This window comes from Phoenix dactylifera, chromosome 2 (assembly GCF_051530095.1).
Source record: "Phoenix dactylifera cultivar Ajwa chromosome 2, Ajwa_hap1_PhDact_Kaust_v1.1, whole genome shotgun sequence".
NCBI lineage: Eukaryota > Viridiplantae > Streptophyta > Magnoliopsida > Arecales > Arecaceae > Phoenix > Phoenix dactylifera.
Window position 1 is genome coordinate 232,550 of NC_143191.1, and position 101,694 is coordinate 334,243.

General features: G+C 40.5%; 9 protein-coding genes across 22 annotated transcripts; 1 reads left to right on the forward strand and 8 right to left on the reverse strand.

Moving 5' to 3' along the window:
* Positions 1-5,403: 5,403 nt before the first annotated feature.
* Positions 5,404-9,164, reverse strand: LOC103714701 (cation/H(+) antiporter 19-like). Of its 3 annotated transcripts, none has more exons than XM_088714787.2 (4): positions 8,543-8,674; positions 7,960-8,416; positions 6,851-7,849; positions 5,404-6,733 (listed from the first exon to the last, which is right to left on the reverse strand). In XM_088714787.2, the coding sequence occupies exons 3-4, from the start codon at positions 7,628-7,630 to the stop codon at positions 5,480-5,482; spliced, it is 2,034 nt and encodes a 677-aa protein (XP_088570913.1). In that variant the 5' UTR covers positions 7,631-7,849; positions 7,960-8,416; positions 8,543-8,674; the 3' UTR covers positions 5,404-5,479. The 3 variants fall into 3 exon arrangements, with proteins under 3 accessions (XP_088570913.1, XP_089784730.1, XP_008800286.1); XM_089928604.1 differs by having other exon boundaries at positions 7,960-8,438; positions 8,543-8,656; XM_008802064.6 differs by lacking the exon at positions 7,960-8,416 and having other exon boundaries at positions 8,543-9,164.
* A 5,217-nt stretch (positions 9,165-14,381) lies between these two features.
* LOC103714733 (putative mannan endo-1,4-beta-mannosidase 9) lies at positions 14,382-16,444 on the reverse strand. The gene is made up of 5 exons (XM_008802111.4): positions 16,145-16,444; positions 15,552-15,746; positions 15,299-15,421; positions 14,970-15,172; positions 14,382-14,826 (listed from the first exon to the last, which is right to left on the reverse strand). The coding sequence occupies exons 1-5, from the start codon at positions 16,304-16,306 to the stop codon at positions 14,475-14,477; spliced, it is 1,035 nt and encodes a 344-aa protein (XP_008800333.2). The 5' UTR covers positions 16,307-16,444; the 3' UTR covers positions 14,382-14,474.
* A 7,197-nt stretch (positions 16,445-23,641) lies between these two features.
* LOC103714702 (mediator of RNA polymerase II transcription subunit 7a-like) lies at positions 23,642-31,501 on the reverse strand. Of its 5 annotated transcripts, XR_015974836.1 has the most exons (8): positions 31,221-31,446; positions 29,427-30,134; positions 29,229-29,298; positions 24,885-25,051; positions 24,716-24,789; positions 24,312-24,439; positions 24,053-24,147; positions 23,642-23,942 (listed from the first exon to the last, which is right to left on the reverse strand). XR_015974836.1 is itself a non-coding variant. In XM_026807514.3 (7 exons), exons 2-6 carry the CDS (start codon positions 29,565-29,567, stop codon positions 24,081-24,083), a joined length of 519 nt encoding a protein of 172 aa, XP_026663315.1. In that variant the 5' UTR covers positions 29,568-29,642; positions 31,221-31,501; the 3' UTR covers positions 23,642-23,942; positions 24,053-24,080. The 5 variants fall into 5 exon arrangements, 4 of the variants coding, with proteins under 4 accessions (XP_026663315.1, XP_088570915.1, XP_088570914.1 ...); XM_026807514.3 differs by lacking the exon at positions 24,312-24,439 and having other exon boundaries at positions 29,427-29,642; positions 31,221-31,501; XM_088714789.1 differs by lacking the exon at positions 24,312-24,439 and having other exon boundaries at positions 31,221-31,493.
* Positions 31,502-35,184: 3,683 nt separating this feature from the next.
* LOC103714704 (integrator complex subunit-like protein) lies at positions 35,185-48,741 on the forward strand. Of its 4 annotated transcripts, none has more exons than XM_089928605.1 (7): positions 35,185-35,425; positions 35,543-35,734; positions 35,865-35,979; positions 36,085-36,158; positions 37,807-37,964; positions 40,073-40,247; positions 47,526-48,741. In XM_089928605.1, exons 1-6 carry the CDS (start codon positions 35,355-35,357, stop codon positions 40,237-40,239), a joined length of 777 nt encoding a protein of 258 aa, XP_089784731.1. In that variant the 5' UTR covers positions 35,185-35,354; the 3' UTR covers positions 40,240-40,247; positions 47,526-48,741. The 4 variants fall into 4 exon arrangements, with proteins under 4 accessions (XP_089784731.1, XP_026663318.3, XP_026663319.3 ...); XM_026807517.4 differs by having other exon boundaries at positions 48,523-48,741; XM_026807518.4 differs by having other exon boundaries at positions 48,567-48,741.
* A 713-nt stretch (positions 48,742-49,454) lies between these two features.
* On the reverse strand, positions 49,455-51,320 carry LOC103714735 (expansin-A8-like). Its single transcript, XM_017844646.5, has 3 exons — positions 51,156-51,320; positions 50,520-50,838; positions 49,455-50,390 (listed from the first exon to the last, which is right to left on the reverse strand). Exons 1-3 carry the CDS (start codon positions 51,292-51,294, stop codon positions 50,084-50,086), a joined length of 765 nt encoding a protein of 254 aa, XP_017700135.4. The 5' UTR covers positions 51,295-51,320; the 3' UTR covers positions 49,455-50,083.
* A 5,014-nt stretch (positions 51,321-56,334) lies between these two features.
* On the reverse strand, positions 56,335-67,423 carry LOC103714705 (mediator of RNA polymerase II transcription subunit 19a-like). Of its 5 annotated transcripts, none has more exons than XM_039114751.3 (8): positions 67,228-67,382; positions 62,917-62,978; positions 60,666-60,716; positions 59,760-60,049; positions 59,455-59,676; positions 59,288-59,347; positions 59,041-59,178; positions 56,335-56,672 (listed from the first exon to the last, which is right to left on the reverse strand). In XM_039114751.3, exons 3-7 carry the CDS (start codon positions 60,694-60,696, stop codon positions 59,143-59,145), a joined length of 639 nt encoding a protein of 212 aa, XP_038970679.3. In that variant the 5' UTR covers positions 60,697-60,716; positions 62,917-62,978; positions 67,228-67,382; the 3' UTR covers positions 56,335-56,672; positions 59,041-59,142. The 5 variants fall into 5 exon arrangements, with proteins under 5 accessions (XP_038970679.3, XP_088570917.2, XP_038970668.3 ...); XM_088714791.2 differs by lacking the exon at positions 62,917-62,978 and adding an exon at positions 64,124-65,485; XM_039114740.3 differs by lacking the exon at positions 62,917-62,978 and having other exon boundaries at positions 67,228-67,423.
* A 3,236-nt stretch (positions 67,424-70,659) lies between these two features.
* RBL14 (RHOMBOID-like protein 14) lies at positions 70,660-77,043 on the reverse strand. The gene is made up of 2 exons (XM_039114704.3): positions 76,612-77,043; positions 70,660-71,743 (listed from the first exon to the last, which is right to left on the reverse strand). The coding sequence occupies exons 1-2, from the start codon at positions 76,831-76,833 to the stop codon at positions 70,961-70,963; spliced, it is 1,005 nt and encodes a 334-aa protein (XP_038970632.3). The 5' UTR covers positions 76,834-77,043; the 3' UTR covers positions 70,660-70,960.
* Positions 77,044-87,488: 10,445 nt separating this feature from the next.
* Positions 87,489-88,597, reverse strand: LOC103714706 (germin-like protein 5-1). Its single transcript, XM_008802073.6, has 2 exons — positions 88,289-88,597; positions 87,489-88,190 (listed from the first exon to the last, which is right to left on the reverse strand). Exons 1-2 carry the CDS (start codon positions 88,407-88,409, stop codon positions 87,649-87,651), a joined length of 663 nt encoding a protein of 220 aa, XP_008800295.1. The 5' UTR covers positions 88,410-88,597; the 3' UTR covers positions 87,489-87,648.
* Positions 88,598-93,734: 5,137 nt separating this feature from the next.
* On the reverse strand, positions 93,735-94,862 carry LOC103714707 (germin-like protein 5-1). Its single transcript, XM_008802075.5, has 2 exons — positions 94,680-94,862; positions 93,735-94,502 (listed from the first exon to the last, which is right to left on the reverse strand). The coding sequence occupies exons 1-2, from the start codon at positions 94,792-94,794 to the stop codon at positions 93,964-93,966; spliced, it is 654 nt and encodes a 217-aa protein (XP_008800297.1). The 5' UTR covers positions 94,795-94,862; the 3' UTR covers positions 93,735-93,963.
* Positions 94,863-101,694: the final 6,832 nt, after the last annotated feature.

Sequence of the window (101,694 nt, forward strand, 5' to 3'; positions counted from 1 at the left end):
GATCCCCAAGTATCTCATCACACCACCATGCTCCCCCACCCCCAAAATCTCACAGATGGAATGTCTCACCACCTGCCTAGTAGACGGGCTAAAGCAAACTGCAGATTTCGAGAAATTAACCCGTTGACCAGACATGGCACAGTAATCCAGTAGAATCCTACCCAACGCCATAGCATCTCGACGTGTCGCACGAGCTAACAGCAAACAATCATCCGCAAAGAGCAAGTGAGAGATCGATGGACCCTCCACCACAGGCCTATAAGCCCCCAACTCCTGAGTAATCACAGACTGACGCAACACTCTGGATAGTGCATCCGCGCAGATAATAAACAATAAGGGAGATAAGGGACAACCCTGTCGTAGCCCTCCCACAGACACAAAGTAGCGAGAAGGCGTACCGTTCACCAGTATGGCAAAGGATGGAGACCTGACGCAACCCATGATCCACCGAATCCACTCCTCAGGAAAGCCAAACCCCTGCAGTGACTGATGAACAAACTCCCATCGCATCCTGTCATAGGCCCGCTCCATATCAAGCTTGACTCCCATCACGCAACTCCTCATCGGGGCCCTCTCCAAGTCGAACATGAACTCCTGAGCAATCATGATATTGTCGGATATGCTCCAACCTCCTATAAAAGCTCCCTGCTCCGGACTAATCAGCCTCGGTAGAATGCCCCGCATCCTAGTGGCGAGGATCTTCGCCGTAGCCTTGTACACAGTGGTGCACAGGCTAATCGGTCGAAAGTGCCCCGGCTCTGAAGCATCCCGCCGCTTCGGTATAAGGATAATGAAAGTACGCTGCCAGTCCGCTGACATCACCGCTGTGGTAAAAAACTGCTGTATGGCCGCCGTCACATCCTGTCCCACTATCAACCAGTACCTCCGAAAGAATAATGGTGGAAATCCATCCGGCGCTGGCGCCTTGTCCCCCTCAAGGGACCAGATCGCCTCCCGAATCTCCTCCACCGAAACCGGCCTGATCAAAGCTGCAGTCTCCTCCTCCGACACCCTCGTCGCCGGCATCACCATCTCCCCCCGGCCCCCCTCGCCAGCCTGCTCTGTCCACCTCGCTCTAAAATAGCACTCCACAATCCTCCGGATCATAGCCGGGTCATCTGACATCTGGCCATCCTCACTCCTGATTGATCTAATCTTGTTCTGGTTTCTCCTGATCAACGTAGCCTGATGAAAGAATTTTGTGTTACGATCCCCCTCTAAAATCCACTGTACTCTGGACTTCTGTCTCCATAGTGTCTCCTGCTGTCTAAGAAGAGAATCATGTAAAGCCAAATGAGATCTCAGATCCCCCATCTCCACCTCAGATAGCCCCCCCCTGTGCCTCCCGAGCCTGTAAAGTGGAAATGGCCTCCTCCTCCTCCTCAGTCCTCCTGAAGATGTTCCCCACTTCTTTCCGATTCCACCTCTTCAACCTCCTCCTGGTCAACTCTAGCTTGCGAGACACCCGATACATGGCATCACCCCTAACCGGAGATCTCCAAGCCTCCCTCACCATCTCAGAAGACCTAGGATAACTGAGCCAAATCTTTTCAAACCTGAAAGGGGAGCAGACTGGAATGTGTACCTCGGTACTCACCAACAGTGGACAATGGTCCGAAGCAATCCTCGGCAAATGTCTGACATGATAATCTGGAAAGCACTGAACCCACCCAGCTGTGGCACAAGCTCTGTCCAATCTCTCCCAGACTCGGGCCCGCCCCTGCTGATTGTTGCACCATGTAAACCTGGGTCCCGAGAAGCCCAAATCAATCAAACCATTGATTGAGATAAAGTCCTGAAATTCTTTGATCTTCCTATTGAGGGAAAAAGGATTCCCCCCATCTTCTCCTGAGAGTCCACAATGCAGTTGAAATCACCTGCCATCAGCATGGGATGGCCATGACTTATCATCTGAGAGGCCTCCTCCCATAGGGCCCTCCTAACTCTGTAGTCAGTGCTAGCATAAACAGCTGAAAGGACCCAGGGTCTCCTATCAGCCTCCGAAATCACCATGATCACCTCTTGATTACTGACATGGAAACAATCCAAAGTGCAACACCCCAAACTCCACATTACTATAATACCACCCGACAAACCTTGAGAGTCCACAGCATAGAACCCCCACGATCTCGGAATCACCCTTCTTGCCTTCTGTACACTGCCACCACACAACCGGGTCTCAAGAAGAATGCAAACATCCGGGTTGTGTTGTTGCACTAACCTGCGAAAAGCCGGGGCAAACGATGGTTTCCCCGCGCCACGACAATTCCACAGTAAGATCTTCATAAATCACCCTTTAATCCCACACAGCCCACACCTCTGGAGCTGTTACTCTCCCCTACATCCACCTCCATACAACCTACACCTCCAAGAGAATTAGGATTAACTCCCTTCGCCGAAGCCATTAATTGAAGTAAAACTTGAAGGTGCTGCCCACCACCATTCACTTGTGCCAATTGGCACGCACTCGCTGATGTACCCATGCCATGCTCAACCTGATCCCCACCACAACTTGAAGAATCCTCCCCCTGCCCATTAACACCGGCCCTTCTTATCACTAAGTCGTATGCACTGCTCCCCTGTGCCGGTTGGCACACCTGTAGCACTTGCAGATCACTGTCAATCGGCTTCACAGCCGACCCCTTCCCCAGTTCTGAAACACCACCGCAGCCATCCGCTCCACTCGCCTGCCCCGCCAGCGACTCCCCCGGATGCAGCTCAGTCGCCGGCACACCGCCGAGCTCCGACATGCCCACCTCCACCGATGACGACCGGAGCAGCTGGCTTCCCGTGCACGCGGCTTGCTCACGCCGTTGATCCCCTTCGACCCCCGCGGGATGCTCGTTCACCATGGGAGGCCGACCACACACCGGTGCTAAAGGCGGAGGTGAACTCCTGCTCCTCCCGCGAAAGCCAGCCGCCGGCCGCCGCGCCTTCGCTCGGCCCGGCTCCTTCCCCCCAGCTAGAGTCGAAGAAACCCCCTCAGAACAGGCCACAACCGGATCGAACCTGGGCGGGCTTCTGAACCGCTTCAGCGGGCTCGATCCCGGTCCGCTCGGTCGCAGGCCCCCGCTTGACTTGGGCCGCATTTCTAACCGGCCCAGATTCGGCATCGCCCGGTCCACGCACTGAGTCACCTCGGCTGACCCAGTGCCCGTTCCGGGTCTACTCGGTTCACCCACCAGCAGACTCGCTCCCGCCTCCGATACGTCCTTCTCCGGCGTCCTCCGGCGAGCCACCTTGGTCGGTTTCTGCCACCCTTCCAGATCAACCGGAGAGAGTGACGATGTCGACCCAACCTCCATCCTGCTCGGACCAGGGCCGGGCGACGCCGGCGTCACCCCCTTCTTGACACCCGGACCGGACTTCTCCTTCTTCCTGGGAGCCGAGGAGGTCGTCCCTATCCGATTAGTCACCAGCCATGGTCCGAATGCACCCCCCTCCCGGGGCCGGTCTCCCCCTCCCGCGGCTTGCCCGGAGTCCTCCATCACAGCTTTCCCCTTACTCGCCTTCTCATGCCCTGCTTCAGACCCTGCCGGCTGCGCACCCTCCACCGTCGGAGACCCAAAATCGCAGACCGCCGGCCAGTGACCAACCCGCCCACACAGAGAACACGGGGCTGACAGGTTTTCGTATACGAAGCCCTGCCAGAACTTCGAGGCTCCATCGGCCGATCTCCCCAACACCCAAGTCCCCGGCACGAGTGGCGCAGACGCATCCAATTCAACCTTCACCCTTGCATACCCATACCTCCGACGATCCTCCGTGAAGCCATCCAACCCCAGGGGGTTACCCGCTCTCGCCGCCACCTTGAAGATTGTGTTCTTCTTCCAGAAATCCAACGGTAGGCCAGGGAGACGTAGCCACACGACCACCCGCCCTACACCTCCGGCCCCCGTGGAGAAGTTCGGCCGCCACCTCTCCATCGCGAGGAGCTGACCCGCTACCATCCACGGGCCGGACCGCATTGCCGCCTCCCGGTCCTCTGCGTTGGCGAATCGGATTGCGACAACACCATCCGCCAGGGAGAAGGCTTCAACGTCGTAACTCAACTTCCCAACTCGCCGGATCTCCTTCGCCACCCACTCCGCCGGAACGGGCCTCCCCACACTCCTCACGAGAACTGTGGAGCTTCTCCATTCCGACCGCACTTCTTCCAGTTCCTCCTCCGCCATGTCGACCACCTCCGTGAAACGCTTCTGCAACTCTTCCAGGTCACGGCCGGACGCCCGATGACTTATCCACGTCGGCTGCCTCGGCGCGCCTCTCGCCACCTCCGCCCACGAAGGCCTCCTAGCTGCCTTCCTTGGGAGAGTACTGTTTTGCTCCCCCGCCTCTGTCGACTCCACCGGCGCCGACGATCCACCCCCAGCCTCGACCATTTCTCCCCTCCCACCCTGTTCGACTAAATGCCCCAAAGATCCCCACCGTAGCACAGATCTCAAAGCATCAGCCCGCTCCCGCTCACCCGCTCACCCTGCGCAGCCCCAAATCTTCGTTTCTTCTTTCCTTTTCCTGTTTCTTTGTTACTACTGCTATATATGAGACTGGAGAATGTATGTAATGTTTGCGGTGGCGCCAATAGTATAGCAACAGCTAGCATGGACACTGGGAGCAAGGATGGAAGAACACGACCACCTCATGACGGTATATACAAACAAAGAGATAAGGTAAATAAATAAAAGACCAAAGGGATACGTACCGAAGGCATGTTTGGAGTAATCGAAGTGGAGTCGCTTCCTTATGATTGGAGACAAACCTTCATGGTTTGTATTGTACAGTAGTCTCTGTATCTGCACTCATTTTATCTCTAGATTTTTCCTTCATGCGGTCATCAAAGGAAAATAAGTATTGTTCCGTCGACACTGACCGGACCCTCGAATATTGATAAGGTGGAGCACAACAAACCCGCGAATCGTGTACAAAACTCGTGGAAAAAAGAATCCAGGCCTTCCCTGTTCTGCTCATGCGCATCACATCTAAATGAGTGTTTTCCACGGATATATTCATGCATGATGGTAGAGCTAGCCCACGTTGCATTGGACCATCAAATGGTCTGATGAGCACTAGACTGGACCAGATAGGTCTTGCAGCCGATACGGCGCGGTAGTTTTAGTTGTTGTTAATATTTTTCAGAGAGATTCAGATGATTCTAGCTAGGTTACTCCCCATATTCCGTCGCTCAAGAAGGTAAATAGATTAATTAAATTAACGAGCAATCCCAATGCATGCAATTCAACTATATTTGTTGGCCCGGAGCACTAATTCCACTCCTCTGTGAAGTGCATACAGAGACGGATCCACTCGACGCAGCAATACGTACGCGCGAGTAGTTCTTATACATTAATTATCCGCAAGATGCATGGGGAAGTGGGTTTAATCAGGGGGAGGGAGGGCACATAATTTAATTACCAACTAAAAACCACTGCATTTTATTGTTATTGATATATATATCCACCTAGCAAACAAGCAAGCAAAGTCAAAAACACTGCCCCTCCATGCCTCTGGAATGGCGGGAACGGTCCATCTGGGCCACCGGCGTGTCGGGCTCCGGCAGGTCGTGGATTTGCGGCACCTCCTCCGCCAGTCTGAACGCGTCGGCTGTAGGATCGTACTGGCTGATCACCATGACCGACGCCGAGAACTCGGGCTGCGCCAGGTAGCTCCCCACCGGCCCCAGCTCCGGGCAGTCGGTCCTGTCGGTCAGCGGCATTACGCGCGGCGCGTGCCCGACCAGGAAGAGGTTGAACTTCCCCATCGCCTTGATGGCCGCCACGATCTCCATCTTCCCTCCTCCGACCACCTTCTCCTCGTACTTGACCGACTTGTTGGCGCCCATCACCTTGGCCTGGAACTCGGTGATGCACGTCTCGTCGGCCAGCCGCTCGCTCGCATCCGTCGCCCGGCCCATGCTCCCTTCGCTGCTGGGCTTCACGAAGTGCTGGCCCGGCTGGGGGACGAACTGCATGACGGTGAGCTCGATGCCCGGGTGCTCCGCCATGCGGGCGCCATAGGCGAGGGCCTCGCGGTCGTCACCACCGCCGAAGTAGAGGACCGCGACTGTGTAGGAGACCTCGCTGGCGCACACCTGCGTGGAGCCGCCCAGGCCGCGGTCGACGAGGACTCCGACGGAGCAGGGGGCGTGGCGGAGGACGCGCTGGTTGACGAGCTGGTATCCGTGGCCCACCGAGTCCATGGAGCCGTCGAACTGCTGGATCTTGTGGAAGGGGAGGACGACGAGGGCTGCGCGCTTCTGCTCCGCGCTGCTGATGATGTCCTCGTGCATGCTGTAGAGGTCGGAGATGGCGGTCATGGGGCGGATGGTGACGTTGCTGAGCTGCTGGTAGGCCTGGAAGGCGACCTCGAGATGGTCCCCGTTGTGCTTCCTGTTCCAGAAGGGGAGGCCGTTGAGGCGGGCCTTGTGGACCATGGAGATCGCCGAGGAGCGCTCCGAGAGCTCCATGAGGTGCATGGCGTAGACGGTGAGGCGGTGCTTCCGGGTGCCGCGGGACGACTCCACCAGGTTGATCATGGTGGGGACGTTGCGGCTGCCGTGGAAGCAGGCCAGCACGCGGAACTCGCTGTCGGGGTCGTTGCGCTGAATGGTGCGGTGCTTGTACGGTGTCGCCGCCCGCCGCGCCGGCTTGAAGATGGCCATCACCACCGGCGTGGTGATGAAGGTCGTGACCAGGGCCATCAGCACCAGGATGGCGAACGTCTCATCGTTGAGCACCTACATAATTCCCATCCCATATTTGAATTATTTATTAATTAATTAATTAATTAATTAAGGCTACAAATACATCCGAGCGAGGGAGCTAATTAAATCAAATAGATCGCAAATTAATACCTTGCGGTCCTTGCCGATGTTGAGGACGATAAGCTCGACGAGGCCCTTGGTGTTCATTAGGAAGCCGAGGGTGAGGGCCTCGCGGACGGGGACCTTGACGAGGAGGGAGGTGATGACGGTGCCGCCGATCTTGCCGAGGCAGGCGGTGGTGATAACGAGGACGAGGAGGCCCCAGGACTGGCCCCCCTTGATGGTGGCCACGTTGGTCTTGAGGCCGCTGGACACGAAGTAGAGCGGGAGGAAGAGCCCCGAGATGAGGTCCTCCAACTTCTCGATGAGCACCCCAGCGAAGGGCCCCTCCTTGGGGACGACGATCCCCACGACGAAGGCCCCAAAGAGGGCGTGGATGCCGATGGTGTCGGTGATGAAACCGCAGGCCAGCACGGAGACGAGGGTGGCGCAGATGTACAGCTCCTTGACGGGCTCGCCCTCGGGGGAGCGGCGGGCCATCCATTCTAGCGCGGGGCGTAGGAGGAGGGCGGCGGCCACCACGAAAACGGCGCCGGAGAGGAGGACCCAGAGGGAAACGAGCATGGATCCGGCACCGGAGAGGGCGATAGCGAGCGCCAGGAGGATCCAGGCGGCGACGTCGTTGACGGCGGCGGCGGACATGGCCATGCGGCCGAGGTCGGTGGTGAGGAGCTTGAGCTCCGCGAGGATGCGGGCGAGGACAGGGAAGGCGGTGATGGAGAGGGCCACGCCCATGAAGACGAGGAAGGGGGCCTCAGCAACGCCTTTGGCGATGGTGGTGCGGAGGGCGAAGGAGGTGCCGATGCCCATTATGAAGGGGAGGGAGATGCCGGCGATGGCGATGATGAGAGCGCGCTTGCCGGTGCGGCGGATGGCGCGGAGATCGAGCTCGAGGCCTACGAGGAAGAGGAAGTAGAGGAGGCCGATGTTGGCGAGGGTGTCCAGCACGGTGAGGCTCTGCTTGGGGAAGAAAGTCTCCAGGAACTTTTCGCTACGGCCCAGCGCCGATGGGCCCAACAGGATCCCTCCCTGCATGCAATAATTGTTTGTTGGATTCTTTTGCCTCCATATCTTAATAATAATAATAATTCATTATTATATTAAATTATTAAATTATTATGAAGAACTACAAAGTGCACCCATTCTCTCCTCCTCTCCCCGCATCACCAAGAATCTGGCATAGAGATTCCACTCTGCTTCGCGGCCGCTGGGGGCGTTCCAAGAGGTGATCGACCAGTTAGGGTGTACGATCTAGTATCGGCTGGGTGGGTGCATTGCTCATGGACAAAAAAAGAAGAAGAAGAAGAATTAAATGATGGAAGCTTTGACTCCATAGTCCTGTCTCAGTTCGGAGCAAACTTCGACGACGGGGAAAGGAAAGCGGGAAAATGGGTGGTAGAAGGTGAGCTTAGGTAATCAAACAGCCTTTTCAATCGGCCATGAGAGCTTCATTCCCAACCCTCCATCCCCCCGTTAACGACGGAGAAGCTAGTCTTATTCTTAACGGTAAGTTTAGTTGGCTGGGGGAGATGATCCGTTTTCAAACTGGGAAGGTTCATCGATCCCTACGTACGTGCGATGACACGAAGATGATCCCTTGTCAAAAAGGAAAAGATAACTAATAATAATAATAATAATAATAATAATAATAATAATAATAATAATAATAATAATAAAAACAAGAAGAAGAAGAGGAGAAAGAGGAATAGGATGGAGGCTTACAATGATCTCAGCGATGACACGTGGCTGGCGGAGGGGGCGAAGGAGGAATGCGAGGGATCGGGTGACGACGATGACGAGGCAGATCTGCACGATGGCCAGCGGCAGAGACGCTTCCAACGGGTTCTCCCCCTGCCACGACCCGTTCGAGGTCGCCTTCATCGGCGCCGGGCACGCATGGCTCGCGTTCGTCGTCGCCATCCCTCCCAGCTCACGGAGATGGCACAATTAAAAAGTGCAGAGACTAGAGAGATGATGATGAGATCGCTATACCTACATCAACCGATCTCCTCGTCTCTCCCTCTCTCTCTCTCTCTCTCTCTCTCTCTCGGAAGGTAGGAGGAACGAGACGAGAGTCTCTCGAAACAAGGCAGCCAGGGATGGGTGGCATATATGGGTCATTTGTTTGTATTTATAAACGGCCAAGCTTTTCCTTTCTGGAGTGTTTTTTGGCGGCGGTTGATGGGACGGATGGTTGGAAGAGGTCGCCAGCCAGGACCTCGGCCCAGATTCAATTAAAACCAGAACCAGACCAAAAACCTGGCCGTGGGTCCAGCTTCGGCTTCCCCCTCCTCCACCGTTCTCCTCCCTGTTTATAGCATCCCCACTCGGCTCCCCCGTCCTCCACCGGTTCTCCTCCCTGTTTATAGCATCCCTAATCGATCCCCGTCCCCCTCTCTTTCTCTCTCTATTCTACGTGGACCAGTAATCCAGTTTAAATCATTCATTCGTGCACCAGCTTCCGATTCACCCAATCGGGCACTAAAGAAGAGGCCCCACGAGTGCATTCATTCTTGCGGTCCTGGAGGGACGGTGGCGCAATGCATTGTATTTAGTTGGTCAGCGAGCGAGCTTAACGGTTACTATTTTCTTGTGACAGTTACAGAATTCAGATTCCCCCTTTCTAATCCCACTCCCAACCTAGGTAACTACCTCTCACCATAAGCCAAAGCACAGGCTCCCAGGCAAACTGAATCTCGCCCTCCCGAAATCAAGACCCGATCGAAATAACCGGGGTCGAGTCAAGAATCATCACCCTCCGGAATCCAACTCCCGCCCCTTGCCTTGAGAAGCAAAAGATCATACGCCGACTTTCCAAACTAAAGCCCTTAGAAAGGGATTAAATTGGGGCCACTAGTCTACTTATTTAGAGTGGGAGACAGAATGAATATTGTTGCTGCCGATCTTCAAACTGCTGATGTTTGCTTTTGTTGATCTACAGAACAACAGATAACAGAACTTGCCGGATTGAGTTGTGGCTATGGCCAGACCTTCAGTCAGCAAGAGAGTTTTAATTATGGTACGAGAGACGAATGAAAATCTCAATGTAGCAATATTATTAGCATTGTACCTTTTATGGAGGGATTCCAAGCCTATATATAGCCACGGGATGTGGAACTTTGTAAGGATTCTGTTGTGAAAGTCTTGAATTGCATGATAATCGAGATTGGCCTCCTTCTTAGAGGCCATTCTTCAAATGGAGTGGAGAAGATTTGACAAGGTTAGAGCCTATCTCAGAAGAAAAGCTAAGATGATCTTTCATTTGGTATCGCCTTGAGAGAAAGGTGGCCGATGCCCTATGTCGGGCAGTCTTGATGGTTTGGTTGGCTAGCTGGAGGGTTATTAGTTTGCTACTGCAGATTCTGCATTATCATTGTAAGAGCCTACTCCTATTGGATGAGTACATTAATCTGCTCAACGTTGATCGATAGCTTCTCGAGCCAATTGCGGAGGTTAAGATCTCTGAGGATTGCATAGGAAGACATTAGACTATGGCTAGGGTATGATCTGTAGATGCTTGGTGGTTCTCTTTTCTAAGCTTCATGACTTTTTTTTGTCTCATTTCTACAGAAGACGCCAATCTATTGTTGCCGATATGTGGAGCGTTGATATAGATCGTCTCCATCAATCTACGAAACAACAATAGGCCAGAGAATTCGCCAGAGTTGGCTTCGATTGGGCCCTCCTATGCATAAGTCAGAGAGAGGATTTTAATTATGGTGAGAGAAATGAATGAAAATCTCAATGTAGTGGTGTTGTTAGCATCGTACCTTTCATGGAGGAATCCAGATGTACATATGGCCACAAGATTTGGAATCTTTTGAGGTCTGTGATGTAACTATGCAATATTGCATCATAACCATCTTAAGATATGTTGTAACTGTCTAGGATCATGCTATAGTTTTCTGGCATGTCCTGCAATTGTCCAAGATAATTATTATGATCTTTAACTCCCAATGCAATGGGGGCATTGAAGTCGCTATCTACGATAAAATAATCTAGCTCAGCTTGGAATGGTTGTTTGGCCAAAATACAAGACTTTACTCGGTATATTGGGCGATGCATAATCTCAAAGGTTGATCACCTCTAGTCTACTCATCTCGGTTCTTAAATCAGCCGAGGTAGATCTGGTTTGGTTAGATTATGCAGAATGCCATACAACTATGACTTGAACAAATCTATTTGTGCCATGTCATAGGGCTCATTTTTCACCATATCAATTACATAAGATGCAAGTGAGTTTTACAAACATGCAGATTTAAGATCATTGAAATCCTATTTGGCATAGTTTCTATTTTTGTGTTTTTGTTTTTATACAAATTTATGAAATTTCACATGTACATTGATGTGGAGCATAGCATTTGCACACACCTTCTATTGTTTGCTGCTTTCATTTTTGCTTTATGTCTAAAATCAATAAACCTTCACATTTAAAGTTAGGGCTGGGAACGGGTCGAGCTGGGCTGGGCCACTCTCCTGCCCAAGCCAGGCCCATTCTTTTTGGGCTTCGAACTAGGCTTAGGCTGTAAATTTTTTAAAAAATCCCAGCCCGAGCCCAACTTGAGACCCAACCCTAACTCCAACCCGAATCCGATTGGGCCAATCCTGAATTATCCATTTGGGCTAAAAATTGGGCTGGCCCAAAATCGATTGGAGCTTAACCTTTCAATCTTTTATACTATAGCTTGATGCTAGTAACCATGTGATGATCAGAAATATATTTACCAAAAAATAAATTGATAACAAAATTGAAAATAAAATTTCTATTTTCTAAGTGGTTCATAAACAAGTACCTAAGTTTAGGTTTTGTTTCAGGTCTAAGTTCGAGCTGGGTTTGGGCCTAAGTTCGGACTCTATTTTGGGCCTCATTTGGCTTGAGCCATTAATATACTCGAGCTCAATTCGAAAAAACATACGGCCTCTATATTTAAGCTAAAACCAAATCTAAATTTTTTCGGGCCTAGCCTATAGCTCGACCTGAAGTTGGCTCAATCCGATAGGCCTTAGGCTAGCTTGGGCCCAATTCCAGACCTATTTAAAGTATGTGAAGAGTTTAAAAAAGTTGTCCCGTCAAGTGTATTTCTTTCTTGTAGGTTTCTGGAACCAAAAATATAAAATGACAGCGATACCAAACAAGCTTCAGGTTTTTCTCCAAGTTTTTCTTTCCCTTTCCTCTTTTTTTAATTTAATAAGAAATACAAACCAAACCAAATTGAGTCTACGTTTAACAATTTTGCATAGGTAGTGAAAAATAGTCTAAATTTAGAAAATAACAAATGATAGACATTACTTTATTAGGTTGTAATGATTAATCAATTTATCATTTTGTTTACATAATCTTTAATAAGCGTCCATCTAGAACAAGGTTTGCTTTCACTCTCTATAACTCCAAGTGTCTTCCACAAAAGGTCTCATGAAATCATCACGTTTAAATGCACCAATATGTGCCGCTCACTTTTAAATTGGGAATCTCCCAAAGTCCGCTGCGCATTATTGCTAGCAGTGCTTCCATCGATTGGAAATAAAAATTTCCACCGCACATAGTCTCGCCGGTCAATCAATTTTCTACAAAATTGGTATGTGCGGGTCTATCATGCTAGGATTGGTTAGTAGAAGTCCATTTTTTCCTATTTGTGCATCATGATGCTTGCACTCATATTTTTTTGAGCATATTGTTTCTCTCTCTCTCTCTCTCTCTCTCTCTCTCTCTCTAACATGTACACAGAGAGTCAAATTCACACATAGTGCGGTCGGTAGAAGCAAAGGATATATGTTATATTTAAAAGCCCATATCAGAAGGTAGCTGCGTCCCCTGTCATCTGCCGTCCAAGTCTCAGTCAATCATTTTACCACCAAATTGCAGCTTCGTTTAACTCGTTTTGGAGAGGGCTTATCGAACGCGTCTCCGATTGTCCTCGCTCATTCCACTGCAAAAGATAGTGGGTAAGGATTCGAATATTGTTCCTTTCTTTACTCGTGGCCGTTCCTTTCTTTACTCGTGGCCGTCTGCAGCAATTACAGATGGAGCACTCGTAGCCGAACACAACAGCAATGATGGGACAGCTGATGTGGCGTGCTGAAATATTTATCATCTCGATAATTTGATGGAATATTAATCAACAAATAGAAAAGGGTATTTTATTAGGAATATATACTAAACTTTCTCTTCTTCCGTGCCATTTTAACTTGTATTATTACGAGAAAATGGAAGACGTGGTTGAGAAGGGGCCGTTTTCTTCACATTGAGAGACGCGAAAATCATATTAGCTTTTCGATATGAATAAATCTATGGGCGAGCAGTAACAAATTAATCTTTTGGACCTAAACACATCGATCCAATGGCGGTCTCTTGCTGCGTAACAGCATGATACGATAGTAGGTCCCGAGCAGGAAGCGTGAGGACGTCGATGAAGAAAAGAGTGACCTTTCTTTCTTCCACCCACTCTTTGGAGTGGACCATCTAGAGGCTCTGAAGGGCTTTGAATTGATGAGATTACATATATAGCGCAAGCATACATGGAGGGGCGGCTGCAAATCCCGTAAAGCATTTTCTTTTCTCTTTTAAATATACTTCTAACATCCATGAATTTCCCGTATTCAATCTGAATCAATTGCTCGGTGGAAAGTAGCAGGTGCTATGTAGAGGGATGTATTGGAAAAAAGAAAAAAGAAAAAGGGGGTGTTATTTATAACCCAACCCATTAGTTCAACGCAAAATTGACTCACTTTAAATATATTTGAATTTGGCATAAATAAGTCCAGATCATAAAAGGATATTCAACTTGACCTGGTTGCCATCACTAGTGTTATTTGCAGGGTCCGATTAGGTTCATAAGGGCTGTAGAATTTTTGAGAAATATAGTATTCACTATCCAAGCATAATATTTATTTATAATAGAAAAAGGACATATTTAATTATGTTAACAAATATAACCTTGGGACATTCCATTATTAGTATTTGGTTGGTAGAACCATTGCAATAACATGTTTGTGTGTCCTTAGACATTTGTTACTTATTGTGTTTTGGGCGAACTAATTTCTTTCTTTTTCCCTGATCCTTTGCGTGCTGCACCTGAAGCTCCCATCCGAGTTGCCACCTTCGCTCTATCAACCTTTGACATTTGTTAATATTTTTCAGAGTTTAAATAGGCCGGACTAACAAATGAGTATATATCAGGCCTGAGGGCCGGCCCACAATCCGCTTTACTCACCTTCCTTCTATCTAGGCTTTCCTCTCCCGTGATATCTCCTCTCCCCGAGACCCAGCCTACATGAGGTCCTTCCTGCTGCCCCCGCTCCTTTGGACCCCATTCCCTTATTTATGGATAACATTCCCTCTTCCTTCCTATACGACACGTCAAGTCATCGTTTGTTAGTTAGGAGAACGTCACAGCCGTGATCCATGGAAACAGCATGACCCCGGGCAAGCTAGTTTCATGAGAAAATTCAGTACATATTATTCTTGATTCAAATTAAGCGATCAAAATAACATATATATTTTTCCACTCCATACATTCGAAAGAACAAAAAAAAAAAAAAAAAAAAAAAAACATAAGAAAGACATAAAAAAATAAAAAAGAGATTATTCTCTTAGAGCTTATTCAGTGCCACTAGTATTAAGTATGCACCGCATGCAGCAAATTAAGGTGGTGGTCTACTGCAGGCTGGATATCCTGCGGGACTGCTGGGAAATGATAGCTGTTATGGAGGAGCTCTTCGATAATATGATCTCGTAGCCATCTTTGAAGTCATCCATCCCCTTGGCCAGCACCTGCCAGAACAGCCCTCCTGCGCATGAGCCCCCTTCCCTAGCCGAGTCGAAAATCATGTTGTACACGGCCCAGTAGAAGGCATTCCTCTCTCCTTCTGTGTACCCCGAGGTCTTCGAGGACCTACCAAATTCTGTGATCATGAAAGGCTTTCTAATGACGGCACTAGAATCATCGATATGGGATTGAATCCAGCTCTTCAGGAATGCCATCTGGGCATCTTCTGAGCCTGAAATCCTAAAACAAGCAAACAAACAAACAAACAAATAAATAAATAAAAGAGACTGGCATTAATTAGTTAGAAATGACTCAACATCTGAAATGCGAGGAAGCATATATATCGGTGAAGCAAACATAATATTCAGAAAGAGTCGGCTTACCATTGATCAGGGTAGGCATGAATGGTGGTGAAATCAATTTCTGAGATCATATTATTAGAGATGAAATCCGTACCGACCTCATAGCCGGGGTTGAATTGCTTCTTCTCAGCCTCTGATTCCCCATAAAACCCTTCCAACCCGATTTCGAGCATGTGGTTGCTATCTATGGATTTCACATAAGCAGCCATTTCTGCGATCCAATTCTGTCGCATGAACAAACGCTTGCAGGCATTAGATGTTTGAATAGTAGCAGTTGCATGGACGAAAACCTTGCGATGATATCGGAGACAATTTGGTGGAAAAAGGATGAGCTAGTGTTATGTACGAACCTGTAGGGTCTTGCCCGAGAGGTCGCTTTGGCAGCGGGGTTCGTTTATGAGTTCCCATGCAAAGATGGTAGGATCATCCTTGTATGCTACTCCCGTGATCGTGTTGACCCTCGTTAGAATAGTCTGGGTCGACCGAGCAAGATGGAAGTAATAAATATTAGATTTAATAATTCGTGCTAGCTAAGCTTCAAGCCACCATATGCACACTTGATGGCAGAAAAACAGGAAATCCATGAAATAGGTCATTTGTCACCTTGACATGGTTCTTGTAGAGTTTTTTGACGGCATCGTTCGAATAAAAGTCATCATCAGAGCTCAAGGACTGCCCCATGTCCGTGGCCCACCGAACATACTGCTTCCTCCCACCAAAATCCGCATAGTTATTCACAAAACTGAGTATCAGATACACTCCATGATTCTTGGCCTCGGAGATCACAAAGTCCAAACCCTGAAATAATAAAGCGAAAAGAGCCAACACGTTAGTTGTGTCCATATAGCAGTAATTAATTTCGTACAGCTAAATCTTTCTACGCGAAAGATATGAATCGCTCCAAAAAGAAAAAAAAAGAAAAAAAGAGAGAAAAAGATATGAGCCTATATATCCATATATACCCATATGCTCGATTATATATACAGAGAGAGCATAATCAGTTGGAAAAGGTAGCTGCATGCATGGAAATTAAGATTGAGTTGATCGTATAACCGGCCGTCATAAAACTTATATGGCTAGTTGGTGGGTCAAAAAAAGAAAAAAAGTCCAAAACTCACGCATTAACCAAGTATTTCGAGTTGCTTGGCTAAAATAAGAGATGAGCTTGCTATATGATATATGGGTATTATATGTACCTTGAACATTTCCTCGTTGTAAGAACCAGGTGAGTACTGCAGAGCGCTGTCGCCACCATCGCTGAAGGCCCAGGTCCTGATCACGCTCATTCCATAGCCGGAAGCTTGTTGGAAAGTAGAAGACACCGTGTCCCTTTGCGTGGGGTCCGAGGCCTTGAGCATCAGCCAGTACGCATTGAATCCATTTGAGAAGAACGGGCCCCCATTCACGACAAAATGCGTCCCGCTGGTCCTCGCGAAGCTCGACGAAGCGTCGGCGCCGCCATGATGGAAGACCAGCAGAGCTAAGAGAGCAAGACTGCAAAGGACTCGTTTCCCTACCATCGCTAGATACATATATAGTGAGACGGATCAGTGGTGAAGTATTCGTTATATATGTATATATATATATCAACAAAGGCTTGATCGATGATCTGAGGCGTGTGATGAGGAGAGCTCATGGGGGAGGGTGGTTTATATAGAGTTCGACGGCCCGCAGGAGGAGAAAGGATGAGGAGGCTCCCCGTTTTGCTGCTAAAATCCGATACGCTCCGACTAGGTCGTTATCCGGGCAAGCACGATGTCGATAACGTGCACGGCCGCCAAAAAACGCCCCCGGGTCTTCACGTTCTTATCTTTCGAATAAATCGACTCTAGTCTCTAGATAGCATGAGAGGAAAAAAAGAGAGGGTAATTTAAGGCGGGGAACGTCTCGCTGGTGTCCGTTAGGCGGTTAGATGGCGGCGAGGACGGCTGCATCATAGTCATCTTTATCAGATCGACCGAGTAACTTCACGCTTTCCACCTCGTATTTTCGGTAGTCTCAGAGGGTTTTTGCTCGCTTGCTGCCAACTTTTAGTTTGAGTAGCTGCTTAAGTTTCAGTGTCGTGCGGGGCAGCTCTCTATCCTTCAACAGTCCTGATCGGATTGTGATAGCTATCCTGCATCGATCAAATCCGTCAAAAAGTTTTTCTTTCATGTAAAGGTGCATTACTCTTGTCTTTATTTGCAGAGAATTAGATTGATAAAAGGTAAAAAAAAAAAAAATCATTTTTTTAAAAAAAAATTGTAGTTCAGCTTTAGCATCTTTATCTTTACTATGCACTGCAAACTGCAGGAGTACTGCATCTGCATCCCCTGGGCAATCGGATTCGGCTCCAGTCCACGATCCCAGTAGTTGCATGATTTTATCTTCAGTAGATTTTTGCCTTTTCCTTTTCCAACCCACGTTAAGTCTTTCTTCCTTGCTCTTCCGAGAGCAAGTTTCTCCCTTGATATATATCTCTTTTTAAGTTATCGAACAGCTTCATTTATTTTTTTTAACTATTTTACTTTATTTTAAGCTTGGAGACCAACTCTCTTGCTGATCTGATTCAACTCGCATGCAGAAAATGCAACAAGCAATCGTCTGGTTCAAGGCTCTCACAAGTCATGCATGCAATAGTAATCACCAGCGCATAGCTTTCAGCAACAGACCATCAAAGCGGTTACCAAAACTATATGCACCAAATTACTTCACTGCGGCAATTATTATGAAGAAAAACACACGACACATGAAAAATTTAAGAGAAAGCAGCTTGTAAGTTGGGTGGAAGATGAGCAAAGCCGTTCGTGAATTACTACTTAAGTATTTGGCTCGATAACTGGCTTGATTGATCTTGTTCAAATAATATTTAAGCTAATTAAGTTTGAACACTGTAGCTAGCTAGGTTTGCAAAAACTAAGGGACGTTCTTCTCCCAACCCGAAAACAAGCTCATCCAAGATCGATCTATTTAACAAATGAGCCAGGATAATTCAATATGTTCTATAAATTAAGCTCAGATTGCTTCTTTCATCATATATTGAGGGGAGCCTAAGCAACCTCGTGTTGCTTAGCTCGACCAATCTGCACCACTATCAGCAGGTGAACCTGCGACACATGAAAAGTACCATGAATGTAGTTAGCAAGTTAACTAATACTCTGCTTGCACAATCAGAAAAATACGTACTTTGCATGGAATGAATGACTGTTAGGAGGTAACAATTACGACTAGTATATAGGGCTGTCCCTCTCCAATAACTCCCCTCACTCTTACCAAAATGACTGTTTTGGGTTGTTTTCAATTAAAACTGTGGTTATTTTTGCGTGAGATAAATCTCTTTATCGAAGAGGATCTAGAAAGAATGTAAAATAAGGCCAAACTTATAGGACCACTTTGGACGAGCAGACACGATTACACCAAGTAAGGCATCGCTCGTAGTCGGTGAATTGATCGATCAACCAATTTTTTTCTGAAAACTGAAGCAAGCTGGAGCAAACTAACTTCCAAGAAATTAAAGGGAAGCCGTTGGAGAGAACGCGCGCAATTAAAACGAAGAGCACCGAAAACCCGAAAAACTGGGATCGGCGACGAGTCAAGCCACATGCATACCATGGAACTACCTCGGACTCCGCTTACTTCATCCGCCTTACCAGCGAATCGGGCTTTTTATTATTAGTATTAGTTTTTCATCTTTCTCTCTTCGTGGTGCGCAGGGAAACTGCGGTAGAACGTCAGAGCTGGTGGGTCGGATGCACAGTACCTAGAATCAATTGGTTGGAAGTGGATCAGGTTTAATTTTATATCTACACTAGAATCTGAATTATGCTTTTGGACTCGACTCTATTGTACAAGCTTGCTTTTTCGTGCTGGAAAAAAAACACCAAATAAAAAGTTGGGTACCAATTATTATCTAGTGAACAATTTTAGACGATTTGAGACATTTGATGTAATTTACCATCTTTAAACTGCTAACGCAACAAAAATTATATAATTTGGAGATTCCCTGCTTATATATTAAGTAGTCAAAGAAAGAAAAATGTATTGCTTCCTGCTATTTAGACTGTCTAATTTTTTGACCATTTGATGCATAAGCTAAGAATCTCCAAATCATATAAATTTTAGTATGTAAGAAATTCAGAGATAGTAGATCATATGTAACTGCTTGAATCATCAACATAGGACGTCTATCATCTGACCTAAAACTAACTGGATCCGAATGGAGATCCAATCGAGTGTAGCCAAATCTAGCTTGCTCGCTCTCTCTGCTGCATTCGAGTGGATCTCTAATTAGATTTAGTTAAATCTAGATTGGATGATGGGATCTCATATCAATGATCCGAGTCGTTGAACGTGATTTACTATTTCTAATTTTCTTACATACCAAAAATCATGTGATTGGAGATCTCTAGCCTATGCATCATGTGGTCAAAAAATTGGACAGTTTAAATATTATATACATATATATAATTATTTGATATATAGGCTATGGATCTTCAAATCACATAATTTTTTATGCATAAGCAACTTAGATATAGTGAATCACATCCAATGATTTGGATAATCAATATAGAACCCTCAGTGTTTAATAATAGACCTATTAACTGGATCCGAGTGGAAATCCGCTTGAGTGTAGCTAAGTTCGACTCTCTCTTTATAAATATATATACATATACATATATATTATTTTAGTTATTATATAATATGTTATATCTATTTTTAGAATTTGCTATAATACTTCAGTAGTTTTGTACTAGAAAAATGAGCAAAATTTTACATTTAACCTCCACTTGGAAATGGATAGCCAAGATCAGCTAAGGATTTACGGCTCATAGCTTGTTCAGAAACTAAGTATGTGCGGCAACTACATGTAATTTTATAGAAATAGTGATCATCATGTTATGATCATTCTCTCCCCCAAATATTGGCTCTTTTGCACAACAGAAGACTTTCGGTTAGACAACAAATGCCTTCTAGTTCAGCACCTGCGAAGCTATTTGACATGGAAAACTGTAGGCTTTTGATTAATTAGGGCGATGAGGACCGTGTCATGGCTTCTGGTCGCAAATGTCAGTTAGTGAGAGGTGCAATGGCTTGGGTTTGGGCTGAGTCCTTGGACACCGACAAGTGATGGTGGAGAGAGGAAAGGTCAATCTAGGGATTGGTGAAGCCACATAGAGAGAGAGAGAGAGAGAGAGAGAGAGAGAGAGAGAGAGAGGCACCAGAGAAAAGGAGGAACCTAGACGAGAGAGGCGATCCAGGAGGGAGCGAGCAGTGGGGGAGACCTCGAGGCAAAAGAAGCAGCGTTATCCCATATAGGAAGATGTTTGTTTATGTCAGTCCCATAGCATCCAAGTCATAATAAGAATTAAAAAAAGATTAAAGTTTTCAGAGTACAATAATGAAGGTAAAAGAGAAGACTAGAAGTGAATGAAGGAAAAAGAAGTAAGCAGACCTTTTGTTTTTCCTTCTTTCTATTTAAAAGTAAGTATTTTTTTTATATTTTTATTCTCTATTAGAGACTCGTTATAGCTTTTCTTCAAGCTTTCAAATTGAATTTTCATCCAAGTGCCTTATTATTATATAAGTAAATTTATATTCTTTTCAAAATTTTCTAAATCGCTATATACCTTGTCTGGCCATTAGATCTTTAATTTTGAATCAATCAAATAAAAAAAAGGAGATAAAAGGTAGATTGATCCATTCACTTGATCTTTCTATTGATATTCTGGAATTTTTAACATATATTATGCAGAAAAAATAGACTAAAGAGGAGTCTATCTAACAAAAAGAAATGTAATTCATAATCTATAAATCATGAACCCTTATTTGTTTATATTAATAAGCAAGTCTATTTTTTAGTCGATCATTTGAGGGATTGATTGCTTGGACAATGTACAAGGATGTAAGCTTGGCAATTACTTATAATTTTTTGTGGAAAAAATATGTAAAATTTTAATCAAAATAAGTGCTTTAAGTATAATTTCATCAAAATAAATACACTATTTCAGTAGATAGATTTTGTCTTTGGAAGTATTACCGGCCACCCGAAAGGAAGATTTCTGGCTCCGCTGTGACGGGCCTGTAACCGTATGTCATTCATTTATCAACACAGCCAGCTACATATGTCGATTCTTCTTCATTCCTTTGTTGTATTAGATCGAAAAGCAATGTGTAGAGAATCCACTAGCAATTGCGAGTGCATACAACTCATGTTAAAGACCCTATCCAAAATGCTAGCAGTTGTCAAACTTTAAAACCTGGAGATATGGATGTTCTCATCTGAATTAAATTAACTGTTGGTTGGATTTATGCTACCATTGCTCATGAAAATTCTAATCTCCCTTTGTGTGCTCTTTGATGACTACATTATATGCTCACTATGTAATCCACCTCGGCGAATTGCATTTGCAGTCTTTTGGTTGTACATAATGGCTGATGTGCTGGTTCAGTTTCTCAATGTGATGATTGGATCCAAAATGAAGTTTAGAAGCAATGAAGGATTTGTTATATAATCACAGATAAAATTTTAAAGCAGCAAATGCTACTGGCCTCCCACCGTGGATCATGAATCAACACTGCCAGTTTCATATGCCAATGATGTGCATCATGTTTGGTGGAATTATGATTAACATTTGTTGCATTTATACCCTTTTATTTCCTATTATTTAGATTTAAGCTCTCACCGGTCCCCATGTTGTTGCTTCAATTTGTTTCTTGGTGTTTGAGGAATAGTGACGCAGCGGGGGAATGGGAAGGAGAAGGATGAAGATGGGGATGGTGGGTGTGGCAATATTTTTTCTCTTGATTATGACTATGGCTTGGAAGGAAAAGGGATGCTGAAACATGATGAAGATGGGAAGGAAGCCGGCCTCGAGGAAGATGGTGGCTCCTTCTTTTTCTTCTTCTTCTTTTTTTCTTTTTCTCTTTGGTGGCTGGTTAGGCTAGGATTTCTTCCTTGCGGATGACCAGGTTAGAGATGAGGGACATGGTCAATTGGGCTTGGGAAAGACTCAATTAGGTGTGTCGTGCTTGAGGAAATTGAGGGTGTGATGGGATTGGGTTGGACCCAATTTGGGGATTGGATTTGTGGCGTGATTCAATGAATGTGGTGTGGCTAATTGGAAAAGTCCTAATGAGACTCAAACTCTTTAATTTGAGGCGTGAGAAAAAGAATGTGGTGTGAGAAAGAAATGTGGCATGAGAATGAAGAAACAACTAAGATTGTTTAGAAATCGGAAGAGTTATGGCCTGAGAGATGGAAGGAGTCCTTTCACTATGACTCTCAAATAAGATGACGTGGGAAGGAAGAGAAAGGGATTGTTGGCATGAGGGATGGAAGGATTGTTGGTGTGAGAAATGGAAGGAGTTCTTTTTTCACTAAAACTCTCCAATAAGATGGCATGGGAAGGAAGAGGAAGGGATTGTTGGTGTGAGGGATGGAAGGGTTGTTGGCGTGAGAGATGGAAGGAGTCCTTTCACTAGGACTCTCAAATAAGATGGCATGGGAAGGCTAGGATAACTTTGTATTATTTGTGGCTCATGAAATTTGTGCATCCTCTGCTAGTTTTAGAATACTCGTTTATTATGTTCTCCTGCACTAAATTCCTGATTTGCTCTGAAAGTACTTCCTTTCTGTGAATATTTGCCCTTAAAAATCTAAAATACATAGTTCTACTCGCATGGAAGACAGCTTTTCGCTTTGACCTTTGTTTTTAAGGGGGGGAAAACACTCTGGTGGCAGAAATTTAATTCATGAATCGAGTTCTGTCGGTTTATGCGCGTTAATAAAACGGTCATGAGGGCAGGGTTACCCAACATGGTAGTTCAGCGGCTTTTAGACAGTTCGCAGCAATGGTGGATCTTGTTTTCCTCAATGACGTGCCCATCATGGGAAATTTTGGGGGATAGCTCCATATAGCACGTTGTACCGCATATAAAGACTATGCATCTTTGAAGTGTTGACAGCAGATGCCAAGAGAATTAGGCAAGGCCAGGGATTGCTGCCTGTTAATCTTTCGCCGGGTCTCAAGTGTTTTGCCTTCAGAAAATCCTTCAGTAGGTAAATGTGTATATGGATGCAAATATTAATTGGCTGCTAGTATCTATTTATATATATTGGATCAATTATAGACAGTACGGATACAAGAATGGCTATAAGTTAAATGGTTGAATTGTTTAGGATATCTTTTATCCTTAAGTTTTACCGTAAATAAATCTACAAATCTCCCTATTCATATCATTTTTAAAATAAATAAACTGATCGTATAAAAAATCATAGAGGTAACAGCATCTGCTTTGTCGCCTAACTCTTTTACCTGATCTTGATAATTTGGAGGATTTTACATGCTTTGATTAAAAAAATTGACCGACTCTATGTGCAAAAATTTGATGACGGACTTTTTAAAATAAAAAAGAGAAGCGGCGGTACCTTCTTTTTTTTTTCTTTTTTTTTTTTTTTTTTTGCCTAAAGAACAAGGGGAAGAAAATGGGACCAAAGCCAGCCTTAGTTTCTTAAAAGAAAAATATATTAAAAAAAATAACTACTGAAACATTTTATTTATTTAATTTATTATACTACAATAACGTATGTTCAGAATAAATGGAAATAGAGGAAAAAAAACGTGCGCAGCACGTATCGAAGGAGTTACATGCTAGATTATGTTACTAAAATGGTTTCGTAATTCTCCTAGATCTCTCATTCGTGTTTTCAACAATTAGACTCTCAAAAAATCTGTATATTAAAATAAATAAAAAAAACTAATAACAGCCACCCAAGTGCATTGCGGACTTCAAGATCTAGTTTTGAGTTCATTAACAGACGAGTTTGATGCTCGTCGAACCAAAATACTGAGAAACAGGGATATCCCTGAAAGGAAAGGTCAATGTTCGATGCCCTCAAGGGATGGTACCAGCCGAATTAAGGTCCGGGGTTCGAGCACCCACCAGCCGCGCCCCCGGCCAACAAGCCCACCACCAAGAAAACTCATTCGCTGCTTCCTTACCTACAGGATATGTCTGCATCCGTTGAATTATGGTTTAGTGATAAGGTGGAGTCAGTAAGTGTGGCTCAATTTTTACGGTGCGGTAACAACAGTATGGAGATTTATATTGGTATAACACACAACCATTTTAACATCAGACGAGCAATAGATCTCAGGGTTGATGGCCGTCCAAAGTTTGAAGCGATTCCTTGAGCAGCCTCTGAGCCTCCTCTCTCCGCCTGAATAAAATACAGAGTCAGGTTGTGAAAGCAGTTAGCATCTGGCGAGAAACAGTATGGAGCAGTTCCAGATGCAGTTAGTATTTTCAGAGTTTAAACAAAACAGAAAAGATAGCTGAAAAGGATTTATAAAGTCAATTCTCGAATAACTATTAGAGCATTACCCTGTAATTTTTGCTTGCATGAGAAATCAGATAAAGCACCAAAAAATCGGTAAATCGACAGGCCTTGTGTCCGTCTCACAAAGTCTAACAGGTATACCAACACCTATCATCGTGGCCGTGGTTACATCCTTTTCAACGAACGAGGGTATTAGTTTTATACTTCCATACAACTAAGAAAAGCTGTTTTATTTCTACCAGTTGCTGCAATCAACTTGCTGACTGGAAGTTGTTGGAAATGGGGGGGAAATGCTGTTATTAGAGTGTAATCTGAAAGATGAAGGAGAACCCAAGATTTTTGCATGAAACATGGAAATTCTATAATGACTGTATCAAATCATCCCCACGACTATGGTTTTGAGCAAGAAGATATCGATATTTTAACAGTAAAAAGATTGAGCAGTTACCTTTTTATATCCTCTATTGCTTGTTTACGGCGTTGTATCTGACATTCTAGAATATGAATAAGTGTTGCTCTGGCCTAAAAGCATAAAAATAAAATTACAGTTCCAGGAACAAGAAAACCCATTTCGGTGGATAATTTTTAGAATAAAAGTGAACAATTAAATTGTGTACCTGATGAGGACGCAAAGAATTGAGGACATGGTGCAAGTTCTTGAAAATAAGAGATATGTCTTCCACTCTACGTGCATATTGAGAAGGTCTCTCTACCAGAACATCTGCTAGCTCCAAGATATGTAGTTGAAGATCTCTATTGAGAGATTGTAATACCTTTTTAAAGTCTGAATGAAAAACGAAAACCTTAGAAATAAATCCAAATCCATAAACCACAACAATGTAAAGGCAATAGATGAGATGGTAGTCTGGATCTGGCAATAAAATTACAAATTAGATAATGAGATGTGCCATAGCTTACACAAAGAGGACTTACGAACAAGAGAAAGCACCTTGGGGTTATAGTGACATCACTCTTTAGAGAACGATATAGAAGACAAAGAAATGGGAAAAGGGAAACAAAACAGACATTGCATGAGAAAGCAGCTTGGGTACTTGATATTAACCATAACCATCAAATCATGTTCCAACTGTTCCGGCTTTGTTCGTCTTTGCTTGGTTGTTCTCCATTTACTCCTTTAAGGAGATCTCAAGAGTCCCAAAGATTACAAAAAAGGGTGCAGGGAAAATGGAACCAAGCTACAATCACATTCACATTATATGTTCAATAATCAGACTTTGTTGCCACTCTTTATTCTTCCCATCAAGTAATACAGGAAATAAAGTTCCACATTTTTCTTCTCTTTATCATTAATATAGTGCTACAAAGAAAGCAACCAATCTTCTACATTCCCAACGTCATATGTTCTGCACAAATCATGTTAAGAAAGAAAGAATAATGGCTACCAATTTCAAATAATACAGGTAATTGGCATGGTTGCCAGTTTTCAGATTTCCATGTTTTAAAAACTGATACTAGTTCCTCTTTTTCAGAAACCTAAAATTTGAAACTTGTTTGGCAGCGAATATGATGATGCTGGTGGAAACAGTGGTGATGGTGGTTGGCAGTGGCAGTGGCCGGCAAGCAGCGAACGGAGGCTAGCGATGACTGTTGGTGACGAGTGGTGGCTGGCAATAGCTGGTGGCGATTGGCAGTGACAGCTAGCAGCAAGTGGTGGCTAGTGGTGGTAGTGGTGGTCGGTGGTTACTAGTTTTCAAAAAAGTCAAAACCACATTTTCTAGTTTACACAATTTTCAGAAACTAGTTGCTAGTTTCACAAAACTGGAAATAGAAACTGGGTTACCAAGTACTTGTTCTACCTTGATTTCTGTATTCCATGCCAAACAAAGCCAGAGCTTCTCCACTAGTCATCACTGAGCCCCCCATCTCCACCCAAAATGAACTTATTACGAATTAAAATATGGGCAAAAATGGCTGTCTAAATTACATTCTGAAGTTTTGGAAGATTTAAGGTTCACATTGTGTTCTTCCAAATATAGTGCAACTCACCCATTGAAAGGACCTATACAGTGCGACTCTCCCATTGAAAGGACCTAACAGAGTTCAGCCCATTTGTCTTCCACCTACTTACAGGTGACTTAAAAACTTCACCAAGAAAAAGTGCCAGCTCTTTAATTTCTTCTTTATTTGACTTCATTGTAAGGAAAAACTACCTCACCGATGTAACCCCAATTGATGCTAGGGATTACTTGTAAATTTAAATCCAGGTCTGAATTTAAATCCAGCAAGAAAACTGCTTTTTAACAGCAGTTTGAGCACAGAAATGAGATAATTTAGGTTTGAAGAGATCAGAAGAGGGAGTGAATCATAGTAGAAAAGATGAATAAGAAAAAAGGATAACTGAATCATAGTAGAAAAGATGAATAAGAAAAAAGGATAACTGAAAAGGGGTCCTGCAAACTTTTGATTACTAGCTCTCACAGAAAATTTTCAATCACCAGTCCGGCTTACAACTGTAAGAAGAGGGAGTGAATCATAGCAGAAAAGATGAATAAGAAAAAAGGATAACTGAAAAAGGGTCCTGCAAACTTTTGATTACTAGCTCTCACAGAAAATTTTCAATCACCAGTCCGTCTTACAACTGTAAACACATACCTTCATAAAGCATCAGCCTATCACCTTTCCTAACCCTCCAATGACTCTTTTAGAAGGACATACATAAATTCTAAACAACCAACTCAATCACTGGACTGCATTCAACTCCTACTAGGACTCCTCATTTAAGAAACAAAGCAGATATTAAATACTAGATTGAGAAGACTGGCTGATATTTTCCCAAGAACTAATAGGACTCTTAACAGGGAAACTAAATTCTAAACCTAATTGCTGACTGAAATATTCCACAATGAGATTAATCAGACACCTTTTCTTGACTTAAACACATGCTAAAGAAATATATGAAAATTGTAAGAACATAGACATATAAGTCTCAAAGGCTGAAGAAATTTAGCAATCTGATTCTTCAAATTCCCATTCACATCAATACCACATCCTCCTTTTATAACCAATTTTTTTAACTTTTGCATTGGCTTCAAAGGCCGTGTCATTGCCATACAATATAAAGAGTCTATGAGAAAGAAAACACTAAGCACTTTACTTGTTCCCCAAAAACTTGATTTGATATACTCACGTCTATTGTTCACAAAGACTATTTTGAGACTCCACCTCAAGCCTTGATGTGAGTCTCAAGGAAATTGCCTTAAGGTCATCGGTGGAGGACTGAGGCCACAAAAAAGTGAATCTATTCATCACATAGTGAGCTATACTTGATATGCAAGACTATTCTACACATTGTTTTGTTGGCACAAATGTAAACTATCATGCTAACTAATTGAAAGGAAATGATAGATCACTTTTGCTATTATGTGTGCAGGGCTTGCGTCTCATTTGGATGTTTTGTCTGCAAAAATGAATGTGATCGCAAATATCAAGCATTCTGTTATCCCCCGTACATCTTTTTTTTTCAAAAAAAAGAAGCTGGGAGGAATTTTAAGGGTTGCTCCCTGGTTGCATATTCTAAGTTCCCATAACCAAGAATATAGGTTCTTCTCTGTGTTAGTTGACCTTCTAGGTTTCTGTGGAATCCTCTCTTATAAGTCTCCTTGGCTAGAAAGTCACACCGATTAAAAAATGATCAGCATCAATTTGAGAGCAGGTTAGGAAAAGTTTTGAAACTTCAGCAGACACTACTTTAATCAATCAAGTCAATCCTATAAGCATGTGACAAAGCTTTCAAGACAGCATTCTGTAAGCTTATAACTTTTTGCATAGAATGATCTCCCAATACTCCTAAGGTACGCCTTGATATCATATATTGCAAGCCTAACAAAAAAAAATCTTGCAATATTAGATCAAAGTAGATCTATTGGTGATACATTTGTTTCACAATCTGTGCCTAGGTAAAGTGTCAAATGTAGATCCTTGCCTTAGTTTTTTGCAGCAACTAAGTCAAATATCTGAACTTAATATCATGTTTTAATTTTTATAGAAGTTTATTTTATAGTTTCAGAAAATCATGAACCTTAAACGTACCTTTTGAAGCTTTCATCTGACCTTCCTCCAAGCTGTAATATTTCACTTCACACTGTGGTCTTTCCTAATATTGCTAATCTTCTGACCAGTTTTTTTACACCAGGAAAGTATTAGAATCAGTTCTCATGTCCAACACGTCCGCACCTTTCTAGTGATTTCTTCTTGTCACCTTTCTCCCAGATCCTTCTTTCAACTACAAGGCATGTGCCACCAGTTTCTCAGTCAGGCTTAGTTCAATTTTCCCAAAGCCCTAGAGAAGTGCTTTCCTTTCTGACTGGCAAGATGGATGACAATATGAACTAATCCTTCCCTCTTTCCTCATCACCTCCCTTCCCCTAGAAATTGCATTCAATGCTCTGTAAACCAGAACAAATCTTCCCACTCTGGGTTTCTCAATATCGGAAATTGATTTTAAAATCATGATTTTGTTATGAAACCGTTTATCAATTTTTATAAGAAGGGGAGGCTTTATGAGTTCATCTTTGCAACTAAAAAGGGAGTTTTGGATATTATTCCGATAAATTAACTGAAAGAACTTTTTCGGTCTCATCTTCAACAAGAAGTATTTCAAAGCAAGTTGCACCACCTGAGCTTTCGGGTAGCAGATGACCAATCGAAAAGACAGTGTAGTGAAGGCAGGCATTAAGAAAATCGATCAAGATTTATGGTGCTGGAAGGGGTCGATAAACAATTGGATAGCAGATCCTCCTTGTTTGAGGAGGCAACCAATTGGGTAAAGCAGAACTTTCTCATCTCCTCCATAACATCAGTTTGATGGGCAGAGGTGTTTCCCCCTTCAACCCTAAACTATATTCGTAATATGAGGTTGCTTTCTTGCACCATATTATTATGAAAAGAACAAAAGAAAAGAAGTTATGGATGTAAAAGTTAATAGCATATATGTATGGTACCGATGTTAGGGCCATTGGGGTAGAGCTGGCGGACACCCTGATCCTCCAAGCTGGGCAGCACCACGTCCGTCTGCAATAACAAATCCAAATCCAAATCCAGATCCAGATCCAGATCCAGATAGATAAATAGATATATTAGAAGGAGAGAAGAAGAAAGCGAGAAGAAAGTGGCATATAAATATATATATCATCATATACGGTGTAGGTGGCACCGAAGAGGGGGTAGGTGGCGTCGTGGATGGGCGGCGGGGGCTCGGGGGCGGACTTGGGGTCCTCCAGGTAGTCCTTGTATAGCCGGTAGTACGGCGGTGGCGGCGGGTACGACGATGATGTCGCCATTGCTATCTGCTCTTTCTTGACCTCGGCCTCTTTCTCAAATAATACCAGTGCCCTGGAACTGGAACGCAACAGACCCTGCAGAAGGATAGCAGAAAAGCTGGCTCGTGGGTTAGTAGCAGAACCTAGGGCTGTAAACAGATCGGGCCGGCAAGAGCCACGCCTCTACTCGAGCCCGGCCTGAAATTTATCTCGAAGATCTCCGAGCCAAGCTTAAGCCCAAATAATTTAACAAACCAAGCCGAGCTGGACCCAAAACCCGACTAGGTCAACCTAAATTAGACAGGCAACCATCACCAAAATTCCTCCAAGCCCCATCCAATCACCCCCTTCCACCCTCAATTCCTCACCAGACAAGCCCAAGCACTCCTCCTCCTCTGCCCAGGCTGAACCTTCGGCATCCGCCACCGTGACCCCACCTTCGAGAATCGGCTAGCCTGGGTCTAGCTCAAGTACGGGAACGACACTGGGATGAAGGCAGAGCAGCGACAAACCATGAAGTTTGGCGACGACAAGAATAAGGTGATGTTGCCATCGGTGCCACTCGAGGAAGCGGTTGCAGCGGCAGGGCTGACGATAGAGGTGCAAATGGGTCAGGTCGGACCGGATCATGAATGACCCCGACCCAGCCCAGTTTCTTGGTCAGATCCTAATTTTGGACCTATACCCAATCTAATAGAAGATCGGATCAGGTCCATGGCTACATTTTTTGACCTAATGAGTTATTTGGATCAGGTCGGGTCCATGTATAACCCGGTCCCAATCCAAAAAATTCGGATCCGATTCGGGTCCGGGTCGGGTCTGTTTGTAATTTTCTTGTGAAAATATTTCTGGACATTTCTAATAATACGAGAACATGAAAAGTTTCAGAGTTTGCCGAATTTGAAGAATAAATTTGCTCTTTATTTCTGAAATAAGAGAACAGGTGGACCATGAGAACATAAGATGGATAGAGTTCAAACTCAGATCATCACAGACAAACAGCAAAAACACCAAAAAGGAACAACATCAAAGCACTGAAGAAATGACAAACTGTTTCAGCACCATGCACCGAGGAAAAAAAAAAGAAGAGAAAGAGAACTATGATCGGTAAAGACACAAAGAAGAAAAGAGTTGAAACACGAAATAACAAACTCAAAACCATCAAAAGCTTCAGCAGAAATACAAGATTGTATCAATTCTCATGTTACCACAGAAAAACGCTTATAAGTATCATGCCTTCAGCAATGCAGAAACTAATCAAAAAGCATAATAAAATTCTAAAACTGTTAAAAAAAATACTTTTGATTCAAGGAACAGCACCGAAGAACAAATCAAACCTACTTTCTTAAAATTTAAAAAAAAATATGGGAAACTATAAGCAGCCAAACAAAGACAGAGACCTGCCAGAAATGTGGGTTAAAAATAAAAATAAAAATCCCAACTTTCTCCTCAAAACCCACTCCCAACCCGATTCTTCCCCCGATCAAAACCCCAAAAATCAAATCAATAATAGAAATCGAAAAACAAAGAAGAAAGCGAGAAGGATCAGAGATTTACCGAAGCCACCTCGAGATATGATAGGGAAATAGATCCGATCGCTTCTCTCTCTCTCTCTCCCCCAACTCTCCCTAAACAGTAAATATGCAGTCTTAGGGTTTCAGAGGAGGGGGATACCTTGAACGTCGGAACGAAGTATGCCAAAGTCGCCGGACGCCGAAGAGATGCAGGATCTAGGGTTTTGACGAAGAGATCGAGAGCGATTCGCGATGGGCAAGAAGATCTCGGGATCTGCCGTCTGGGAGAGAGAGCGGTGGCCGATGTCCGACGGGATTTGCCGATCTGGGACGGCCGGACGGGTCGGGACTCGGGATGGCCGGAAGGAAGAGGGGAAGAGACGATCAGACGAAGGGCCAAGGCTCGAAGCTGTGGAAAATCGAAATGGTCGACGGTCGGTGAGTCACAGACTGGGCCAGGCCTTGAAGTAAAGCGTTAACCATTAAGTTACGAGTCAGCGAGTCACAGACTGGGCCGGGCCTCGAAGTTAAGAACTAACTATTAAGTTAAGAGCCAGTGAGTCACACTGGGCCGGGCTTTAAAACTTCGCATCCTGCAGCCCGCGAGCCTAAATAATTTTGGAGGTTCAAATTGGGGCAGATCATAGGATTAAAAATCTAAACTTATTCAAATTTCAAATAGATTGTGTTCCGTCGGATCGGGTTTGAATTCAGTAAACCCAACCAGAAAATAGAACAGATCCAATTATAGGACCCGACCCGGCCCCATATGTCCTCCAGAACGGGTCCGGTTAGGTCTAAGTGGGTCAGGTTGGATTGGGGTCATAGTTCGGGTCAGGTCACAGGTCAACCTGATCCATTTGCACCCCTAGCTGATGGTGGAGGTAGGGCTCAGCCCCATCAATGAGCAATTTAATGGGAGGGTAGCCAGGCTGCGCCAATCATCACGGCACCATTAGACATCACAGTGATGGAGCAATAGAAAAACATTAATAGGCCCGAATGAGAATAAAAGATGAAACGGAAGGAAGGAGATATCATGATACCTCAACGAAACTGCAGTCGGCCGATGATAAGAGGCCTGCCTTCACCTTGTTTGAACTGAAGACTAGTGACCGACGATGATGGACGAGCTTCAGGAATATTGGAGCTGCGGTGGAGGCGGAGAGATGAGACCCTAGCTGATGACCGAATTTTGATTGGAGATTGCGATCCAAAATTACTCGGGCCCGTCCGTAAACCGGCCCAAGTTGGCCTGGTCCCACTTCTACAGGCCTAGCTGTCAGAGGGCCCAATAGATGGTTGGGGATCTGCTCCTAGCTATTTTCCGGCCCTAAAGGTTCTTTCAATACCGGAAAAGCTAAGCTCCAAAGCTGAAATGCATTCAAGTTGATGCTATCTGTCTCAAGATCACCTTGTTTTTAAACAAAGCAGTGCCAAATAAAAAAAAGAAAAAGAATAAAAAAAGAAAACAATCTTGCGTTTAACCTAGACTAAAATCCACGGATGATAGTACTGGAATAAGATGCTCACATTTCCTAGTCTCCGAAGATTGGCTATATAATGACTAGAATGCCATTCCTGGTCCTACCCGATGCCCGTCAAAAGGGCACAGTCTGTTCTCATGTGCTTGTCTCTTTCTGGGAAATTTTATGGTGGCTGCACTACAAGTTAGGATCATCATAACTCCTCAAATATTATTGTTGCAGCTATTATAGAACAACAACATGGCTATGACCATCAGGATTCATCAAAGGTATTTGGGATAGGCATTATAAAATCTTCTTACTTATAGAACAAACAAACGAGCTTACCTTTTATTTGTTTTGGGCAGGGATCATGTCCATGAGTCCAAATCTGAACTCAAAGTCGATGGCGGTACCTTGTCTATCAGTTTGAGACGTTAAAAATGCGAAAAACATCTCCTTCAGGCTTCATCCATCTTACCCCATGCATGCATGCATGAAGGTTAAATTACAGAGGAGGTTCAATTCAGAGAGGTGCTGACAAAAGAAATGGCGTCAGCAGATTCTAGAAGCCTTTTGCAAGACCGCTGTGAAGGCAAGGACAAATATCACGGGAATTGATGAATTAATGGTGCGGCCTTTCTCCATAATTGGAGTAGGGGCTGCATGTGTGATGTTGGGCTTACCTTTTAATTTCTCGACTTTAGTTGATTGCCACGGTTGTACTAGCTTTATTATGCTTCATATTGGCGCCTCGATGTGGAATTTACCTCTAATTGCTAATCAAAATGAAATAAATTTTATGTATTGGTCATTGCGAACCGATTTTCAAGGCCATTTTGGCATAAATTCCTGCACTAGTTGCAGGACAAAACAGAAATCCATACTGTTGCGGGATTTTCACCCCGGCAACAGCCCGCACACCAGTCAAGCAGGGAAAGCGATTGCGTCCTCACCGAGGTATTGTTCGCTTTGGGGATCGGGGATCGTCGACCGCTCCCGGGGGTCCGCTCTCTGGCGGCGCCCCAGGTGGAACCACCCTTTCCACCCCTCACGGTTTTGTCCCAAAAGGCGCCTCGGTGAGAAGAGGTTATTGAGCCCCCCATTTAAGGCACAGACCTTTCCGCTGATTAGCCGATGTGGGACTAAAGTTCGGAACCCCATCCCACAACACAGCCCCCCCAAGCGGGGAGGTCTGTGCGTGGCCGGGGCCCTCCTTCTAGCGCCATCTGTTGCGGGATTTTCACCCCGACAACAGCCCGCACACCAGCCGAGCAGGGAAAGCGATCGCGTCCTCACCGAGGTATTGTCCGCTTTGGGGATCGAGGATCGTCGACCGCTCCCGGGGGTCCGCTCTCTGGCGGCGCCCCGGGTGGAACCACCCTTTCCACCCCTCACGGTTTTGTCCCAAAAGGCGCCTCGGTGAGAAGAGGTTATTGAGCCCCCCATTTAAGGCACAGACCTTTCCGCTGATTAGACGATGTGGGACTAAAGTTCGGAACCCCATCCCACAACACATACATACAAGGCATGGCTTACAAATATTCACTTAGGTATATCTATCGACATAGTAAGTGACCCTTTTATCGGCGATTTGAGCATGAAATCTTCAAGACTTCCTTATGCTTTGCCACAAAGATGCGTCCACTAACTTAGAAAAGAATCCTGAAATGTGTATATTTGGGTTGACCCAGAACCGGCCTGAAAAATAGAATGAGTCTAAATTTAGAATCCGTTCTGGCCCCGCGGATCCTAAAATTTGGTTCGGATTGGGTCTAAGCAAGTCGGATAGGATCGCAAGACAATCCGACCCATTTGCAGCCTTACTCCTTAGTGAGGATTGGCAAAGCCAAAACCCTCCCCGCCAATGCTACCACGAACTTGCCGCGAATGAGGACTTGCCCTTTGGAACACAGTAGAAAATGTCATTTTTTATAGGATATATGCTGTTATTGTATTTGTACATAGGGGCAAACCTTAAAGAGGAATAATTTGTACATAGGGACACCTGGGGTACTCGTCACGCTTTTTTAGCGCCCCGATTTGCCCTTATTTCTTGGGTACCCCCACCCCTTAGCTATATCAAAGTTAACTTCGACGGCAGTAGGTCAGTGGATGGTGTGACTGGAGGGGTTGGTTTTGTGATCAGGGACCATTTTGGTAGGATGATAGCTGCAGGAGGTCGCCGCACGCCGGGACTTACGGTAGTGGGAGCTGAGCTGAGGGCAGCCTGGGAGCGTATATCCTATGCGAGGTTGGTTCTTGGTGCCGAGCGGGTGTACCTCGAGGGAGATTCCTCCATGGTGATTGATTGGGTTCGAGGGGCGGATAGGTTTGGTGATGGTCATCCCCTTATCCGGGAGATTCGCAGGATGGCTCAGATGCTGGGCGGCTTTCGGGCAACACACGTGTTTAGGGAAGCGAACAGTGCAGCAGACTGGGTCGCCTCCTATGTCGCCTGACATTCTGGGGATGTTATTTGGACGTCTGTTTCAGATATTCCCTGTCCTTTGTATTCTTTACTTTTCCGTGATTTGGCAGGATGTACTCACGTTCGAGTTATATGATATGAGTAGCCGTTTTCACCCAAAAAAAAAAAAAAAAAGAAAAAAAAGAAAAAAAAAGAAAAAAGAGGAGGAATAATTAGGTTATTTGACTCGAACCAAGGGCAGCACAACAGTAACCGGTGGGCATCCATTGCGTTGCTTCGTGCTTGTGTCCGATTCTGGCAGCATCGGCGAAATCCGTCCTCCAGATGTAAGAAGCTCCTTGGGGTTTTTCTTGGTCCAGATTCAAAAGAAGCGAAGGACGGAAGGAGGAGGAGGAGGATGCCCACCAAAAATTTCCGGAAGCGGAGCCTCGAGCAAGACCCTGACTCCGAAGACGAGGAGGAGCGCAGGTGTGCATATGCATGCCCTCTAGGGTTTGTATCGATCGAAATCAAAAAAGATTTGGCTGAAATGCTCGTATTGTTTTCTTTGGTTTGGTTTTGTTTTGTTTTGTTTTGTTTTGCCAGGTTGGTGTTGGAGGAGGTGAAGTTCCTTCAAAAGCAGCGGGAACGGAAGCCGGGGATCCCCGCCCTCCCCACCGCCGAATCCGCTCCTCGCCGCCCCGGCGAGAAGGCTGATGCCGATGGCGAGAAGGAGGACCTTGTCCTCCAGGACACTTTTGCCCAGGAGACCGCCGTGACCGTCGAGGACCCCAACATGTATCTATATCAAAACTAATTCCTTTCCTTCTTTCTTTATGTCTCTCCCTCTCTTTCTGCGGGCGCGCGCCCGAAATTAGAATCCTTTGATCCTTCCTATCATTAATTCGGTCTGTTGTCTGTTTTCAAGGTTGAAGTATGTGGAGCAGGAGTTGGCCAAGAGGAGAGGCAAGAAGATCGATGCTGGTGACAAAGAAGAGAAGGATCCCATGGATGAACTCTATGTTGTGCCGGAGCATCTCAAGGTCAATGACCAAAAAGAGAAAATTTCGCCCCTTTTGAACGTCACCTTCTTGCTAGATAGATTACGCATTAAAGTGGCGGTTTTTCTGTGATCGGTTTTCTTGCAGGTGAAAAAGAGGAACTCAGAAGAGAGTTCTACTCAGTGGACCACCGGCATTGCTGAGGTTCAGCTTCCCATCGAGTATGTTTTGTTATCTTCTCCTCCATGCTACTTTTTACCTGCCTTTAATTTTGATTCTCTTTCTAAGTACCTGTGGATGTCTCTGTCAGTTGAGAAATGTATGTGTATGTATGACTTGTACCCTTGTAAGATTTCTATTTGCAAACATGACTTAAAATTGAATCATGCTTATTGCTTAAAGAATAGAATTTGGACTTTTTATATTCAGCTTTAAGAATATATGCGGCTTCAATGACTAAACTCATTGAAGATATTTTGGCCAACTATTTGCTGCAATATCATTATCTGCAGTAACCATTATAGTTTGTCTGCAATATTTCAGCGCCTTGATTGGACCAAGCCACCAAGATTTCATAATCACCTCGTAGAATGGACTAGTCTCCATGGTGGGAATAGGTGGTTTCTTTTCCTAGGACCGTACTTGAGAAATGGGACTGCCATATGTTACATTCCCCCTGTCTTTTGTACTTGCTTCTCAGGGAATCTGTTGGTTTCCTCAACTTGCACATTCAGGGGAGATGACTGGAATATTAGTTGGAAGAGGAAACTACAATAGTTCACATGGCTAGGGTCCATAGGGAAGACGAAAGGGAAAATGATAATTAACAGTACAAGGTAGAGTGGTGGGAATTAGAGATATGTGAGAATTGAGATTTCCCTTTTTATTAAATTACATCTGTCAGTGCTTGCTGTGTAATGTTTTTCTCCTTCTCTTAGTCACAAGAACTTCCTGTTTGGATGCCTTCAAGCTACTTAGTGCTTGAACAGCATTGGCATTTTTTACCTTAAATTTGTGGCAATTTCAATAACTTTGTAAGAAACATCACTTAATCAAACTTAATATAATATCTCTGTTATAACAGATTTTATTATAATTTTTTTCACACACTGGCTTCTGTTTCCTGGATCAACCTCACTTTGTATGTCCAAATCCTGTCCACTTCAGTTCTAGTGTCTGCCCATGCTATTGCAGTTCATTTACCTCTTGACATCATGAAATTTCCTTCTACCTGCTCCTCTTCAAAGTGTGTTTCTAAAAAAGTAATAGCTATGCTCTTACTTGTGGAAAATTTAAAACTTGGAACATAAATTTGGTTACTTGTCTTCATGTCAAATGTAATACCACCAATCTAAACAAGGCCTAGGTCACTCAATGAATATCATCAGATTCTTACTCAAAACCAATTTTGCAAACGTGTACATATTAAGGCCTACTTTGTCTTTAAGAGTCAAAATCTCCTTTTTTTTACAACCGCATTCCTCTTGTAGTTAAAATCATGAAGCTATCTCTTGTTATGAGATTCAACAAATAATTTATTATTGGATGACATGGTTGTATAGCTGAATGTTAGTGACACATATATTATCAGTGTTGATCAATTGTGCTAGAGTAGTTGAAGTGACACCAATGGCATTTTGTATGTAATGTTTGCCTAAATGGACTAAATGTGCTAGAGATGATTTCAATAAAGATATCAATGTGCATGCTTTGAGGCATATCACTCTTGTAGCTAAATGTTTTAGCGAAAAGAGTGTAATGGCATATTGTTTCATAGGCAGCAGAAATTGAATTGCCCTCTTTTTCCTATTAGTTTTATACTGTGATTATTAGCCCCCCCTGCAAACATGCACTTCTTTAATTCTGCAGATATAAGTTACGAAATATTGAAGAAACAGAGGCTGCTAAAAAGCTCTTGCAAGAGAAGCGACTTGTGGGTAAAACTAAATCCGAGTTGAATATTCCCTCAAGTTACAGTGCTGACTATTTTCAACGCGGTCGAGATTATGCTGAAAAACTTCGAAGAGGTTTGTTATGCATGTTGGGCGTTGTCTCTTTTTGCTTATTTGTTTATCCGAGAGACTTGTATCTTGGTTTCATTTAGCCATTTAGGGTTTCAATTTCGACAATTCGGAAGTTTTTCTCCAACTTTCATAGTTTTGACCAAAAATTAAAAAAAAAAATCAAAATTGTTTGAAAAGTTGCAGGAAAAAAATAAATGAATGAAATTTTTTATGTTATATAAGTTTTTTATTTATTTAGTTGAAGCTAATATTGATATAAGTGAAAGTTATCAAGTATACTAATTGTCAAAATTGTGAACATACATACACACACATACAAGGTTTGCCATATTGGTGCATACCATCCCATACTGGGCATACCAGACTGTGCCAATACTGAACCAAGACTCGATATGGGAGGCACAATGAGTGTCGGTATGCCAAACCAATCTCTGCACCGAGCATATACCAACATTGTATTAGCATGATAAAGGTATAGAGTCCGGTATCCAGTTTGTTAACCTTGCATGTATACATACTAAATACATATGTGGATAGTTACATACATATGTCGAACATATATACATACACAATTATTTATTTCTTGAACTTAAGTTATTCAAAAATTCATTACACTTAGAAAGTTTGATGCTTTTTTAGTGCTTGCTCCATTAAATCTTTTTATGCTTTTAAAATTCACAAATTTATTGAATTTGAGCATTTAAATGGTTATTTAATCATCTACATGCAATTATTGAATTTTATATTTATTTTATATGCACAAGTTATTATTCCTTTGGAAAGTCCTATATTTAGTTGTAAGTCATTATAAAGTATTTCTGTGAGGGACTTTTCTGATGCCTCCACCCATCAAGGATTATTTTTATTGTCTATCTGCTCTTTTAATTCGGAAAAAGAAAGAAATTGCTTGAAAGTTTATACTGTATAGCCTATGTACTTGATAATAAAATGATGCAATATAAAACTTAGGCTTAGTTTGGACTGAAAGTAGCAAAAATCACTAAAACTGGACCAAAATTGGTTAGTTTTGGTTGAACTTGAATAAATTACCACAACTAAAATCAGGGTTCAGTGTCATTATGATTTCAATGTCACTGGTTCACGGAATTGAAATATGAAAATAGCTTTTCCACATGCGGGGATAAGACTGCGTACATCTAACCCTCCTCAAGTCTCGCAGTGGTAGAAACCTCATGCACTGGGCTGCCCCTTTCATTTTGATTTTGGTGGAAATTAAAAACCTCTGCTTTTTACTCTTGAGATAAGAGTTTGTGGGTGAAAAGATAGTTATTATACCCATATACTTTCAAAGTTTGTTGTTTAACTGAAGTGTGAATTGATTATCATAATTTATGAAAGTATCAACTTGATCTATTATTGGTGTTGGGGCCCCTCTAGATGTGGTTTATGCTAATTAAAGAGAAGCATGATAAACAAATCAGCCAACTTAAATAGTAGCAGCAATAGATTTCATCCTAGTGAATTTGAATATCAATGCGAAAGGAAATTGGCGATCCATAAAGTTAATAAAAAATAGGCTTTTGCAATTTATAGAATATGAGAATAGGTATCTAAGTGAATTAATAAGCTCAAAGAATTTTTATAATATTCTTTAAGAAATTTTTTCATCTTTTTGACTTAATGTTTTGGCTGGGATTGTAGTCTCCTACAGTACATTCACTATGAGATGCTATTTAGACTAGTACATATAACACTATGGAAAAGCCAGTTGATAGACTGAATCATCTCTGCAAAGTGCAGCTTTCATTTTTTACTAAATCTTTTGTATTCTCTACATTTTTAAGTTAATGTTTCTGAACTTGTAGTATTGCTTCATTGTCTGGTTTCCACTATGCCATCTCTTTGTAAATATAAATCCTTTATTGCTAATTATATCTGGCCTGGCTGCTATGTGCTCCTCTCATAATCCTTAAGAATTGAATTAGTGGCCTTTCTTAGGTGTTATTATAGCCATCCCTAAACTTTTCAATTTGGCCTTTACATCAATTATCTATCCTTTTTTGAATTGTTATTGTGTTTTACTCGTGCTTGATGCTACAAATGTGTTTCGCATTTGGAATATTCATAGGTATTAGTCTTTCTACATGCAGAACATCCAGAATTGTACAAAGACCGAGGTACGCAAGCTAATGACGTGGGAACCAAATCAACTGAAACTAACAATCCAGATGCTCCAGGGAGGAGGCAAGCTGCCACAGATGAGTTCATGCTTGAGCGTTTTCGCAAGAGAGAAAGAAATCGTGTCATGCGCAGATAGTAGTTGATGTAAGTCTGCAACATTATCTCAGTCAACAAGAAAGGCTAGGCATGGCTTTTATTAATTATTGTTTCTGTTTCTTTGTTTTGGTCCTAAGAATTTGATTTCGACTAATTCAAAAATGCAAATTTCTTGTGAAATTAATGAACATTTTTAATTGATATTTGCATTTTATGGGATTAGTTTGTTATAATTGTTGTTTTTCTTCTTCTAAGTATAGTAAACTCTTGGCCATATGTATAGTCATTTCAAAGACACTTACTTCTCATTTGCTATTTGCTATGTACTGATGCATAATCAGTTATGTGATAGTGGTTTTGTTGCTTTAAGTCGCGGTGTTGTAGAGATTTTCTAGATAAAATAACTGCAATCTTATGATATCTGCCTTTCTTTTTTTAATTTCATTTTCAGTAATATTCTTTTTCTTTCTTTCAATATGTCTAGCCATAGAAGACTCAGCTAGACTTTTTTGACATTAATAAAATCAGATTATTGACAAAACCTAGCCATATAAGAGTTGGATTATTCTCATGTTATGGGACATCTCCTGTCATATTTTAAATCATTGGGTCAAATATGATCAGTTTAGATAAATGAGAATCATCTCTCTTGAATTTGAATAAGCCCCAACTATCAACCTCCTGTTGCGTTTTGCCATGTCTTGTATTGTCCTTTCCCTTTTCACCTTCATCCATCACTTCTCCCATTACCGTCATTATCACATCACTATCATCCCTAATTGTTATCCACCCTTCCACCATACCCATCCTCCAGCTTCACTTCCTACCCCATCCCCTCCATCCCTTCTTAACCCCTTTCTATGGCCACTAACCTTAACCCAATTCCTCTATTGTGATTGCCACCAATGTTCATGGCCCGTGGAGGGTTGATGAATGCAAACATGTTGGGGCGATGGGCTTGTGGCAGAGGAGTGGGATGGGTGAATGGAGCAAATGAAGGACAAGGGTGGTGGAGGTGGGTTATGATAGAGGAAGAGCAAGATTGTCGATGTAGTTGGTGGAGGAAGGGGCTAGTGGTGTTGGTCTAATGGTGGAGGATGGTGGAGATGGGTTGTTATGAGCATGATGTGGGGTGATTAGAGGATTGGGAAGCAAACGGGAGGTAGCCATGGTGGAGCTGAGGCAAAGAAGGGGTGGAACATGTGGTGGGATGAAAGAGGAGTGGATGTTGGTGGGTAGTGAATGGATGAGGGGGCCTGGTGTGGGAGGTACAGAGGGAGAGAAGAAGGATGGGGAGAGAGGGTGATGCAGGCTGAGAAGACTTGACATTAGCTTCAAAATAGAGCGGAAACTATAATTATCTTAGAAATTAGTCGTCTTAAGCAAGATATGATCAAAACCTAGAAGTCTGAAAGAAAGAAATTAATTTGAAAATTAGAAAGGCTAGGGAAACTAGATCTACAAGCTAGGCATACCTAGTAGCTTCTTCGCCTTACTACCAAAGGGTTTCTACATGGTAAGGAATTCGCCAACTAATCCATTGAAGCACGTTGCGACCAAGGAATTCATCAATTGGCCTCACCATTATTCCCAGAATCCATCAGGACTTGCATAGATTTTACTACACTGGAAAAAGGAGAAAGATAGCACCCAAAAGAATAATTCTCATTAACTTGTGAAAATAAGAGGTGCATATTATAGGATCAAGGATGCCTGTAAGGGATAAGAATGACTGGATGTTATTAGATTCCTTGGAAAGCTTTTAAAAAAAGCTCATAAAACACATGAACTAAGACTTCTCACTAAAAGGGCACTTGTAGAAGAAAAAGTGTTCCCACGACGACCTAGCTGCTGCCTGAATGCTTCAGGCAATACTTATGGTCTTGTAGGATTTTTTTTGACATGAAAGTCATCAGTTTTCTCAATCTTGGCCTTTGACTCAGATTTGGTCTCTAGTCCTTCGGACAGTTGATCCTGTGCTATTCAATTTGAAGGAGTCGGGCTTAGAGTCAGTTGCTTCATCCGCAGGTCTTCTAGAAGGTGGCTTTTGATGTTGAACATGGATATGTCAAATGTCTTCCAGTGGCAATTATATTGCCATTGGAATAAAGGTGGGACGTGGACCCATCTTGTTCTAATGGTGATTGTGATGCTCTTGGAAGACTTTTGGTAGTGAATGAGGTGTTGTTGAGCACTTTTTCACTATCAATTGCCTCCTGATGGAGTTAGCTTGCCATTGAAACATTTCTGGTGGTGGGATGTTTGCTACTAGATGCTCAATCCACATGGCTTCTTGAGAGTTATCGAGCCTCCATATGAACCTTCTGATGAGTCTAACTCATGGGGCCGCAGGTATAGGTAATCATGACTATAGTAGTTAAAACTTGGCCACCTGTTGGATTGGGATCTCGTTGAAATGAACCCTAGAATAAGCTCGGATGCCAAACGTGGTAGCGGAGGAGAGAGGAAGGAGAGCGAGGAGAGAACGCATTTCAGATGTGGAGAAAAGAGATTTCTATTACTCCAAGGGTCTGAAAGGTTCTGCCTCAACATGGGTGAGGTCGTCCCCTTTTACAGACCAAAAACATAAACTGGATTCCAAGCATTCTTAGAGTCCGAAAGTTAGCTCTGCTGCTTGTGGCCAATAGGTAAAAGAATGACACGACTAAAGAAAGAAAAAGGAAAGATCGAAAAGACTCAAAGCAATTTGCTTTTCAGAAAGTAAAACATCTTGCTTTTACAAAAGTTGCTTTTCGAAAAGCCGATTCCTTTTTTTTTTTGATTAGAGTGATTTCTTCCGCCCGAAGAAAAGCTGATATCGGCATAAAGCTAAAGTAGCTTTATGAAAAGTAGATTCCTTGTGCCAGAGATTTTTTCCTCTGAGGATGTGCTCGCATAAAGCTGACTTGACTTAAAGTGGCTTTATGGAGGAAAGAAAATTCCTTGGCTCCGAAGCAATGCTCTGTAAGGCTAATGTAGACATAAAGCTGCTTTATTACAGCTGAGGCGACGTTGTCGGGCGCCGAAAGTAGATTCCTTCTGATAATTGTCCGCCGAAAGCTTATTCCTTCTGGATGAAGCTTGCCGAAGGTGGATTCCTTCTGTTTGGTGTTAGGTGACTCAACTATTGATTTGGCTGATCACATGTCTCGGTCTGCTGAGGCTGATGACGATCAGTCTGAGTGATGGGCAGGCTCTTTGCCTTTGCCTTTGTCCTGTGAATTGAGCTTAATTGCTTGAAACTTGATTGCTTCTTTTCTTGGTTTAGTGGCAAGAACTCTCTGCCACATAGCTTCTGTCTTGTTCTCTGGTTTGAAAGACTGTGCTTCGTCTTCGTAGGGGTCCTAAGATTCTCCTGCTAGGCATCTATATTTGTTATTATCCTCTGGTAAAGATGCAGAGGATGAATTGGTTTTTATGGAGGCAGTTGATATTGGATGTGCCTCGAATGTGCAGTAAATTGCTGCTTCATATGATCAAGATATTTGACCATGATCTCCTCAGTGCAGTGAGGATGCTTTCTTGCAAACTTATTTTAAGTTAACAAAATAGCTATCATGAAGGTCAGCTGATTGCTGAGATATGACATGTTGATTCATGCTCCTATAGAAAATTAAATTAGTTTTTTATGGTGGTGATTATGTCATCATATTTTTCTCTGGGCATGCCCAGCCACCACTTATATAAAAACTTTTTTTTAAGCGCAGGAAGATTTTTTTTGGCTTCCATTTTTGCGGATAGGGCCCATTTTCATATCCATGCCATATAAGTGGTGGCTGGGCATGCCCAGAGAAAAATATGACGACATAATCATTACCATAAAAACTAATTTAATTTTTTATAAGAGCATAAATCAACATGCCATATCTCAGCAATCAACTGACCTTCATGATAGCTATTTTGTTAACTTAAAAAATAAGTTCGCAAGAAAGCATCCTCACTGCATTGAGGAGATCATGGTCAAATATTTTGATCATATGAAGCAGCAATTTTACTGCACATTCGAGGCACATCTAATGTCAACTGCCTCCATGAAGACCAATTCATCCTCTGCATCTTCCCCAGAGAATAACAACAAATACAGATGCCTAGCAGGGGAATCTCAAGACCTCTACGAAGATGAAGCACAATCTCTCGGACCAGATGACAAGACAGAAGCCATGTGGCAGAGAGTTCTTGCCACCAGACCAAGAAAAGGAGCAATCAAATTCCAGCCAATCAAGCTCAATTCACAGGACAAAGGCAAAGGCAAAGAGGCTGCCCATCACTCAGACTGATCGTCATCAGCCTCAGCAGACCGAGACATGTGATCAGCCAAATCAGTAGTTGAGCCACCAAACAGAAGGAATCCACCTTTGGCAAGCTTCATCCAGAAGGAATCAGCTTTCGGCGGACCATCATCAGAAGGAATCTACTTTTGGCGCCCGATAAAGTCGTTTCAGCTGTAATAAAGCAGCTTTATGTCTACATTAGCCTTACAGAGCATTGCTTCGGAGCCAAGGAATCTCCTTTCCTCCAGACAAAGGGAATCTCCTTTCCATAAAGCCACTTTAAGTCAAGTCAGCTTTATGCCAGCACATCCTCAAAGGGAGAAGTCTCTGGCACAAGGAATTTACTTTTCATAAAGCTACTTTAACTTTATGTCAACTTCAACTTTTCTTCAGGTGGAAGAAATCACTCCAGCCAAAGAAAAAGGAATCGACTTTTCAAAAAGCAACTTTTTTAAAAGCAAGATGCTTTACTTTCTGAAAAGCAAATTGCTTTGAGTCTTTTCGGTTTTTCCTTCTTTCTTTAGTCTTGTCATTCTTTTATCTGTCGGCTACGAGCGGCAGAGCTAACTTTCGGACTCCAAGAATGCTTGAAATCCAGTTTATGTTTTTGGTCTATAAAAGAGGATGACCTCACTCTTATTGAGGCAGAACCTTTCAAACGCTTGGAGCAATTGAAATCTTTTTTCTCCACATTTGAGTTGAATTCTCTCCTCGCTCTCCTTCCTCTCTCCTCCGCTTCCACGTTTGCACCTTGCTTCAGCTGGAGCATCCAAGTGTAAAGGGTTCATGAGTAGTCATAGAAAATGTAGCAATCTTACAGTTTATCCTTTGAGCCCATGTTGTGATAGGTGTCGTGCCATAGTAGACCACCAGCTGTGGGCTGGGCCTTTCGACTTAGCTTTGACAAATTGGACTTGCTTCTCATCGGATAAGTGATGCCAATTGAAATAGTCATTAATTGAGGCTAGCTAATTTTGGAATGCTGCTTGCTCCGACTTTCTAAAGAAGTCGTCTATGGTCAAGTGCACTATTTTATTTTGTCCTTGCGAGGCTGCTGGTTCTAGTTGTTATTATGGCAATTCTGGTGTGGCAAGTTACCAGCGTAAGGGAAACTAGGAAAAAACTTGCTTTAATACTAAAATTTGTTGATGAGGGTGGAGAAGGCCTAGCATTAGATTTAGAGTGAAGTAGTGGAAGATTGTAAATATCTAAGCAAGAAATTAATTTTCTTAAGCAAGATATGACTTAAATCTAGAAGTTACAAAGTAAGAAATTCATTTAAAAAACTAGAGTCCTAGGCAAACTAGATCTAAGAGCTAAGATACCTAGTAGTTTCTTCACTTTGCGACCAAAGAGCTTCTAAATGCCAAGGAATCTACCAACTGATGCCTCAAAGCATGCCACAGCCAAGGAATCCCCTAGTTGGCCTTGCTGTCATTTCTAGAATCTATTGAGACTTGTACAGAATTCATCAAGCAAGGAAAAAGGAGCAAAATAGCATCCAAAAAAGATAATTCTCATTAACTTGTGAAAACAAGGGGTACGTAGGGGAATATTTATAGACTTTTGAGCAAGGTCCGCTATACCGGTACCGGTCGGCGTATCGGTGGCGGCCCGGTACGACCGCCATACCGGTACCGGTCGGCGTATCGGTGGCGGCCCGGTACGGCAGTTGTACCGGCCGGTTTTCTAATGAAAAGCTCTCGGTACCGGATTCCACGCTGATCCGGTACCGGTCTCAGCCCAGACAGGTACGGGTTGGTACGGGCCGGTACGGCATGCCATGCTTTTGAGGCATATACAAGGAATAAGAACAACTGGATGTTATCTGAATCCTTGAAAAACTTGAATGAAATAATGCTCCTAAATCATCTAAACTAAGTCTTTTCACTGAAAGGGTGTTCCTAGAAAGGAAAAGTGTTCCGCTAGCAACCTAGCTACCATTGCAATGCTTCGAATGGTAGTTATGCTACTGTCAGATCTAATTTGATGATGAAAGGTTCACCATCAATTTTCTTAGTCTTGATCCTCGACTTGGACTTGGCCCCCAGTCCTTCAGATATTTGGTAATGTGCAGTTGGATCTTCTAGAAGGTGGTTTCGATGGTGAACATGGAATTGTCAAAAGTCTTTTGACGGTGATACATGGCCAGCGGAATAGAGGTGGGACATGGACCTTTCTGGTTTTGACGGTGATTGAAAAGCATCATTGGAAATCTTCTAATGGTGAATGTGGCGCTGTCGGGCACCACTTCTAATGGTGAGTTGTTCACCATCAACTGCCTTTTGACTGCAGTTGACTTGCCATTGGAATGTTTGCACAGTAAATGTTTGCGATTGGATCAGAGCTTGATCCACATGGTTCCTTGAGAGTTCTCGGGCCTCCATATGACCACTTTCAATGGATCTAACTCATGGTGCCCTAGGCAATTATGATTAGGGTAGTTGAACCGTAGGGTTGCACATATCTGGCTTGCAACAGCGGGGAAGGGTTTTTCTTTTTTTTAAAAATTAACTTTCTAGATCATTGTATTTGGCATAATCTTGATTCAACGACTCGAAATTTGATGCAAATGGATGCTCTTGCTCTTAAAAAGAGGTTAGCCCATCTTATCATATAATATGGTGTTCAGCATTCAGTATTAGATATCTATGGACCTGTGGAAAACAACCAAGCTGCAATATAAGGTTCACTTATGTTATCTGGCAATGAAATAACATATATTCCTAACATGTATGAAAGCCTGAAAATTGGTTGTCCTCAAACTATATGGATACTTATGATGAAGCAAATATTTTGGACATTGTATTTCCATTATTATTTGAAAAATGATTCCTAATTTCTAGAGGAGAGAGCTGGTTGGCTTTTGCTTAAGTTTGAGGAGCAGTGATTAATTGCTTTCTTTCTCATTTTTTTCTATGTCAAAGAATTATTTCAATTAGTAAAGAAGGAATTACCTAGAATAATTGTTTTGCTTGCCAAGATGAACCAATTTAAACTCAAAGATCCGTGAAGGGGCAAAATAGTGAACTCTCTGTATATTTGTGCTGTGCAGAAAAGAAGTTTGGTGATGCATATGATGTTCCAGTTACGGAAAGCCTCTCATACCTGCCTATGCTTGATCTATTGAAAACGACTGCATGAATTTCTTGAATATTTTTCTTAAATTTAATTCCTATTACGTTTTTCTTGTACCATCTTCTGTACTGAAAAAAATTACTTGAGATCACCTTTGTTTCGCCGCAAAGAAGTATATGGGCATCTAGTCCAGGAACCAGTACTATTCTTGATTAGACTAAGCATCAGATTCAATAATACTATAACTAATATTGAAGTATGTTGATAGCATCAGTTTCTGTTGTGGAAGAAAGAAATTCTAGAAAGGAATCTGGAGATAAGTGGCTATTGAGAGCACGTAAGAAGAGGGAGATACGTTTGGTTATGGATGGTTGGTATGCTTGTCCATCAGTGTCGAAAAGCATAACCCATCATGCAGCTCTTGTTTGCAGTTCAGGGTCCATGTTGATGGCAAAAACATGGCTCTATTCTCGTGCAGTTCTTCTTCTAAAGCACACCTTTTATTTTTTACAATTTTAAAGATTATGTTCTGCTTTCCAACTTGGCTTCCACTAGACAAGCATAGAGCTCCACCCAGTAATAACGACCCACCATGAAGTCTGGAGAATATATTCTCTTCTATAAATCCAAGCGTGCAGGCTACATGGATAATTTTAACCTCTTAAGTAGCCATGTCTGCTTGTTCTGTTGGAAAACCTTTACGCTAATTTGGAGAATGCCCTGCATAATCTTCTGGCTCTTGCCTTCTCACTCTCCTGTGCCTTTCTTCTCTCCATGTTCTGCCCTATGTTTTCGAAAATTCTGCACTTTCTTTTTCCTCTTTTACTTTCCACTGCAGTATGTGCTATGCAGTGGCAAGAAAGATCTTACTTGTCAATAGGGCAATGGCTGAATTCAGAGTATATCAAGTTTATGGTGAAGTGAACTTTAGCATACATGACAATCACATTGAACTGTGCTGCTTTTTATCGAAGTCAGCGTGAACGGGATGAAGATGGTGAGAAAATAATATTTGCAGGGAGGCTAGAGGCAGGAGAATGTAATGGATGATGATGTGGCATCTCTTGAGGTAGACAGGCTAGGTGAAGGATTGTGGGATTGCTACTTTGGGAGATGCTTAAAATAGTACTGCACGGGCAATGTGCTGAAGGAAGGAAGTAATCTGAAGGAAATGTAAGCTATGCTTCGCAGTTGACTGCTTCCAAGTGACATGTTTTTTTTCCATGTAGTTGATTTAGAAAATCAATCTATGAACTTGTATCGATTGGCTTTTATACTCTCATTTGGAATCCCTTCTTGCCTATCCTGTCAAAATTTTGGTCTTTAACAATTGAAAAGCACGGTTGCACAATGAGTTTCTTAACTTCATGGTGGGGGATGCTCTGTTGCATGAGCCAAATCAGCACAAACTGATATTCCAGACCTATGAATGTGATTTCATGATCTCATGATCATTATGGGTATTCATAATGTCCTTGCGGACTCTTATTTTAATAATGCACCTTTAGATGCTTTGTTAATTGCATAATAGTTGTCATTTTTCAACTAAAAATATGGTGCTTAGTGGGTATAATAAATGTATGGAACTCTCCTATAGATGTTTGTGGAGTAGTCTGCAATAGGGCTGCAATATTTCTCATTTTAATGTTTATGAATCTATAATTTCATATAGTAATTTGTTAATGACATTGTTAAGTTGTTATCAATCAATACCTTATCACCGAGTGTTGGCATGTTGTCGATGAAGGATTAGATGATGTATTAGAATAAATCTAGGTATACCACGTCAATTTGTTTTGATCTTCATTTTTTGCCTCGAAAATTCACAAGTAGCTCGACGGACTTGGTTCTGCTGTTGTTCTGATGCCTGGATGATCACAACCATGCGACTGCACGAGCTATGGTAAAGAGAGAAATAAATGAAGGCCACAGTCTCAATCGTCATCTATCATGTTCGCTAATTGTTGATCAAGCTCTATATGATGTGGATTGTGGGCTATTGATGACATAAAATTAGATCATCGAGACTGCCGATCAGTGTGTAATATTTTCTACTAACACATCATATTATCAGTGAGGAACTAAAATTTCAAGTCCTCTTCAAGTTTACAAACACAACGAAATGTAGTATCGAGCAGACCTGGTTTATCACCCTTAGTGCACTAATATTAAGCTCATCAGATCAGATAATTCAACGAGCTCCACCGGCATCTTTTTTATTTTCTTGATTTAACGAAAAAGATGGTCGGCCCTGGATTCAGCTTCAGGATTGCCTTAGCTTTATACTGAAAGTATAAAAGGAACTTGCGAACGGAAGCCTGGATGCAAGGGGAGCTTTTATCGTTTATTCCACAGAATCATGCTGCTAGGTGGGCTACTTTAATCTAAAGCCGCTGCCTAGGCAACTCAAAATCTGATAAGAGTAAAGAGGGAAAAGGGAAGAAATGACACAAGAAGATCAGAGCGGCATGGTGTTGCTGCAGTGTGCTGAAACTGCCTGAGAGTCAAAAGAAGAGGACAATTCCAGATCAATTGTTAAAATTGGATTGATGTGGCGTAGGTGTCGCCAAATTTCCAGGTGGAAGGTGCCACATTATATGCGGTCTTGACCCGGCCATCATCGGTCTGCACCCGGAAGGACAGGCTCTGTCCATTCAAGTAGGTAAGGGTGTGCCAGTTCATGCCCCAGTTCCTACTCATAACAATCCAATCAGTTCCGGATCCTTTGATCCACATGCCGAAGACCACGCCACTGCCCCCTACATTGGACACTAGAACCAGTTCAAAGTAGTCCCTGCCGTTGATGGCGAACCTGATGCCTCCAGTCCTCTGGCATGAAACCCTGCGAATGCTCTAGTCAGAGATGAATATATATATATATATATATATATATATGTATGCCCAAACAACCATCTAAAGCTTAGCTTATATATGCTCTGGTCTGCGCTGCTGCGCTCGAGAATGGCATTACCTCCTGTAGTAAACGGGCACTATCCCCCCTCGGTAGATGGCGATGGTCTCCCAGGCAGGCTGAGACATGTCGAAGTGCTCCCTCGGTGGGTTGCACCACCCGCCATTGTCATTGGGCAGGTCGTAGTTGGGCGGGCAGTAGTTGGTAGCTGTGACTGTAATGGACGTGCCCTTCTTGCACCACGGTGACTTGCTTGCATCGCAAACTATATGGAAGCACATACCGCACGAGCCGCCGCTGTTGAACAGCGCCGTGCTCAGCGCCGCGTTCTCGATACCATATCCATCGTTGTATAGATTTCCGTAGCCACAAGCTCCCCCTGCGTTCATGCCGACGCTCGCTCAAAAGCTCTATATATCATCCGGCCCAAAAGGATTAATTTGGACAGGAAGCATGCAGTATTTTTGGAATCTCAGAACGTGGAAATGAGAAGTCTCACAGATCGAGTTCTTTGCCTAATCTCTTTTGTGCATTAGGTTTATTATCATCAAAGTCAGGCTTCTCGAGTTTACATTTGGTGTCTGATGAGCAAAGACTAGGATCATGCATGCAAAGACCTAATTTAAAGCAGCGCAAAACAGACGTCGGGTATAAACATAGATAAAGGCTAAGGGAATATGGTGCAGGTCCACCTACCCATGGTGCCAGAAGCATCACCTCCTCCATAGAATGTGGCAGAGGCAGGTATCCATTGGGCCATCGATCCTCTAGATTCAGAGGCGAGCGAGGCCACCAATATCAGCAGGGTAGCTCCGAAGCTAGCAGCCTTCTCCATGTCTCTTCGCAAAACCGGATAGCGGAGCTGATAGGCTGCTACTGCATGCTTTTCCGAATTCAATCCATTACCTCTCTCTTTATAATGTACCACATCTTAGCTCTTCAACTGCTTCAACCACTCTAAATTTCCTCTTCTATTAAAGAAGAAGCACGATCATATGTCTGCGGCTTGTTTTAGTTGACCGCATGCAAGCCCATTACTTCCCAATGTAGCCCAGTTGACCTCCAATGCAGCATTCTCATGCCAGTTGCCCGGCAATGCAAGTCCTACAATAGTTCGACTTCGAGTTTCCTGCAACTTGATTGGATTCCATATCCCCAATAGCACCATTTTCCGTAAATTTATTATGACGTGTACCTGCGACGTCAGAGGAAACACGTTTTCCTTCCATACTGTCATATAAAAAATTGCTTGTGCCCGACTATTAGCCTAGAGGTAGCCACCACCCAAGGAGCGTAGAAATGGAGGTCGCAATCCAACTCGGTCTTTTTTAATCCAAGACAAACCAAACGATCATTCTTTCCCTATTATTATTATTATTAGTAAACTTCATTACATTGGAGAAGTTAGTTAGAACATGCACTCCCGTAGTACAAGGAGGCCGGAAGTGTACACCGGAAGTTTGCGATCCATCACATGGTTAATTCTTAGACCAATTCAAGGGTCCAACTCCGTAAGCTAGAGATGATGCCGGTGGATATATATAATAGGTGTATGGTTGCACCAGCATCACGAACTGCATGTCAAAGCTAAGATTCCGAATAGGAACTGTTGTAATTAAGAATTACACGTGAAAGGCTTGAGGATGCGCTCCCGTATCATGGACTTTCCCAGACTTGAAGCAAGAACACATGCAGCACATGGGCCTCCCTCTACCTCTCTTTAACCCATGGTCGTGGTGCTATTCCCATGGGGACGGAAAAAGGAAGGGAGAGAGAGCCTGTGACTCCATTTATATGCTCAAAAGCAATTAACTCCGGTGTGGTTGATGACCGCATGCATGTGCATCCTGGAGTGCAGCAGGTCAACTCTAGCTTTGCCGAGCGAGCAACAACTTGGTTGCAGCCCCTACTCCAATTGTGGAGAAATTAAGACCGCGCCATTAATTCGTCAATTCCCGTGATATTTGTCCTTGCCTTCACAGTAGTCTTGCAAAAGGCTTCAAGAATCTGCTGACGCCATTTCTTTTGTCAGCACCCCTCTGAATTGAACCTCCTCTGTAATTTAACCTTCATGCATGCCTGCAAGCTAGGGATAAGATGGATGAAGCCTGAAGGAGATGTTTTTCGCATTTTTAGCATCTCAAACTGATAGACAAGGTATAATTGCCATCGACTTTGAGTTCAGATTTGGACTCATGGACACGATCCCTGCCCCAAAAAAATAATAGGTAAGCTCGATAGTTTGTTCTATAAGCTCGTTAGTTTGTGCTATCTGTCATAGTCATGCTGTTGTTCTATAATAACTACAATAATGTTCGAGGAGCTATGATGATCCTAACTTGTAGTCCAGCCACCATAAAATTTCCCAGAAAGAGCCAAGCACATGAGAACAGCCTGTGCCCTCTTGACGGGCATCGGGTAGGAACCAGGAATAGCATTCCAGCCGTTATACATATACAGTAGGCAATCTTCGGAGACTAGGAAATGTGAGCATCCTATTCCAGTAGCATCATCCGTGGATTTTAGTCTAGGTTAAATGCAAGATTGTTTTCTTTTTTTATTCTTTTTCTTTTTTTTTTATTTAACACTGTTTTGTTTAAAAACAAGGTGATCTTGAAACAGGTGGCACCAACTTGAACGCATTTTAGCCCGGCTCACACCCTACGGGTGTGAATACAGCCAACAAAATTCAAAAATAACAAAGCAGAAAAAGACTCTGGTACTATGTTGCACTTCCTTCAAATAAAACCTCCAGAATGGTGGGCCGCATAGAAAGCGACCCAATCAGCTGCACAATTCGCTTCCCTGTGGATATGTGTAGCTAGCCTGATGGGTCCCACACCTGCAAGAGTCTGCGAATGCATTTCAGCCTTAGAGCTTATCTTTTTCGGTATTGAAAGAACCTCTAGGGACCGGATAATCGCTGGGAGCATATCCCCAAGCATCCAAGCCACACACATTGGACCCTCTGACAGCTAGTCCTGTAGAAGTGGGCCCGAGTAATTTTGGATCGCAATCCCTAATCAAAATCATCGGTCATCAGTTAGGGTTCTCGTCTCTCTGCCTCTACTGCCACTCCAATATCCATGAAGCTCATACATCATCGCCGGTACCAGTCGTCGGCAAGGTGAAGGCGAGCCTCTTATCGTCGACCAACTGCGGTTCCATTGAGGTATCATGATATCTCTCCCCCTCTATTTCATCTTCTATTTTCGTTCGGGCCTACTGCTCTTTCTATTGCTCCACCACCGTGATGTCTAATGGCGACTGAGGTTCCATCACCGTGATGATTGGCCCAACCCGGCTAGCCTCCTGTTAAACTGCTCGTTGATGCAATTGCCGCTTCTCCGCCTTCATCCCAGTGCCGCTCTCACGCTTGAGCCAGACCCAGGCCAGTCGATTCTCGAAGATGGGGTCATGATGGCAGATGCCGAAGGTTCGGCCGGGCCAGAGGAGGAGGAGGAGTGCTTGGGCTTGTCTAGTGAGGAATTAAGGGTGGAAGGGAGTGATGGGATGGGGATTGAGGAATTTGGTGATGGTTGCATGTCTAATTTGGGTCGACCTAACCGATTTTCGGGTCCAGCTCGGCCTGGTTTGTTAAATGATTTGGGCTTAAACCTGTCTCGAAGCTCTTCGAAATAAATTCTAGGTCGGGCTCGGCTAGAGGCGTGGCTCGTGCCGACCCGATCCGTTTACAGCCCTAGGTTCTACTGCTAACTGACGGATGGGCTTTTCTGCTATCCTTCTATAGGGTCCATTGCATTCCAGCTTTAGGGCACTAGTAGTATCTGAGAAAGAGGCCAAGGTCGAGAAAGAGCGGACGGCAATAGTGATATCATCGTCGTACCCACCACCGCTGCCGTACTACTGGCTATACAAGGACTACCTGGAGGACCCCAAGTCCGCCTCGAGCCCCCGCCACCCATCCACGATGCCGCCTACCCTCTCTTTGGTGCCACCTATACTGTATATAATATACGTAGATATAGATATACATATTTGCCACTTTCTTCTCGCTTTCTTGTTCTCTCCTTATAGTATATCTATCTATCTATTTGGATTTGGATTTGTTATTGTAGACGGACGTACGTGGTGCTGCCCAGCTTGGAGGATCAGGGCGTCCACGAACTCCATCCCAATGGCCCAAACATCGGTACCATACATGTATGCTACTAACTTTTACATCCATAACTTCCTTTCTTTCGTTCTTTTCATAATAATATGGTGCAACAAGAAAGCAACCTCATATTACGAATATAGTTTAGGGTTGAAGGGGGAAGCACCTCTGACCATCAAATGGATGTTATGGAGGAGGAGATGATAAAGTTCTGCTTTACCTAATTTGTTGCCTCCTCAAACAAGGAGGAGGATCTGGTTTCGCTTCTAGTTATAAATCCTCTTATTGTTCGATCCTGTCAGTGTTAATTCCATAATTCGAATAATTTGCAACTATCTTCAGCAAAAATAATTTGCAACTACTTCTGTTTAATTTCGTTTTCTTTCCTTCTCACTAAATTCTCTCTGGACCTCTTCACCTGTCATTATCGACCCCTTCCACCACCATAAATCTTGATCGATTTTCTTAATGCCGTCCTTAACTCCACTGTCTTTTCAATTGGTCATCTGCTGCTCGAAAGCTCAGGTGGTGCAACTTGCTTTGAAATACTTCTTGTTGAAGATGAGATCGAAAAGGTTCTTTCAGTTAATTTATCGGAATAATATCCAAAACTCCCTTTTTAGTTGCAAAGATGAACTCATAAAGCCTCCCCTTCGTATAAAAGTTGACAAACGTTTTCATAGACAAAATCGTGATTTTAAAATCAATTTCCGATATTGAGAAACCCGGAGTGGGAGGATTTGTTCTGGTTTGCACGGCTTTGAATGCAATTTCGTCGCTCTGAAGCTCCGGTCACCTATTTCCGCTGGTTGGTCCGAGTGCTCGAGGAAAAGCTCCATTGACGATGGATGCAATCGCAGTCTGGTCGCACTAGGCGTCTATTTTTTCTGGAATATCATTGTCTCAAGTTTTTCATATCAGAATGAGCCTTCCCTTCTCCCCCTCCTTCCCCTGTTAAGACTATTTTCAGTGCAACCATATACATGAAAAAATTCCATGGATACTTCATACCGACATCCAAAAAAGCCCTTAACTTTTGACCGTCGTCAGAGCACCATTCATCACACTCTTCCATCTCCCTCTTTCTCTTACAGCGGCTATAAGAAAGGGGCGAAAAAAATAAAAAAAGGGGAAAACAACGAAACAACCAGCCATTCCGTTCTCGTAAGGGTAACACCCATCATCAAATTTATGCGAATAGAGTCAGTCGATTTTTTAATCAAAGCAAGTAAATCATCCAAATTATCAAGATCAGGTAAACGAGTAGGGCGACAAAGCAGATGCTGTTACCTCTATGATTTTTTATACGGTCAGTTTGTTTATTTTAAAAATGATATGAATAGGGAGATTTATAGATTTATTTACAGTAAAACATAAAGATAAAATATATCCCAGACAATTCAACCATCCAACTTATAGCCATTCTTGTATCCATACCGTCAATAACCGATCCAATATATATAAATAGATATTAGCATCCAATTAATATTCGTATCCATATACAGATTTACCTAACGAAGGATTTTCTGAAGGCAAAACACTTGAGACCCGTCGATAGATTAACAGGCAGCAATCTTTGGCCTTACCTAATTCTCTTGGCATCTGCTGTCAACACTTCAAAGATGCATAGGATATGACGTCCTGTACAGCGTGCCATATGGACCTATCCCCGCAAATTTCCCATCATGGGCACGTCATTGAAGAAAACAAGATCCACCATTACTGCGAGCTGTTTAAAGGCCGCTGAACTACTAAATGTTGGGTAACCCTGCCCTCATGACCATTTTATTGACGTGCATAAACCGACGGAACTCGATTCATGAATTAAATTTCAAAGTGCTAGCTAATGGATCACCAATAACAGACGAGTTAACGTTCCTTACAAGTAGGCTCTACGTGCCCCAAGCACCATATGTTAAAAGTGATTGGGGGACACAAAGAGCTGCGCAGCACTGCAGTTAGTAGTTAACAGTCTGTTTTGTAACATAGTGGTTAGAGACCAGTGTTAGGCAGGTTCGATATCATCAGTGCAAGTGCTCGGCTACGAGCGTTTCCACTCCCAGCTTGATTAGAATGGTGTCCCAATCCTGCAAAGCCTGCATTATTCAAACATGGATCAGCGCCGGATGAGAATGCCTTGTTGCAAGTGCAACCACTGTGTATTCCCCACCTTAAAAACAAAGGTCAAAGCGAAAAGCTGTCTTCCATGCGAATAGAACTATGTATTTTGGATTTTTAGGGGCAAATATTCACAGAAAGGAAGTACTTTCAGAGCAAATCAGGAATTTAGTGCAGAAGAACATAATAAATGAGTATTCTAAAACTAGCAGAGGATGCACAAATTTCATGAGCCATAAATAATACAAAGCCATTCTTAACCATCCAACCAACAATTGGATTCCATAAATTACTTCGAATATGGACACTAATTGCTAAAGCTTGATAAATTGTGTATACTAAAAGATTGCTAGCTAATCATTGAAATGGATATTTGTTTAAAATCTATTCCGCAGACACCAAGAAACAAATTGAAGCAACAACATGGGGACTCAGTAAGAGCTTAAATCTAAATAATAGGAAATAAAAGGGTATGCATGCAGTACATGTTAATCATAATTCCACCAAACATGATGCCCATCATTGGCATATGAGACTGGCAGTGTTGATTCATGATCCACAGTGGGAGGCCAGTAGCATTTGCTGCTTTAAAATTGTATCTGTGATTATAAAACAGATCCTTCATTGCTTCTAAACTTCATTTTGGATCCAATCATCACATTGAGAAACTGAACCAGTTTATCAGCCATTATGTAAATGTAATTCGCCGAGGTGGATTACATAGTGAGCATATAATGGAGTCATCATACAAAGGGAGATTAGAATTTCCATGAGCAATGGTAGCATAAATCCAACCAACAGTTAATTTAATTCAGATGAGAACATCCATATCTCCAGGTTTTAAAGTTTGACAACTTGTAGCATTTTGGATAGGGTCTTTAACATGAGTTGTATACACTCGCAATTGCTAGTGGATTCTATACACACTACTTTTATCTAATACAACGAAGGAATGAAGAAGAATCTACATATGTAGCAGGCTGTGTTGATAAATGACATACGGTTACAGGCCCATCACAGCGGAACCAGAAATCTTCCCTTCGGGTGGCCAATAATAGATACTTCCAAAGACAAAATCTATCTACTTAAATATTGTATTTATTTTGATGAAATTATACTTAAAATACTTATTTTGATTAAAATTTTCCATATTTTTTTCCACAAAAAATCATAAGTAATTGCCAGGCTTACATCCTTGTACATTGTCCAATCAATCAATCCCTCAAATAATCGACTAACAAATAGACTTGCTTATTAATATAAACAAATAAGGGTTCATGATTGATAGATTATGAATTACATTTCTTTTTGTTAGATAGACTCCTCTTTAGTCTATTTTTTCTGCATAATATATTTTAAAAATTCCAGAATATCAATATAGCACAACTAATAGAAGAACAAGTGAATGGACCAATTTACCTTTTATCTCCTTTTTTATTTGACTGATTCAAAATTAAAGATCTAATGGTCAGATATAGCAATTTACAAAATCTTGAAAAGAATATAAATTTACTTATATAATAATAAGGCGCTTGGATGAATATTCAATTTGAAAGCTTAAAGAAAAGCTATAACGAGTCTCTAATAGAGAATAAAAATATAAAAAAATACTTACTTTGAATATGAAAGAAGGAAAAAAAGGTCTGTTTACTCCTTTTCCTCTTCATTTACTTCTAATCCTTTTTTTACCGTCATTATTGTACTCTGAAAACTTTAATCTTTTTTTGATTCAATAAAATGACATTACATATAGGTACACTAATTTACTATGCAATGGTAATCAGATAAATTATATGGAAAGAGATTTATGATAATATTCATTTAATGTTATAGTGTGGTCAAAGTTCACATAAATTTACAAGAAGTTATTTGGTACAAATATCTACATTTGTTAGTTGGTCACGTGGTTCCTTAAAATGGTCAAGATACTAAGTGGCTAAACAAGAATATGCGGAGAGAGAGAGAGAGAGAGAGATGTGGAAGGAGTGGAGCCCAAGACAAAATTTATATGATAAGGGAGGGATTTCTTTTACAAAATATTAGTCCGAGGGTATGGTGCCCCCTCCCTCATCCAACCAACCAGGCCCTCCTGTTCCCGCCCATGAGGCCCATATAACTGCTAAGGTTGGTTACTTGGTTGCTTATAATTTTGATCATGGTTGATGGAAAAGTATACCACCATTTCAAAAATTGTGTGTTGCATCTTATTAGAACGACGAGAAAAGTAAATAGTATATCCAACATTAGATATGATTGTAAGACTGCAAATATGCAATTCTCTCAATGTTAAAAAAAACATAAAAAGTACGATGCCCATGATGGCAAGGAAAAAGAGGGCACAAATACCTCACAAAATTTTGGTGCTTGTGCAAGAAAATCCTTCAAAAAAATCATCAATAATCGCATGTCTTAAATAAGCGGACAAGCAGATTTTATGGCCTGCGACCTTTATCCTCCCACTTCATCAACCTTTGAACTCTTATTCTGAAAGATATAACAATCAGAATTGCTTTATCGTCGGCGAAAAAACATATATTACCAATTGCAATTCATCAGAACTGAAAAATGCCAAATAAACTTTAATTGCAGCTACCTTACTTTTCTTGTGCTTGTGAGCATCTGAAAGATCTTCATTACCATCGTGCTTCCTCTTCTGCAATCCAGAAAGAAAAAAAAGCACAAAGAAAGAAAGAAATTAGAAAACATGAGGAATGAGAGTCAACCATGTTGGAATAAAGAAATTCCAGGTAAAAGGATGACCTTCTCATGATGTTTCTTTGAGTGATCGCCACCAGAATCATGATGGCCACTTTTATCCTTCTTTTTCTCTTTATCTTTAGTCCGATCTTTGTGACGGTGTTTGTGCTTCTTATGCTCCTTGTCTTTTTCCTTATCTTTGTCCTTGTGCTTTTTATGCTTCCTCTCCTTGTCCTTGGACTCACTTTTTGATTTTGAATAAATTGTAGGTACTCCTTTTTCAGCCTGTATAATATCACAGAAGACCTTTCATAAAATTTAGTAATAGGAAAAACTACAAAAAGCCATTGCAATGAAATGCTTCTTACGGAGGGTAAATCAATTGGAGCTGTTTCTCGCAGCTGAAATGCTTGCCCAAGGATGTCCAAGTCAAATGGCCGTATGTGAGCAGTTGTCTCTCTCAAGTCTGGAGCATTCTGAAACAGCTGGTCAAGCTCCATCCCGTCTCCCTTTCGAATTTCTGTGTCTCCCACCACATTGTGAAGATAGTGTGTGTCTGAAATCGACAAGGGCAGACTTCTTTTGCAAAAAAAATCATGGTGTGCCCACAACTTGTAATGATTGATCAGATCAACAGCACCAGTAAGTTCCCGAGGTCCTGAAATAAAACTCCTTTAGAGCTTGCATGGGACAAAGGCATTTTGGAGGCAGATAATCCAACCGGAACATTGATGACATAACTCGTCGAATATTGAGGATCCCAATGTTCTGCAGTTTCTATCAAGAATAAACAACTTATATATGAAATACCGGACAAGTTCCCCCTTTTTGTCACCTCAAATTTTATGCAAGTTTGACATCATCTTTTCTTCTCTGGCTGCCTAATTACTAGCATCTTAAAGTCAAAGCATGAGTCAGGCATCACAAAATCTTCACCTAACCCTGAAGTTTGATAGTAAACAGCAAATGAGGATCCGAGGGTCGTCGAAACATATAACATGGTGAAATAGCACTAATATATCCAAGTACATATGGCTGATTAACTAATAACTGTAGCAACCTTTACCGGGTAGGTTTCAATTCTATGCCTCAAAGTTAAACTATTCTGGGTTATCTTCAGAAAATATTTCTAGAAGGCTGATAGTAAAGTTAGGTTTTAGTCTTGAGCATCAAGCTGATTCATATAAATACAAAAAGAAGAGGTTAACAAAAATAGCCATGTTACATCTATGTATTATAAAACAACCTAAATGTTTTTTTTTTCAAATGGTTACCTCTTCCAAACTTCTTGCTTTCAGAATCCATCACATCAAATTAATCTTCAGCTGTTAAAAAAAAGGTAAATATCAAATTTTTAATATACATCCATGGAATGAACAGGTATAAAAACTAGAACATAATTTTCCAAGCTTATAAGTTTCAAAAGATCACATATAAAACATATGAATCAAAATTGTAGGACTACGTTGTAAAGCATCTTTTAAATGAAATGTATCACCATTTTCACGTGACATGCTTATACCATCTCAGTCAGTTCCCCACCAGTTAGTCATTGATTCGTGCAACTCCTACACCACCTATACAGCCTGTTTTGTTGCCACTTCTTCTCTCTTTCACTTTTTTCTCCACCTTTTCCAACATTTTCAGTTAACCCTAACAATTCTCAACTGAAAAGCAACTTTTCCTTAATCCAGGGATAAAGGAATCTTGAAGGGATGACAAAGGTTAGCAATAGTTATCCTTGGAGTTCTATCCTGCTACCAAATGCAGCCTTAGGCTGCGATTGGTTCACGAATAAGGCAAATCTGAATAAGTTGTTTTATTTCTTTGTATTCCTCCATATTCCACTTCATCTGAATTTATACAAGTGAATTTGTAATTCTATTTGGACTCTGAGCAAACTGCCACAAATGTTGTTTGGTTGGATAACATGAAATAAATTAATAACTGCTAACTTTTCAAAACTCAAGATGAATTAAAGCTATTTCAAAAGTTGAATAAAGTTATTCAACACCACCGATCAAATATATTTCTGAAGGTTAACATGGTTATATAGAGTTGACTAAAATAAAGTTATGCTGGTTTGAGGTGAATAAATATTCAGTGTTTGGATGAATAAACCCCTAATTCAGCCCTTATTCAGGATTCATTTCGTGAAACCCAAGATAGCCTTGATGCACTCATTTTCTGCATATACTTTTTCATTTAACTGCATACTCATGTCAATATTCCCATCTTTGTCATGCTTATCATGTGTGCTTGAACTCTCCTTATCAACCAACATTTTAACAATACAACAATGCGAACCTCATTGTAGTATTAAACTATTTCCTTAAGCCTAAGAGGCATGCCTGATGCAGGAACTCTCCACTTATCATCCAGCATGAATTCTGATATAACTGTCTTCATTGATCCTTCTATTTCTCTTTAAAGCAGATCCGATCCAGGATAGAAACTGTTTTAAAAAATAATATCTCCCGACCATCTATTTTGATTATGGCTATGCTTTCCATTTGTATTTTCATTGAAAATTGTCCATATACTCTATATAATTATATTAGTTTTCAAACTTTTGCCCACCAAAGCTTCAATTTTAATTCTAGTTTAGCATTTCAATCACATCCTTGTCTCACTAATCAATATCATCCAAGGTTTTCATGTTCAGCTGAAGCTGATTGGTTTGGCCAAGAGTCAAAGACTGAACAAAAACTGACTCCAGGACTCAAGTTTTGGTCAATTACAGCCAAACTAAATAATTTCTATTTAGTTTTGGTGATTTCAGCCAGTTTGGGCCACAAATTACCGAAACCAAATATAGATGCTTTTTTTAAGTTTTATTCCAGTGTTCATGTCATATTGAGGTTGTTGCTTTATTTTCAGTACATAGGCTATATAATATCAATTTTCAATGATTTTTTTTTTCTTTTCTTGAACTAAAAGAGGGTATGGATAATAAAAATAAATTTTGACAGGTAGAAGTCCTCGAAGAAGCCCTCATTATAGTACACTATAAAGACTAACGTGAAAAACTAAACACAACCCCCATTTCACAAAATGACATCCTGTTTTATGTAAATAAATATAAAATTCTATAACTACATGCACTTGATTATATAGCCACTTAACTTCAAAATAATGATATTATGACAAAGAAGTGCCTAAATTCAATATATTTGTGAAGTATATTCGAAAATCAAGAAAATATTCTGATTGGTAGTAGAAAGCTTCACAATTGTCAATATGGTGAATTTTCAAACAACTAAAGTTGAAGAAGTAAATTATATGTCAATAAATACAAAATACTAACATGTCCAACAAATTTCACTCACATGAAATATTAATTTCAATATCAAATTGACAAAATTACACATATAAAGAAACTATACAAAACAAAATTATTCTGAAATGTTGTATGTAACTTTTCCTGGTTTCCTTTGTTTTTCTTCTACTTTTTATTTTTAGGATGTTCCTGATTTCTTTGACCAAAACAACAAAACCATGAAACTGAAACTGATACTATCTCACCTACAGATAACATACACGATACTAATCCTTGTGAATATCAGCCGTAGTTCATATTAAGGGAACTGCAGATAATATTGGTAGGATTAACTCTCTTTTTTTAAAGGTGCAATGCATACGTGCAAGAGATGTATGAACGGTAACTGAAGTGATTAAATATGAAAGCATCAGATAGTGCAATAAAGATGATAACGTGCAAAGGGTTTATCGCAATATACCCAATACTTGTACTGGAGGAGATTAAAACATCATAATCATGAATGTTCAATTTTATACAATATTTGATGCCATAAATCATGCTACTACATTTGCATGTGTATATTTGAGTTTATATTTGTTTTCCGAACACATCTAACTCTCCATACAAGCTTGACGACAAACTTTTGCAGTGTTAAAACAAATTGGCAGCATGAACACTGAATCTTGTGTTCCTTGGTGGGGAATCATTCATCTGTATTTACAGTAAAATTTTGACCACACCAGTTAAGCTAAATAGGTCTTCTTACATTCAGTGGAACATTTACATCAGAAAAGTTTGAGGTTTTGATTAAAAATAAGTAGAGCCAAGAGGGAAGAATCGATAAAACAAAGAAGGCTCTAGAAAAAACTTTAGGCCAGAATACGATACAAAAACATCCATCCATCCATCTATACATGCATGGAGCAATTACATAATGCATGTACAAATGCAAATGGAGCCCATACATTCTAATTACGATAAACCAACCAAAATCTTATGGATAAAAATTAAGTAAACCATCAAAATTTTACAAAATCTTGTGAACATTCAAGCATCAGTAATTACAGTACTCCTTTAATAAGCTGTGTAGAATTATAGAGCCTACTATCAGGAGTCAAAAGAGTGAAAATAGAATCAATGAATACATTTCTCTAATTGCACTTAAGTTGAAAACAGTAGTGCTAGGAAAAGTGCAAGAAGTGGTGGGATCAGTAGTTGAATTTCCCAAATAGAATGAAAACTGAACATGATCGAAAGAAAACTAAATAAATTATATATAAGACATCGAATTATGCATGCTCTAGGCAAAACGCAACAGAACATCAAACTTGCTAGCATGACATATGCATGCAGTTATGATTAAAGTATGATCACATAACAGACAGTAAAGTAGCAGATTTTCCCACAACAGCTAACGATGCGAATACATAAAAACATGAATTATTTTATTTGAAAAAGAAATCTGGCTACCATCAACTTATCATCATTGTCGCTAGAATCATCCACGCTTCTCCCCCAGTGAAATGGGTTCAGCTATAGAAAACAGTCTAAACTGAAGGGGCCATGTGCTGATAAGTCAATCTTCCCATTCCTTCTTGAACCATTAAAACATCACATGCATTCATGAATTGTTTTTCAGTCAAATATCATGTATCTTCAATATAGTCTTACCAACTTCCTTGGAAACCTTCAATTTGGCCCCCTTTCCACAGATTAGTTAAAGTCTCTACTAGTCCAACCCTCCTCGTCCATCATCCAAAGCATTAATGAAATGTTATCAACATGAAGGACCAATTTGATTTCTAACTATTTGTGGACACTAGGAGTAGAATTTTATGTTCTCCAATGCAATCATTTCCCAGAATCTACAAGAATTAAAAAGGAATTTGAACTCATTCAAATTGCTGACTGAAAAATATTGTAAATTCTGTTTAGCTGCATGAGTTTTATTTGAGGGCACACAAAAAATAATATTGTTATTCCACATTTTTAAACGAGTAGTAATTTCATTAATAGAAAACTCTGAGCAGAATAGCCATTGGGTGGCTACTCTAGCACTCAAAATAAGGGGCACACAAATGAAAAAGGATTGTTGAATTTGAACTAGGAATTAGTTATAAAATCTAGTTGTTTGCTCTTCGCATCTGATGACACAAAGGGCATGCTTGGCATTGCTTTTAAAAAAAGTGCATTTCTGACTTTTAAAGCAAAAGAAATTCCCAAATAGACGGGATTGTAACATTATATGAAAAGTGCTTCTAGAAGAAGAAAAGTCAAAAAAGCACTTTTTGGGGAAGCTAGAAAACCTAGCTTCTGGCTTCTCTTCTTATAGAGAAAACACAACATCAAACACACCGTAAGTGATATAGTCTAGTTGTTTGAACTCTTTTGATTTTCTTTTGTCAATTTCATCATGACCTTGCCACCAAAATTAGTGCCCCTTGTAAGCCGCACTGGTTTACTACTTTCTGTTCGCTGTGGCACCAAAACAAGTCACAACCAAGTTTTAATTGTCCTAGAAGGCCTTAGAAAGATTGTGGCTATAGATATCAAATCACCAAAGAGATTTTCTAAGTCTTTAAGTACAACTTTGTCTTTTTTCTTACATTGGTGTCCGTGACTTTTAAGGATTATGTCAGAAAAATAAAGCTCGATCTATAAGAGTTTATCAAGAGAACACGTCAATGCAGTAAATATTTTGAACAAACAATTGAATTTCATGGTTCTTTCTTAGTCATGAAACAAATACTTACAAAAAGTGGAGCAATAAGGTACAGATATGAATAAATAAAATTAGAAAGATCTGCAACTTGTTCGTGCAGCTTTGTTTCTCTGAAAATGATGAATAAATAAAATTAAGGCATGGTATAAGGTACAGTTTCAAATTCAATATGATGTATGCAAATCCATGATAAGACTGCTTTGAAGGCTGAAGAGAGGGATGCAAACTAAGTTCAAAGGATATCTATCAATTGCACCCAAATGATGTTACTTACGATGAAAGAGCTTCTAGTTTAAAAGATTGTCCATAGCTTCCCAAGCATACTTAGGTCCACTTTGATTACGTTTAAGACTAGATCAAGTGGGTTCATTTTCTTTGACCTATCATCTCACTACAAACTCGAAAATACACTTCGGATTGCCCAGAATTTTATCCCAACCAAAAAGTCCTAGTTTTGAGGATAAAACTTATGGGAGCCAGAACTGATCACAAAGGCACATGTGAAAATTAATTTCTATTCCACACACCTCCACTTATCCCCATCCATCATCTCATACATACACATAATATAACAGAGATGTATTGAAAAATGAGAACTACTACATCATCACAAAACAGATCAGGCTCACCATAAGGCAGAAAGTCAAGAATGAATATTTGTACATTATAATATTGCATCAGAGAAAAAGTGCGGAAAGTTTTTCTTTGCCAGCTGTAAAAAATATTTTTAAAGTTTTAAAATGGCTAGGTTAATAAAAAAAATAACCATGTCAAAAAGTGAATGGGTTCAGAATCTAGGTTCTCCATTGTTCTGTATTACTGCGAATCTCTCAATCTTCTTGAACTAGAATATATAAATCATGTGCTCCTTTGCTAACCTTATGTATATGCCACACCTGAGCGGAAAATGAAGCACCCTTCTATGAGCAAATGATTTCCGCTCACAGAACTCAACAAGATGTTTGATTAAATAAGGCTATCATCGGCTAATGATGTTCTTTCCAACAAGCAGTTAGCATGGCATTCTATTCTAGCACACTACATCTCAAATTCTGCATTTAAATGCCCTAGGATCAAACTAGAACTCCACTTCCCATCTCTGAGGAAGAGCTTTAGCCCAATTTCTAATTCCCTTCACCTTATCATTTCTTTTTCTCAATATTTTGCAAGAATAAGCAAAAGCCAACAGGAAAAAAAAAAAATCTAAACTTCAAAAGGTTAAAAATGCTCGTGACACTAACAATTTGGACACAGATATCCACTCAAAAAGTTTAGACAAACCCATGAAGATAAATCTCTTAAGTGTCCACGATGTAAGAACGACTTTCTGTTTTAAAAAAAGATTTTTTTATTCCCATAATCCAGAAAAAGACAATTACATCCTACAATCACACAGACCAAAAACGTTAATACATTAAATCCTCAGCCCATGTATCTGAGCATGAATAATATGACAGTCAGCAGGCAAAAAAAAAAGAGTATACGAACCTAAGCATATATCCAAGAAATTAACAAATGGAGGCATAAAAAAAATCCAACAAATAAAATAAAACGCATTGATCCAAATGTTGAGAACAGACTATTATCGGATCTATTGCAGTTAAGGATATCCATGTCTAGGGTTGCGGTGTTTGGGGCCACGGTCCTGGAGGTTCGGTATAGGATTCGGCTTAGGGTTTAAGGGTGTGGAAGAAGGCTTGTGGAAGGGAGGTTGGGGGGTCTCGATCGTCAGGGTCAGGGTCAGGGTCAGGGTTGGGGTTGGGGTTAGGGTTTGGGGGAGGAAGTCCAAAGAGAGAGCTTAAAGGAAGTAAAAGGGAGATAGAGAGAGGAGAGTGTGTGTTGAAGAACAAACCGAAGAAGCTAGGAGGAGACGATCGGAGCGCCGGATTGGTCGCCGATCGGAGAGCCGGATGGAGTGGAAGACTTCAAAGCGAGGAGGCGTATTGGTTGAGGAGATGGGGTTGGGGAGAAGGGGGTGGGGTTGCGGCGGGCGTGAAAAAGGTCGTCGGGCGCACTCAGACCGTCCTGACCCCGCGCGACTCGAGCCGCAGGCGGCAATTTTGCTTGTTCCGTTTTCATTATTAGTTGCTATTCCAGCCTAGAGTCTGGAGTCCTGGCGGAGGCAATCACAGCGTATAATAATTGTCTATCCTATTCGGACTAGGAAGATACTGCAAAACCTAGTAAACCCCAAGTGAACTTTCATCCCTGTGGAACTCCGGAATATCATTTCCGGATCATGCATGTGGTTATATTTATATTAGAAGTATATTTGGTTCGCAACTGAAATCAGAAGCGAAATAAATTGAAATGAATATTAGAATGGTGTTTGATTTACGATCAGAATCGAAATTAAAATTGAAATCAAAATCAGATTCAAATATTAGAAGGAGAGTTGGGATTAGATTTTGTAGGATTAAAGTATGTCTATTTTTCTAGAATAGAAATGAGAATGAGATTTTTTCCAACCAAAGAATTGGAACGAGAGCCGTTTATTTTCATTTCTATTTTAGAAGCCAATGCTCCCAATATAATTCCCTCGTCAAAAAACATAGCAACAGTCATAGGATCATAAATCCATTCACCCTCCTAAATTACAACTAACCAATAAAGAAGCAGTCAAAACTAAAACTTACAACCACTATTGCGCGATCAGGGTAGATGCCGCCTATATCCATCGTAGTCAAATTTGGTTTTGAAATTAGATCATTTATCAAAATTCTGAGCCTGCCTTAGATGCAAGTACACTTAGATTCTAGACCCCAACACGGCATTTCCGTTCCCCCCTGGTCAGCCTTTCCCACACTGTCCACATCCATCCCCTCATTGTAAATAGCCACCCTCGTACGATTCATAACCGAACTTCAATAATAACAACGTGGGAGGCCCATCTCCTTCATTACCTCTCAAAAAAAAAGAAGAGTGCGTTGACTGAGGACATTCCAGTGGCAGACTGGCAGGCAGGGGTGCAAATGGGCTGGGCGAGGACGAGAGGTTTGCAACGTTTTCCACAGGTTAGGTCCAAAGACCTGGGCCAACCCATTTATGTTGTTGGTTTCCGCAACAACGTTAGAGTTTTAGACAAGTTCGACCACTTGGGAGAACTTTAACTAGCTAATGGATGGGCTTGATGTCATGGTGTTCAAGTTGAAGAACAAGGAAGCAGCCTGTTCTGCCATCATTTTGGGCGATTTTACTTCGAAGCGAAACACCTGCTGTTTCCGTTCCTTCCTAGTGACTAAAACTAGTACACCAGTTGCTGTAGCTAAGCCTTTTGATGGGAGAGAAGACACCCATTCGGTCCACAGGTGCCATGGTATGTGCCTGGAGTGGGGAGAGTCCAGATCGTTTTGCGAGGTTATCGGCAGTCCAGATTCTGTTGTTGTAGCACAGCCATCCAAAGAAGGCCTTTGTTTTTCTCAGGAACAGGGAGCCTCCAAAGGCTTTACCGAGTGGAGACAGGAAACGCATGGGCGAGAGGGGGTGGCCTTGCTTAAGGCCCCTCCTGCTATCGAGCCACTTGCACGGACAGCCATTAAGCAGTTGATGTACTTAGTAACTTGTACATCCGAACGGCTACTAAAAAACTTAACATGTTCATAATTTTGTAAGGAAATAGTGACATGCATGATTAGGTACCGCTAGCTTTTCTAATATTAAGATCTAACTACAGTCATACCGATATGTGTTTACCTATATATCTTTTTATTATTCATTTTTTTTAAGCTATTAGTTAGACTGCATCTCTCTCTCTCTCTCTCTCTCTCTCAAACTTCAAAATGAATAATTCAAATTTAGCGCTTGAAATAGAGTAAGAAGATAATTATATGTTTCGAAAAAGATAATTCAAATTTCTTTTTTTCTCTTTTGTAGCACTCTAGGTTCATATCTTTTACCATAACGAACTTAGCTAGAAGTTGGTATGCCTGTTATAAACATGGGTGCATGTTTCAGGAACAATAAACTGAAACTTTGTAAATGCTCTTTGAGAATAGGATGAAAGTTTTCACGAAGAAGAAAATTGTAAGTCGCATTTTCAATATAATAAATTGAATCAACAGGCATCAGGTCTATTAGGAGCCTAATTAGTGCATACTCTGGAGTTTGGACAATATATTGAAACATTGAAATTTAGTTTAGGAATACAGTGAACAAGGAAGAAATATAGGGGATACATTTTAGATATAATAAACTATAATTTTATAAATATATTTAGGAATAAGTAAAACTTTATCAGTGTATGTAGAGAATAGATTTAGAATTTTGACAGGAAAAAACGCTGGCATGCTTACATAGTTGTAAGAATGATTGTTGCTGCTATCTAGATGACTACCTAAAGAAACATATAATTTCACTTAATTATGTGGTTAATATAAATATTTCATCATGGCCATAACCAATATTTTTGATATCTTGTAACATCTTGATACTTTTGTTTGAAAAGCAGTAGAATGTTGGATTAGTTATTTGTCGACTTGTCATCTCTTTGTAATACATTCATTGTACTTACCTTTTTCTTTACAATTCCTTCTATTTTATGCTTATCAATATAATGCCCATACAATTGTCTCCTGACAATTTTTTTTTCTTTTTCTTTTTTAGCAAGAATATGCAATGTCTGTTAGTACAATTAATATTACAGTCATTGTATGCCTTCAGCACTAGATGGATAACAAACCTTTTTGAGAAAATAGAAAGATGACAGCCGTTAGTTATTTATTTGCAGTACCCTTCATCTAATTAAGATAAATATTTTTTTAGCTGGCAGAGACTTCAGAATTTGTAATATCGTTTCCATGTAAATATAATGACTGTTACAATGGGATATCAGTCCCCCGTTTTCGGTTGTTGTTCCCCTTCCAAGGACAGGTTCTTGCGCGTTACTCACCCGTCTGCCACTGGAAACAAATCGCCATGATTTTTAGAGCTCATCATCATTATGTACACATTCCAAATGCTCATACAGTGAAAGATCTCACTACCAGAACCAACATATTTTGCACAGCCATGCATTATAACTAAATTACTTAACAGAAAAATACAGAGATCTCTCATAAAAATCTTGTAAAGTTATTTTAAGTCAGACAATTAGCACGACGACGGCTGCTTATGACTTTTCGGGTATAGAAGTGATTATAACCGCAAGTCATTCCTCCCTGGAGGCGAGAAATTCTCCAGGCATCTTATTTTAGTGGTAGGCAGTAAAATTTCTTGTTGTACGAAAAGCTGCTGTATTTCAGGTGCGGCCATAGAATACAAGCAGTGAATGCAACAGTCAGCAAAATGAAGCAATATGAAAAGAAGTTAAGCGCAGTCTAATAAATCTATTCTACCTATAAAATCACAACTAAGATCCAACAAAATGCTTTCCTTGTTTTCATTTATTCATTGAATTGGAAGGAAGTCCAAATGTGATTCTTGGATCTATGAATACAGCGAGAACGACTTCTGTATTTCCAGCATCTAATTCCATTTCTGGAGGCCTCCAACAGCCGCTAGCTGTGAACTCCTTGTTAGATAACAAATTCTGAAAGAAGCCAGCATTAATGTCTTGAATACAAGGCCATCAGCACCTACCTGGGGAATCATCTATCAAATCTTTCGAGTCTACGGCGACGAAGCTCTTCCACTGAGAGGTCGCCGGTTCGATCAGGTGTATGCATCGGGCTAAACCCATTACCCCTGCGCATTGTGCTGCACATCTCACAGACATCCACCCATGCCGAATTGTCATAAGTACAAACCGGGCATCTCCAAACACCAGATAAACCTCTCCTCGATGGACTGCGTCCAATCCTCCCCCTTCCAGATATGCGGCGGCGCCGGAATTCAAACAAACTACGGACAAACCTTAAAGGCCAGCTTACAATTCCAGCAACACTCCTCATCATAATGGTGAGTGGATCAGGGCCTGAATAAGAACCTCTCAGCCGGAGATACAGAAGTCCTGCAAGTATCCCACCAAGGTGACCTATGAAAGACACACCTGGCACAAATAGCTGGATGAGAATCAACTCAGCCCACGCAGCATGGCGTGCAGGGATTACCATCCCATGCACATAAGCATAGTCATCAGACTGCGCATTCAGTACCACCTTCATGGCAAATAGAACACCAGAAAATCCAACCGCATACTGGTGATAGTATGCACTCCCATAGTCAAAGAAAACGAGTAGGCTTTTAGCCAGAAGAAGGGTGATGCCTTGGGACAAGCCAAGCAATGCTGCAACCATGGATGCAAACTCAATACTGCCCATTGAGGTCTCTAGCTGGATCCCCTTCCACAGAAGTGACAGCATGTTGTAGACCAAATGTGATTCACCCATATGATAGAAAGCTGACAGGAAAAAGCGCTTCAGGTCCCCATACTGCTTAGGACAGTATTAAAGACCCCAAGTTAGTAAAAGTAAATTCGCTCTTAGTGCGATACAGAAAAAAAAAAAAAACTCTAGAGTCAACAGAATCAGTTCAATCAGAAATCTTTTTGGACACAGATTTTCTTAATTTTAATACCATGAATATCTTCATGTCAATATGATATCCTGTTATATAAATTCAAATAATATATTTTGACAAATCAGTAATTTAGGAATTTTCATTACTACTTGCAAATGAATATTTGAACTCTCTCACACAATCTGACTGCTACATATGGAGCCTGCATATGTGAATCACTCACTGAATCTAAACATGATTCAGCTGCATATCATACATACTAATCACTCTGCAAAATGTTTCAGACGGCGTGGGAAATAGATTATTATTCAGCATAATTTTAAGCACCCAGCATAACATAGAACATGTTGACATCCCACGTTAAACATTTGTCCTTAAAATTCATTCAATCGGCAAGGGTTATGCCCTCTGCTACCAATTCTAACTTTATTTGTTCACAACCATATGAGATGGAGATCTTCTTGGGGCAGAGGAAGGAAATCTTAAAATTGAAGATAAGAGACACAAAAGGCATATACAAGAATCTTCTAGACTATTTTATATCTTGACAATATAAATTGATGATCTCTTTACTAAATAAGAAGGCCAGCTAAAATTCAAACACTAAACAACTACAAAAGAAGGATGAGTCATAGAATCAGCCAGATAATAATGAAAACTGCCTCAACCACGACAAATCCACAAGCAAGAAGCACAAAACATAAAGCAAAGTGACCCAACCATTTTCTCCCACCAACCACGCCAATAATTGGGAAAGAAAAATATCATCCGACAAATCTCTAATTTTTTACAGAGAACCAGTACCAAATAATATGCATTTCCCCAATGAAACAAAAGGACAAGGAAATATGATGGTCTCCCAAAGTCTATGTTAACAAATAGAGGCGGAACAAGTGTTAGATAAAAGGGGTCCAATGCCACCATCTAAGTGGCAACTTGCCAAGACCTTTACTATGATAACCAAAACCCTTGCTTCTATCTACAGATCTCCTCCCTCACTGCTTATTCAATATGCCAACCACTCTTTTTCCATCTTACTGAGGGCATAAGAAAGAGCTATGAGTACCCCCAAAACCTGAATTGAAACCTGCCAGACTGGGTTTCTTTCTAACACAACTTCAATTGGCTGAAATTCTAATCCCACTTGTCCAGCTTGCTTACAATTAGCCAAGCTCCATTCAAATTGGGAATTAGCAAAATGACCGCCTAGTTCCTAGCCTAAAGGCTTCCAGTTCTAACTGGGCAATTGCTTAGGCAAGCAACAGGATCAACTTTTAGACTAAAGGTGATTGACCAATACATGAAAAGGGAGAAGGAACCATAAGTTGACTAATCATGCTAACAAGCTTGTAGTGCATAAATTCTTTCATAAAAACACAATGTAGATGAAATGCTATGATTTCCAACTTAGGCAACATAAACTTTGACTTAAGGGAGAAGTCCCCACTACCTACGATACTTAGGCTCGGCATGACAGCCTGGTGTAATCATGTCAACACAACAAAGCATGAGTACAGATGTGGGATCTGAGGCCCATACCTTAGAAGACGGTTAAACCACTCTGACACTTTTCCCTAATCACTCATGTACTCACCACTAAACCCAATCAAAGTAGGTTACTCAATTAAATTGCCAGTACTGGCCACTACAGAAAACCAAACTTGCTCCTCCTCTAATTGAGGAAACCCAAAAATAACTTTACTAGAATTCATCTGAAAAAAAACAAACTTAATAGAACTTAGCTCCTTGTAACATAGTGAATAAAAAGGAAAATAATCTTTGATGCTCGCAATCAATTGGATTACACAGGATCGCAAGGATTAAACAGGATCATTTTTATTCGGCGACTTAGGCCATTTAGAAATCCGATTTTATTAGGACTTAGAAATGGAAATGCGAGGAATAGCCATAGGAAAAAACATACTCTTATGCTTCATCCTTTCCGCGGCTTCCTTCCTATCAGTCACGTCACTGCCAAAGTCTTTAAAATAAAAAAAAATGGAGTCCAAATATGACAAGGTTTAAATTGAATGTCCCAGCCTTTGCAGAAAAACCAGTGATGCATACCAATGCAACGTCTGTTTAATAGGGCTACAGCCCAGTGGTTGCACCTTTCTTATCTGACATGGAAATGCTTTATTCTGCTTTATTCTTCAACGTTGGTCGGTTTGTCTTCAAGTATTTGACATGTGTATTTTTTTAATAAATGATTATTAGCACTCCCGACATAATGTTTAAAATAACAAAATGAAAATGGAAAGATGATTGAGTGAATAAGTTCTGGCCAAGGATGAAAAAATCTCTAGTGTAATCATTGCACAAGCAAGCCAACCATCCATGATACGCGTAAGCTACTAGTTAGATCATGCAGCCCAAAGAACTCTACACCATATAAAATGTATACAGCCTCATGTTGGACAAGTATAACATAGGCAGTATACTTCATTTGAAGTGTTGGAATCAAGAATGGTGGTTCACCAAGCTGTGTGCTTTCACATTATTGCTATTTTCTCCTCTGAAATTCAAGTTCTAAGATGGCTGATTTAATATTTTCTGGGACATTAGCAGATCATTCATATGAGGAATTTCCTTCTAGAAAATGTTATAGAAATTGACCAGATTAATTGATTCCCATCTTTATCAAAAATCATGTCAATTTTCTTTCCTTTGAAAGTGCAGACATGTGTATGGTCGAATATACTTAGGAGCTGTATAAGCCTGGACTTGTCCTAATGGTCCTACCCCTCTGCCCAGCAATAAGCGATTCTAGGTTACAAGCTAGGACGGTGCATTCTCAAGCATTAGAATCTAGGTTATTATGATGTGGGTGTGCCTCTTCCCTTTCTCCCAAATATACTTGGGGTTTGGTACTCATCATAATTCTTGGAGAGCTCTGAGTTTGTTCCATCCTATTTGGGTGCGGTTGGGTAGGTTCCAGCTTCACCAATTTGGCAATGGAACCGTTTCAAGTGCTCAACCTTCATTTGCAGAACACAATAAGATTTCAAAGGAAGAACATTCTTCTCCAAACTCCGTCATATGCAGTTAGGCAATGGAGATAAAGCCTAGGAGCACAACGGCCCATTGGATTGGCCACTTTCAAAATACCCATGCTTGAAGTTAGGGATCAATCTAGCCTTCCTAGACTTAATCACTTAAGCTCCTAGACAACATAATTGTCGTCCAAGAACTTGTTCCCTGGACCCCTCAAAATAATTAAATCGAAACTATTTTTAAAATATTCTCACCTATATAAATACAAGCTAGCCAAGTCAAAAAGTTTCACTTGAAGAGATTTCGATCCCATCTCGTCCATGGAAGTCTCCCATGCATGTAACCAACAATTACATACTCTCTCCGCCTTTCACATAATCTTAAAAAGGTTTCGCATAAGGACTTCCTAGCAGGTGCTTAAATTCCTCTTGGCCTCTCTCTCTCTCTCTCTCTCTAATATGTAACAAACTCCAACTAAACCCCGTTATCTTAGGGAATCGTCTCTCATAAACATAGCTCATTCGTTGCAAACTCTTACACTCTCCCCATTATTTAGCAATGCTTTCTAGTTTCTAGTTTCCCTCATGTGAACTCTCCAATTTCCATATTTCCCTTTCTTTCTCATTATATCCCCTTCTTTCTTGAGAGGAACGATGGGGAACAAGAAGGGGAGCATCGAGAGCATTACCATCGCCTTGAGCATGGTGTTGGTTCAGATCTTTACCATGGGGATGCTTATGTAGTCAAAGTTGGTACTTAAGTCGGGGATGGTCACATATGTGGTCCTCATATATCACAATGCCATCAGGGCAACCTTCATGGTGCCCTTTGCCTTCTACCTTGAGAGGCTGGTCATGCACAGCCATTGTCCAAAGGTGGAGGTCCAAGGAGAGGCAACAGGGGCGGAATTGGGGAAAAAAAGAGGCATCAGCTTTTCCTTCTTATCAAGGCTTGACATGTGAAAGACATGTCGTTCCTTTTTGCAAAAGAAAACAAGGAAAATTGAAGCATATCCCTTGGATTACTGCCATTAAATGTTTATCTCCTGTTCGCTAGACATTATATTCCTATGGTTTTTGTATATCCCTTGGATTGAAATAGCCCACAAGGCTCGTGTAGCAGGTAATTGGACTTGGGGTTTAAAAGGGGAATAAAAAGGGTGGTCCTTATGGTTTTTGTATTTTCATTCTAGAAAAACATGTCAACTAAAATCTAATGAATTCGATAGGAAATAAATCATGTACAATGCCGAAAGCACAACCCATCTAGGAAAAAACTTGCACCATTTTCATCTTAAAATATATAATCTTGGTGAACTTTTCAAACATCAACGCAAGAATCTTCTGGGTTGTTTTAAGATCATATGTTGCATGCCTAAAGCTTCAACTACATATTTTCATAAACATAACCCAGTGAATACGGATACTGATAACTAATTCATTACTCTAGGAAACAGAATCTTCCACGGAATAATTATTTCTCCAATTTTCGAAGAAAAAACAAGTTGCGAGCAAGAAATTTGTGTTGGCACTTTAGCTTTACGATTTCTCCAACTTCACAGTGTGTTTAATTTTCTAATTCAAGTATTAAGCAGGTTTTATAGCCTACGAAAAATTGCTCATTAGAGAACCCAATCAAAAGCGAGAGTGAGAAAGAGAAAAGGGATTTTTTTATGAGGTTTGATCTAGTAAAATCCGAGAATAGCTTATTCGTTTCTTAGGGGAAATGGATTGGCACAAGAAATCAACAGCAGGGAGATCGGGGGAGGAGGTGGAGGGAATCGAACCTTGATGATGAGGTGGGGATTGAACCAGACCTCGTCGATGGTGGGGAGGAGGCGGTGGAGTGGGCCCGGGCGGAGGTAGATGAGGGTGTTGGCGAGGAGGAGCCCCGCCGTGACGGGTGGCTTCCGGTCCAACCGGTGGTACTCGTTGGCCACGTGTAGCGCCAGTAGCGGCAGCAGCCCACGCGACATCCTTCCTACTCTTTGTTGCCCATCACCATCCATACCGCTCTATCTATTCTCCCTCCTCCTCCTCCTCCTCCTCCTCCTCCGTCTTCTGAATATCAGCCGAACAGTTCGACGGTCTTCCTTCTCTCTCCTTTTATTTTTTCGCTTGTCCCCTCCGTTTCCTTTCTTTTCCTATCTTTGTTGCCAAGAAAGAAATATAAAGGGTGTGCGTGTGAGAGACAAGAGAGAGTTGAAGAGCAAAAACCATATCGGGCACCAATGCCATCTATCTTTTAATATTTATTTTAAAAGAAAAAAAATTAAAAAAATCCAAAACTGCTTGATCATCTGTCACATAATTTTTAAAAAATATAAAGATGGAAAAAAAAAAAAGCACGCAGCATTATTTTTCTTCCCCATTAAGTTTTTTTTATTTGTTCTCTTTCGCGTCAAGCTGTCTCTCCATTTATGAGATTTTTTTTCTCCTTTTTATTTTTTTTCTTCTCCAAATTATTTTCTTCTGTTCAGAATTTTTGCACTTAAAAGTTAATAAATTCCAAAGAATGGTCCCTTATATAGTATCTTATGTTAAACAAATTTAGACAACTGTGTACTCTAACAAACACCATAGTTTAGAAATTATATAACAATTTGCCTAAATGTGTGAATGAGCTTGCTAGATAACTAATTTGCTTGGTGTATATCACTTGACCATATATTGTATACCGGTAAAAAGCATGTTTCTAAAACTGCATATCGATTGATTTATAAGTGTGTATTAGATCACTGTTGGGTGTGTATTAAAAAAACTTACAATATATATCAGAAAGTCGATGAATATTTCACCTAATCTTGTAGTATGTACCGATGAATATGATATTTTAGAAACGGTGTATTAATTTGTTTGGAGGTATGTATTGGATTGCTAGATAACTAATTTATTAAGTATGTATCATCTAGCTATGTACTGTGTACTGGTGGACATCATATTCTGAAAATTGTGCATCAATTTACCTACAGATATGTACTGGATTGCTAAATGACTAATTTATTTAGTGCATAAAATCTGATCATGTAGTGTATACCGGTAAATAATATATTATGAAAACAACAAAAAAAAAGATGCCACGCACAATTATTTTTTTTTAATCATAGACTGACGATTTTTTTAGTAGAAGAAGTTTCTAATTTTTAAGTTTCTAGTTTTTAGGGTTTTTTTTAAGATGGCCATTGGGAGAAATATGATAAAATAGAAAGTTTGTCTTATATTTCCTTCTTCGATGCCTGCCTTTTGTTCAAAGTTGGGGATGCAGGGAAATGCATCCAGAAGCATCTGGTGGTCTGGCCTGCAGTTACACAATGAAGAGTCAAATCCTTGATTCCTCATCTTCAAAAGTTTTTGTTCATGTTTAAGAGGATTTATTGAACCAAGGTAGTTGATTGTCCGTTACTGGACCAGACTAGTTGCAGAGTCTGGCCGGATATATGCTTGTGAAATTGACTATAGTAATAATATTCTAGATTAGAATTTACTCTTAGAATAATCAAGCTTAATTAATTTGGAATTTGTCTACTTCATTCAAACATAATCTTTTCACGTCTAGCTCCATTATGATGAATATTCTGATTTTAATATTTTTAAAAATATTTTTGGATTCGAGGAATCCATTCATGCCCTCTCCCCTCTAAGCTATTCTTTAGCTTTCCACATGACCCTTTAATAGCTAATTCAGGATCAAATGTTCATATCATTAAATTCTGAAAATATTCACTTTGCAACTTTTCTAACTTCAAAAACATAATTTTTTTAACTAATTTTTATTTTAATATTATGTCGAAAAAGTGCTAAGCAACCATCTCAAATTTTCTATATCTCCCTTCCAATATCTTGAAGACCCATCATTCTCAATTTCTACTTCAAAAATTTTGCCCTTCCAAAAATATCCATTGGCCTACTCATACACAAATTATCTCTCCATGCCTCTTATCTCACCTAGTCTTAGCACTCCAAGGCTGTGTTGGATATCAAATAGCTAACCATCATCTAAATAATATTAACCATTTGATATTCAACCTTAATGAGCTAACCACCAAATAAGTTTATTTGGTTGGTGTTTCCATCATTAATGGGATAAAGTAATATAAAAAGTGTAAATGTGGAGAGGGGAAAAAGCTTTTTAGGTGGCTAGAGTTATTTCACTCTTCCTAGAAATAAGTTTAATTTAGGTAAGTACCTTTCTTACCCATTAATCCAATAAGTTTGTACGCCACTATTAAAGTGGTGTTTGGCGAGATATTTGGGCTACCTGTGTCATCCAGCTCGTAACCAGCATCCGAACGTATACCCCCTCTTTTCTCTTAAGACATATATGCCTCTCTGTACTCTTTCATCTCTCTCTCTCTCTCTCTCTCTCTCTCGCTTTCCAGACAGGTATCTAGGACCAAGATATGGGTCACCTTCGAGAAGGAGCTGCTCGGCCTCACCGGCGGCGAGAAGGGCCTCAAGAAGTTTCTCCAAGAAAACCCACCGAAAGCGACGGTAGGCAGGAGCTGGGGATTGCGTTCTCGGGCTCGAAGCCGACGTCCTTCTAAATGTACTCTCGGGGATGCTCAATGCCTCAATCCCAACTCCGCTGTCATGGATTCCATCGTTCACAAGCCCGCGTGAGCTGATAGGGTAAGTCTGTTGGATTTCTTCTTCGATGAATAAAATTTACCTATCATTTCTGTGTTTCATGTGAAATGCTCCTAGCTTGCCTAGGCAAGAAAACGGATTGAGGGTTGACTTTTATAATGGAAATCCAAATTGTTTTATATAGTTCTTCACAAGGTTTTAAGTTTCTTGCTTACTGGTGTCCCAGAGTGCTGAGCTCTGGGACTGTACGCGCTTGTCTGCGCTGATCAGCATGGGTGATACTTCACATGGTGGTCATTCGAACCAAATGAGCCTTTAGTTCCGAAACTTTGGTGGTTTCAGAGGCTTGTATCTTTAGTTTGGTAGTTTTCTGCGAAAACTATAAAGAAAACGGAAAAAAAATTTCAATTGAAATTAGGAATACATAATATACAAATATTATATTGTTTGGGACATTGTTTCACATTGAGACAATTTAAAAACTGTTTGTTAACAGAAATGCTAACAAAATATCCCCAAGACATTCAGTATCATTTTGTTGTTTGATAGCAATCCTACACATAACGATCTAAATGCTCATGAGATTTGAGAATAGTTAATTCTATAGCAAAGATCTCAATTTCCACTAAATCTCTTTGGAATTACATCTATATCTTCTTGAAATTCACCAAAATCTGAGTTGAGTTTAAAATAAAAGCTTCCTGACGCTTATACAAGTGTAGAAATGTCAAAAAAATGGCATGAGTTGCTCAGATTGTAATGAATTAGGTCTTATAAATTAGATTTGACCGAAAGTTTTGAGTACCCTAATTTCAGATCAGATCAACTGAGAATGAAACTTCTCCTTTTTGGCTTTCGAGTTTTGGGCGAAATTTTTTACCATTTTCTTCACATATTAATTTCTTGCTTTCCTCATAGTCAATCAATTTCTATATTCTTGTCCAAATTTCTCCTGGGCCTGACTGATTATACTCATTATCAACCCAAGTTGGATGCCTCTTCTAGCTTTCATTCTGCCTTAGCATTTTATGTTATTAGAAAGTCTCAGATTAGTCAACTGCTAAGCCTCTGCAGTGTTTGTCAGCCGACTTTATATTATGCAATGACTTCTCTAGTGACATTTTGTACGGTCTGCCATTTAATCTTGTATATTTCCAAGTTTCCAGTTATACCATAGATATGCCCCTGAATTGATGCAAAAAAACATTATACTCGATGCCATATTTGAATATTTAAATCTTCTAGGCCTGCCAGATACATGGTTTAGGTATGCAATGAACAAGAAACAGTGTAACAGATTAACATAGGCATCAATAATTGCAATCCCCAATTACCCTTCTCTCTAGGCTGAGAAATTACAGTTTCAATGTTTGTTCTTCATCTTAGCTGCCAAAATTGCCATTATTGAAGTGATAAAAGAAGATATTATATTGGAGAGATTTGGCAGTCTAAACAAGATATCTGATTATTTGGTTTGAAGCTTGCCTGATCGTAGCTTTCTTTAAAGTAGTTTGCTGTCGCTAGCATGAGCCTTCAATTAACTATTCATATTAATTCACCTCTAGTAAAAAATTCTAAATGCTAATTCACAAAATAAATGACTGATTTTAAAAGTTTTTCTCCTTGCTTAGCACTACTGATGAGTGATTTTCAAGTTGTTAATGGTCTTACAAGTCCATCAATAATTACATCCTTATTTTAGAGAAGACCTCAACTCTTATGTCAGGGAGACGGCCTCTAGTTATATCAATGGTGTTGCATATACATTAAGAGAGACTTTGCATGCCAGAACCTTATTGAGTTAGTTGAGCTTATCAATACCATCAGAATTCCTTTGTGCCTTGCCAGTGCAATTTTCTGCTGTCTGTGGGATTAAAACCATAAGAACTTGTATATTTCCCTGATTATGGCAGGTGACCACGTTGGGTTATGCTTGCATTTTTTACAAATTCTAAAAGCTAAATAATGGATGAAACCCATTGCATGATGTTTGTTTTCAGTATACTCAGTATTTTGAGCAAATTGTAGTTGGAACAGTATTGGAAGGGGCATCCAAGTTAGATTTTAGATTACAAACTATCAATCAATTGTTTTTCTCTCTCTTACTGTTAGGCAGTAAGGCTGTCTTTCTTTGAGGTTGTCACGGGAAACTGAAGACAACTAGCTGTTTCAGGGAACAGGGATGAAAATGGTTAGATCTTCTGCTATTGCTTGCATTGTTTGAGCTGTTTAGTTCCAGTAGAAGTATTCTATGATTTGGGTATATGTTAAGTTATCTGACGATTCTTCTCTCCCTCTCTATCAAAAACAAAAAAAAAAACAAGAAAGGAAAAAGAAAAAATGCCTTAAAATTACTGATTTATAAAACTTAATTCCAAGTAAATGGTTATAACATATAATTCAGGAGGCCAAAACAGTATTTTGATATATAAAAGCTGAAGAGTGAATCTTCTGCAAGTTCTTAGCCTTTGGAATTTTGAAGTTTGCACTCCCTGAATTGGTCATCATGGGAAAACTGATGATCATATTGTTAATTTTCAAGATCTGTTACAAGTAAATGATGATTTCTTTTTGGTTAACATTTAGACCTCATATGAAGCTTAATCTAAGCATGCTATGGACATATATTATCTTAAACATAAGACTTCGTGCTTCCACTTTCAGAACTTCTTCCTCTGATAGTCTAATAGTTGATGGAAGATGCCAATTTTTAGTTAATTTGTAGATTTTGTAGTAGATTGAGTCGAGGAACATTTGAAAGCAATAAAGCCATATTAGGATTTAAGATTATTTTACTTTTTTACTAGTATTTAGTTTGGTCTTTTATTATAACTTTGACTGCCCATGCTCTGCACATGAGGTGTTCAGACTTGTAACTTATACACTTTCTTTTTCAATGAAAACACTCCTCTTGAAAATCCTTTCCTGTGATTTAGAAAATGAATGAGAGGCTATGTAACTGAAAGTGCAGTAGCGTTCGTTAACCTATACATTTACAAAAGATGACCTTAGAAAGCCTAAATTCCATTGCATGCATTATAAAGCCACATGCATCCTGGATGCTGGTTAAAAGTTTTATATGTGGGATATTATCACCTCTAGGGATTATAAAATGTGTGAAAGCATTTTAAAACAAGGGACTTATTTAATGAGAATTGGTTGTTCTTTAAATATTTTCTTTACCCACTGGCAAGAGCCCACTTATTTAATTGGTGAGATTCCAGTCCGTTGTGGGTGGTTATAGAGGTCTTTTTTATTTACATGATGAGCCACCAAATTCTTGTTCAGAAAGAGTGGAGACTTCACTATTTCTTCTTCATGTTTTTACAAAATAAATGCCTTTTTTTAATCAATATTATTGCACTTTATCATTACTAACAGTCTATTCGAAAGTGGTTGTGGTATATCTTGGAGAGCCTTCCATGCTCAAAAGTAAGCTTATGTTTTGCTTCTTTCTCCCTCAAGAATTGTCCTCCAAGCATTTTACAACTTCTTAACTTATATAATCAATCATCCATATATCTCAAATCACCCTTCTCTACATAGTTCTGATCAGATGATCTCATATACATTTCTTTTATAGACTCCTTCATTTTCCTTTGTTCTTGGCTTACGTATGATAGTTGTACGAGGAATTAATTGTAAATTGACTTCCAGAAGCATTACAATGAACAGATTATAAAATTTAAGATATAAGCCTATGAATTTGTTTAAAAACAAGGGAGAAAGCACATCACATTTTTTATTCAACGAGACACTAAATCATAAGCCAAATTAATATTCAAAACCCAGAACTTTTTAGTTGTAGAGATACACAGCAATAATTTTATGTTTAATACTGTATGATACTGCAATACTGAATCTATTTTTAACTCAGACATCTTGGTTTCCAATTCATATCACAAAGAACTCTTTATTTTTGCAATTCCTCCAAGTTTATCTCTAAATTCTTGATCTCTATTTCTATCTAAAAAGTTAAAATAAAAAAACACACAAAAATGAAAAAGAAGAATATTTCACTAAATAATGACTTAATTTATAAAAGGCTTGCGGTTGGTGAACTTGCTGCCACACATGACCGTACTTGGCTTCCCTTATTCATAACAGCCATTTTTTCCATAAAGTATGTTCATAGTCTATATGAAGAGGATGCTAGTATATGTTCTCCATCTTAGCTGTCATAGTTGCCATTCTTGAAATGATAAAATATGATATTATATTGGAGAGATTTGGTGGTCAGATCAATTGATAGAATATATAAAACCAAGAAACCTGATTATCTGGTTTGAAGCTCACCTGAATTATGAGCTTTCACTTGCATAATGTTTGTTTCAGTATACACAGTATTTTGAGCAAATTGTAGTTGGAACTGTATTGGAAGGGCATCCTAAATAGATTTTAGATTACAAACTATCAATCTGTTGTTTTTCTATTTTATTGTTAAGCAGTAAAATTGTCTTTTTTGAGGTTGTCATGGGGAACAGCAAACAACTAGCTGAGAAATGGATCTTAAGAAATGATGTTGAGCCCGTCATTGTTATGTTTCAAGGCAGAGGGTTGCAGATGTTTAAATTTTCTGCTATTATTTTGAGCTGTTTAATTCCAATAGAAGTATTCTCTGATTTGGGTATGTGTTAGGTGGCTAATAAATCTTTTCTCTCTCTTCAAAAAAAAAAAAAAACACTTTAGGAGTTTCGGAGGTTCCAGGTTGGCTTAAAATATAGAAACTTTGTTCCAAGAAGGTGGTTATAGCATATAATCCTGGAGGCCGAAACAGTATTTTGATATATAAAACTTGAAGAATGGATCCTCTGCAAGTACTTAACCTTCTAATTTATGTAATCAACTATCCATATCATCTCAAATCACCCTTCTCTACATAGTTCGATCAGATGATATCATATACATTTCATTTATAGACCCTTCAATTTCCTTTGTTCTCAGCTTATGCATGATAGATGTACAAGGAGTTAATTGTAACTTGTTTAATGACTTCCACAAGCATTACAATGAACATATTATAAAAATTTTGAGTAGGCCTATGAATTTGTTTAAAAACAAGGGAGAAACACATCACATTTTTTATTCAGTGAAAAAAATAAATGATAAGACAAATTTATATTCAAAACCCCAAACTTTTTAATAGTAGTGATACACAGCAATCATTTTATGTTTAATATTGTATGATAATGCCATGCTGAATCTATTCTGAAGTAAATTTAGCGCTACCTTGAGTGATTTTGTGAAAAAGGGTTCTTTCATTGTGCTGGTATATTTCTGGATATGTCTAGAGCCCTCTTCTTGCTGTACTAGCCGCATGCAAACCAGTCTGCTAGGAAGATGAGCTACTGCTATGGCATTGTTTGACTTTGTTTTTTTGAACTTATGCCTTTCTTGAGCCAACTTCTATGTTACTATCCATGACAACAACAACATGATCAATCAGGAGAGATAAAAAAGAAAAGAAATAGGGTGCTTATTAACTGACAGATGTATGACTAACTTGACTGCGCAAGAGTTGAGGCTCTGGTTCTAACTGAAGCTCGAGTTTTCCCCCTTCTGGAAGGATGATTTATGTTTGGTTTGATGTTTCATGCCATGAGTAACTCTATTTTCTGTTACTTGAAATGATCATAGATCGTCAAACATGTTATTCTGCTTGCCATTCCAGTGATTTGTTCTGGTCTTGCTTTTATAAAATTTAAAATGTATGGTAACTTTAAACATAAATGTGGACTTTCTATTTTGGCTTTAGTTGTTGTTTGTCATTGCTACTGAAAAAAAATTAACATGTATGGGGCAACTTTAAACAGATATCCAGGCATTCTAACAGCTTTAGTGATAGTGCTGTTAGGATCAGCTACATGTTATTGGAAACATGTCAGTTCTGAAAAGCTGTGAGTGGATCAACCTGGACATATGTACGGACATCCCACAGCTCCTTTACTGTCAGGGTCTTTTTGCTTGTCTGTGGGAAAATTGGCCATGGGTGTGGGATCCTCTGTTTTACATGATTGAACTCTTTTCTGAGATTCCATGAGCCTTTTTGTTTTTGCATTATTACGTTACTCGTTTATCTATATGGGAGTATTTTCTGTTGTTTTATTTGGCTGTAAAGTCATGTGCGATGTGCACCTTAAATATTAAAAAAACTGCTTCTTCTTCTCTCCGCCTGCTTTTTCTAATGTGGATGCAAAATCCTGGATTTTAGCTCTCTTAGACATCTATTGGATACTACTTCTATCTGATTGTTAGTTCTTTATACAAAAACCATACCAATCATTTCATATTAAGCTGAAAAAGCATCTCATGCTTGCATTTACATGCAAATAATCGTGGTATAAAAAGGTTTATCCTTTTTACACAGTTCTGCCTGTGAAAGAATATGCAATGTGTAGTGTGTAGTACATGGTGACATTTGTTCTTTTGGTTGGGCATGCTGAAGATTGCTATCACCAATATGAGAAATGGCAGAAGAGGATATGCTGTAAATTTGACCTAATTTACCTAATTTTGTTGGTTGAATGTCTGTCATGAGTCATGATTCATGCTTCATGATTACTAGCTTATCGCTGAATTAGTTTTCTTTCTTTTTCTTTCCTTCTTTGGCATTTAGATGTGTCTGTTTGTATGCATATAAATCTGCAGTATATCAAGGGATAAATAAATCAAGACTTCACTTGTTCCTTATGAAATATCATTTGGTAAATGTGCTCGACTTGTAGGTTGTTATGTAAATGGCTTATTGAATCTTCTCTACTCCTTCAGCTTGGATAGCTTTTGCAAAAACAAAGAAAAAGGTATGCAGTCTCTGACTTGGTGATCTTTCTCCTTTTCTTTTGGAAAAAAATAATCTGATTGTCTGACTGAAGATCTGAAGTGCAACCATTCGCCGCGTGTATTGAACCATTTACTTTCAAAGAGTTCCCGATATTTCTTCTATATGCAAACCTAATGCCTATTATGAAAGAGATAAAGCCTTCACATATTTAGTGATTGACCACCGGAAGCAGTTTGAATCAATGAGACAGATGTCCTAGCATTTTATCCAAAGAAAAAAAAAGTAAGATGTCCTAACAGGATCAGGCCATGGAAGAACTCTGTAATATGTCCTAACAGGATAAGTCCATGGAAGAACTCTTAACATGGTGAATATGATTTCAATACTAATTGGTGCATCGGATCTGTTACTCGCAGTGCCTTCATCCAGATTGAAATGACTTGAGATTGAATATCCTGTTCCTTAATGGTCTATTAGATAAACATGGAGTTCGTTGGATGGCCTGAAATTTCTTTGCTAGCCAAACATAGAGAGAACGATGGTTTGAGACAAGAATCGGAAAAAGCAGTGCAGACAAACAATCAGCACTGAAGAAGAATCTAAAGAGTTAGGCGTCGGTGTGCTTGGATTATGACAAACTAAGGCCTGCTGACGGTCAAGGAGCAATACATTTGTTTGTAATGATTTACTCGAGCATCTCCATATTATAGTCAGGCGTGTCTTCCGAATCAGACCATTGTCGTACAACGACAAGAGCAAGGTTCATTTTCTTCAGCTGTAGATTCCCAGCAAAGGCTGCCACGGAAGATGCTGTATAGGATAAAAAGAAAAGGATGCCACAGACGTATTCTCTTTTTGGGAATGGTTTAAGCATTATTTTTTTTTAGAAAGATTATAGTTGTTGGTGTGCCCATGCTTTAGTTCTGCCAGCTGGGAGAATTGCTTAAGGTTAAAGCGAAGTTGGTGATGATGTGGGAAAGCGGACATGAAGAATCTGATCGTACCCATGGGGTTTTTTGGTTGCTTTCCCAACTAATAATCCCCTTCTTGAAGCCTAGTATCAGTTAATGCAGGACTATTGTATTTTAGAGCATCATCAGGACGTGCCTCGAGCTAATTATTGTCATCATTTAGGATTGATATTGTTAGCACTCGAAGTTTAAGAGATTTAGGGAGCTTATGCGGCACGGGGGCATTTTGAGGAAATGCGCGAACCGTTTCCTTCCTCGAATAATCATGTAAGTTGGTTAAAGCAGGAGCAGAGGAGAAAGAAACGGAATCATTAGGCTTGAGGTGTAAAGAAACATCATGACCATATGATTGAATGAAGAACGAACAAACTGCCTCTCGCAAACCAATTATTTTTAGTTCTTGCGCGCACCCCCAAAAAAACGCAAAAGACCAAACACAAAGTACTGATCGGTCATGATGCATTTACAAGGCCATTCGCTCTCTCTCACTTGGTTTTGGGGGCGAGGCGGGACTTGATCTTCTGCACCTCCTTGGTGCCAATCTGGAAGGCCTTGGTGAGGACGTGGTCGGGCACCGGCGGGGAGGCGGCGAACAAGGTGACGGCGATGGACTGGGTGCCCGGGAGCTGGCTGTTGAAGGCAGCGATGACTGCGGCGGGGGCAGCGGCATTGTTCTTCTGGAAGTGGACGAGGCCGCGAGGGAAGACGAAGACCTCGCCCTTGGTGATGGTCTTGGTGATGAGCTTGTTGGCGGTGGTGATGAAGCCGACGTCGAGGGTGCCGTAGAGGACGAAGATCATCTCGGTGGCGCGGGGGTGGGTGTGGGGAGGGTTGAGCCCGCCGGGGGCGTAGTCGATGCGGGACAGGGAGACGCCCAGGGTGTTGAGCCCCGGGACCTTCTCCACGTTGGCCCCCGTCACCAGGGATCCCATGGTGTTGTTGGTGGCGCCAGGGGAGCTTAATCCTTTGAAGAAAAAGTCATCCTCTGTAACGTTCGCCTTGCAGACGAACCCATTCACCTTCACGGCTGCAGCACCCCGGTCAGCAAAAACAATCAAGCTGGAGAATTAATTACGTCATCAAACCAAACCAAGAGATGAGGTCAGAAGGGGGAGAGGGGATTACCGGAGTTGAGATCGGCGACGCACAGGTCTTGGAGCATGTCGGGATCGGCGGCGAGGGAAGGGGCGACGGCGAGGAGGAGGATGGAGAAGAGGGTGAGGAAGGAGGAGGAGCTGGTCGTCATCGTGGTGCTTGTTTGCTGGGCCTGGCAGGGAGACTCGGCTTTTTGGAGGCACAAGAGAGATGCTTGCGTGGAGGACCTTGGGTTCAAATTAAAAGGGGAATGAAGTAGGAGGACATTTATAAGGGTCGGTGGGCGGGGGCCGGGGGCCGGGGGCCGGGGGTGGGGGGATAGAGTGGAGGAAGGTGTGATGTCATGGAAAGAAGGCATTAAAAAGTCCTCTAAAAACCAAGAAATGTGGAGAGAGAGAGAGAGAGAGAGAGAGAGAGAGGAATAAAGAAAGAAAGAAAGAAAATCGAATGGCGCATTAATTAGTGAAAAAAAGACTTTGGAACCCAGCTAATGTAATGGGAATATTAATGTGCCAATCCACTTTGTTATACACATCTAGTTAAAAACTACACATCTAGTTAAAAACAACCATGCATTGTACCATATATGCAGCAACATTAATGCTACCTTGGCCATTATTGGGCCCTACGTTGCGTGCATCATGCCGTAAGCTAGGTGGGTCTTAGACAGCGTACCGAACTCCGGGGTCCCGTTTCAGACGGCTTCCTGTTCTCAACATGTTGACGGTTCCGCCCTCATCCCATTCGACAAAATTACCGGACAGACTGGTTCTCCGGCAGCCGGCAAGGGACCCGTCTCGGAGGGTAAAAATGTTATTTGGGATTGTTTCGGATAGCTGGTCTCTGTCAGGATGTGGTTTATTGACGTATAGCGCAGTCGGACCAGCTCTCCTGGAGTACGGCTGTGAAGGAATGGAGTAAATGTGAAAACAAAGGGCTGTATATGCCTGCATGGCCCGGAAGCTTCCTTGAAGGAGTCGGTGACATACATTAAGGGCTCGTTTGGTTCGCGGAAAGCATTTTCCTTCCTAGGAATATGATTCCTGTAAAACAAATTCCTAGGAAGAGGATGCCTAGGAAAGTATTTTTGGCATGTTTGGTTGACCATGGGAAAGTGACAAATTTCCAAGGTGCTTATGTTTGGTTGGCCATCCACTTTCCTAGGAAAGTTATATATAATTCCTATTATGCCCTTAATAAAAATTAGGTTTTTAATGCCTCTTTAATGCTTCTTTAATACTGAAGGGACTTTTTGGGAAAAAGTAAAAATGAAGTGATTCCCGCCTCATGGGAAAGTAACTTTCCCATGTTTCTCATGGGAAAGACTTTCCCATGAAATGTGGGAATCACATTCCCATGGGAATACAACTTTCCCTTCTCTCTCCTTTGAAAACTCCAACCAAACAAGAGGCATCTCATTACTTTCCCGTTGACCACACTTTCCTCCCTTCTTTTCCCGCGAACCAAACGAGCCCTAAGATAAATAACATGTGCTTTTCTTGCGAATAAATCTTGTAAATCCACCTCAGCAGACTTGCTCTGTTTTTTTTAGGTTGTGAGACAGTGAAAGGTTATTTTTTATTCTAACCAATTATAAATACTTATCTTCGATTATTTGATTTTAGTTAGTGCCCAAGTAATAGAATTAACAAATAACTCTATGCAATAGAGAGGGAGAGGGTGAGTTTTTCAGATTTTCACTATGTAGCCAATTGTTATCCGATAAACTTTTAATTTTAATCAAATATCATTTCCAGCTATCCTCCAACGACTATGGAAATGGCAATAAGTGAACCCCAACTTTTATTCTTAGTAATGTTTCTTTGCCTAACTATCAAAGATTCTGGCTTTGATTCTCGGATGGTGCATCCAAAATATATATATTTAGATAATTGTAATATGGTTCGGTCTCCCTCTCTTTCTCTGAGGAAAGATTATATTCTTTCTCTGAAAAAGATTAGGTAATAAAAGCGCAAAAATTAGATATTGAGACTTTAAAATAGCAGTTCTTTGAAGGGATGCTAAAGAATGCAAATAACTATCTCATCTTTTTCTATCATGTAACCAAGCATAACTTTGCTTGTTTGGGTGATTTGATTAGGGCGGTGATTTGATTAGTGTGGTTTATGATTCGACCTCCTGTAAGTCTTTTTGACATGAAGAGCTACAAAGGAAAATTTGAGAGCAAAAAATAGTTGAGAAATCTCGCTAAGCCTAGATATTGATGTTTTCATCGTACCATTGAAAACATATTGGCTAGTTTGAATTTTCAGATAATCTTAGTGGTGTAGACTTGTGCAGCTAATAAAGTTATTTTGACTGTGATACTTAAAATGACTTGGGTTCTAATCTCTTTAGCACTTGGGTGGCTAGCTAGAGGTTAGCCTCCTTCCCTTTCTCAGAAAAAGAAGGAAAAAGAATATTAAGAGAACTCTAATTATGTTCTACAGAATCATCTGTAGGCATAAAATGAGAAGGATAATTCATTTTTTGTTTCCCTTTCCTAATGAAAAAGTTGAAGAGTATGGAATCAAGGTTTGTTATTTTATTGTTATTTTTTTTAATATTTATGCAATCCCTTAAAAAAGTTTTGTGGGGTTATTTCTTGCATCATTAAAAAAAGGATTGGTTACATACATACCCTTCTAAATATTTGAACTTACGTGAAAAACATCCTCAAATTGATATTTGCATGTATATCCTTTTAAAATATTCATTTTGCATGTGCACCCTTATTTTTCTTGGTTTTTTGCATATGTACACACACCATGAAATACCATTAAAAAATTAGCAGTTTAAAATTTTAAAAAAAACAAAATAACCTTAATGGGTAGATATAAAAAAATATATTTATGAGGGTATACATGCAAATAGCAGCTTTGTGAGGATATTTATGCAATTTCACATATTTAGAAGAGATTACATATAAAAAAATTTAATTTTATTCTGTTATTTTAACTTATTTTAACACTCGGATTAGTCTAGTGGCTACTCCTCAATGTTTTTTTACAAACTATTTCTCAAGAAAAAGATAGATTTAACAATTAGATAACAAAAAGAGTTATGAAAGTTTTTTTTTACTAATTATGAGATTATTCTACTTTATCCTTCTTCATTTATAACAATCATTATATCTTATTTCATCAAAACTAGCTTGTAATATTTATTATCATAGATGCATATATAAGGGCATATAACAAAATATAGAAAGAGATTAGAATCTTTTAAAGCACACGATAGATTAACAAAATATTGTAATGATCAAGCTTCCTTGCTACTGCTGTGCTCATCGGTGAAAAAAAATATCAATTATTCCCAAGCAAAATCATTGAAGGACTTTAGAACCCTTCAGACTTACTAACAATTTCTGTGGCCATATAGTAGAAGGCCATCTCGTATGTTATGTGCCTTAAGATGCTTTTCTTTGGAGCTTTGATTTTTGGAAGAAGAAAATATCTAGTATATAGGCCCATTTTGTCACGACAATTTTAAATCAGCCATCAACCTATACATGAAAAATTTTCTAGCTCTAAAAGATAAATATAACAAATCTCATGCACTAAAATATAAATGTTGCAAATCTTTTCCAACGCTTTTCTTTAAACAAAACTAAAGGCAAGATCTGACCATTTTTATGTTAAAAAGGATATAATGAATAGAGAGCTTCGGCAGCAATGAGAGGAACTTAGATTCCAATGGCAAGAACTCCGACAGATGGAAAAGAGGGAGAAGAGCTGCCTACGGTGAAAAAGAGAGTCGAAAGAATGATTTGATTTTGGATGGAGGAGTGAAAGAGAGGGATCTAGAGATTGAAAATTTCTTAGAGGAGTAAGAAATATTAGTTTTGAGCGAAAACCATTAACCCATCACACACTTTAAGAATAAAAAGATAATTTCATAATTTTAATTAATTTTCAATTTAAATAAATATAATTTTGGCCGATTACGTCAGTTGAATTGCCATGTCAAAGACATTCATATAAACATAGTGTTTTGTGAAGGCATGCATGCAAATATCAATTCGGAAGGATATTCACACAAATTCCAATATTTAGGAGGGTATTTATGCAAAAATTTAAGATTTTTCTTTTGTGTGTTTATACCTTTCTAAATATATAAAATTGCATGAATACTCTCGTAAAATTGCTATTTGTGTGTATACCCTTATAAACTCTTTTTTTGTATGTTTACTCGTTAAGAATATTTCAATCATTTTAAATTTAAACCGCTAACTTCTTAACACCGTTAGATGGCACGGGCGCATATGCAAAAGAAAAGAAAATAGAAGGGTATACATGCAAAAATGTGTCCTATGTTGGTATACATATAAATATCAATTTTGGAAAGGTATGCAGGCAAATTTCAATATTTAAGAGAGAATGTACGCCAAAAAGCTCTAAAAAAAAAAACGGACCATGAAGAAAAAACCTTCCCCGTAATGAATTGAAGAATATGGAATCAAGATCTTAATTTGTCCCTGTTAGTAATATTATTTCTCTAATCATATGATACATTTTTCAACATGTTTATACATAATGATAACCCGCTTACCTGCCATCGCAACAGTTTATGGTTATTTGCCAAGCACCTATTGTTCCCATATGTTGGATGGCCCTTCGCTTTCTTGATGATCTGGATGGTAACATGAATTGAACTGTCCAAAGATACACGATAATAAGGACTGGACATTGTTTGTTTTTTTTCAGCGCCGGCAGGGGATTTAGATGGAGAATCGTCACTGTCTATAGATAGGCCTTCTATTCCGTATCTAATAAACTCAACAACCTAGTAGATTCACCTATCAAGCCTCCAAAACTAGCAGTACTCCTATCTCATGATTCCCTTTGACCTATGTTCCGAGTTTGGCATAGTAGGTCCTCCCATCCTACCATATTGATAATAATTTGGATATCTTTGACCCCACCGTCTTCCTCATGCTCTATAATATTCCTCTTCTATCTAATATCTATTACAACCGTATGCCTTTTCAACATTTTTTTTCTTGCGTTAAAAGCTGAAAAAGGTTCACAAAAATAGAAACTTACAAAGCTTTTTCCCGCATTTTTGTTTCCATAACCATCTGCCTGCTGGCTTGTTTTATATGTAATAGTCGACTCAGCTCAATTTTTCGACAGGAACGAGATTTAAGATCTTACAATCTTTGGGGAGAGTTGCACTGTATATGTATAGTCATAATGATTGCCGTTTCTTTAATTAATTGGCAGGTAGAAATTAATTGATGTGATAATGCATGGGAGGTACGTAAACCTTTTAGGTGGGGCTGACGCCATCATCCATTGAGCACAGCATCAACATCCGAATGCGGATGAGGGAGTGGCCGTCTTTCCCTTTGCTCTCATTATCACGCTAATAGTTAGTTAAGTTGGGAGCCTTAATTCCAGGAACAGGAGAAAGAGATCAAAATGAAATCGGCTGAAACTTGAGATCCATATATATATATATATATAGAGAGAGAGAGAGAGAGAGAACGTTATTATTCCGTCGTCATCCTCTCTGAAGCAAAGTAACGTTACAGAACAACCCCAAAGACCTCAGAAACCTGGAGTTGCGAACACACAACAATTCGGAAGTTCAAAGACTGAAACATCTCACAAACAAACCAAACGGGGAATTCATAAGCTGTCTACTATTTCTCTTATACATATATATATATATATATATATATATATATATATATATATATATCACTTGTTGGGCGCAAGGCCAGCCTTGATCTTCTCCACCTCGTTGGTGCTGATCTGGAAAGCCTGGGCAAGCACAGCATCTGGCACCGCCGGAGAGGCAGTGAAGAGGCTGGCGGCTATGACTAGGATCCCCGGGAGCTGGCTGTTGAAGGCGGCGATGAGGGAGGCTGGGACATGGCCGTTGTTTTTCTGGAAGTGGACGAGCCCCCGGGGGAAGACGAAGACCTCGCCCGCGGTGATGGTCTTGGTGACGAACTTGTTGGCGGTGGTGATGAAGCCGACGTCGAGGGTGCCATCGAGGATGAAGATTATCTCGGTGGCGCGGGGGTGGGTGTGGGGAGGGTTGAGCCCGCCAGGGGCGTAGTCGATGCGGGCCATGGAGACACCCAGGGTGTTGAGCCCCGGGATCTTCCCCACGTCGGCCCCCGTCACGAGGGATCCGAGAGTGTTGTTGGTGGCGCCCGGGGTGGCTAGTCCCTTGAAGAAGAAGTCGTCCTCGGTGACGTTGGCTTTGCATGCAAATCCGTTCACCTTCACAGCTGCAGTACATGGTCAAGAAGAAATCACCGATGCATCTTAGTACTACAATTAATAGCCAAAACATGCTTAATTATTGCGTTTTGATGTGTTTTCTCATCCTGAAAAACTATAAAAAAAAAAAAAAAGCTAATTAAGAAGAGAGTTCAGAGTGTTAGGAGGAGAAAGGAGGAAAGTACGGGAGTTCAGATCGGCAACACAGAGATCTTGGAGCATGTCGGGATCAGCGGCGAGAGAGGAGGCAAAGAGAAAGAGGAGGGTGAGGAGGACGAGGAGGGAAGACTTGGTTGACATGATTGTTTCCTTGCTTAATGGCTTGGAACGGGGATTTGACTTTTTGTAGCTTGGAAAGAGAGAGATGGACTTTGAGGATAAAAGGGGGAAGAGGACTCGTATTTATAGTCGTATTGTGTTGGGCCCCGAGTGGAAGGTGTGATGTGAGAATTAAGGCATGGATGTAGCCTTGTGAATCAAGAAATGTTGGACATGAAAGGAAAAAGCTAAAGCATGCTTATTTAATGAGTTAAGATTTGAGCTTGATTAAATTACTTGGACTGATGGGGAAGAGGAGAAGGTATATATGGGTTCAGAAAATGATTACCAGATGATTCATTCATTTATATGTGTTTTTTTTTCTTAACTATGGAAATGATTTTGCTTTATTAGTTGATTAGTAGCTACCGATCAACTAGATTCCTTTATGAAAAGGATAATCAGCTAGGCAGACGCTAGGCTTTTTGGTACAATAGCTAGACTGTAGTTTTTTTTTTTGGTACAATAGGTAGACTGTAATTTAAAAGTTTTCCTATGATTGCATATGTTTGAAGCCCACTTGAAATTCAGTAATTTATACAACTGATAATTTAGAATTTTGAAAATTTAATATAGAGCAGAGACATTATTTTTTTTTGATGTAAAAATGGGTTCGTAAAAGCAGAGACATATATACACACACACACACACATCAACTACTCATGGGATTGATAACCATTTAGGATCCTTATTATCCATGTTATATGAAGTTCCAACAACTTCATTTGGTTGTTTTTGATAGGGAAATTAAAAACTCAGTAAGTTCCTCTTTCCATTTCAAACCAACCATCTCAGCCAATGGATGCAGGTCCAAGTTGTACAACCAATGGAAATTTGCTTGCATGCTTCAATTGCAAGGAATTTTCTACACCTAGTTTTGCAGAGGGGGTTTGGGTCATACCTTTCACACAAAAGAATGATTAATGTTCTTTCACACAAAGCCACCTCTGGATCGAGCAATGGTTGCTTCGAGATCTATGCAGGCAGATGAATAATGGTGCTCGGAGTGTTTTGAGATCTACCCCAGGCACGATCCAATAGTTGGTGTTGTGAAAGAAGATAAACCATTCTTTTATGGCAAGGAAGAAGTTCAGAGCTATTTGAAGCCTACATTAATCTTAGCAATTGTTGAGCTTTACGTTGTGTGCATATCGTAAGCCGAACGGGTGTTGGATAGCGTGCTGAACTTCGAGGTTCAGTTTTAGACAACTTCGTCTTCTAATTATGTTGATGGTTCTGCCCTCAGCCCGGTCCACAAAATTACCACGCAATCTGGTTCTTTAGCAGCCGACAGGGAATCTACCTCGGGGGGCAAAAGTGTCATTGTGAATTGTTTCAAATAGCTGGTCTCTCTCTGGATGGGGTTTGTTGGCGTATAGTGCAGTCAGCTAACCCTCCTAAACTACGGCCGAGTGAAGGAATGGATTAAATGTAAAGACTGTATATGTGTGCATGGCTCAAAAGCTTTCTTAAAGGAGTTGATGACATAACATAAAGGCTAAATGGCATAAAATATTGTATACTTATGTCTTTTTTTTTCAATTATGTCATATTGTTTCAATTTTTGCAATTGGAGGCAAATGCTTTATTTATTGTTGCAATTGGCATCTAATTTTATCATTAAAGTGTGTTTCTGGGGACATGATATGGAAATTTTGAATATGGCGCGGAAAATAATAAAAGCTTTCGTTTATAATCACAGATGGAGGAGTGGGAAAGACAGAGACTCAAAAGATTGGGGATGGAGTAGACTAAGGGTGAGGGATGAGGGGTGAGATTTGGGTTTGCATTTGGAAAATTGCAACGAATGCATTTCCTTTCTTTCTTGCTTAAAAGGGTAAGTGCTAGGATTAGGGTTTGCATTTGGAAAATTGCAATGGATGCTCTCGGAAGCTTCATTATGGTCAAGGGGATAGTTAGCCTAGCAACAAAGTAGTAGAAGAAGAAGTTTGAAAAGAGGAGGAGGGAGGGCCATGGAGCCAATGAAGCAACAGAAAACGAGCAGAAACAGCAGTAAGGGGGTCTCAGAGGCAGAAGCAACGGGGCTAGGGCGGCTCCGAGATCTCGGAGGCTCTTGGCCGTGAGGAGGGAGGCTCGGTAATCCTTATCCCCGATGGTGGTGCGCAAGCGGCGCAGTCTCGGCAGGTGGCCTCCTGGGCGAAAGACCGTCAACTAGAGGCCTGAGAGAGCAAGAGCAAGAGGTAGGCTCTAATACCATGAAAAGCGTAGAGGGAGAGGAGAGAGAGACGTAGAAGAGAGGAGAGAGAGAGACACAGAGGAAGAGAATACGATCTTTGTTTTCTTACTTCAAACAGTGCCATAGCCTACCTTTTATAGTTGAAAGTGGCTATATACAGCTCATGTATATAGCTCATATACAGTTAACAATACAGCTCATATATAGCTAACAATATAGCTCATATATAGTTAACAATACAGCAAACATATAGCTAACACAGAGATAGCTTTAAAGATAGCCAAAGCTCTTAATTAACTTAGACTCAGCCAAACCAGAGAAAATGGAGACTCAGTAAAGTGTTCGGACTGCTAATAATGAAGATAGGTTTTTTTCGATATGGAGATAACAGTTTTGAATATTATGTATAGATACAAAATTTTTTGTGTTTGGAATATGTGACAGTAATTATTGGGAACAAATGACAGGAAATGTTCTAGTTTTTTCTTGGACAATAATTAACAATCATGCTTTTGTATGGGTTGACAGCAAATGAAAGGTCCTTTTTCATATACTTGATCCCTTAGCTATTAAAAACATGCTTTGATCTATTTAGCATGCTTCCAGATATTGATATTCTTTAATGGATGTCTAGCAATCAATTATGTAGGTATCTCAATTGGATTTGGGGACCAACTTACATCCTTTAAAATTGGTAAAATGCATAAAGCAGACTTAATATTCATAAAGCAACATAATCATAAAGAAAACTTAATAACTAATTGAACATAGCTTCTTAAAACAACAAAATCATAATCATTCATCACAATTAACATCGATAGCCTAAGTACATAATAAAAGTTATTTGACATTCAGTATACACATAACCCAGCAAAATATGAGAACAATATTTTTTGCCACAAAATTACAACACCAAAACTCAGTTGAACCCTCAACCAGTGCCTCACATCAAATTGCAGAATTTAAGGCAACAATAATTAAGGTTGTTTCCGATTCACCCTTAATAACAACCCATAGATCACTACCATTATCATCTATGGGAGGACAATAGCCCTAACATACAACTTATCTCTTCCTTTATGCCTTGAAATCTCAAGCCTTAAGTATTTGTTCTTCTTCTACAACATTGCATGCTCAATTTTCAGTTTCTTAATCTCATCCTCAATCTTTCCCTTCAACAGTCTTCTCATCCAACATTTTCATCTTTTCTCTAGCAATTTTATTCATCTCCTCCACTATTTGAAGCTTCTCTTTAAGCCCCTCGCTCTAGTTAATCAATATGGTACCCACCTCCTTCCCATGATCACACATCTCTGGTTCAACCCAGTGGAAAAAACCACAATAATTATCCTGCAAAATAACGCTTATGTTGAATCAACAATCACTAGCTTTTCCAATGTCAGCTAATGATTGGGAAAATCATATTTTTCAAGATCAGTATCAGAGGAATCTCCTTCCTAGTTTCCTTATACTCCATAAACTAAAAAGCCTCACTTTAACTTGGTCATGGCATAATATTTTGTCTCCAAGCACCATAGATGTTGCTGAGCAAGCTATCCTGTCGATCATATCGGAGCTTCCAAAAGCATGCATTGCATTTTTCCAAATGCAAACCCTAATCTCACCCCTTACCCCTCACCTAATTTCACAATGAAATGATACCATTATCTCTATCTCTCTCTTCCCCCCTTCACTAATTTTGAACGGAAGCTTTTGTTATTTTCCATGCTATTTTTGAAATTTCTATATCATTTTCATGGGGGTAGTTTATCGGCAAAATCGGATGCCAAATGACAACAGCCCAACATTGCAATAATAAATAACAAATCTGCCACCATTGCAAAATTGAAATGATATATATGTTAGAATTGGAAAAAAGCACGTAAGTATAGGATTTTTTGTGTCATTTAGCTCTAAGATAAACATAGACATATGCTCTTCTTGTGAACAAACCTTGTAAATCTGCCTCAGACACAGGTTGACTTGTTTGTTTTCGGTTGCAGGACAGGAAAGTTCAAGTGAAAGGTTTTTTTTTTTTTTTGTTCTAACCAATTATAAGTTCTTATCCTGGATAATTTTATTATAGTAATTGGTATCCGATTAACAAACTTAACAAATAACTTTGTCATAGCATGTGCAATAGAAAGGGAGAGGTTGATTTTTTTTTTAAATTTTCTCTATGTAGCCAATTATTATTCAATAAACTCTTAATTCTAATTATCAAATACAATTTCCGGCTATCCTCCAATAACTGTAGAAACAATAATAAGTGAACCACAACTTTTGTTGGTGGTAACATTTCTTTGCTTAACAATAAGATTCAAGCTTTATTAATTTCTTGAGCAATATATCTAAAATATCTATATTTGGGTAATTGTACTATAGTTGGGTCTCCCTCTGTTTCTCTCAAAAAGATTATGTTATTTCTCTCAAAAATTAGGGAACAAAAACTCAAAAAATAGATATTGAGACTTCAAAATAGCAGTTCTTTGAAGGGATACTAAAGAATACAAATAGTTATCCCATCTTCTTCTATCATGTAACCAAGCACAACCTTGCTTGTTTGAGTGATGTGATCTGGGTGGTTTACGATTCAACCTCTAGGCAAGTCTTTTTGACATGGAGAGCTTCATAAAAGAAAATTTGAGAGCAAGGCATAGTTGAGAAATCTCACCAAGTTAAGAAATTATTGTTTCGGCACACCATTGAAAACATATATATAGGTTAGTCTGAATTTCGAGATAATCTTATTGGTGCTAACTTATGTTGCTGGTAAAGTTATTGGACTGCGATACTCAAAATGACTGAGGTTCAAATCTCCTTGACACTTGGGTGGCTAGCTAGAGGCGAGCCCTCTTCCCTTTTAGAAAAAGAAGAAAAATAAGAAAAAGAATATTGAGATAACCCTAATTATGTTCTACGGAATCAACTATAGGCTTAAAATGAGGAGGATAATTCATTTTCTATTTCCCTTTCCTAATGAAAAAGTTGAAGAGTATGGACTCAAGGTTTGTTATTTTGTTGTTGTTGTTTTTCAATATCTATGCAATCCCTCAAGAACATTTTATGGGCCATTTGTGTCGAAAGAAACGGGATCATGAAGAAGAAACCTTGCACAATAAATTGAAGAATGTAGAATCAAGCTCTTAATCTCTCTCTATCAGTAATATTATTTCTCTAGTCATATAATATATTTTTCTACATGTTTATAAACAATGATAACCTGCTTAAATGCCATCGTAACAGTTTATGGTTATTTGCCAAGCACCCATTGTTGATATCTTCTAGGGGGCCTTTCGCTTTCTTGATGATTTGGATGGTTGCATGAATTAACTTGTCTAAAGATGCACAACATTAAGGAATGGACATTCTTTTTTTTTTTTTTTTTTGTTTAACAACACTAGTAGCGCCTTTAGATGAAGAATCATCATATCTATAGATAGGCCCTCCATTCCGTATTTAAAACAATCAACCACCTAAGAGATTAACCAATGAAGCCTCCAAAACAAGAGGCAAAATCTTCTCTCATTCCCTTTAGCCTATGTTCTGAGTCTGGCATAGTAGGCCCTCGCATCCTTCCACATTGATAATAATTTGGTTCTCTTTGACCCCACCGTCTTCCTCTATCGAGCTTCATGATATTCCTCTCGTGTCTATAGAACCATGTCCCTTTTCAACAATATTTTTTTCCATTAAAAGCTGAAAATAATCCCCAAAAATTGTAACTTATAAAGCTTTTTCTTGCATTTTTGCTTCCATAACTATCTACCAGTTTTATTTGTAATAGGCTCACTTTAATTTTTCGACAGGAACGTGATTTAAATCTTATAATCTTTTTTTGAGGGGAGAGTTGCACTATATACACGTCGTAATAACGATTGCCATTCCTTTACTTGGCAGGCAGGGAGTGATGTGATGATAAATGAGAGGCACGTAAGCCTTTTAGGTGGGGCTGGGGCCATCATCCGTTGAGAGTAACGTCAATGTCCAAGGGCGAACGAGGAGTGGCCATCTTTCCCTTTGCTCTCGCGATCACAGTACTAACTAAGATGGGCGACTTATTTCGGCAAATGTAATGACCTGGGCCACCATGTCATGACCCAGGCTTGGACGGCCCATGAATGAGAGAAGAGAGACAAGGCGATGGTCACACGTTGCTTAGAAATATTAAAAATTTGGTGGGAGACTGTGACTCGTTTCAAGCTGCTCATGTATATTGGAGGTGAACAAGATGGCAGATTGGGTCATCTCTTTTTTCTGCTTATCATTTTGGAAAGATTTTTTAGACATAGTCTAATATCGCCCTTCACCCATCTTTACACAATTTTTTTTTTTTTTTACTCTGCTGGTTGCACCTATACTATACGTGTTGTGAGAACCGTTGTAGTAGTAGTAGTAATAGTAATAATAATAATAATAATAATAATAATAATAATAATAATAATAATAATAATAATAATAATAATAATAATAATAATAATAATAATAATAATAATAAGAGAGAGAGAGAGGGAGAGAGAAAAGGGAGGAGAGCGCGTATTCTTCCTTCCCCTCATGCGCCCGAACGCCTCCATGGCCCTCCTCCATCTTCCCTGTGCTCTTTCCTCCTCTCTCTCTCCCGGCTCCTCACGCTCTCTTTCTCTTTCCTCACATGCCCCCTATCTCCCGCCTCCTCACGCTCTCCT

What these genes read in the sequence shown, in the direction of transcription:
- LOC103714702 (XM_026807514.3), bottom strand. Translation starts at nt 29,567, where the DNA reads ATGGCGACATCATCGTCGTACCCGCCGCCACCGCCGTACTACCGGCTA. An exon ending in TCTTCGGTGCCACCTACACC is followed by an intron (nt 29,299 to 29,426) that starts GTATATGATGAT and finishes TTGTTATTGCAG; the next exon opens with ACGGACGTGGTGCTGCCCAG. An exon ending in CCCCAATGGCCCTAACATCG is followed by an intron (nt 25,052 to 29,228) that starts GTACCATACATA and finishes TTTTTCATTCAG; the next exon opens with ACTTTAAAAAGGTATTACAA.
- LOC103714707 (XM_008802075.5), bottom strand. Translation starts at nt 94,794, where the DNA reads ATGTCAACCAAGTCTTCCCTCCTCGTCCTCCTCACCCTCCTCTTTCTC. An exon ending in TGTTGCCGATCTGAACTCCC is followed by an intron (nt 94,503 to 94,679) that starts GTACTTTCCTCC and finishes CATGTACTGCAG; the next exon opens with CTGTGAAGGTGAACGGATTT.
- LOC103714701 (XM_008802064.6), bottom strand. Translation starts at nt 8,740, where the DNA reads ATGGCGACGACGAACGCGAGCCATGCGTGCCCGGCGCCGATGAAGGCG. An exon ending in GTGTCATCGCTGAGATCATT is followed by an intron (nt 7,850 to 8,542) that starts GTAAGCCTCCAT and finishes TATTGCATGCAG; the next exon opens with GGAGGGATCCTGTTGGGCCC. An exon ending in ACATCGGCAAGGACCGCAAG is followed by an intron (nt 6,734 to 6,850) that starts GTATTAATTTGC and finishes GGAATTATGTAG; the next exon opens with GTGCTCAACGATGAGACGTT.
- LOC103714733 (XM_008802111.4), bottom strand. Translation starts at nt 16,306, where the DNA reads ATGCTCAAGGCCTCGGACCCCACGCAAAGGGACACGGTGTCTTCTACT. An exon ending in ACAACGAGGAAATGTTCAAG is followed by an intron (nt 15,747 to 16,144) that starts GTACATATAATA and finishes TTATTATTTCAG; the next exon opens with GGTTTGGACTTTGTGATCTC. An exon ending in CATGCCTACCCTGATCAATG is followed by an intron (nt 14,827 to 14,969) that starts GTAAGCCGACTC and finishes TGCTTGTTTTAG; the next exon opens with GATTTCAGGCTCAGAAGATG.
- LOC103714735 (XM_017844646.5), bottom strand. Translation starts at nt 51,294, where the DNA reads ATGGAGAAGGCTGCTAGCTTCGGAGCTACCCTGCTGATATTGGTGGCC. An exon ending in TGATGCTTCTGGCACCATGG is followed by an intron (nt 50,839 to 51,155) that starts GTAGGTGGACCT and finishes GCATGAACGCAG; the next exon opens with GGGGAGCTTGTGGCTACGGA. An exon ending in GTGCCCGTTTACTACAGGAG is followed by an intron (nt 50,391 to 50,519) that starts GTAATGCCATTC and finishes GAGCATTCGCAG; the next exon opens with GGTTTCATGCCAGAGGACTG.
- RBL14 (XM_039114704.3), bottom strand. Translation starts at nt 76,833, where the DNA reads ATGGATGGTGATGGGCAACAAAGAGTAGGAAGGATGTCGCGTGGGCTG. An exon ending in ATCCCCACCTCATCATCAAG is followed by an intron (nt 71,744 to 76,611) that starts GTTCGATTCCCT and finishes TGTCCTAAGCAG; the next exon opens with TATGGGGACCTGAAGCGCTT.
- LOC103714704 (XM_089928605.1), top strand. Translation starts at nt 35,355, where the DNA reads ATGCCCACCAAAAATTTCCGGAAGCGGAGCCTCGAGCAAGACCCTGAC. An exon ending in ACCGTCGAGGACCCCAACAT is followed by an intron (nt 35,735 to 35,864) that starts GTATCTATATCA and finishes TCTGTTTTCAAG; the next exon opens with GTTGAAGTATGTGGAGCAGG. An exon ending in TTGTGCCGGAGCATCTCAAG is followed by an intron (nt 35,980 to 36,084) that starts GTCAATGACCAA and finishes GTTTTCTTGCAG; the next exon opens with GTGAAAAAGAGGAACTCAGA.
- LOC103714705 (XM_039114740.3), bottom strand. Translation starts at nt 60,696, where the DNA reads ATGGATTCTGAAAGCAAGAAGTTTGGAAGAG. An exon ending in AAGCAAGAAGTTTGGAAGAG is followed by an intron (nt 60,050 to 60,665) that starts GTAACCATTTGA and finishes GTTTTATTTCAG; the next exon opens with GACCTCGGGAACTTACTGGT. An exon ending in CAAAGAAACATCATGAGAAG is followed by an intron (nt 59,348 to 59,454) that starts GTCATCCTTTTA and finishes TCTGGATTGCAG; the next exon opens with AAGAGGAAGCACGATGGTAA.
- LOC103714706 (XM_008802073.6), bottom strand. Translation starts at nt 88,409, where the DNA reads ATGACGACCAGCTCCTCCTCCTTCCTCACCCTCTTCTCCATCCTCCTC. An exon ending in CGTCGCCGATCTCAACTCCG is followed by an intron (nt 88,191 to 88,288) that starts GTAATCCCCTCT and finishes GGGGTGCTGCAG; the next exon opens with CCGTGAAGGTGAATGGGTTC.